Here is a 107,979-nt window from a genome sequence, read left to right as displayed (position 1 = left end):
AGTTTCCCTTTCCTCTCTCTTGAATTGTCCCCCTCCCTCAACCCTTATGCTATCTTTCCCTTTGTTCACCATAGGTTCTCTCTCCTTAATGGAAAACATTTGAAGCAAATTTAACAAAGGAGAAGGATGACTATAGATAAATCATTTTGTGACATAGTGACCTTTTTTTAACCTATAGTTACTCTCTTTTAAAATCTCTTTCTTTTCTAGTATAATGATCTTTATTTTCATATAATGACTTTTTTCAACATATAGTTACCATTTTTCCTCAACCTTGCCAAACGAAATGCAATACAATTTTTTGTTTCCTCAACTTTAGAGAGAAGAAACAAAATTCTAACTGCAAACGCGCAATTTTCTTGACTCTTCACGGCCTTCATGTTCAAAGACGAGGTTGTCTTGAGTTACCTCTTAAAAGTAGTCGATTACAGTTTGGATTACTATTCGATTTGGCAACAATTAAGTGCTAAGTCTTTGGATTTGTTGGTGATAATGGATAGTCGTTGTTTTCCAACCTATAGTTATTCTTTTTATATCTATTTTTCTTTTAATATAGTGACCTTGTTTTATCATATAGTCACCATTTTCAACCTATTGACTCCTCAATTATATCTATAATTTTCTAACATAGTGTAGACACTAAAAATTTATTAGTGTTTTACATGAAAATAAATATGATTAGCCCAATTTAATTAATTTAGCCCACTCAAATTACATATTCAAATTAAATTAAACAAATATAATTTGGGTTATAAAGTATTGGGCTAGCCCATATTACTAGTCCGAATAAGATGGTCAAGTGGCAAAGGTAAAAAGACTTCCAAGTCATAAACGGGCTCAAATCCATAAACTACCAAGTCCATGAAAGGATCTCCATTCCCTATAAATAGACCTCACATCTCTTAGTTGAGGGGACGGAAAAATCATTATTCTCAAGAGCTCATCAAATTCTCTTAGAATTCTCTCTGCAATTAGTCAACAAGCACATCAAACCTGTGCCAACTGTTCAGATACACACTCAAACATATTCGACTGAGATTCAAGCTTTGTCAGCCCTCATTCGAATATACCCAAACAAAACTCAAACTCAGGTTTATGTCGACAAAACGTCATCCCACACTCAAATTCAAGTTGACGTTGACAACAAGTCAGTCTACATTCAACTCCACGTCGACATCAACACGTGTCACTCTCAAGCTACGAAACAGAATCAGAGGACTTAGTTTATTTTTCGTTATAAACTGGTTACAGAGATTGTACTCAATACATTTATTGAAATATAATTCCTTTGTTACTTTGTTTCTCGTCTTATTTATTTTGACTCGAAATTTTGTGTATACACATAGTGACCATCTTTTTTATATAGTCATCCTTTTAAAACAAATAGAGCAAAGCTCACTATGTTAACTTAGACAGTAAGAAAAAGAGAGAAAGAGGGGCAGTAAAGGGAGGCAAACCTTACATGTGCCAGCTATTGGTCTACACTAATATCAGTGTGGACCAAGTATATTTAAGAATTTTGCTATAAAGTAGGGTGAAGAACATTCACTGATTTGAAATTATTAGATGCTACTTAAGAGGGTGTTTGGTATAGAGTAATTTGACGTAGGAAACGGATTCAAATAAGCGTTTTCATTTCTAATTGTTTGGTATGAGTGTTAAGTAACAAATACCGTTTCTGGAGGGAAACTCAATCCCCCCATTTGCTACCCTTATCAAACTAGTGGAAACAAATCACGTTTCCTTCCTCAATCATAATAAACCTCTCAATTGTTTCCATTCCACTAGGATACCAAACAAGTATTAAAGGTAACAATTATTATTTCTGTTTCCCTTCCTTATCCAAACCCTTTCCATTTCATTTCCATTAATCTTACCAAACACCCCCTAAGTATATTATTTGTATCCTTATATCTTATCCATATTTAGTTCTCAAGCATGTATGTTAAAAGAAAAAACAAACATATACATTACGGTCCCGTTTAATTTAACTTATTTTGACTTATTTAAAATTATTTTATCTTATCTTATGACTTATATGAACTTATTATATTTTATCTTATCTAAATTTATATTCTAGTTTATTGTGCTGCCTAGCATAATTAGTCCGTTTATTCAACTTATTTTATTTTATCTTATTTTGTCTTATCTTATCTGAACTTATCTTATTTTATCTAAATTTATTTTTCAAAATAAGTTGAACATATATAGCCTACATGTGTCGCTTTGATTTTTATACTTATATAGGTTTGGTACATAATTGAAGGAGGCAGTAGAGTGCAATGGTAATTGGCTAATTTAAGCATGCATAATTTTTGAGTAAAAGTTGTAAAACTATATATTGAATGACCCTCATATTTTACATATCATTGAGTTAAAACACAACGAAATGAATCTAAAGGAATTAACAGAGCTAAATCTAATCATCATTTTGAATTTAATAACCATCTCTATAAATTGACCGGACTAATCGTTTTCTTTTTACAATTACAAAGCAAAAACATTATTTGATCTTCTAACATGATAAGGTAGTTTTTATCATAAAAACTACCATTAATAAACACAAAAAAATGTAACATATGTGACAAAGTTTTTCAAAAATTTATCTCACGTCTTTCAGCAAAAAATTTCCCACTAGCTGGTTGTCCAGGTAGTAGTGCAAGCCACACACCAGTATCAGCTGCATCTTCCACAGAAATATTTCCATTCCAACCTGTCATTGCTGTTTTAACCCATCCTGGGCAAAAACAATTCATACATATTTTTTCACCCTCGGGTCTATCTGATAACTTTCTTGCCAAATATCTCGTGTAACAATTTATAGCAAGTTTTGACACTGAGTAGTCAGTGAATGTTTGAGGCCATCCACCAGATGTCCAACTACCATCTTTAGTTTGTTCTACGAAGGTTTTTAAAGTATCGTCAATTAGTTCCTCTGACAACAATTCTTCATTAGATAGTTGTTCCCTCAATGTATCATCCACAATCCTCTGAAAAAATTGTGAAAATTTTGTAAGTAATATGACACAACCATGATTGGGAAGTGTTGAAAATAAAATGGTATCGAAAAAATATGAACAATGAAATAAACAATGAATAAATTAAAATTTTCGTCTTGATATTTGGTTAGCAAAAAATGAACGAGAACTAGAATTATTAACTTACATTTTTTTTGCCATTTAATCTGCCTAGCCTTGAGCTAATATTAACAATACGAGCACCTGATGCCGAAGGCCTCATCAAAGGGATCATAGCTTCGATTACATTTTTGGTGCCATAATAATTTGTTCTAATAACTTGCTCTGCATGCTCAACAGAATTCTCTGATCCAACATTGAAGTTAACACCTGCATTGTTTACCTGGTTTTTTTTAAAACAATTTAGAGCACATGGTTATCAATAGTTTATATGCATTAATGTAACATATTTTTAGGTGTTTCCATGTACAAGTACTGGAGTAGAGCTAAATATATCAGAGACTATTATAATCAGATTTCCTCAACCTTTTTGGAATTTCACAGCACATAATGCACCATAGCTCAACCTTTAGAATTTCACAACACATAATTATGCACAATACCCCAACCTTTTTAAAGTTTCATGGAGTACCCTTAAACTTACCGTAAGTCCGTAATGCACGTATAATGCCCTCTATTTTGACTATGCATAATAAATAATTTCATTTACTTTTGTATTTAGTGGAGTTAATTTAATTTATAAATATACCCCATAAGAGTTAAATTATCTATAAGCTAAAATTATATTTACTAGATTACAAAAAGTAAATGAAATTAACGACGTCTAAATAACAGTGAGAATATCACGCATTATAATTTACTTCTGTATATTTAAGGACAATGTGTGGAACTTTAAAAAGGTTAATATATAACGTATAAAGAAACATATGGGTATAACATAGAATAATAAAAAATTATTAGTCTTACCAAAATATCTAGGCCACCATGAGTCTCTTGAATCCATTCGGTGAAATTCTCAATAGATTGAGGGTCGACAATATCTAATTGATGAAACTCCACTAACAATCCAACTTCTTGTAAGACCTTCACGGCCTCAATACCTACCTCGGTATCTCTTGAGGTAAGTACAACTGTCATCCCATGATTAGCAAGTTGTTTGGTGATCTCAAACCCAATTCCTCTATTACCACCTGTTACTACTGCAATCGTTTCAGCGGTCCACCACCTAATATATCGATAAACAAAACATTAAATCCCCAAAAAATATAAGGAGTCTCGTAAAATATTTTAGACATTTGATTAAAAAATTATCCAAATCTACCTATATCATTTTGATTAGAGTCTCTAAGAGTACTATATTTTGATAAGACTGCATAATAACACAAGTTTTGTGGTCATGAAGTGAAGATTTAGACATGCATGATTCATCACAACTAGAGATGGCAATAGACAATGCTCGGATCATTTTATTCACTAATGTGTGAGATTATATCTTATACCATTATAAATGACCTTGAAAAATCACTTTTTATGATAGTTGTAGTAGTATGTGAAATATTAACTTGAACCAATTAGCCATCTTCCATTACTAATAAAGATAAAATCTTAATTTTATGGGACAATCACCAAACTGAAATCTTCAACAACAAAGAAACAACGATAAATCAATTTGATACACATTTGTAGAATTGTAATTAAAAAGTATATGTAGCTTAGATTGTATCTATTTTTTTGTTACTCATCTAACAAATACAATCAAAATTTTAATTAAACATTATGGTGAAAGCTAAACATACGATTGATAGTTATTTGAAAAGAACAATACTCTCATATAAGAGATTAAAGGATCGGAGACATCATACATCCAAAAAAAATTCATATAATAATTCAAATTTGCTCAAATTATTTGGTTTTATGTTTTAAGATATGAAATTATCATTTTAGGATAATGGGATGTAACCGTGAGTTTTTTTTATTTGTTTACCAGTTTCTCAATCTAATAATTATGGGGTGCATGTTATCTTGTCTTTAAATACCTTTTCTTTTTTCTCGCAAACATCAACATGACATTGTAGATTAGTTGGTTAGTGACTTTGTACATCAAATGCTCCTCATTTTCAAATATTTTCTAACCGTCACAATTTAAATATTTAAGGTCAATCGATATATCGAATAACACTATGAAATTATCGCAAAAAATTGATTCTAGAAAAAACATAGTAATCTTTCATACCTAAAAAGTTAATATTACATAAAATTTTGATGAGTTATGACAACTATATATCTTTCATACATAAATTTTGGATAATGTACAAAACAAAGAATCACAACGGACTCCATCCAAAATGCAGCCTTGAGTTGCAAAATACATGTTACCTTTATCCACAAGAACCATTATATAATTATATTGTTATATCTATTCTAATATATACACAAGAAAAACAAGAACATAAACATCTATATATTTTATAACAATCATGTTCATTTCGTAAACAATAATTAAATCTAAAACAATAGATTAATACATAAAAATATTTAGGAGCATAGATATACCGTCGATGGTCTGAATAAGGAATGGTGCGAAGCAGAGAAATCTCTTGAAGTCTCTTTTCACGACGCTCTTTTGAGCGATCTTTTCCTCCCACCATTATTCTTATTATTCTTTCCAATGCAACAACCAGAGATAATTATGTTTATTAGAAACAAAGGAAACTAAGAGAGAGGGAGAAGGAAAGAAAGAAGAGAGAGAAATTGGTAAGGAAAATGGAGAAGAGTGTCAAAGCGAGTTTGTAGGATCTTATATTTCTCTTTAAAGTTATAGCAAAAATAATCCTTTATTTATGGTTGCTTTTCCTTTTCCTCTATATGTAACACATGTTATCAAACATACCTTGACCAAAACATTTTTTTAAATAAGGAGATCAATATTTTTAATCTTTAGTTATATCGTATTCATTTCTTTCACTATTCACATATTTTATTTTGACTATTTTGTAAGAAATGAAAATATAATCATGTCACGTGATCTTGTTAGTTTGTCCTTGTAAATTTTTTCAAATTATCATACTTTTATAATTTTATGTACTTATGTAGCTAAAGATATATTGATACTCAGAATTGTCCGTTAATAAACATATAAAGTAAAATCATTAGACCCCTAAAAAAAAAGTAAAATCATTAGAACTAAAAAATGGAGGCAGCATCAAAGGTGTTAAATAATGCCCAAATGAATCATTTACATATATGAATCCTAGGAATTATGTTAGCAAATACAATTTGTTAGGTTCTTCCACGCGACTTTTTTTTTTTTTTTTGCTCTTCTAAAATCAAGATTCAAAAATACAAAATTCTCTCTATTCTCTCTTTTATATAATGAAAATTAGTATTGTATGTTTTGAGAAAGATCATGTTTGTCATAATGAAATGGTTCAATATCTTTGGTTCAACTTCAATCTTATTTGATAACAATATGGATGTTAAAATATAAGGAAAACATTATGCAAAAGATTGAAACAATTGTCAAAAAAAATAATTTGATAAACGACTATTTCACCAAATACCTTTGACAAAAAAATTTATTCACCAAATACCCCCACTTTTTTCAAAATTCACCAGATACCCCCGATCTTTAAAAAAATTACTCAAAATACCCTTTTGACTAACGAATGTTAGTGCTCCATTAACTAATTAACCCTAAAAAACCCTAAATAAACCTAACTAAACCTAACTAAATCCTAAACTCTCCTTAACCCAACCCTACCCCCAAACCCTAGACCCACCAGCCCACCACCCAACCCCTGCCCCAGCAGCTCCAACCCCTCCCTGGCAACCCCCAGGCAGACCCTCTTTCCCGGCAGCCCCCTTCCCCTCGCCTCCCTCGCGCCTCCCCTTCCACGTCCCTCGCGCCTCCCTCACGCAGCCCCACCTCCCCCTCCCTCACTCTCGCCGGTGCACTTGTCCCCCTCCCCCTCTCTCACTCTCGCCGGTGCACTTGTCCCCCTCTCCCTTCCACATTCCCTTCCAATCGAAGATCCACCAATGGTAGATAATTTGCCATTGTTGAAAATTGTTACTGAGTTCGAAGGGATAGGGCGGCTCGGGATTCGCGATATTCCGGCAAGGGAGGGGGAGCGATGAGTTCGAAGGGGTAGGGGGATTCGAGCTGTGGGTGGTAGGGAGGTGCGGGCTGGGGTGTTGGGGGGTGCAGGCTGAGGGTGGTTAGGTATGGTGGGGGATTTGCGTGGGTATAGGGAGGGGTTACATGGGGCGGCGACGGGAGTGGGGGAGGGTCTACGTGGTTGTTGCGGGGGAGGGAGGCTGGTCGGGGGGGGGGGGGTGGTGGAGTTGGGGTTGGGTGGGGGCCTGGTGGGGTGGTGGTGGGGGAAGCTGGGGCTGCGTTAGGGTTTTTAGGGTTAGTTAGGATTTTTAGAGTTATTAGGGGTAAGTTAAGGTCTTCTAGAGTTAATTAAGGTTTTTTAGGGTTAATTAACGTTAATGACTAACGGAGTTAACCGCCGTTAGTCATTAAAGGCATCTGGTGAAGGTTTTTTTAAAGTTAGGGGTATCTGGTGAATTTTGAAAAAAGTGGGGGTATTTGGTGAATAAATTTTTTTGTCAGGGGTATTTGGTGAAATAACCGTTTATTATATCATAATCATGCGAAAAAGAAAATAGAATGTAAGATATCTAAGGCCTTGTTTGGTTGAGCTTTTTTGGAGTTTGGAAACAGATTCGATAATTTGAATCCATTACTCCTTGTTTGGTTTGGATAGTGGGTTAACCATTACCCTTACTTGAGGGTAACCCAAACGCCTAAAATGTTACCCTCCAAATTAGAGGAGTAACAAGATCCTTTCTACTCCCTTACAAATGATTCCTTTCTATTGTTGAACCAAACACCCAATAAAAGAAACAATTATTGTTACCATTTCTCCCCCATACTTGATTTAATTCTCTTTCCATTCTTCTATTTAAACCAAACATCCCCTATATATGTTTCCTTTAAAATTCCTAACCCCGTTTTATAAAAAAGAAATCCCAAAACGCCAATAAGTAACATCGGTGACAAAAAGGGTTCAAAATCCTCTATTGATTCTTTGAAGTCATATTTCAGTATACACTACAAAACTAAATGGATCAATTTCATCTTGAAGAATGAAGAGAGGGGGAGGGGGAATTATAAATCTCTTATCTATTAGTTGTAAAGAGTTGGTCTTATAAAGATCACCTACTTTTAATTTAAAATTAGGTTCGATTTAATTTATTTTGTGACTAGTTTATTCTATTCAGTAATGTTATTCTTTAATCTGACTAGTTTAATCCGTTCCGTAAGACTACCGAGTTATTATTTGAAATTGTCTATTGCAGTTCGAGAATCAAGAAAACAAAGAAAAAAGAAGAGAAGGGATGACTAGAATAGTGTTGGGTTAAAGTGGAATGAAAGGGGATTGTTTATTGAGTTTGTTTAATTTTACCGCCGAATAATTTGTGTAACATCAAAGTTTAGGTAAAACTTGAAATTAGTCATTGGAATTTCTGAAAATCACAATAAGGAAGCATTGAGTTCTGGTAATTAATTCAACAATTTCTTGTTTCACAGTCTGTAGTCTAAACCGGCTCCGTATTTCCAAGCATCGAGATATCGCTTCCATTGAAACTTCATCTTCGGAGGGAATGTATTTATTGAAGGCCTAACACAAATGATCAACATGATACAATTAAAATAACAAATTTAAGTATTTCCTTCGTTTTTTTTTTTACTTACAACACTTTTTTTTTTTCTATCAACTCCAAAGCAAAATTTAGGTAAGATAGCGGTAGAGAGAAAAAAAAAAAAAGTCTCATGTGATTGGAGAGAGATAGAGAGAAAGAAAAAACTAAAGTAGAAAGTGTTGCAAGTAATTAATTATTTCCCATTTAGTAAAGTGTTGCAAGTTTTTTTTTAAAAAAACGCAGGAAGTAGATGAAATATGATTAATAATGGCCACCATTGGCCTATACTTTGTATGATATAATGAAATAGTATGTAACAACTGATAGAATGAGTACTAGGTAAAGAATTATAACTACCTGATTAAAGGATCTACAAAAGTTGAGAGGAATGTATAATAACCGAGCATGACGAAATGGCCTGACCAATCAATTAGCACCGGAACTCCGACCTGAAAGCAGCAAGTAATCCAAATCTTTTGGAATATGAAACTGGCAAATGATAACAACATTTATGCTATAAATGTGATCATGATTCATATGCAAAGTATGTATTACACTAGAAATTTTGATAGAGGGTTCACAAAGCAAAGTAAGGAGCTTTAAGGCAAAAACAGCAATGCATGAGCTTCGAATAACTGGGCAGATCTGATCACATGCCTACAAGAATTATATCAGGTCCTCCAGCTTTTTATTCGACTTTTCAATGTTTCTAACATCATACATCTTCCACTTCATAATACTCGCTACACTTTCAAGTTTCACATTACTTGCTACACTTCCTTTTTGGGCAATAAACTCTCCCTATCTCTCTCCTCCCACATGGGTCCCTTTTCTTTTTACTCTCTACCTCTCTCTTCTCCGAAAATTGCATAGGAGTCTGTGAATATGAAACGGAGGGAGTATAATTTTTTCGCTAATGGTAGATCGACAAGCAACCTTTAATTTTCCACCAAGATAACTCCTTACATACAGACAATGGGATGTTCTATCTAAATCTGTTGTCAAGTTTGATAGCTCAAGGAATAGGGATATTACTCATAGTTTACCTGCTTGAATATGGAAGGAATGATGCCAGGTTTAGTAAGCATGACCAACCCCAATGTTTTGACTAGAGGTCCAAATTGAATTACATCCTGCTCAATAAGAACATGAACATCATAAAAAATGACTAATAAGTTATATGCAGCTAAGGAAATTAGAACACATGCAGACTGCAGAGGGATATTGAAAAAACAAGAAAGGCAGTAACCTGAAGAAACGGTCTTAAAACAGGATCACCCAGCTTCTGTAGAATTTGTCCAATGTCAAGATAGCAGAAAATAAATCTTATTTGATGTAGTATGTAGAAGGAAAAAGAAAAGGAAAAAACTGATATGATATGATCCAAACTTTCACACATCTTCTCAATATAATCCCGCCTTTTGAGTATTTAGAACTAGACCAAGTTTTTTCTTGGTGGACCATCTTAAAACAATTGTGGTAATTTTTTTTTTTTTTGAGGGGAAAAACAATTGTGGTAATAGTTAGTCTTTGTCTAGCCTCTTTGGGTCTGTTATATATGCAAAGATAACAATTCGGAATATTATGAGAAGGTCCCCTAAAATCTTGCGAATATTTTTTGAGAAGACAAGTGCATGTTGGGATTATTCCTATAAATTTTTCCAAAAAAAAAGGAAGAAGAAAATGGCTGGATCATTCCCAAGAAACCTGCAAGCTTTACCTCCATACTTTGGAAATTGGCATGGAGTAGCTCATTAATAAAAGAAGGTGATACATCAGGCTGTTGCTTTGCTGACATCGCTCTTTGAAACAGCCAAGAAGCACTAAGATTGGGCTGAAAATAAATATTTGACTTAGATTATGCTAAGAAAAACAAATTTAAGTCAAAATCTATCATAGTGTAGATTACCACCAACCAGATATGGATTCAGCAAAGACAGGCTGTTCGAGTCCAGAAATTTGCCATCAATTGCTTCATAAATTCCTAGTGAAGTTTAAATAAGTCAAGTATCACACTTATTAAGAAAAGCTGCCAGGATTTTCATGCTTCAATGATCAAACAGTAGTTTCCAGTGGAGATATACCAGAAGATAATCTCTCAAGATGCCTGGTCAAGCTTCCGAAACCGCCAAAGGAAACTGGCGATTGAATACCACTAGCATCACCAAACTGCAGAATATAATTTAGCAACGTTGGCCACCATATAATCTATGGAAGGGTTTTGAGTTACAAATGTGAAACACCTGTAGAATACGGTTATACGCAGCTGGTAGTGGACTGCCATATTGCAAAACCAGAGGAGGGAAAAAGAGAAAAAGAGGAGTGTAAGACTAGCAATATAATCATTTATAACAGGTGTGCAAGAATTTTCAGTTAATTATCCATGTTGAATGATCTGATTCTGTCTGAAACTAGACTGAGTTCCAGACTATAATTATACTCATGAAGATAGATTACAGCAAGTGAAATGTGTACTTGCAAAAAATTTACTGAAATGAAACAGCTTACTAGCATCTTTAAGTTACCTGTCACGATAAGTAGGGAAAATGCCATATACAACTCTCATAATCTTGAGATCATCCAAGGTAACTCCCTATTTGACAAGAAACAGACCATCATTCATTACAATCATGCACGTGTGCAACTAAGAAAAGTCGGAAACTTCTCAATATTGGCGTATTAGAATGCATTCAGGTAGTTAGGGAAGAAGCATGACCTCAAAAATAACACAGGCAGATGAATTATAAATTTGCAGACAGAGAAAACAAATCTAGGATGAGAATGGTTCAGAGAAGAGAAAGAAAAGCAGAAAAAAAAAACAAGTCATTATAAATCAGAAAATCTGTCAACAGCTGAAACACTCTAACACTAACTGCCATGTGACAGGCATGGCATGTTCCAAATCAGTCATAATAATGACTTGCTTCATCTCGAAATACATGTCACTGTTTCCATTTTTGGTCTTCGCAATATTTACGCTTTGCCTAAAACTGTATTTGATTAGGGGGAAAACATCTCCAGGAAAATGATCCATGTATTGATCAGTGATAGTGATAGAGTATAGATATATTCCAGGGGCCTCAACCAGAAGCTTAAGCTGATGGCATGTCAAGGGACCAGCTCAACCAAAAGCTTAAGCTGATGGTTGAGGCCCCTGGAATATATCTATATCAGATAGACTAAAAACAGCCTATAGGTCAATTTGGGGTTAGATAGAACATATATTTTCATCTATTACTGCAGAAGCAGTGGAAAGACAGCTCATTGGCCATGTACTGGTTGCCAGGAAGGGTGTTGCTGTGTTGATCAGGTATTAGGAAAAAGAAAGGTATAGTTTCAAAGTTTGCTGATAAAAGCAAAGAATTGGAAGGGAAGATGAGAACTGCATTAAAAAAGGGAGTGGCACCAACCATAGATTCAAATTTATAAAGTCCAGTGAGGAGAAAAAAAAGCATATACTAGGTCAACATTACTATAATTTAGAAGACCAAGTGAAGTAGGATTTTTAATCCTTCAACAAGGATACAAAATCATACAGACTAATTGACCAAGAATATCATCAAGACGGAAAACTACGAGGCAAAATCAACATCCAGAAAGGAACAGCGAGTTAAAATAGCAAAGTGGAAAGTTGAAAGAGATATCATAAAAAATGTCAATGACGAGAGGATATCTTCAGTTAACCTGGTAGTTTGGCATCAATTCCCAGTAACTTTCTAACAAGTCTTCCAGGGTAGGACATCCTGGCTGAGGTTCCATATAGGTAAACATGTAAGTTGTCCGATCCATGGGACCAGAACCAGCTGGAAATGCCTGCATAATTCGAAGAAAGTTTGACCGAGTTTGCAGGAAAAATATTATTAGCTGACAAAATGTTAATATCTTTACTATCATTTTCAAGGGATTGTACCTCCCAAAATAGTTGGACATCTGACTGACCAACTTTTTGTACTGCTGAACTGCTGTAAATAACATCACTTGTAGTGTTATTCTTAAAGCCGTGTGCGCAAGAACCAACAACAAGACAAACACCATCCGGCTTCCTTCCCTGCCTTATCTGTAAAACAAAATGTAAGCCACTCTATCAATTAGAAAGGCCCTTGAAGAATTTTTCTTCTGAAAAAATGAGCTTCTGATCTTTCTTGTTTTGGTCCTACTTCTAGCTTCAAAATAGGATGGTTTATGTAAGATATCCACCAAGCTTCTCATGCACAAGACACGATAATAAACGCTTTGCCCATTTGGGAAATTAAGACACAAAGGATATTAACGCTGCATAAAGCAGTCGTGTCCTAGAATCGTGAAATATAAGGGACGCAAAAGACTGACCTGTCTTGTGATAGGAGAAAAATTTCCCATAGCATCAATAATCAGGCGTGAGGATAAAATCTTCTCTTCAGATACCTGCAAAACCTACATTGCCAGGAACCCCGACAGTGAATGACTAATAGCTGCGTAGAGCATGAATATGAGACTATGAGAGTGTCCTCTTTGCTTGCTCAGTAGTGAAGGTGACAGAACAAAGGTCAGATTATGCTGAGATCTATTGAGCTTACCACTGAATCATCATACACACATATGTTAGAAACATTATAACCCTCCAAGATTATGCCACCAAGGGACCTGAAGCGTTCCTTCATTATCTCGATCAACTTAGCTGGCCTGCATTTTGTTGGGGTTGGGGAACAAGAGTGGTCATATGAGATGTACGAAGTAAAGAACATTCTCTTCTAATACCAGATCCATATTCTTTTTTATTGGGACAATAACATGTAAAATTTTCAAGCTAACACAAACTGTCTGCAGATGCAACACCTTAGAAATAGGAAATAGTGATCAGAAAAATCATAAGAAGAAAAAGAGAACTATTATAGTCCACTGCTATTATCACGATATGTTTTTGGATGGCGTGTTATTTTGTATTCACTGTAACAGAATTAGCTGTTAGTCCTGTTACTGAATAATCTAAAACCCAAGCCTTGATTCAATTATTCAATCTATAATGCTTTAGTCTGTAACTTTATACATCCTCCGGTTTTTTTTATCACTGAATTGACAATTTCGCTATATATGTGGCACCCTTGGCCGATAATATAGACTAATATATAAGAAGAAAATTTGGCATGTAAGATGATGTGGATTCATCTAAATGTATATTTTCATAATATCGATTTTTGAAGTATTTACTAATAAAAATTTAGAGATACTAATGGTAAAAGCTATGTGTTGGTAAGCATGAAAGTCAAATTGTAGCGATTTAAAACACAAAGTATTACATAGCACTTAGGTAAGGACAGATTCTTGATTCCCTTCTTGAACTGTTGTTTGATTATTATACATTCATGCAACAAAGGCAGGGGACTATTTGGATAGTGTGTTACTGAAAGCCTGAAACTGTGGTTATTTTTACAATAACTATTTTTAGTGGATCAATGTTTCTGCTATAGTATTGACTAGTCACCACTCATCAATAAGGTAGGTGTTAATTTGCTCATGGATGTTAGTGTTCTTTATTATTGATATGGTTTATGGCATAACCGCATTGCATGATCCTCAGATCCTGGGTGGGAATACGAGTTCTCTAACAATATTACATGTTTACAGTTATATTCTACAGATGATTTTGTACAGCATCCTTTTGCAAATCATGGATGAGATGAAGAGGTATATGCAATGTACTTCTATGTAATGAGCATTCTAGAATGGGGACGAGCACAGAAGCATAGCACACTCATAAATCAACATACTAAATTGGCTAGATAGTTCGTGATACAATAAGACTCGTTACATACTCTGTAACTTATTATGTTTGAGATAATTAGACACTCATGATTAGTTTCCCAATTCTCACGTATTCACAAAGAGTTTTTTTTCCCTATTATGGCAAGCATCACATATTCTAACACAATAAGTAGGTCTAACTTACGAAATCCCAATGTTAAGAATGTCCTCTACCCAAATTTCACCCTTCTCTTCGAATCCACATCTGTTCTGCAGAATCGATCAAGCCAATGGGAAGAAAACATAAGAGCAATGTCAAGATAATGGTATAACAAGTTCACAGCTAGCCAATTATGAGCCATTTGACAGGGAACTGCTAAATGCATACTTCGTTGCTAACAGTATCATTCAGAAAAGAATTGATGCAGCTTTGGACTATATATCCTACAACTAGATCCACCCCCTAGAAATTCCCTTTAAGACATGAAAATCAAAATATCTAAAGCTTTAAGTCCATATAATTATAAGAAATGGTTTCCATGGAATACAATGTTTTACTATAAAAATTAGATTGCAAAAATAGAACTCACAGGATTAAATTCTGCAGCTATAAATTGTTCAAAAGTATCTTCATCGAAAATGCCAACTTTTACAAGTTCCACCAGCTCTTTCCTTGAAATGTTCCATTCTTGTTCCCTCTGATCACAAAATTAAAATGTAAATGTAGTCTTGAAGGGAAAACAAAAATGCTCGTTTCTTAGCACTAGCTCAGTCAAAATTATGTACTATACCCCTTTCAGTAGATTTCTTTCCACGATCCCGACCTTCAGGCCTTTGGCACACAATGCAGTGGCAATGAAAATTCCCAAAGTACCTCCACACACCACTACATCAAAATCTTCCACTGTCATTCCAGAAGATTCGCTACGCTTAAAAGCACCACGAGCACTCGTAACTACCTGTGGTGGTATAGTTACTGCAATAATATCAAACTTGACACGCTTATTAATCCTCTTCAATGATATGACATTATGTAAATCTTAATGTAGAACATAAACTGTAAGTACAAAACTATCACCTGTTTCAGCAGAGCAAATGTTAGTCCATAATTGGTCCAGCCTCTTTAAAGCATTATATGAATTTGCCCCTCCAGCACCACCAACTTCTGTTCCAACTGATATGCTTTCCATTATCCTCTGAAAAAACCCATAAACCTTTTTACTTTGTAGCTTACCACAAGATATATCTAAAAAGCTTCATTTCTTCATATTCCCTCACTCCGGAATTAGTTGTCACGTTGTCCCAACCCGTCAGAATTGAGGATATAACATGATCTTACAAAAAGCCACTTTATTATATTGTTGGTTCATTTTGTATTATTATAACCTAATGTGGCATATTCTGTTTATATTTTATCAGAGTTTATGCAGGCTCCTAAAGTTGTTCATTGGGAGGCTGCTCTGCGAGTCGTGAGATATTTGAAGAAAAAAAATCCAAAACATGGAGTATGATTTCGTTCTGATAGTAATCTCCGCCTTGAAGGGTGGTGTGATTCTGATTGGTCTAGTTGTCCTATTACTTGGAGATCCTGAGTGGGTGGTTTGCATTGTTGAGATATTATCTTGGAAGACTAAAAAGCACGCCTTGAAGGGTGTTGTGATTGTGATTGGGCTGTTTTTCCTATTACTCGATATCCGTGAGTGGGTGGTTTGTATTGTTAGGATATTCTCTAGGAAGACTAAAAAACAACCTACAATGTCTCGATCGTTTGCAGAGGCAGTATTGTTCGTTCTATGGCTGCTATAATTTGTGAATTAAAGTGGTTAAAGCAGCTACCATGTGATCTTGGAGTTCAGCATCTACAGGAATGTGATTATATTGTGATAGTCAATCTGCATTATATATTGCCAAGAATCAGGTATGTCATGAACGTATTAAATATATTGAGGTTGACTGTCATTTTGCTCGTGATGCTATGACTGAAGATTAGTGAGTCCGTCATATGTTCCTACTAAGTTTTAGTTGGCAGATATTTTTACTAAAGCATCACTTGGTAGGACTCAATTTGAATTAAGTTGGGTGTTCGCAATTTGCACGCTCCGACATGAGGGTGGTAAGACTATATATAACATATATTAGGATTAGATCAATATGATTGTTATTCATAATCTGTGATAAAGTAGAACTCTCGACTCAGATTATAGAAATATATTATGATGAATAAGAAAAGTGACAGAAATTGAACATAACTTAACATTAGCCTTAACCTATGTTACTTCAACACCTTCATCTACCTCAAGAATCACGTGTCATGGCGTATCCTATTCGACATGATACTTTACTTGGATATTCATTTCAAACTAAAAATTTGACTTTTTTTACAAAATAGCCGTGTCGGACACATGAAAACTCGTATCCGAGTAGACACCTAATGTGTGTCGAGTAACAAGTTTACAAGGGCCTTACAACTGCATATATCAAAATCCGAGATAATAATAATAATAAAACAACATAAACATAACGAAGAAACATTGAGAATTGTTGGATTACTTGAGTCCGAGTAGGAGATGATTGGGAGCACATAATGGTAGACGGACGAGTAATTCCTCCTCCTCCTCCATTGGGTTTTCTGAGTAAAGAGGAGTGAGAAAGAGAAACGCCATTGATGGGGTGCTGCCATTGCAAATGCTGAAATTTGAGCATCGTTATTCGTTACATCCACACAGATTTTGTTGCTGTAATGTAGTCCCTACTACTACTAGAAGCTGTTTTTATGTGTCAAATCTTTATTTAGCAGCTCTACTAGAATAAGCTGATACTTCATCCTACTGGATTTTCAAATTAGTATAACAGAAACTTAAGTGTTTCATATATTGACACGTCATTGGTTCTTTAGCGGTTGAGAATTGGGTATAGTTAATTATAAAGAATTACATATTGGAGATTCGGGTTTTATATTACTTCCTCCGTTTCGTTTTAAATATAATAAAGAAATATTTTGTATCTCATAAAAAATACTCTTTTGTTGCATTTAACTTACTTATTTATACTTAACTTATTTTTAATTAACTTGCTTTTGCTGAACTTACTTAACTGAATAAATTTTTGCTGAACAGCCTGAACTTATTTAATTGAAATTTTATTGAAAACTTATTTTGATGAATTTAACTTATTTTTATAAACTCATTTTTACTGAGCATATTTTTGTTGAATGTTAACTTATTTTTGCTTAACTTAACTTACTTTTATTGAAATTTATTTTAATAAGCGGAGTAGAACAAAATCTCAATCATCTTAGAGAATTGAGAATCAAATTTTCTAGATACCGTGGGGCGTTTGATGTAAGGGATAGAAGGGGATGGATGAGGATGAGGGGAAGAAGGTAAGTGAAATTAGGGGTGTAAATAAGACGAGACAACTTGCGAGTTACTTGTGAAACAAAGGTGTGTCTCTCTTGTTTTATTCCTATCCTTTCATCCTTTATAATCCTCACCCTTAAACAAATAAATCATTTCTCTTAGGGGTGTAAATGATGCAAGTCGAGGTCGAGTTTGGATAATCTCGACTCCAACTCTGAAACTCGAAGTCAAGCTTGACTCTACTTGAAAACTCGCGAGCTTGAAAAAATCAAACTCGACTATAACTCGATAGAGCTGATCATTTTAGCCCGGCCCGCAGGATCAGCCCGAACCATTTTTGGGCCGGGTTTTGGGCAGAATTTTTGGCCCGCGGTCGGGCCCGACCCGATTTTTTTTTGCTTTGGGTAAGTCAAAAATGGCTTTTTAGTTTAGTTTTTGGCCCGACTTGATTTTGGCCCAAAAAGCCCACTCATTTTGGCTTGAAATAGCGAGCTTTAGGTACAAATTCGGCCCGACCCGACCAATGGGTAAATTTTTTTAGGTACGACCCGACCCGACCCATGATCACCTCTAGAACTCGAATCAAACTTGAACATGAAGCTCAAGCTCAAACTTGAATTAGGGCTCAACATAAACTTGAGTCAATCCATGTACCTTTAGTTAGGTACTTGGAGTAGCGTTCTATAGAGAGAAAAAAGTTAGTGTTACATTGTCTAGCTAAAGTGAGACTTTATGAACCATAAGATTGTTATTTTCTGAAAAACTTGAACTTATACGGTGGTTAAAGTTAAAAAGTCATTGACAAATACAAGAAATAATACTTCTGTTTTTTTAGATACTATATTTAACCCATTAAAATAGCAAATATCGCATCTAAAAAAATAGAGAAAGTGCCTAAAAAGAATAGAAGATACGATAAAGACCAAGTTTGTTATAAAAACATATGATATCTTCAAATAATGCAGGAGTATATAAGAGTATTAACAATCACCTACCATCTATGAATTTTCCATATAGCTGAATTGCTGAAATGCAATATGTTATTTCAATCATTTAAGCTCCGTACTTTGCTGACTGCGTCTAGTTGAAATTATTAATTTTCGGTTCCTAGATAATATTGTTAAAGATAAAGTCAAAGGCATTGAATACACGAAGGCTTTATTCCTAAAATGTGTGATAATTGACTATAAAATTTGGACAGCAAAATGTCTAATATTTCCCTTTGGTTGACGAAGGAATGAAGGATGAGTACTCTCTCTATATATATAGGGTGCCAATCTTGGCTACCATATCTTATCTCATATGCAAGAAAAACACGAAGAAAGTAATAAATCTCCCCTTAGCAAATCTACCTCTTAGGCTCTTATATTTCTAGCATAATTGATTACAAAATGAATAACCTTATAGTTTTCTTCACTTTTTCTCTCTTGGTGTCTCTCTCTCATGCAATAGAAGTTGATTTTTGTGTAGCAGATCGTAGTCTCCCAAGAGGACCAGAAGGGTATGCTTGTAGAGACCCTGCTACTCTAACTACAGATGATTTTGTTTATACTGGTTTCCGTGGTGGTAGAACGATCACAAATGTACCCGGAAACAACGTAACTCTAGCATTTGTTGATCAATTCCCAGCTTTGAATGGTCTAGGTATTTCCATGGCAAGGTTAGACTTTGGTGTCGGTGGAGTAATACCTGTACACTCACACCGAACATCAGAAGTTCTAATTGTATCAAGGGGATCAATAATTGCGGGATTTATTGACACAAACAACACTGCATACTACAGAAGACTTGAGGTTGGAGATGTTATGATTTTCCCACAGGCCATGCTTCATTTCCAGGTTAATGTTGGTACCACCCAAGCTACCGCATTTGTTAGTTTGAATGGTGCAAACCCAGCTATTCAATTCACAATGAACTCCTTATTTGGCGGTAACTTACCTGCTGAGATAGCTCAACAGATCACTCTTCTAAGTAATGCAGAGGTGATGAGGATGAAGAGGGCATTTGGCACTGCTTAAAATTCTATTCAAGTTATTCTTTATTGGTTACCAAATCAACCACTTAATCGTTGACATATGTTTCTTGTTTCAATTCTTTCATAGTTATCACTTTGAATGTATAAAGTTTACTTTATAGTATGTTCATTCACCAATAAATAAATTCATTCATTCTAAAGCAATGTATACCGCATAAAAGACACATTTGTTGTACCACATAATTATCCAATTTTTGGGTGAGTGAAAGTGAGGTACCGACAAGCACCAACCAGATTGCGAGAATGAGTCAGATCAGCCACTAAAGGACCTGAATCTGCACTAAGTTTAGAGTTATTAGTGTCAACAAGAGTCATTGCAGGCTGACAAGTCCCTATGCCTACACGCTCCATTATTTCCTGAGCATACTTCCTCTAAGAAAGATCAGAAGCATATAGAAAGAAGTACGAGTTACTGAAATACCCAAGAAAATAACATAGAGGCCCCAATCAGTCATATGAAATTCAATTTTCATAGTACTAATTAATAGCGCAGTCCTCAAAGAATCAGAAGTTGTGCACAAAATGATAAAATACCCTCTTATCCCACGATATCTATACCTATGAGTGTTTAGTTAGCAATAGACCTGGTTACTGGACAGGGTAGCCCAATGGATATAGGGTTAGAGTCAAATTTGTAAGACTTTTATTGAACAGAGCTTTATTGGATAGGATCATTATTGGACAGGGTCATTATTGGATAGGATCATTATAGGGCCAATAAAGAAACCCAATAATTTTGAAAAATAAAATAGGTTTTGTAAAAACAATTACATATTCGAATTTTTTCCTTGAATAATGCTAAAAAGGGGATTAATTCCCAAAATGTGCTAGAAAATTTTTTATTTCCCTGCGTACCGTCCACGTAGGACGGCACGCGAAAAAAATTTTTTTTTTTGTTTTAACGGAGGTAAACCGCTACTCGGAGTAGCGGTTTACTTCAAACAAAACCGCTACTCCGAGTAGCGGTTCATTCACCTAAACCGCTACTCAGAGTAGCGGTTTTAATGAGTGAACCGCTACTCGAGTAGCGGTTTCCTCCTCGGGTAAACCGCTACTCCAGGTAGCGGTTCATTCATTAAAACCGCTACTCTGAGTAGCGGTTTTGTACCCACTACAAACTCATCATTGTTTCCACATAACTGGCCAACTGCCAGAACGCCAAAAAAATTCCACAATCCCAAACAACAACATCCAACCTAGCAATTCCAAACAATTATCCAACCTCCAATTTCAACATTATCCAACCTGCAATTCCAGCAATTCCAAACAATTATCCAACCTCCAATTTCAACATTATCCAACCTGCAATTCCAGCACCAAATTCCATTCAACAACACCAAATATAAGCCACACATTGATCACTCATCACCAATCATACACATTCAAATGTATGTAAAAAAATTTAGTTACAAGTTAGAGTGAGAAAATAATGTTAACTAACTACATAAACAATAAATGAAACTTCTAAAACCCTCTCTTCTTCTTTTGTGAAGGTGTAGATGAGCTAGGTGTGGTTTCATGAGTCTCTGCAATGGCATCAAGAGAAGGGGGAGTAGTGTCAGAACGTCGTCGATAGGCCCTCTGAGTGACTGGAGGTGAAAGCAAAGCTGATGTGGTAGATATATGGGCAGCAGACGTAGAAGATGTAGAAGTCGATGTATATCCAGCAGAAGTAGGCACGCCCTGTACGATGTGGCCATGTCCAGCTCGGCCAACAGCATCAACACACAGTCCCCTCATAGTCTGCAATGTCTGCGCATACAAGTCACGCACCATATCTGGAGGCAATGACTCAGAAGCCTCTAGCACAGTACCGCACCTATGAGCAATATCAGATAAAGTATGTGCCTGAATAGAAAGAAAAAAATACATATTATATAGTTGTATAAATAAATAAAAGTGCAACTAAAAATCAGTTAACTTACCAGTACTATATCTGCAGACGCAGGCTGATAATGTGTAGAAGGTGGTCGCCTCGATGGATTCGTCAGGCGTAACCTCGTGATGCGACGAAACCATATCATATACTCGTCAAAGGCAGAGTACGACCACTAAAAGGAGTGCCCTGAACTATGTGTCCCTCGCGCTCATCCCAATGTGCAATGTAAGGTCGATGTCTGAGCGGATAGTTCTTGTTCTTCGACCTCCGATCTATGGCATGAAGGGTTGTGCTCGTATCAGAAGGTGCGGGAATCGTCTGCTCGAATCCAAACTGGCGCATAACTCGACCAGGGAAATGGAACTCTACAATGTCGAAACAGATAAGTGGGGCCATGTGCGCCATACATGTCGATCAGCTCGACATATAGCAGGTAACAACGCCAGTCTCGCATCAGTATATGGCTGCCAAGTCATCTACAAAAAATAGAATCTTACAAATATTAGGCAAAAGAAGAGTCTACCAATGTATATAAGTTAGGCAAGTACGAGCCTATGTACCTGCTCGTCCGTCTGATGGTCAAGTGCATCCCTGTAGTAAGGAAGCCCACCTGCTGTGTGGGACCTAGTGATGTGTACTCGAAGCCAACTGAAAAGAAATATACGTTATTATCCATGAGAAAAATGAATCTAAAAAATGTCAACAAATGTGAGACATTGAATATTACCTGACAGCTAAGGGGTCAATCCCCGGAACATGCTGGGAGCCTAAAATAGGAAGCCTCGTCAAACTGTGGAGGTGGGTCCCGCACCCTCGAAATCCGAGGTCTGCCAATGTGTATGTGCTCCCATGCCCAAATCTGTAACAACAACACAGGGCCACCTAACTCCCTCGCACCCCTATGTGATGCCCGACATAGCTGCCGATACAGGTATGCAAGGGTCGCACTACCCCAACTATATGTCCCTGCTACGTCGAGATCAGCTAAAAGCGGGAGATAAAGAACCTGGACTGCATCTCCACTCTTGTCGGCAAAAAGAATGGACCCATCAATGCAAGAATGTAAGCCCGGGCAAATCGCTGGACAGTCACCTCATCAGCATCATTCGGCAACAAGAAAAAATGTTGCCGAAGCCATGTCAATCTCAAAGACGAACCCTGGAGAACTTTGGGCTCGTTCTCCGGTGTGTTGGGCCAAATCCCTAACAACTCGAAAACTAATGCAGCCCAGTTACCCTCGCCTCGACCAATAACAGGTGCCCCGTGACTCTAAGTCCAAGGATAACAGCGACATCCTCCAAAGTAATCGTCGCCTCCCCAACAGTCAAATGAAATGTATGGGTCTCCTGCCTCCATCGCTCCACTAATGCCGTCAGAAGTGGTCTATCAATCTCCAAACCTCCCCCTACCAAACGATGTATGCCGAGAAAACCAGCCCGCTCGACATACCGAAGAACCCTATCGTGAATCTCCCAGTCAAGATAGAGACTGTGATGATGCAACCGACACTAGTACCGTGTCCGCTACTCCCCTCCAGACATCCTCACTCCGATGCTGGTCCTGGAGGGTGAGAACGCTGCGATCAGTGGGGCCGGGAAAGATGGACTGCGCCATCAGACCTAATAAGAAAAAAAAAATATACCGGTTAGTAACAAAATGAGGACTATTGAAATAATATAAATTTTTGAAATTTAACAAAATATGAAAACATTTACCCAGATGTTCCTTCACCGTTCTTATTAGGACATCTTTGCTTATTGTGTCCTGAAACCTTACAAATGCTACATCTATATTTGCCAGACCTATCAGCTGCATCCATTTCATTTTGTATTCGAGTGGACCGTGGACGTCCAGCTCCACGTTTTAGCCTCTCATCAGCTATAATTCTCGGACCATCATATGGAGAACAATTATGCATATCAGGCACAGGCTTGAAAAAGGACATATAAGTAGATCGATACGAGCTAGTCAGAAATGAAGCGTCCACAAAACCACTATATGACAAGCTCCGGTGACGACATCCGCAAGGACATGAGAACACGGCAACTTATATATTATGACTTTCTCACATGTACATGTCTTCTGCATTAAGTTAACCGTGTGTTTCTTTCCACCTTTCCCGCAATACGGTCTCCACGACCAGTAGTGACCTCAAATAGCCCTCGCTCATAATCAAACACAATCACCTCATGAGCACCTGCCTTCTCCATGTTCTTTTCAATGATGTTAGTCGCCTTCGGGCTATAATCATGGCCTTCCTCAAGTCTTTTTCTACCTAATTCTCTCCTTGTAGCAAAATAAGAATTGACACGATAAAATGTCATTCTTACCAAAGCAGTGATCGGTAGACATCTTGCTCCTTTTAGGACACCATTAAACACTTCAGACATGTTGGTGGTTTGCACACCATATCTACACCCACCATCATGATGTAGAGACCATAGATGAAGGGGAATGTCCAACAGATATCTAGCTGCCTCGACATTAATGGAGCCAATTCGATCCATATAGTACAAAAACTTCCTTTTCTGCCTAGCATATGCAGCTTTTCCGAATAGGTTCTTGATGGCAGCATTCTTATACTTCGAATTCAAGTTCGAAGCAAGATGACGCACACAAAAGCGGTGATGTGCATATGGTTCCTCCCAACCACTACCAGGCTCATTCATAGCTGCAAGGATACCCCTATGACGATCAGAGATGACACACAGATCCTTTCTATCTGTGACGGAACGTCTAATGCAAGCTAAAAACCAAGACCAGTCCTCCGTGCTTTCTTCCTCCACAACAGCAAAGGCAAGTGGGAATAGCTGGAAATTAGCATCTGTTCCCATAGCAATCAATAATTTGCCTTTGTATTTCCCGTACAAGTGAGTACCATCTATAGTGATAAGAGGCCGACAATGACGGAATCCGGAAATGGAGGGTTTAAAGGCCCAGAAGACCCTCCTAAAGATGTGCGTAGTAGGATCTTGTGTTGGGATCGTACTCCAGTAAACGACAGTGCCTCGATTGGACTCTTTCAAGGCTTGCAAGTACCTCGGTAACTCTTGATACGACTTCTCCCAATCACCAAAAATATTGCTGATTGCCTTTTGTTTTGCTAACCAAGCTCTCTTATATGTTATTGAAAATTGATATTGGTTCTTCACAAAAGTAAGGATGGACTGAACTTTGAATGAAGGATCAGTCCTAATGAAATCCTCGATAAGATCAGCAACGAAATCTGATGAAATGAGAGGATGGTCTCCACATGTTATGTCTCCTAAACAATTGCTTGCATGTGGACCAACATATCGTACAATTTTGAATGAGAACGACTTAGTCATGATTGCACGCAACCTCCATGGACAGTGACACACTTCCTTTCTAGCACATTCAATGACATACTTTGTGGGCTCTGACTCTAACACCCGAAACATCTGGTTTCTAGAGATCGACCATGCTTTCACAAAATTCTTTAATTGCTGCAATGAGGCGAACTCTTGTCCTATCTCAAATTCAGAAGCCACAGTTAATGAACCAGTGACATTCCAAGTCATCCATGAATCTATTAACCTTTGATCAACTTCGTCAACTCTAAGCCAATCTTGTGAAGGAACACCAGCCTTTATTGCCTTGTCAGCTAATTCTCTTGCATCATCATCCTCATCCCTATCAGAATCCACATGCTCCTCCTCGTTTCCCAAAAAATCAACATCATTTTGATGTAGAGTGTCAAGATGGAATGTGGATGGTATGTGGGGAGACGAAGCAGGAGAAATAAACTCATTCATGTGCTGATTTACATAATGTGGGTCTGACAACATGCTAGTAAATGATTCAAATTGCATATTAGGAGCTGATGTCGGTACCTCCATGCTATCCCTAAAGTCCATTGAAGGTACATAACCCACATTACTTTGCACATTTATCTCTTTGGGAACTTGTTCAATGTACACCTCCATTGCCATGGCTGACGTTTGTGTCACTGAAAGCCACATAGCACTCAGTGACTCGTCATCCTCTAGTGCAATTGGCACATATTTTCCCGGCATCGGATATCTCATAAACAATTTCAGTTCCACATACATACGATCACATCCAACAACGTCATATACCCTATTCAGAATCTCTTGAAACATCATACCGGAATTGATGAACAAAAACTTTTTCCTTCCACCTCTATATACAATATCAACATCATTTTGAGATAATTCACCATTCCAATAAAGGTATAGAGGATATTTAGGTTGTTCCATATTCTACATACAAAAAACATAATGTTTAATTAAGTTATTCTTATTCTACATATTCAAACAATATAACACTATTTTTCACCTATACTAGTAGTATTTACAACATAAACACAACAATTCATGCAAAATCAACCATCACAAAATGCTCAAATTCATTTTTAACCAACCAACAACTAAATTATACTAATCAAACAACTAAACAATATGCTAATAACCTTCGAATTATACTAATCACCTTCCAATTATACTAACCTTCCAATTGATACAAAATAAACCATCACAATATCCTAAATTTTTAATCATCAACAACTAAATTATACTAATCAAACTAAACAATTTCCATCTAACAAATATGGCATGCTACACAAATTAAATTAAAAAAAACAAAAAAAAAAACACAAATACTCACAAAGATCGCTGTGGTCGGAAGAGAGAGGGAGAAGTGACGGATTGTGAGGTGCCGCTGTCGTCGGAAGAGAGAGAGCAAGAAGTGACGGACTCCGGTCGCCGGCGATGATGATCTAATGCAGCGTCGTCGGAAGAGAGAGAGAGGGAGAAGTGATTGTGAGAGAAAAAAAATTTCGAGCACCTGTAGATTGGGAAATTGGGGGATTTAGGTCTGAATTGGGGATTTTTATAAACCGCTACTCGGAGTAGCGGTTTTCTTTAATGAACCGCTACTCCGAGTAGCGGTTTACAACGGGTCCAAAAATCTTGTAAACCGCTACTCAGAGTAGCGGTTCATTAAATAAAACCGCTACTCAGAGTAGCGGTTGATTTTAAATATAACCGCTACTCTGAGTAGCGGTTTTAATGCATTAACCGCTACTCTGAGTAGCGGTTTTATTGCAGTTTTAAAAAAAAAAAATTTTTTCGCGTGCCGTCCTACGTGGACGGTACGCAGGGAAATAAAATTTTTTCTCACACATTTTGGGAATTAATCCCCTTTTTGGCATTATTCAAGGAAAAAATTCTTACATATTCGGATTCACATTCATTTAAACTTACTTTTGGCTCTCTTTGTTCCTTGTTTTTCTTGCTTAGCTTGTTTCTCGACCCGCACATTATCGAGCCGCTATCGACCCACTATCGATTTGGCCCGACCCTCTACCGACCCTTTATGAGGTGACCCTCTTATGACACGACTCGCTTCTGAACAACATTGACCCTAACCCGTCCAATAATCAAAGTCTAGTAAGCAAGGGATTGAAAGAGTTATTTCAACCCAAAGAATCTAATTTTAAAAGAGCTTGTGAGAGAAGGTTTTTAATAAATGAGAAAGAATTGGGCATGTTGATGAAATGAAATGCAACTTATGCTAAGTTTGATAAGGTAGCAACTATTTAACTTAAGCATCATCTTCCTCATCCCTTTTTGTTGTTCTCTCTTCTAAAGTTTGGCATAGCCGTTTGGGTCATCTTGGAGATCAAGTTCTTAGTTTTCTTAGAAGTCATAATTTAATTCAATGTAATAATAATACACCTCTCTCTTTTTGTCATGGGTGTCAATTATGCAAACATTATAGTCTCCCTTTTTCCATTTCAGTGACTAAGACTTATGCTCCTTTTAATATTATTCATACCGATTTATATACTTATCCTCTTACTAGTCCTGCAGGTTATTGCTATTACTTACTTTTTCTTGATGATTATTATCACTATTTATGGGTGTTTCCTCTTAAAAATAAATCGGATGTCTTTTCCACCTTTGTGCGTTTTCATGCTTATGTTAAGACTCAATTTGGCATCTCTATTAAGTCTTTGCAATGTGATAATGGCCATGAATATGACAATGCTCCTTTTACTCTATTTTCTCTCACCCATGGCATGATTTGGTGACATTCGTGTCACAATACGTCTCCTCAAAATGGCAAAGCTGAACGTATGATTAGGAGTATTAATGATATTTATTGTTCTCTATTATTTCATGCGTCTCTTCCTCCTATTTTTTGGGTTTAATCTCTCAATATGGCTATTTATTTATTAAATATTCGCCTTACTCGTCTTCTTGGTAACCTCGTCCCGTGCACATTCTCTTTAACAAGGCTCCTTCTTACGATCATATTCGTACTTTTGGATGTCTTTGTTATCTTAATCTTTCCTCCACTTCTCCACACAAAATGAGTGCCCGTTCAATTACGTGCATTTTTCTTGGTTAACCCTCGTCTCATCGAGGTTATAGGTGTCTTGATATTACCACCAACAAAAGCATTATTTCACGTCATGTTATTTTTGATGAGTTTTCCTTTCCTAACTCCTTAAATTGCATTCCCTAAAATTCTGATTATGTTTTCCTCTTAGCTGATTTTAGAGCCCAATCCAACTCCTCCATTAATCCCGGTCTCCCCTAATCCCCTGTCCTAATCTTCAGCTCATGCTTCCAGTCTTGTTTCTCATTGTCCTCCTATTGGGCCACGAGCCCAGCAGCATTCCACCCCCTCTTCTCTTTTTCCGGACGTGCAAGGTGGGGATAATGGGCCACTAAATTCGCGTGGGCCTCCTGACTCAGTAGCGGGTTTCTAGTTGGACCTTCCCTTGTCTCCGTCTCCTTCTTTTCTAGGCATGCGTGCTCATGGCCTTTCCCATTCTCATGATTCGTCTATTTTCCAACCCTCCCATCCAGGTCATTCCATGAAAAATCGATCCCGATCCAGTATTTCTAAACCAAATTTGAAATATGCTAGCCTTGCTCTTATCACTTCTTCTCCTTCTTCCATCTCTCCTCTTCCCCGATCCCATTTACAAGCTCTTGCTGATCTTAACTGGTCTAACGCCATGTGTGATGAATATGCCCTGATTGACTCTCATACTTGAATTTAGTTCCTCATCCTTCAGATGCCAATGTTGTTCGTTGCTTATGGGTTTTCACTCACAAGGAGAAATCTGATGGTGTTTTTGAACGGTATAAGGCTGGTTGGTGGCTAATGGTAAAAGTCAAGTGGTGGGAGTTGATTGTGGTGACACTTTTAGTCCGATCGTTCGACCCACTATAATCCGTACTGCGTTGAGTTTGGCGATCTCTCGGTAGTGGTCAATTCATCAGTTGGATGTCAAGAATGATTTTCTTCATGGTGATATTCATGAGACTGTTACATACATAAGCCTCCTGGGTTTGTTCATCCTGTTAAGCCTAAGCATGCATCTCTTCTTCGAAAGTCTCTTTATAGTTTGAAATAAGCCCCCCATGCTTAGTATTAGCGGTTTGCGACTTATATTCTATGTTTGGGCTTTGAAAATAGCAAATGTGATACTTCGTTGTTTATTTTGAAATGAGGCTTAGATAACACTTATCTTCTCCTCTATGTGGATGGCAGCATCCTTACTTGTTTGATAAGCGCATATGTTTCTATATTTTTGTCCCCTAAAATTAGTCTTATGGTTGTCTTCTATGTGTTATTTTATAATATTTATTGACTTTTATTAATAAGTGACGTATTTATGTCCATATTATATTTTATTGAATAATTAGCTTAAATAGTGTGTTATTTTATTATAGGTATTTTACAAGTTCAATTTGCTAAAGGAAGACAACAAGACTAAAAGAAAGAAGAGAAGAAAAGAAAAGAAGAAAAAAAAAATATAATAAAAGTGAGCCCAAGCTCACGTGAGGTTGGAAGTAAAACAAATAAGACAAAGAGATTTGTAAACTTCTTCACATCTGTATACTCAGAATCCAAAAGAAATAAGAAGTTGTTTCTATTTTCCTACTTCCTCGCAAGAAATAGCAAGAGGAGATATGATTTTATCTCCTCAAATTTTCAAGATATGCTTGTTTATCAGATTTTCAGTTACGAAAATCTATCTTTTTTTATTCTATCTTCTACACAACTCGATATAAATTCACCAGTCTCGGAGATGAAAAAGACGCACACATACAAGAGAGTTCGTGAGAGTGAAGAACATAATCGGGTTCGTCCAAGATCGACAAGTTGATAGAAATTGAAGAATTATTGCGTTCGGAGGCGAATTGAGGGTAGCGGCTACATCAATTCGGGTCTACAGTCATGAGTTTTCTCTCTCTTCTATTTTCAATTAGTTGTTCTTGTGATTGAACTGGATTTTATCTGAATTTATTCATATTTTCAGTTTCTTATATTTCTATTATTTGAGTCTAATTGGTTAACGCTGAGTTGATTGATTTTAATTATTTAATTTCGTATTTATACAATTCATACTATTGTTGGTTGGTTATGAAATTTGATATCTTTACTTGTAATTGGACGCAATTAGTTGTTTAGATACTCAAATTGTGCTATATGACTATTAGGCGCTGCGTTTAATAGTTGGATAGGGAGGACGACTTGAGATTAATAAGAGTGAGCGCCTCATCTTAATATTCTTAAGTGTATGAATTGTGCTAATAAAACAAGTTTATTAGGGTTGGATTTGTCTTAGCAAGATTCTAGATTTTTAGTGAGTAAGACAAGAATTGATCGCGGCGATAATTCACCAATCTAAATGCTAAATTAACTATTAAAGTGGTCTCATTCATAAAGGTTAAGAAGCTAAATTATGACTAAACATTCTATGATCGAATCGGGAATTAATAGAGTTTGTGTGTCGTCACTTGTAATTATTAGTTTAGTAATAGTTTTAATTTTACTTCGTCTAAGTATTTGGTTACAACCGAAACCCCCCTAATCGTATATATGTGAATAGTGTAAATAGTGTAAATTCGTATATAATATATGTTTTTGTCACTTAGTTGAATATTTGAGTTTAGGAATTATAATAATCTTCTCGTGGGATCGATCCTTTCTTACCTTTGTACTAGTTATAAACATTTTTTAAGGTTAAAGTTAGGTATTATAAATTATTAATTTGTGTACGGCAAACGACTCGTATCAAATTTTGGCGCCGTTGCCGGGGAGATTATTTTTTTAGTTCCTAACATGTTAAAGTTTAACTTGGTGTTATTTGCATTTTTTTTGTGTATAGTTGATTTCATATTATTTATGTTTTCTTAGAATTATGCATGCACTGTTACAACTTCACATTTAGACGTATATAAGGACAAGTTGCTATTATCTTTTGGGTCCTTGCAAACTAAAGTGCTTATCTTAACATAATCCCATTATATATTATGAAGAGTAATATATTTCTCTCATAGGTAGTGTTTAGTTCTAGTGTTTTAGTACTTATTAAATATGTGTTCTTAGTTGTACTATATATATATATTTTTTTCGTTTCATTTCTTTCCACAAGTAAAGTTTACATCATATAGTATAATGTTTACTGTACATCACTAATCACAACAGCAACAACTTTCAGGAGTTAAGAAAATGTTTTTGTATTTGTATACCTCATAATAAACACGCCTATAACTTATATGCAATGTATGGAAGAAAACAAATTGTGTGTGTTCAATTATATACATCCAGAAGGATTTTACTTTGATGTTGTTAAAGCAACGAAAATATACCTCTTGTCCTGTCTTGGTCTTCATAATACAATGAATCTATGATACAGTATAATCTTGATTGAAAGCCTTGTCCGTCAGACCATCTCTTTATTCTCTAACTCCCAAATGATGAGACACAAATTCTTCTAATAAATTTCCCTACACAATCAACTGTGCAGAAGGTGCTTGCTCTCTCTGGTTATGCAGTTTCAAGCAAATGCATGAGAGCACATAAGAAATTCCTAATGAAATTATATCTGAGATATGCAACTTCTGTAATTTCTGTGCAGATAACTTCCCGAAATCTCAAACCCCTATCGTTGTAACGACTATCCGAAACATGAGAGCTTTTGAATATGGTATTAAAGCATAACAATTGTAGTTAGAATTCTTCAATGCTTATCATCCTACAGGTTAGACGTGTTATTGCAATAGTAGTCTATGTGCTAACTTATAATATGACTATGTTCACCAAAAGCTGATAGACAATAATTTATCGCTCGCCTATATCAGTACAGTTGTTAATGTTATTGAGTTTTGCTGCTGTCCTGGTTGCACGTTCAGAGGGATACATGCTTTTAACTTTTATACCTTCACTTAGTAATAATCTGATTAGTTAGATCTTACCTGTGAGTTTAAATGTTCTTTATTTGTGTTTATACTTAATATATTTAGAGATAGGCTTTTCAATGTGTTAGATGGGTTATAATAAGTTTGTTGCTTGTTTCTTGGCCAATTTTTCGCAAGCTATGCTCTTATTTGCACTAAGTCTAATAATTGATAGTTGACATAAGTATATAGCATGTTGTCAGCAGAATTTTTGCATGAGGTGTGCTTGTGTCATTTCTAGAACATCTACAACAGTGGGTTAATATTGGTTAGCCTTAAATTTTGCTTTATCTTTCTAGCCACTATATATCTCTGATTCTCATTTGGGTTTGTTAATATAATACCTCCAGGTTTACTGCTAGCATAATTTATATCTGAACAAGTTGAGTTGGCATTTTGTCTTGTGGGTTTTATTTCACTTATATTTTCATCTTTAATGACAATTATAGAGGGTGTTGTTAGACTGTGCTCATTTTCTCCTTTCTTTTTGGGAAATAAGTAAAGAATTATGTGTGTATCCTTGTAATGTTTTGTTAAGTTTACATATATCTTCACTCATGTAGCAACAAGGGTAATGCATAGTAGCATTAACGAACTTAACAGTCACTATTCAATGGTTCATTGTCTACTATATATAGATCATGCTTGCTGATACAGTTGGATGAATATAACCATCTTGGATATGAGTGTTATAGACTGACAAGTTTTATTGTATGACTGCTGAGTGAAACATAGATGTTATTGGTTCAGTTACATATAACATATTAAGTTGATAATATTTTGCTAATCTATGACAGTAAAAAAAGAGCCTAGTAAAGAAAAATTTGGACAACCAAAGAGTCGCTACCAGATAACTTCTGCTAGTCCTAAAACCTGTAGTCTGTAGATGCTTACTTTCTACATAAAGTAAGGTCACTCAGTGGGAAAATAGTTTGTAAGTAAAAGTGAAACATAGGATTAAAAACAAAAAAGTCACAGCAACTAAGCAACTCCAATATGACCCAGCCCATTATATTTGGCTTGCTATGTTATATTCATGTCTTAACGATAACTTGATTCTTCACACACCATTTTCTCTAGATCATAATGAACACAACCAGTACTTGTGTCACTATTAGTTCCCTAGAAGTTGATATAAGAAATATGCGTGATAACAAAAATAGTCATGGTTCATACTACTAATTCGAATAATGATATGCAGACCATATGATAAATATATATTACTTCCTTAGTGTTCTGCACTCATGATTCATTTTTAAGTGTGGGGGGAAGACATCCATTTCTGCTTATATGGTTTTAGCTATGATTTGTTTCTCTGGATATTCAATGGTCATACCTAAATTATAGAATTTCATGAACTTCACTCTTAAACTTTCTCTTTTCTATTTTCAGGTGCATGAGTTTGGATACGCAACCAAACTTAAGCGTATAAACCTGTTTATTGAAACTCTAAACGAAGCTAGCCCAGAGAAATTACTTTACATCTTTCAAGACAGACCACGTGAAGACTCAGAGATGGGTGATGAAAGAACCTTGAAGGAATTAGGAGCTCCTAAGCTAAATGATGAACCTCTCTGCATTGTTTTTCCAACCTTGGAAAGACCTTTGAAGCTGAACTCAGGTTTTCTTAATCTCCTTCCCAAATTTTATGGGAACGCAGGTGAGGATCCTCATAGACATTTAAAAGAATTTATAGTTGTTTGTTCAACCATGAAACCTGAAGGAATTGAACAAAATCAAGTAAGATTGCATGCTTTCCCATTTTCCCTACATGATTTAGCTAAAGATTGGTTGTATACTATGTCTTCTGGTTCCATTACGACTTGGGACGCCTTACAAAAAGCTTTTCTGGAAAAATTCTTTCCCGCAAGTCGTATTGGATCCATAAGAAAGGAAATATGTGGAATCAGACAACATAATTCAGAAACACTTTATGAATATTGGGAACGTTTTAAAAAATTATGTGCTTCCTGTCCACAACATCAAATAACTGATCAACTGTTAATTCAATATTTTTATGAAGGATTGTTGCCTAACGATAGGGGTATGATTGATGCTGCTAGTGGTGGCGCATTAGTAGACAAGACACCAACTCAGGCTAGGAATTTAATTGCTAACATGGCCCAAAACACTCAACAACATAGCACTAGAAATGATGTTAAAAGGGTAAATGAAATTGACTTAAGTGGTGTTAAATCTCAATTGCAAGAAAATGCTCAACAAATTGCTACTTTGACCACTTTAGTGTCTAAAATTGTTGTTGGAAATGAGTCTAAAGCTAGAGTATGTGGTATATGTTCTGAGTTTTCTCATGCAACTGACGCTTGTCCTACTTTAAAAACTGAAGATGTTAATGCATTAGGAGGCTTTTCCAATCAAAGAAAATATGATCCTTACTCACAGACGTATAATGAAGGTTGGAAAGATCACCCAAATCTTAGGTATGGAACTAGACCACAGTTTTCACAAACTAATCAACCTAGACAATTTGGTGTACAAAACCCTCCACCCCAATCTTCTGGCCCATCATTAGAAGATTTAGTGAAGCAATTAACTACTCAAATAGGTCAAGTTCACAACCATGGAGTCGAGTATCAAAAGAAAACTGATAATCACCTTCACCACATAGATACTCAAATAGGACAAATTTGTACTTCACTAAGTAACCTAGAAACTCAATTTTCAGGTAAACTACCATCTCAGCCGCTACCTAACCCAAAAGAAAATGCCAAAGCCGTGACCCTTAGGAGTGGGAAAGAGTTGAGTGAACCTAAGGCAAAGAGTCGCGAGATTGAAAGAGAGATAGAGGTTAAACCTGACGATGAACTTAATATAGGGGGAAATGGAGAGATTGAGAGTATGAAAGACAATGAAGGAAAGGGTAAGCTTAATTCAGAAATTGATGTTTCTCGTTTTAAAGATGTGCCCCTTTCCTTCCAGATTTGCTAAAGCTAAGAAAGCTACTCTTGACAATGAAATTCTTGAGACTTTTAGAAAAGTTGAAGTCAATATTCCTTTACTTGATGCTATTAAACAGGTTCCCCGTTATGCAAAGTTTCTTAAGGAACTTTGTACTAACAAAAGACAATTTCATCCTTCTGAAAAGGTAAGTATGGGAGAGAATATTTCAGCTGTAATTCAAAAGAAGCTTCCCCCAAAATGTAAAGATCCTGGCATGTTTTCTATTCCTTGCAAAATTGGTAATTCTAAATTTGAAAGATGCATGCTAGATTTAGGAGCTTCGATTAATGTGATGCCCAAATCTGTCTATGATACTTTAAATGTGGGATATTTGTCTAAAACTGATGTGGTTATTCAGTTAGCTGATAGGTCAAATGCATTTCCCATTGGAGTGTTAGAAGATGTACTGGTTCAAGTAAATGAATTAGTTTTTCCGGCTGATTTTTATGTTCTTGATATGGGTGATAGAACCGATAATGTTCCTTTATTGTTGGGAAGACCTTTCTTGAAAACTTCTAAGACTAAAATTGATGTTCATCAGGGTAATTTGACAATGGAATTTGATGGTGAAATAATTAAGTTCAATATATTCGATGCTATGAGATACCCAAATGATGTCAATAATGTTAGTTCTATTGATTCCTTTGATGCTTTTGATTGGATGGCTCAAGAAATTTTTGATCTGTGGTGTGAAAAATTGTTTGAGACTGATAATTTTACTGATAGCAAGGACACTGAAATGCCTGTTTCTTTAGTAGATATGTCTGAGGTAGCAAGTCTTGATTCGCAAAATGATAAAAAAGATAATTTTGATCTTTCTATGCCAGTGTCTACACCTAAACTAATCCCTTCTATTGTTCAAGCACCTCAATTAGAATTGAAACCACTACCCTCGCATCTAAAATATGTTTATTTAGGTGAAAATGAAACTCTACCTGTGATTATCTCCAATGCTCTAAATCAATTTCAAGAAGATAAATTGGTAAATGTGCTAAAAGACCACAAGGAGGCTATAGGATGGACCTTAGCTGACATAAAAGGAATTAGTCCCACCTTATGCATGCATAGAATTTTTCTTGAAAAAGATGCTAAACCCACTAGAGAAACTCAACGTAGGTTAAACCCCTCCATGATGGAGGTAGTTAAAAAGGAAATCCTTAAGTGGTTAGATGCCGACGTGATTTATCCTATTTCTGATTCTCAGTGGGTGAGTCCTGTTCATGTGGTCCCTAAAAAGAGTGGAATAACTGTTGTTGAAAATACTAAAGGAGAGCTTGTTCCAACTAGAGTGTCAAATGGATGGAGGGTCTGCATTGACTATAGGAAGCTTAATCAAGCTACTAGAAAAGATCATTTCCCTTTGCCCTTTATTGATCAAATGTTAGAAAAACTTGCTGGTCAGTCATTCTTCTGCTTTCTTGATGGTTATTCTGGTTATACTCAAGTACCCATCGCTCTGGAAGATCACGATAAAACCACATTTACCTGCCCTTTTGGTACATTTGCATTCAGGAGAATGCCTTTCGGACTATGCAATGCCCCTGGAACTTTTCAGCGTTGTATGATGAGTATTTTCTCTGATTTGATTGAACAAGATATGGAAGTGTTTATGGACGATTTTACTGTTTTTGGTGATTCCTTTGATAGATGCCTCCAGGGTTTAGCTCGTGTTTTGCAAAGATGTGTTGAAACTCACCTTGTATTGAATTTTGAAAAATGTCATTTTATGGTAGAACAAGGTGTAGTACTTGGGCATATTGTAAGTGCTAAAGGTTTAGAAGTTGATAAAGCTAAAATAGATGTTATTAGTTCCTTGCCATATCCTACATGTGTTCGTGAAGTTAGATCATTTTTAGGGCATGCTGGCTTCTATAGACGCTTTATTAAGAATTTTTCAAAAATTGCATCTCCCTTGTGTGTTTTGCTTGCTAAAGATGCCACTTTTGATTTTAACAAGGAATGTAAAAAGGCTTTTGATGAGTTAAAAGAAAGATTAACTAGTGCACCCGTGCTTCGACCACCTGATTGGACCTTACCCTTTGAAATCATGTGTGACGCTAGTGATAAGACTATCGGTGCCGTTTTAGGTCAAAAGAAAGATAAAGAATCCTATGTGATCCATTATGCTTCTAAATCACTTGATTCTGCTCAATGCAACTATACTGTAACTGAAAAAGAGATGTATGCTGTGATTTTTGCTTTAGAGAAGTTTAGACCTTATTTACTAGGCACACATGTTATTGTGTATTCTGACCATTCTGCTCTAAAATATCTCTTGAAAAAGAAAGAATCCAAACCTCGCTTACTTAGGTGGATGCTTTTGTTACAAGAATTTGACTTAGAAATTAGAGATAAGAAGGGTGTTGAAAATCTAGTTGCTGACCACCTTAGTAGAATTGTTCCTAGAGATGATTGGCCTTTAATGACTGAATTCTTTCCTGATGAACAACTTCTTTCAATGTATCATGTTGAAACTCCTTGGTATGCTGATATGGTTAACTATTTGGTCACTAGCACATTTCCCCCGACTCTATCTAGAGCTCAAAAAGAAAAGATTAAATCTGAGTCAAAGTATTACTTTTGGGATGACCCTTATTTGTGGAAATCATGCTCTGACCAAGTAATTAGGAGATGTGTAGACCAATCTGAATATGCTTCGATTCTTACATTCTGTCATAGTCTTGAAAGTGGAGGACATTTTGGTCCTCAAAGGACTGCTCATAAGGTTCTGGAATGTGGTTTATATTGGCCTACACTTTATAAAGATGCTTATGTGTTCTGTAAGTCTTGTGAACGTTGCCAAAAGACTGGAAATGTATCTAAAAGGAACGAAATGCCCCAACATGGAATCATAGTATGTGAAATCTTTGATGTGTGGGGAATTGATTTTATGGGTCCCTTCCCCTCATCTTTTGGTAATCTTTATATTATTCTTGCTGTCGATTACGTTTCTAAATGGGTGGAAGCTCAAGCTACTATAACTGATGATGCAAGACAGTTGTTAAGTTTGTTAAGAGTCACATATTTAACAGATTTGGTATGCCAAAGGCCATAATTAGTGATAGGGGTACCCATTTTTGTAACAAAACATTTGGGACTCTCCTTGAAAGATATCATGTGACACATAGAGTAGCAACAGCCTATCATCCTCAGACGAACGGACAAGCTGAAGTGTCCAATAGGGAAATCAAATCAATTCTAGAAAAGATGGTAAACCCTAACAGGAAGGACTGGAGCCTTAGATTAGATGACGCATTGTGGGCATATAGGACAGCTTATAAGACACCTCTAAGAATGTCCCCTTACAGACTTGTTTACGGAAAAGGATGCCATCTACCTGTCGAAATCGAGCATAAGTCTTACTGGGCTGTAAGCAATGTAATATGGACTACGAACAAGCTGGACAGAGGAGGAAACTTAGTTTGCAAGAACTAGAAGAACTTAGATTAGCAGCTTACGAAAACACTCAGATTTACAAAGATAAGACTAAAGCCTTTCATGACAAGCGGATTATTCAAACTGATTTCTCAGTGGGAAAGAAAGTCCTTTTATATAATGCTCGCTTAAAGTTGTTCCCTGGTAAGCTTAGGTCCAGATGGTTAGGTCCTTTTGTTATTACTGATATTTTTCCTCATGGTGCAGTGGAGATTAAAAGCTTGGAATCTGGAAAAGTGTTTAAAGTAAATGGCCACAGATTAAAACCATTTTATGAGTTTGAGCATGCAGGTTTAATTGAAGAGATCGAGCTTCATCGAGAATGATGCTTGCATAACGTCGAGCCAACGACATAAACTAAGGGCGCTACTTGGGAGGCAACCCAATCCTGCTACTATCACTTCCTCTTGTTATTTCATTTTATTTTCTTACTGTTCTCTCAGTTTTACACTCATCATTCATGCTTTTATGTTTATCATAGCTAGGAAATTTAGTCATATTCTAACTTGTTTTTGCTCCTTGTCCACCAGCACCATGCCACCTTCACATCTCATGAGTGATACTCTAGAAGTGGTGAAGCACTCAGAGGTTCCAAACTAGATTTCTATTAGGAAGGCAGCACATTACAGCAACATATATGAACAAGGCAACCCGTTATGATCTCCATTATTATTTCTCTTTGTGAAGAAAGATACACATAACCAGCTAAGTTCTCTCATTCTTTAATTCAATTCTTTTTCATTGAGGACAATGCACATTCTAAGTGTGGGGGGAGATAAATGGTGACAAATTTCACTTTGGAGCTGGACATGTGGTAAATTGGCAAAATCATAGGTTGGATTGTGGCTGTGCTGGCATTATATGATGTATAATTTTATAGGCTAAATACAGGTTCTGGTATCCATGACTTTAAATTGAAAAATAAATTGGGATATGTCCTGTTTTAGGGGAGGTGCTGCCAAATTTTCTGTAGAACTTTTATTTTATTAAGTACTATATTGAAAAAAAAAGAAGAAATTGTGCTTTTGCTTGCATTAGTTATAGAACTTTAGTTGCATTTAATTTAGGATTAGGATTTCCACCTCTTAACTTCCTAAGGAATGGCGATTAGTAAGTTGATAAGAAACTCTAATCTAACTTGTTTTTGAAATAAAATAATTTTTTTTGAAATAAAAGATTTTGGGAATGTTATATAATTGGAAACGGATAATCAATCTTGAGAGATTTATAATACAATTGAAAAAAAAATTATCTTGCTTCTCTTAAATAAGCTGGCTAGATAAATAGACCAAACCTTGTGAGCTTCTGAGCCTATTAGACTGACACATCTGCATCAGTCTCATTATTTTCTTTCTTGTGTGATAGTTCCTCAATGAAGTGTGGCTCTTGAACTTGACTTGGTATTCTTTGAGACTTTTGTGACAAATGCTATGAAGAAATGATTTAGGCGTTCTTTTCATTTTTTTTAGCCTCAGAGATTTTATTTCATATAATATTTCCTTTGTTTAGCCCTTCTGAGCCTTAAAATCCCGTTTTTATTTGCTAACCATACATTACAAACTTGCGGCCTCCTACAGATTATACCCATGCTTGGCTAAGGGGAGTTATTATATATTGAGTTTGTATTGTAAGATTGGGATATATTGTTGAAAAAAAAAAGAGAAAACAAGGGTTATGAAAACATTATTATTATTGAAAAATATCAAAGAAAATAATGTTTGAAAGTCATAGAACGATGAAAATGCTATGAAATATCCATATAAGTATTATAATGGCATTACATGTGAAGGATATGGTGAATAATATGAAAAAGAAAAAAAAGTGGAGTTTGTTGTGAGTGGAACATCATAAGTCATGTATTTTTGCTCCCTTTAGCTCGGCTTATAATTAACTCCACATTCCTAAATATTATTCCTACCCTTTAGCCCTGGCCACGTTACAACCTTATGAAAGACCTTTTTGATCTTTATGCATTATGTCACTTCAAAGTGGAGAATTGAGACGATAGTCAAGTTTAAAGAAATATACTTCATTTTGAGTCGACTCGGTTATAGAATTGAGTGAATATTATTTAACCCCAGACACATGAGAGTTGAGTGTTTTATTTATTCCTGTGAGGGTCTATTTATTGAACTTGATACGCATACATTTGTGGATTCATGCTGGAAATTTTTGAGTTGCAAAAGATAACAATTAGTTCATGAAGTATTATGAGATTTGATAGTTCGATTGTTTAAACACAAGAGTATGACATCTCCATTAACATTTTCTCAACGTTTTTCTGACTAACTTTAAAATGTTTTAGTTTCTTGTAGTGTGCTTATCTAATTTCGTTATTTCCGACAAAGAAAATTGAGGTGGTATATTAGGTCTTGCATTTAGTTTCTGTCATTAGAATATCCATGTTTGCTAGTTGGTTTGGGAAACTATGTTAATAAGGCTTTGTGGGTATGCCATCTGAAAATCCTCACGAGACCTTACTCGTCCACTAGGGTAGCCTAGGGGTTTAAAGGGCTTGTTGCACATGCTAAGTGCAATCGTGATTCCTACGACAGTGAGTTAGGTTTATTGCTTTCCTAGTATAGTTTTACTTTTATTTTAGTAGTATTTTGATCGAGGGCGATCAAAAGCTAAGTATGGGGGAATTTGATAAGCGCATATATTTCTATATTTTTGTCCCCTAAAATTAGTCTTATGGTTGTCTTCTATGTGTTATTTTATAATATTTATTGACTTTTATTAATAAGTGACGTATTTATGTCCATATTATATTTTATTGAATAATTAGCTTAAATAGTGTGTTATTTTATTATAGGTATTTTACAAGTTCAATTTGCTAAAGGAAGACAACAAGACTAAAGAAAGAAGAGAAGAAAAGAAAAGAGAAAAAAATATATAATAAAGTGAGCCCAAGCTCACGTGAGGTTGGAAGTAAAACAAATAGACAAAGAGATTTGTAAACTTCTTCACTCTGTATACTCAGAATCCAAAAGAAACAAGAAGTTGTTTCTATTTTCCTACTTCCTCGCAAGAAATAGCAAGAGGAGATATGATTTTATCTCCTCAAATTTTCAAGATATGCTTGTTTATCAGATTTTCAGTTACGAAAATCTATCTTTTTTTATTCTATCTTCTACACAACTCGATATAAATTCACCAGTTCTCGGAGATGAAAAACACGCACACATACAAGAGAGTTCGTGAGAGTGAAGAACATAATCGGGTTCGTCCAAGATCGACAAGTTGATAGGAATTGAAGAATTATTGCGTTCGGAGGCGAATTGAGGGTAGCGGCTACATCAATTCGGGTCTACAGTCATGAGTTTTCTCTCTTCTATTTTCAATTAGTTGTTCTTGTGATTGAACTGGATTTTATCTGAATTTATTCATATTTTCAGTTTCTTATATTTCTATTATTTGAGTCTAATTGGTTAACGCTGAGTTGATTGATTTAATTATTTAATTTAGTATTTATACAATTCATACTATTGTTGGTTGGTTATGAAATTTGATATCTTTACTTGTAATTGGACGCAATTAGTTGTTTAGATACTCAAATTGTGCTATATGACTATTAGGCGCTGCGTTTAATAGTTGGATAGGGAGGACGACTTGAGATTAATAAGAGTGAGCGGCTCATCTTAATATTCTTAAGTGTATGAATTGTGCTAATAAAACAAGTTTATTAGGGTTGGATTTGTCTTAGCAAGATTCTAGATTTTTAGTGAGTAAGACAAGAATTGATCGCGGCGATAATTCACCAATCTAAATGCTAAATTAACTATTAAAGTGGTCTCATTCATAAAGGTTAAGAAGCTAAATTATGACTAAACATTCTATGATCGAATCGGGAATTAATAGAGTTTGTGTGTCGTCACTTGTAATTATTAGTTTGTAATAGTTTTAATTTTACTTCGTCTAAGTATTTGGTTACAACCGAAACCCCCCTAATCGTATATATGTGAATAGTGTAAATGTGTAAATTCGTATATAATATAGTTTTTGTCACTTAGTTGAATATTTGAGTTTAGGAATTATAATAATCTTCTCGTGGGATCGATCCTTTCTTACCTTTGTACTAGTTATAAACATTTTTTAAGGTTAAAGTTAGGTATTATAAATTATTAATTTGTGTACGGTAAACGACTCGTATCATTGTTCATCTGATGATATCCGAACTTGTATCATTGATCTTCTTAGTTATGAGTTCGCCATGAAGGATCTTGGTCCTTTGTTTTATTTCCTTGGTATTTTTGTTTCTCGTACTAAGGATAGCATGTTTTTGTGCCAGCGCAAATATGTCACGGAGATTCTTCCTCGTGCTGTTATGACTACTTGTAAGTCCACTGCTACTCCTGTTGATACTAATTCTAAGGTGAGTGTGACTAGTGGTAGCATTGTGATGATCCTACTCTTTGTCGTCAGCTTACGCGTGCTCTTCATTATCTTACTTTCACTCGCCCGAATATTTTCTATGCGGTTTAGCAGGTTTGTTTATTTATGCATGCTCCCCCTGAGCCTCACTTTCATTCCCTTGAGCATATTCTTCGATATCTTAAGGGCACTCTTGACTATGGTATGCACCTCTCCTCGACTCCTGCTACGGGTCTTGTTTCTTTTACTGATGTTGGTTGGGGTGGATGCCCTGATACACGCCACTCTGCTTTAGGTTACTGTGTGTTTCTTGGTGATAATATTATTTCATGGTCTTCAAAACGGCAGTCTACTCTCTCTCGCTCCACTGCCGAGGTTGAGTATCGTGGCGTGGCTAATGTTGTTGTTGATGAGACGGCTTCGATCCGTAATCTTTTACTTGAACTTGAATAATGTCCTTTGAAACGGGTTACAACGGTCTATTATGATAATATTGGTGCCGTTTAGATGTCTTATAACCTTGTGCAACATTAGTGTACTAAGCATGTGGAGAAGGACATACATTTTGTATGTGAGAAGGTTATTTTTGGTCATATTCGTGTTCTTCATGTGCCCTCCTCCTCTCATTTCGCCGATACTTACACCAAGGGTCTTCCTCAACCCTTGCTTATGGACTTTCGTTCTAGTTTGCGCATCCGTCCTCCTCCCGCTCTAATTGTGGGGGTGTATTAGTGTAAATCTATGTAATATATTTAATATCCTTCTTCGAAGTTATGTATTTATGTTAACATTTTAATTATGGTAAGTAGGTTTAATGTACTCTTAGTATATAATGCTAATATGAAAGCTAAAGCTAGGGAGTATTCTCTTAAGTCTTACATGGTATCAGAGGCAGGCCCACGGTTGGGACCGTTAATTACTCTGGCCGATAGAAAAAAGACCTCACATGTGAGGGGGAGTGTTGCAGCTATGATGCATGACTCACAACACATGTGAGTATCCCACATTGATAAAAGAAGAGAGATGGGTCCACTTCATATTGCAAAGGGGCTACTCCCCTTATTGTTATATGGTTTTAAGGTGGAACCTCCTTCTTCTTGTTAAGTGTACTCTCTCCTTATGATGGGTGCGGCCCAGACCCATATTTAACAATTTCAACCAAAACTCTATGATTTTGAAAGAGCTGGTTGGTAGATATATTATTTAGTCAGTGAATTAATTGGGCATTTTGAAATGAAATGAAATGCATACTATGCTAAGTTCAATAAGATATCAGCTATATATCAGACACTCTTATACAAATAACTAATACGATAAGCTAGTTAAACAAACTAATTAATACAATGAGCTAATATTTATGAACAATGTGCAAATTGTCAAATAGAATGGGATGATGTCTCGAGTCTTAGCTTGTTGTACACTTTTTATTAAAGCTAAGATGAAGTCCCTTGCAAGGAGGGGGAAATTTGGGGATTCCTCCTTACAAGGGGTGAGACTCGATCACAAGATTTATGTGATCGAAAGTGATGCCAACACCACTAGGCTATCACCTGCTGCTCGCGTGTTGTAAACTTGGAGTTATATAATTTGTTTGGTATAACTGCTTCACTTTGTTTTTTTAAAAAATAAATACTTCTATTAACATAGCTCTTGGACATGTTTGGCAAAACTAGCAGTTAGCGGTTCTAGTAGATGTAGCTAATGGGGGTAATTGCTAGCTGTCTACTAGTAGCTGTTAGCGATCAACGATTAAATTAGTTGTTTAATTAGAAGTGTTTGCCAAAAGTAGCGGTTGAAATTGTAAAAGACAATAAATGATATTTATTCTAATATGAAATGAACTACAACAATTTCATATGTTCGTTCAATAGTTGAATTCAAAATTTATTTTGTCAAAGAAATTACATAAAAAGGAGTATACGACTTTTTGGCTGCTCAAAGAAATGTATAAATCTAAGAAAATATTCAACCATCGAAAAATTAATATTACCAAATTTACTAAAATACTTGTAAAACATCTTATCTTTAAAATAAATATTTAAATTACATCTCCACTATTGTAAATAACCATTGAATTGCCATAAAATAAAACAATTAATAAACAATAAAAGGAAAAAGAAACAAAAAAACATTGGTTAAGAAGTCTACCTTATGCTATTATATCGTGTTTATTTGCTAGACCGCTATCTCTAAATCTCAAACGTTACTTGTAACATTCCATAATCGCTACTCATAATCTACTCCAACAGTTACCCTCTACTACAATCGCTACCTTACCAAACACTCATAATTTTCTTAAGTAGCGTTTTAATCTTGTCGACCGCTAACCGCTATCTCAAACGCTAGTGCCAAACAATTGTCGAGTCCTAATCTTAAACAAAACTATATTTAATATAATTCTAAAGTAGTGGCACATGTGTAACAGTGTAAGGACCACCCACTAATGAATCTATCATCATCCATGTTTTATGTTGACGTTGAATTATAATATTCAACTCATCTCTTGAATGAACAATTAAGAAAATTACCATGTAATGATGTAATTGTTGATACTATAATTTGTGAGATTTATCATACAGTTGATAAATATTAAATACATTGAAGATGATAGTTGTTTTTAATGAATATGGTCAAGACCAAGTCCGTGAATAAGAACATAGATAGTAAATACAATCACCTACGGACCTACGAGGCAGCGGGCTACCATATAGCTGAAATGGAATAGAGTACGTTATTTCAATTAAATAAGCTCTGTACTTTGTAGACCGCGTCTGATTGAAATTCTTAATCTTCGGTTTCTGGATAGTGGATACTATTGTTGAAGAAGACATTGAATACACTAAGTCCCTAAAGTCAGGAAAAAAAAAATACACAAAGCCTTTTTTCCAAAAATCCTGAATTGTATGAATTGTGATAATTGACTTATAATATTCCCCTTTGGTTGGCGAAGGATGAGTACTCTATATATATAGGGTGCCAATCATACCATATCTCATATCCAAGAAAAACACGAAGCAAGTAACAAAACTCCCCTTAACAAATCTACTCTTAGGCTCTTATATTTCTAGCATAATTGATTGCAAAATGAATAACCTTGTAGTTTTCTTGACTTTTTCTCTCTTAGTATCTCTCTCTCACGCAATAGAAGTTGATTTCTGTGTAGCAGATCGTAATCTCCCAAGGGGACCAGAAGGGTATGCTTGTAGAGATCCCGCTACTCTTACGACAGATGATTTTGTTTACACTGGTTTCCGTGGTGGCAGAACGATCACAAATGTACCCGGAAACAACGTAACTCTAGCATTTGTTGATCAATTCCCAGCTTTGAATGGTCTGGGTATTTCTATGGCAAGGTTAGACTTTGGTGTAGGTGGAGTTATACCTGTACACTCACACCGAACATCAGAAGTTCTAATCGTATCAAGGGGGTCAATAATTGCGGGATTTATTGATACAAACAACACAGCATACTACAGAAGACTTGAGGTTGGAGATGTTATGATTTTCCCACAAGCCATGCTTCATTTCCAAGTTAATGTTGGCACCACCCCAGCTACGGCATTTGTTAGTTTGAATGGTGCGAACCCAGCAATTCAATTCACTATGAACTCCTTGTTCGGCGGTAACTTACCTGCTGACATAGCTCAACAAATCACTCTTCTAAGTAATGCGGAGGTAATGAGGATGAAGAGGGCATTTGGCACTGCTTAAAATTTTATTTAAGTTATTCTTTATTGATTACCAAATCAATCAATCTATTCGTTTGCTCAATAAATATATGATGACAACATGTGTTTCTTGTTTCAATTCTTTCAAATTTATCGCTTTGAGTGTATAAAGTTTACTTTGTAGTATGTTCATTCACCAATAAATAAATTCATTTGTTCTAAAGCAATGTATATTATATAGTCTTTCTATCACCTTCGACGTTAAAATCTCTATCATTTCACATTAAACACAAGGTGGTTCGCGACGGTTTACATGTCTTGGACAGGAAAATAAAATAAAATAATAGGTAATTCCTCCGTTTTTTTATAGATGCTACATTTCCCTTAAATGGAAATGTCATAATAGATGCTACATACTATAAATGGATTCCTTTTCACCATAAAAATCTTAAAATACTATTAAAAAGTTGGTGGTCCCCACCTTCTCTTTTAAAATATCGAAGTGTATATATAGAAATGTCCCTAACCTATTACTAGAAATGTCATAATTACCAATTTACCATCAAATTAAAGTTCTTACTCCAACAAATTCCAACATTGAATAGTATATATAGACACGAATTTTAATTTGTAGGGCAAACTTAAACCTAAGGCATGAGCTAGCACTCCTGTCTTCTTATACATAAAAACAAGTTGCCGACCAAGGGTGAGCCGTGAGACAAATAGTTTGATGTCTAAACTAATGAAATGTTATAGGAATTAATAACGAGGATTGTTAAACATCGCCCATAAAATACTTAAAATCGTCCAAAATATATTTTTATAGCCCAATTTACCCTTTTTTCTTTTCTACACTACCCACCACCCCCACCCCCACCACCACCAGCCTTCTGCCATTTCACCTTCTCTTTTCCCTATCACGCCACCACCACCTACCTTCCCACTACCACCGTCGACCGGCGAAATTTTTTTAAACTGTAGAAAGTCCCATAATTTCAATGGAGGTGAGGGTGGTGGAGTGAGGTGCGTGGGCGGTGGTGGAAGGCAGGAGGTGAGGGAGATGGTGGTGGTGGCGGCAGCCAGGCAGGAAGGAGGTGAGGTGGATGGTGTTGATTTAAGAAAAAAAAAAGAAGGTTATAAATGTAATTTCATTGTTTTTTTGGGCGATTTTAAGTAATTGTTGGGTGATGTATAGAAGTTCAGATTAATAACATGGGGCGTCAAAAAGTGGAATAATTATGAAAAATTATGAACATAATGTCCACTACACGACTCGGGCTGTATAGAAAATAACAAGTGTAATAGGCTTTCCGTAACAAAACTCATTTGCTAAATGCATGCCGCCCTAGAATTTCTTACTAACGCCCTGTATAAATATATATACATGTATTTATACTTTAGCACTCACTATCCCACTCTCTTTCACCCTCCCTCACTCTCTTCACTCTCCATCACTCTCTCACTACATCTCTTTCATTAACAAGGATCTCCCATCAAGAACTCCGGCAATTTTTCCGGCGACAATAACTCCGACAACTTTTCCGGCCACATTATTACATTATTAATATTAATGAAATTTTATAATTCTTGTAATACACAAAATCGGACTATATTAACTTTTTTTTAAAAAAGTGCCTAGGCACCTAAATTAGGTGCCTGAACCTCTGGTTGGGCGCCTAGGTACAAGCGCCTAAATAAGGTGCATGTACCTGTGGTTGGGCACCTAATTTAGGCGTTTGACCACAGGTTCGGGCACCTAATTTAGGCGCCTGTACCTGTGGTTAGGCGCCTAATTAATTTAGGTGCTTGACCACAGGTTCAGACACCTAATCTAGGCGCATGTACCTGTGGTTGGGCGCCTAATTTAGGCACCACAGGTTCGGGCACCTAATTTAGGTGTCTGGGCACTTTTTTTTTAAGTCAATATAGTCCAATTTTGTGTATTAAAAGAATTATAAAATTTCATTAATATTAATAATGCAATAATGTGGCCGAAAAAGTTGCCGGAGTTATTGTTGCAGGAGTTATTGTCGTCGAAAAGTTGCCGGAAAAATTGTCGGAGTTCTTGATGGGAAAGTTAGCCAGAATAATTGTCGGAGTTATTATGGATGAAAGCGATGTAGGGAGGGAAATACAACCCATGTATACAAATACAAAAATACAGGGCGTTAACTGGAAATTCTAGGGCAGCATTTAGCAAAACCCTAATAAAATAGGCGAGCCCCATCAAAAGGCAAAACAAATCACCTAATGGAAACAAACGACATTAGTTATCTTGAGCTATGAAAATATAACAAAAAGAAATATATGGGGGGCATCACTCACGATCAAGAGCTAGTTGCTAATCATGCAAGTTTTGAGTTGATAAGCGTGTCGTGCACCTAACAAAAATAAATAACCTAACTAAAGCTCCTAACTATGTAGTAAGGTAAGTCAGATTCGATCCCACAGAGAGAAAGTTGTTTTATTAGTCCTTATGTAATGGTAAGACTAAAGGAGTTTAATATGATGATGGTCAAATAAACTATACTAATCAATATATAAATAAAAGACTCCACAGTTAATTATCTCCACTAGCATGAACTAATACAAAATAATTCCTACCCTAAACTAATCAATTAAATGCTCACAAGGAAAAGTACACTCTATAAAATATATACCATAAAACTCTCTCGAGTATCTATGGCTTTCTAATATGCACTCAAGCCTACTCCCGTGGAATCATGCAACTTAAAGACATTAAACGTGACACTCTAACTTCCTAACAATCCATTCTACCTACTCCGTGGAGAATTTCATGTCCTTAATTGAAATACTCAAAGCCGTCAAAATCCAACTCCCGTTATGATCAAGACAGTGGAATTAAAACAATACTAGTTATCTCTAATAATCTAGTATTGGAATATGCACAATCAATTAAGCAAGAATAATTAACAATTAATATGAGAATTTAAAGAAAGAATAATGAATTAAATCATACTAGGGTTTAACTTTAACCATAGATAAAAGAAACTACTCAATTATAATTGAAATAAATAATAAACAAATTAGAGAACAATAATTGAAATTCGTAATAATAAACAAAGGAAAAGAAAGAAAAAATAAATACTTGAATTGATGGAAAAAAGGTAGAGTCTTGGAGATTAATGAAGATCTACAAGTTACTCTCTCTAATTTCGTTCTCTATAGAAACCTTAAAGAATGTGTACAATAGACTATCTCCCCTCATTGAACAAATAAAAGAGTATTTATAACTTCCTAAAATAATAAAACGGACTTCGCAAAACGCGTCATGGAGCAGATCAATACGGATGTGTCGATAATGACATAGACGTGTTGACCTGTAATTATAAAATGTAATATACGAAAATAAGCGATTGCCTTGAAGAAATCAGACTGACACGGCCGTGTCAAAAGTGACACGGCAGTGTTGCCCTATAATTGTCAATTTCCCCAACTCAAATTCGAACAACAATAACTTTTGATACGGAGCTCCGTTTGGCACATGTAATATATCGTTGGAAAGCTCTTCACGTGTAATTTCTAACCCAATTAGAATCACCTAATTATCTTTTTAAGTTAAAAGTTATGGGAGAAATGGTGCAGAGGTGTCATATTTCGCACAAGTACACAAAGTCCTTTGTATCTTCTTCAATTCCAATCCGGTTTGGGCACATTATATGTCCTTTTGAAGGTCAAACAAGTGCCTTAATGATCATGTGCTTAAAAAGGAGTCTAAATTACCTAAGATTACATAAAAGGACCAAACAACCCGTGAAAGCATTGTAGCTTATAAAAAGGGACCTAAATCTCTATTATATAAGGGAAGGGGGGAGCTATGGTGTCCCCCAATAAATTTACTTAATTACCCCTTAGTACATCAACTACTATACCAAAAAAAAGATGAAAGAAAATCAAACTCAAATATAGCATAAAAAATTAACAAAGAAAATTATATCAATCAAATATTTGATCAATTAATACACAATCAAGTAGTAAATCAAAAAGGAAAATACAATCAATTAACATAGTGAAACGATTTAATTAAAACAAAATACATTGTTGATAAAAATATAAGAAATCCTTAGTAAATCTGCGTAACATTCTTTTATCGCTCATCAGTTTTAATTTTAAAACTCTTAAAGAAAGTATAAATAAAATAAATATTAAAAGACGGGTTTGGTTAAGTGATATAACTTAATCAACAAAATTAGCTAGCCCAAAAAACATATATAATGTTCAAATTTTACCTTTGTTTATGCCCCAAAAAGTTATAAATTATGTTCTAAAAAAGTGAGGCACGCATCGCGTGCATAAATTACTAGTTTGCATAAATGCAATATAAATGCTCTAATGCTACATGAAAATGCACCCCAATATGCAACTAACTGATGTTAGAATATGTACTTATCATGAGCCATATCATACAATTGATAAATAAATTGATGACGATAATTAATAAATATGGTAAAGTCTACATTAATAAAAACATGGAGATTATAATTATTGTACAATTGATAAATACAAGGAAAAATTGACAATAGGCGTATGAACATTGTGTGATAATTTTAAAAGGTCTGAACTATTGATTAAATTGTGTAAGCCCCCTACTTTAGGAGCTCTTAACTTTTAGCGAGACTCAATGACTTGAAATTGATGATTTTATTTTCAATCTAGCTTCCTACTTCTCTCCCCCAATTAAATCTTCTCGTGGGACCCGCATTTTACAATTTATGACCTATTAAGCAAGTTTCAAGTCACTGCTGCCCGTTAAAAGTTAATATCGCCTAAAGTATGGACCTACATAGGTTAATTAATAGTTCAGACGTTTTACAAATTATCACCCAAAATTCAGATCCTTATTGTCAATTTTTCCTAAATATAATTAATAAATGAATTATTAGACATTAAGCACTTATAAAGTAGTCTTTTTCTAAATATGCACCTTATAAACAATTATTTTTATAACAAAACCACATCATATGAATCTTTTTTCTTTCGACTATTAACGGATTCCGTGCGAAGAAAATGGAATATTTTGTCTACATTGACGATATATTCCACTAAATTGGTCAAGTGGTGACAATAAAAAAAAAAACCATATGAGATAGTTATTTAATAAAAAATTTATGACGCAGTCGGAAAATATGGAGAATAGCAAGCGCTAATCTCGATCAAGAACAAACAGATTTACAAGCGATAAATCTGTAAAAACTTCGGAAACCACCAGAAAAGAGTAGGAACTCTGTGATATTATTAAAAGTCAAAAACTATCTCCAAACAATGACCTAATAATGTTTAAATACTTAACACAAAACCCTAATACGAAAATAAGGAAATAATAAAATCCGGAAATAATTAAAATACTGATTTCGGGCATTAAACGAACTCGGATGGCTTAAAAATGCCCGTTCCGCTTCCGAAAAGGTATCACAATAAGCAATCAGACTCCGTCGGCCCGATTAGTAGAAATCATTTCAGGCTCTTTTGTTGAACTTCATTATCGAACTTATCCGCTAACCTTCCTACGTCAATTTATAAGGCGATTATGTAAGAAAAGTCAGATTTATAAAGTAGTTAAAGTAAAAAAATTCCTTAATAAGTACAAGAAATAAGAAGATATGGGAAAGACCAAGTCCGTTGATAAACACTAAGAAATGTGCTATTTTCAATTAAGGTTGCTTTTCGATTCAAAAAATAAAATAAAATAAAGAACATGTGCTGTTCCAAACCATCCAGGAGTATTGTTAATAATCACATACCATCTATAAAATGCAATATGTTATTTCAATTAATTAAGCTCGGTATTTTGGAGAACACTATTGTTAAACAGTTGAAGACAAAATTAAAGCCACTTGAATACCCGAATCAAGATGGCTTTTTTCTAAAATCTTGAAGAGTTGTGGATAATTGACTTATAGCTTGAGCAACTAATTTGGACAGGAATATGTCAGATATTCCCCTTTGGTTGACGAAGGATGAGTACTCTATATATATAGGGTGCCAATCTTGGCTACCATATCTCATATCCAACAAAAACACGAAGCAAGTAACAAAACTTCCCTTACCAAATCTACTTCTTGCCTCTTGGGAACTTATAATAATTCCAGCAAAATTTATTGCAAAATGAATAACCTTATAGTTTTCTTCACTTTTTCTCTCTTGGTTTGTCTCTCTCGTGCAATAGAAGTTGATTTTTGTGTAGCAGATCGTAGTCTCCCAAGGGGACCAGAAGGGTATGCTTGTAGAGACCCTGCTACTCTAACTACAGATGATTTTGTTTACACTGGTTTTCGTGGTGGTAGAACGATCACAAATGTACCCGGCAACAACGTAACTCTAGCATTTGTTGATCAATTTCCAGCTTTGAATGGTTTAGGTATATCTATGGCAAGGTTAGACTTTGGTGTAGGTGGAGTTATACCTGTACACTCACACCGAACATCAGAAGTTATAATTGTATCAAGGGGGTCGATAATTGCGGGATTTATTGACACAAACAACACTGCATACTACAGAAGACTTGAGGTTGGAGATGTTATGATTTTCCCACAAGCCATGCTTCATTTCCAGGTTAATGTTGGTACAACCCCAGCTACCGCATTTGTTAGTCTTAATGGTGCAAACCCAGCAATTCAATTCACTATGAACTCATTATTTGGTGGTAACTTACCTGCTGACATAGCTCAGCAAATCACTCTTCTGAGTAATACCGAGGTGATGAGGATGAAGAGAGCATTCGGCACTGCTTAAAATTTTATTTAAGTTATTCTTTATTGATTACCAAATCAACCAATCTATTCGTTTGCTCAACAAATGTATGATGACAACATGTGTTTCTTGTTTCTGTTCTTTCATATTTATCGTTTTGAGTGTATAAAGTTTACTGTATTATGTTCATTCACCAATAAATAAATTCCTTCATTCTAAAGCAATGTATATTGCATAAAAGACACTTGTTGTACCACATAATTAACCAATATTTGGGCGAGCGAAAGGAAGGTATGACAAGCACCAACCAGATTGTGGTAATGAGTCGATCAGCCACTAAAGAACCCGAATATGCACTAAGTTTAGAGTTCGTGTCAACAGGAGTCACTGGAGGCTTACAAGTCTCCAGGAATACACGCTCCAATATTTCATGGACATACTTTGTCTAAGAAAGAAGCATATAGAAAGAAATACGAGTGTCTGAAGTACCCAAGAAAATAACATATATAGAGGCCCAAGTCATTCATAGGAAATTCAGTTTCCATACTTCTAATCATACAGTCCCTCAAAGAATTAGAAGTTGTGCACAAAGTTATATCATTAATTATAAACATCATTCTGATGGGGATGAGAAAATAATAATTTTTCACGATTTGATGGATTTTTTTTCTTTTTTCATTTAATCCAATCAAAGATATTTATGCTCTCTTCTGTTAACTTATTTTAACTTATTTCAGAAAAAAAAAAAGATAAGATATGATAAAATAAGATGTTAGACAACACAGTAAATTATCTTATAAGATAAGATAAGATAAAATATGATAAGATAAGATAAGATAAGATAAGATAATTTAAGATAAGATCAAATAAGATAAGATAAGATAAGATAAAATAAGTTGAATTAAACGAAACCTTAATATGTAAAAAAATATATTATACTACACATGAAAAAAATTATTATACCAGAACTTGTGCATTGCACATAATAATTAATATATTATATACTTCCTCAATCATCCGTTTCGAAATAAGTGAAACACTTTTCTCAAAAAACTCTCAAATAAAGGAGAGAACTGTTTCACTCATTTCAAAGTGGAGGAAGTATATTATTTGAGCAGGTAAGGTGAATGACAAATTGCACATGACATTATCTGAGCAGAATGTTAAATATTATCAACAATTGTATTTTTGGCTTTAAAAAATTTTCTTTGATCCCAATTTAATTTAATATGTATTTGCGGGTTTTGATTTATTTTATAGATGTCGTATGATTTCAATCAATTAATTTTTATTTTAAAAAAATAAAAAATTATAGAGTGTTTAGATAAGCTGTAAAGATATATAATAATTAATATTAAGTTTTCCAATAAATATAAAAATAATAAGTAAAACACAAAATATAAGATAATGTTAGTTGTATATTACATGAGATTTATTATTAGCTAATCCAATTCATCACCATTACTACCATGATTTTTGATAAGCTTAAAGAATTTCGTTGGCTAATACATACGATATCAATAGCAAGAGCTACAAAAATTTGTTGACCAATAAAATACTATATAAGGGTGTTAAATGCACCCAAATGAAAATTAAAAAATCACAAATACTACATGACTTTGTTGACCAATTAAAAACAAGAGTCTGTATATTATAACAAGATAACAAGTAACGCTTGGTCAAGTGGTAAATATTTGACATAATGATTTTAACATCATTGGATTGAATCTTATTATAGGCTCTTTAGGAGTGAGGTTTCCTTTACCATTTCCCATCCATCCCAATGAGTTTGACCTGCAAATAGTTAAACCTGACCGAGATGTCAATTCAATATGCCTCTTCATCTTACCTACCCAAAAGGAAAAGTACAAGAAAATATACTACGTAATTATATATATATATATATATATATATATATATATATATATATATATATATATATATATATATATATTATATATATATATATATATATCAAGGATAACAAGTAGTACTTGATCTAGTGGTTTGGTTTGTATATCACAATCTTAAGGTTGAGGGATATATCAAACCATGCTAGAGGCACTTTGGTGGTGGGAATTTTCCCTTACCATCCTCGTACTCCCAATAAGCCTTGCCTACAAACGCGGGTCGAATTGACTTGAGCGAGGTTAATTCCTATCCAATTATCTCTATTCTATATGTCAAGACTCAAGAGGGGTAAGACACCAAAAAATAAAGAAAAAAAGGAGTAACTACCTACTTTAATTAAAAAAATTGAAAAAGTAAAAATAAAAAAGGAACTACCTAATAATTTTAAAAAATTAAAAAGATAAAAAAGACACTATAAAATGAAAACAGTCAACAATTCAAAAATCTCTAATTTATTAGATATAAATAGCAATTAATTTAATTTTCTACATACCCTAAAACAATTAATTTTTGTACGTGTTTTCGCACGCATCGCGTGCATATAAAACTAGTCAACATAATGCCCTTATGCCCACCTGCTGCTCACGTGTTGTACACTTAGAGTTATATAATTTGTTTGGTATAACTCCTTCACTTTTTTATTTTAAATACAAATAGTTCTTTTTTTTAGGGGAAAAATACAAATACTTCTAGTTACAGAGCTCTTGTCAAGCCCTAATCTTAAACACAACTATATTAATATAATTCAAAAGTAGTGGCACATGTGTCAAGGACCACCCACCACTAATGATTAATGAATCTATCGTCATCCATGGTTAATGTTGGCGTTGAATTATAATACTTCATCCGTTTCATTTTACTCGCTATACTTCTTAATTTACGGATTCCTAAGCAATTTTTGGAGAAGGGAGGTAGAGAGTAAAAAGAAAAGGGACCCATATGGGAAGAGAGAGATAGAGAGAGTTTATCGCCAAAAAAGAAGTGTAGCAAATAATGTGAAACTTCCCATAATGAAAAGTATAGCGAGTATTTTGAAACGGAGGAAATATTCAACACTCTTGAATTAACAATTAAGAAAATTATCATACAATTGTTGAGAATATAATTTGTGAGAGTTATCATACAATTGATAAATACATTGGAGAAGATAGTTGTTTTTAATGAATATGGTAAAGACCAAGTCCGTGAATGAAATGCAATGCGTTATTTCAATTAAATAAGCTCCGTATTTTGTAGACCGCGTCTAATTGAAATTCTTAATCTTCGGTTCCTGGATAGTGGATACATTATACATACTATTGTTGAAGACAAAATTGAAGACATTGAATAAATCCCTGATGTCAGGAAAAAAGAAATACATAAAGCCTTTTTTCAAAAATCCTGAACTGTGTGAATTGTGATAATTGACTTCTAGTTTGAGCAACTAATTTGGACAGCTCAATGTCAAATATTCCCCTTTGGTTGACGAAGGATGAGTACTCTACTCTATATATATAGGGTGCCAATCTTGGCTACCATATCTCATATCCAACAAAAACACGAAGCAAGTAACAAAACTCCCCTTAGCAAATCTACCTCTTAGGCTCTTATAATTCTAGCACAATAAATTGCAAAATGAATAGCCTTACAGTTTTCTTCACTTTTTCCCTCTTGGTTTGTCTCTCTCGTGCAATAGAAGTTGATTTTTGTGTAGCAGATCGTAGTCTCCCAAGGGGACCAGAAGGATATGCTTGTAGAGATCCTGCTACTCTTACGACAGATGATTTTGTTTTCACTGGTTTCCGTGGCGGCAGAACGATCACAAATGTACCCGGAAACAACGTAACTCTAGCATTTGTTGATCAATTCCCAGCATTGAATGGTCTAGGTATTTCTATGGCAAGGTTAGACTTTGGAGTCGGTGGAGTTATACCTGTACACTCACACCGAACATCTGAAGTTCTAATCGTATCAAGGGGGTCAATAATTGCGGGATTTATTGACACAAACAACACTGCATACTACAGAAGACTTGAGGTTGGAGATGTTATGATTTTCCCACAAGCCATGCTTCATTTCCAAGTTAATGTTGGACCACCCCAGCTACCGCATTTGTTAGTTTGAATGGTGCAAACCCAGCAATTCAATTCACTATGAACTCCTTGTTCGGCGGTAACTTACCTGCTGACATAGCTCAACAAATCACTCTTCTAAGTAATGCGGAGGTAATGAGGATGAAGAGGGCATTTGGCACTGCTTAAAATTTTATTTAAGTTATTCTTTATTGATTACCAAATCAATCAATCTATTCGTTTGCTCAATAAATATATGATGACAACGTGTGTTTCTTGTTTCAATTCTTTCATATTTATCGCTTTGAGTGTATAAAGTTTACTTTGTAGTATGTTCATTCACCAAGAAATAAATTCATTTGTTCTATAGCAATGTATATTATATAGTCTTTCTATCACCTTCGAGGTTAAAATCTCTATCATTTCACATTTAACACAAGGTGGTTCGCGACGGTTTATATGTCTTGGACATGAAAAAAATAAAATAATAGGTATGTTATTAGGGCAATAATATTTATCGAATAATTAGAAAATTATCCATAATCGTACGTAGGAAGAGTAGTTATTCCTCCATTGGATTTTCTAAGTAAAGAGGAGAGGAGTGAGAAAGACAAAGTCATTGCATAAGTAAAGTTGCTGCATGCCATTGCAAATGCAGAATTTGCAAAAATTGAAGTTGTTTTCTAGTTTTATTTTTATTTAGAAACTCTACTACAAGCTCACATACTAACTTTATTAGTATAATAGAAACTTTTGTACTTCAAATATACAAGGGTTTGTTTTAAGAGATAGAAGGGGAACTGATGGGGAAGATAAGGACAAGCTCTTTTGAAATCTATAACTAGGAGCGTTTCGTTAGCAAATCGTCCATTCAGTACTAGTGGTTGTTTCAGCCCAAAAAATCTGATTTCAAAAGATCAGCTTGTGAGAGAAGTATTTAATGAGAACGAATTGGGCATGTTGATTAAATGAAATGCAACTTATGCTATGTTTGATAAGGTATCTAACTATTTATCGTACACTCTTATAAAAAGTAACACTTATCAGCAGTTTGCTAACTGTCAAATAGACTGCGATGATGCCTCGGGTAGCATGTCATGTAGTTGGAGTTTTATAATTTTGTTTGATGGTGATTTTTGTTTTTGAAAAAATTTATTCTAGTTACATAGATCTTGTTTTGTGTCCTTAATATTAAATAAGACTAGATTATTATAATTCTAAAGTAGTGGAGCATCTGTCAAGAACACTTCAATATTAAATCTATCGTCATCCATGTAATACGTCCAAAATTTTGTGTAAGAGATATTGAACCCTAACCTATTACTAGAATTGTCATAATTACCATCAAATTAAAGTTCTTACTCCAACAAATTCCAACATTGAATAGTATATATAGACACGAATTTTGTAGGGCAAACTTAAACCTAAGGCATGAGGTAGCACTCCTGTCTTCTTATACATAAAAACAAGTTGCCGACCAAGGGTGAGCCGTGAGACAAATAATTTGATGTCTTAACTAATGAAATGTTATAGGAATTAATAACATGGGGCATCAAAAAGTGGAATAATTATGAAAAATTATGAACATAATGGCCCTACACGACTCGGGCTGTATAGAAAATAACAAGTGCAATAGGCTTTCCGTAACAATACTCATTTGCTAAATGCCACCCTAGAATTTCTTACTAACGCCCTGTATAAATACATATACATGTATTTATACTTTAGCACTCACTATCCCACTCTCTTTCACCCTCCCTCACTCTCTTCACTCTCCATCACTCTCTCACTACATCTCTTTCATTAACAAGGATCTCCCATCAAGAACTCCGACAATTTTTCCGGCGACAATAACTCCGACAACTTTTCCGACCACATTATTGCATTATTAATATTAATGAAATTTTATAATTCTTTTAATACACAAAATTGGACTATATTGACTTTAAAAAAAAAGTGCCCAGGCACCCAAATTAGGTGCCTGAAGCTGTGGTTGGGCGCCTAGGTACAAGCGTCTAAATAAGGTGCATGTACCTGTGGTTGGGCGCCTAATTTAGGCGTCTTACCACAGGTTTGGGCACCTAATTTAGGCGCATGTACCTGTGGTTGGGCGCCTGATTTATTTAGGCGCCTGACCACAGGTTCAGGCACCTAATCTAGGCGCATACATGCACCTGTGGTTGGGCGCCTAATTAATTTAGGCGCCTAACCACAGGTTCATGCACCTAATCTAGGCGCATGTACCTGTGGTTGGGCGCCTAATTTAGGCACCACAGGTTCGGGCACCTAATTTAGGTGTTTGGGCACTTTTTTTTTAAAGTCAATATAGTCCAATTTTGTGTATTAAAAGAATTATAAAATTTCATTAATATTAATAATGCAATAATGTGGCCTAAAAAGTTGCCGGAGTTATTGTTGCAGGAGTTATTGTCGTCGAAAAGTTGCCGGAAAAATAGTCGGAGTTCTTGAAGGGAAAGTTAGCCGGAATAATTGTCGGAGTTATTGTGGATGAAAGAGATGTAGGGAGGAAAATACAACCCATGAATACAAATACAAAAATACAGGGAGTTAACTGAAAATTCTAAGGCATCATTTAGCAAGACCCGAATAAAATAGGCAAGCCCCAATAAAAGGCAAAACAAATCACCTAATGGAAACAAACGATATTAGTTATCTTGAGCTATTAGAATATAACAAAAAGAAATATATGGGGGGATCACTCAGGATCAAGAGCTAATTGCTAATTATGCAAGTTTTGAGTTGATAAGAGTGTCGTGCACCTAATAAAAATAAATAACCTAACTAAAGCTCCTAACTATGTAGTAAAGTAAGTTAGAGTCGATCCCACAAAGACAAAGTTGTTCTATTAGTCCTTATGTAATGGTAAGACTAAAGGAGTTTAATATGATGATGGTCAAATAAACTATACTAATCAATATATAAATAAAAGACTCCATAGTTAATTATCTCCACTAGCATGAACTAATACAAAATAACTCCTACCCTAAACTAATCAATTAAATGCTTACAAGGGAAAGTACACTCTATAAAATACATACCATAAAACTCTCTCGAGTATCTATGGCTTTCTAATATGCACTCAAGCCTACTCCCGTGGAATCATGCAAATTAAAGACATTAAACGTGACACTCGGACTTCCTAACAATCCATTCTACCTACTCCGTGGAGAATTTCATGTCCTTAATTGAAATACTCAAAGCCGTCAAATCCAACTCCCGTTATGATCAAGACAGTGGAATTAGAAAAATACTAGTTATCTCTAATCTAGTATTGGAATATGCACAATCAATTAAGCAAGAATAATTAACAATTAATATGAGAATTTAAAGAAATAATAATGAATTAAATCATACTAGGATTTAACTTAACCATAGATAAAAGAAACTACTCAATTATAATTGAAATAAATAATAAACAATTTAGAGAACAATAATTGAAATTCATAATAATAAACAAAGGAAAAGAAGAAAAAAATAAATACTTGAATTGATGGAAAAAAGGTAGAGTCTTGAAGATTAATGAAGATCTACAAGTTACTCTCTCTAACTTTGTTCTCTATAGAAACCTTAAAAAATGTGTACAATAGACTATCTCCCCTCATTGAACAAATTAAAGAGTATTTATAACTTCCTAAAATAATAAAACCGACTTCGCAAAACGCGTCATGGGGCAGACCAATACGGACGTGTCAATAATGACACAGACGTGTTGACCTGTAACTATAAAATGTAATATACGAAAATAAGCGATTGCCTTGAAGAAATCAGACTGACACGGCCGTGTCAATTTTGACACGGCAGTGTTGCCCTATAATTGTCAATTTCCCCAACTCAAATTCGAACAACAACAACTTTTGATACGGAGCTCCGTTTGGCACATGTAATATATCGTTGGAAAGCTCTTTACGTTTAATTTCCAACCCAATTAGAATAACCTAATTATCGTTTTTAAGTCAAAAGTTATGGGAGAAATGGTGCAGAGGTGTCTTATTTCGCACAAGTACACAAAGTCCTTTGTATCTTCTTCAATTCCAATCCGGTTTGGGCACATTATATGTCCTTTTGAAGGTCAAACAAGTGCCTTAATGATCATGTGCTTAAAAAGGAGACTACATTACCTGAGATTACATCAAAGGACCAAACAACCCGTGAAAGCACTGTAGCTTACAAAAATGGACCTAAATATGCATAAATGCAATATAAATGCTCTAATGCTACATGAAAATGCACCCCAATATGCAACTAAATGATGTTAGAATATGTACTTATCATGAGCCATATCATACAATTGATAAATAAATTGATGACGATAATTAATAAATATGGTAAAGTCTACGTTAATAAAAACATGGAGACTATAATTATCGTAGAATTGATAAATACAAGGAAAAATTGACAATAGGCGTATGAACATTGTGTGATAATTTTAAAAGGTCTGAACTATTGATTAAATTGTGTAAGCCCCCTACTTTAGGAGCTCTTGACTTTTAGCGAGACTCAATGACTTGAAATTGACGATTTTATTTTAAATCTAGCTTCCTACTTCTCTCCCGCAATAAAATCTTCTCGTGGGACCCACATTTTACAATTTATGACCTATTAAGCAAGTTTCAAGTCACTGCTGCCCGTTAAAAGTTAATATCGCCTAAAGTATGGACCTACATAGGTTAATCAATAGTTCAGACGTTTTACAAATTATCACCCAAAGTTCAGACCCTTATTGTCAATTTTTCCTAAATACAATTGATAAATGAATTATTAGACATTAAGCACTTATAAAGTAGTCTTTTTCTAAATATGCACCTTATAAACAATTATTTTATAAGAAAACCACATCATATGAATCTTTTTTCTTTCGACTATTAACGGATTCCGTGAGAAGAAAATGGAATATTTTGTCTACATTGACGAAATATTCCACTAAATTGGTCAAGTGGTGACAATATAGAAAAAAACCATATGAGATGGTTATTTAATAAAAAATTTATGATGCAGTCGGAAAATATGGAGAATAGAAAGCGCTAATCTCAATCAAGAACAAACAGATTTACAAGCGATAAATCTGTAAAAACTTCGGAATCCACAAGAAAAGAGTAGGAACTCTGTGATATTATTAAAAGTCAAAAACTGCCTCCAAACAATGACCTAATAATGTTTAAATACTTAACACAAAACACTAATACGAAAATAAGAAAATAATAAAATCCGGAAATAATTGAAATGCTGATTTCGGGCCTTAAACGAACTCGTACGGCTTAAAAAGCCTATAGGTCACAGCATAGCAGTGAGTTTGACTCGTTGGCCCGTTCCGCTTCCGAAAAGGTATCACAATAAGCAATCGGACTCCGTCGGCCCAATTAGTAGAAAATATATCAGGCTCTTTTGTCAAACTTCATTATCGAACTTATACGCTAACCTTCCTACGTCAATTTATAAGGTGATTATGTAAGAAAAGTCAGATTTATAAAGTAGTTAAAGTAAAAAAAAAACTCCTTAATAAGTACAAGAAATATCAAGATATGGGAAAGACCAAGTCCGTTGATAAACACTAAGAAATGTGCTATTTTCAATGAAGGTTGCTTTTCGATTCAAAAAATAAAATAAAATAAAGAACATGTGCTGTTCCAAACCATCCAGGAGTATTGTTAATAATCACCCACCATCTATGAAATGCAATATGTTATTTCAATTAATTAAGCTCGGTATTTTGGAGAACACTATTGTTAAACAGTTGAAGACAAAATTAAAGCCACTTGAATACACGACGGCTTTTTTCTAAAATCTTGAAGGGTTGTGGATAATTGACTTCTAGCTTGAGCAACTAATTTGGACAGGAAAATGTCAAATATTCCCATTTGGTTGACGAAGGATGAGTACTCTATATATATATATAGGGTGCCAATCTTAGCTTACCATATCTCATATCCAAGAAAAACACAAAGCAAGTAACAAAACTCCCCTTAATCTACCTCTTAGGCTCTTATATATAATTCTAGCATTATTGATTGCAAAATGAATAACCTTGTAGTTTTCTTCACTTTTTCTGTCTTGATGTGTCTCTCTCATGCAATAGAAGTTGATTTTTGTGTAGCAGATCGTAGTCTCCCAAGGGGACCACAAGGGTATGCTTGTAGAGACCCTGCTACTCTAACTACAGATGATTTTGTTTACACTGGTTTCCGTGGTGGTAGAACCATCACAAATGTACCCGGCAACAACGTAACTCTAGCATTTGTTGATCAATTTCCAGCTTTGAATGGTTTAGGTATTTCTATGGCGAGGTTAGACTTTGGTGTAGGTGGAGTTATACCTGTACACTCACACCGAACATCAGAGGTTATAATTGTATCAAGGGGGTCGATAATTGCGGGATTTATTGACACAAACAACACTGCATACTACAGAAGACTTGAGGTTGGAGATGTTATGATTTTCCCACAAGCCATGCTTCATTTCCAGGTTAATGTTGGTACAACTCCAGCTACCGCATTTGTTAGTCTTAATGGTGCAAACCCAGCAATTCAATTCACTATGAACTCATTATTTGGTGGTAACTTACCTGCTGACATAGCTCAACAAATCACTCTTCTGAGTAATACCGAGGTGATGAGGATGAAGAGAGCATTCGGCACTGCTTAAAATTCTATTTAAGTTATTCTTTATTGATTACCAAATCAATCAATCTATTCGTTTGCTCAACAAATGTATGATGACAACATGTGTTTCTTGTTTCTGTTCTTTCATATTTATCGTTTTGAGTGTATAAAGTTTACTTTGTAGTATGTTCATTCACTAATAAATAAATTCCTTCATTCTAAAGCAATGTATATTGCATAAAAGACACTTGTTGTACCACATAATTAACCAATATTTGGGCGAGCGAAAGGAAGGTACGACAAGCACCAACCAGATTGTGGTAGGTTAATTTGTTTATGCTAAAAGAGTATATCCTCTCAATTTCTTCTTGAAAACTGGCTAAAAGAGTAATCTATACACGAGAACAGCACAATTTTGATTTTTATCCAAAATTATACAACTTTACAACGGACGAAATAAAAAATGAAAAAAATCAGGGAAACAAACAAATAAAACAAACGAAACCCTAATTAAAAATACAAAACCCTAAATAACAAAAACGAAAGCAATCAAAAGTTAAACTCTAAAATTACAAACAAAAATAAGAAAATGGAACGAAAACAAAAATTAAAAAAAATAAAAATAAACCCAACCCTAGATCCGGTTTATTCTTTTGCAGGCTTTGCCGGTTTTCACCTTTGCAAATCAGGCAGGTCTGGACACACTCGAAAACGACCTTGGTTGCCCCATTTCGCTGGAGAAAATCTTAGATGACCATGGACGAAAAACTCTCTACTCAGAATTCCCCCAGATTCTTCAACAGGTCTCGATAAATCGGTTTACCAACCTTTGAAAAATAACCAATTCAACTCAGAAATATATGTTTGCATGGTGATGCTGATGCTATCATACAATTGTGCAGGGTTTTGCTTGCCTTCAAGAGAAGAGGGAGGGTGAGAGAGAAGAGAGAGAAGAGGGAGGGTGAGAGAGAAGAGGGAGGGTGAGAGAGAAGCGTGAGAGAGAGAGGCGTGAGAGAGAGAGGAGATAGTTCATTTAAATTGTGAGGCGCTTAATTCTTTTTTAAAAAAAAAGCCCGTAAAAGGGGTGCGCTTGTTTAAAAAGCGCAGCCCTTCAATAACAGTTGGGCCGCGCTTGCTTAAAAAGCGCATCCCTTCTATAACAGTAGGGCTGCGCTTTTTAAACAAGCGCAACCCTTCACAAAACAGGACTGGGCTTTTCTATTAAAACGCAGCCCTACTTTAAAGAAGGGTTGTGTTTTATTTAAAAGCCCAATCCTACAATATACAAGGGCTGCATAATGAAGAAAGCGCAGCCCTTCCAGCGAAGCCCTTCCTTTTTTTTTTTCCCTAGTGTCTCTAGGAATACACTCTCCAATATTTCATGGACATACTTTGTCTAAGAAAGAAGCATATAGAAAGAAATACGAGTGTCTGAAGTACCCAAGAAAATAACACATAGAGGCCCAAATCATTCATAGGAAATTCAGTTTCCATACTTCTAATCATGCAGTCCCTCAAAGAATTAGAAGTTGTGCGCAAAGTTATATGATTAATTATATACATGATTAAGATGGGGATGAGAAAACAATAATTTTTCACGATTTGATGGATTTTTTTTCTTTTTTCATTTAATCCAATCAAAGATATTTTTGCTCTTTTCTGTTTAACTTATTTAACTTATTTCAGAAAAAAAAAAGATAAGATAAGATATGATAAAATAAGATGTTAGACAACACAGGAAACTATCTTATAAGATAAAATATGATAAAATAAGATAAGATAAGATAAGATAAGATAAGATAAGATAAGATAAGATAAGATCAAATAAGATAAGATAAGATAAAATAAGTTGAATTAGACGAAACCTTATTATGTAAAAAATATATTATACTACACATGAAAAAAAATTATTATACTAGAACTTGTGCATTGCACATAATAGTTAATATATACTTCCTTAATCATCCGTTTCGAAATAAGTGAAACACTTTTCTCAAAAAACTCTCAAATAAAGGAGAGAAGTGTTTCACTCATTTCAAAGTGGAGGAAGTATATTATTTGAGCAGGTAAGGTGAATGACAAATTGCACATGACATTATCTGAGCAGAATGTTAAATATTATCAACAATTGTATTTTTGGCTTTAAAAAATTTTGTTTGATCCCAATTTAAATTAATATGTATTTGTGGGTTTTGATTTATTTTATAGATGTCGTATGATTTCAATCAATTAATTTTTATTTTAAAAAAATCAAAAATTATAGAGTGTTTAGATAAGCTGTAAAGATATATAATAATTAATATTAAGTTTTCCAATTAATATAAAAATAATAAGTAAAACACAAAATATAAGATACTGTTAGTTGTATATCACATGAGATTTATTATTAGCTAATCCAATTCATCACCATTACTACCATGATTTTCGTTAGCTTTAATGAGATATTGCATGAATCGGAAAAAGATGGTGGTGCTGTTAGAAGGGAGAGTCAGATGAATACTTTCAGGGAGGCGGTGGAGCTATGTGATATTCAAGACTTGGGCTTTCGAGGGAGCCGTTTTACTTGGAGACGGGGGAATGACTCCAATAGCATGATTCGGGAGAGATTAGATAGATTTATGGCGAGTGATGATTGGTGCGATTTGTTCCCGCATAGCTGGGTGCGGAATTTTCCAATTTATAAGTCTGATCATGCGCCAATCCTTCTATGTTCTGATTCATTTCGTCATAGGCGTGGAGGGAAGAAAGTGGTTCATTTTGAGTCTTTATGGCTCTCGAATGCAGAGTGCGGGGAGGTAGTTAAGAAGGCGTGGGAGGGGAATGGTGCCGCAAATGTTGTGGACAGGGTGGAAGGATGCTCGACGGCTCTCCGGGGGTGGGCTGCTGCCACTTTTGGCGATTTTAAAAAGAAAATAAAATTGAAGGAAGAAGAATTGCAGCTGTGGCAGAGTAAACCACCGGATGGGAATGTGTTGGATAGATGCCGAGAAATCGTTTCAGAACTTGATGAGATGCATCGATTACAGGAGTCGTACTGGCATGCCAGAGCCAGAGTGAATGAGTTGAGTGACGGGGATAAAAACACGGCTTACTTTCATCACAAAGCTAGCCAACGAAAACGTCGCAATTCAATATTGAAGCTTCAAGATGAAAATGGCGAGTGGAAGCAAAAAGAAGAGGAAATTGGGGAGATCATTTCTGGTTATTTTTCGAACATTTTCTCCTCCTCAGCGCCTTCTGACATGGAGGCCGCTATAGCTGGGTTGGCGACAAAAGTGTCGGATGCTACAAATAACGTGTTGACAGCGACGCCTACGGCAGATGAGATTAGAGGGGCTCTTTTTCAGATGCACCCAAACAAAGCTCCCGGGATTGATGGTATGCATGCTCTGTTTTATCAGCGTTTTTGGCATATTGTTGGTAGTGATATTGTGAATTTTATTGTTAATTGGTGGAATGGAGTTGCGGATATAGGGCCTCTTAACAAAACTTGTATTGTTTTAATTCCCAAGTGCCAGCATCCTCAACAGATGGGAGATTTTCGGCCTATTAGTTTGTGTACGGTGATTTGTAAGATCATTTCTAAAATGATGGCTAATAGGCTTAAACTCTTTTTACCTGATCTTATTTCTGTGCATCAAAGTGCTTTTGTTCCTGGAAGGCTGATAACGGATAATGCTATGGTTGCGTTTGAAATTTTTCACTCCATGAAAAGAAAAGGTGAAGGCAAAACTGGGTCGATGGCGTTTAAATTGGATATGAGTAAGGCCTACGATAGAGTGGAGTGGATTTTTCTGGAGAAGGTGATGCTGAAGTTTGGTTTTTGTTCAGGGTGGGTGAATCGTGTTATGGATTGTCTTTCAAGTGTATCGTACTCTTTCAAGTTGAATGGAAAAATAGAAGGGAATATTATGCAGAGAGGGGACTTCGGCAGGGAGATCCGTTGTCCCCGTACTTGTTTCTCTTGTGTGCTGAGGCTTTTTCGAGCCTACTGACTCTAGCGTCGCATGATGGTCGGATTCATGGTGCCCGGGTTAGTCGTTCTGCTCCTCGTGTATCACATTTATTTTTTGCGGATGACAGTATTTTGTTTACTAGGGCGACACTTCAGGAATGCTCTGTGGTGGCTGATATTCTCAGTACGTATGAAAGAGCATCTGGTCAGAAAATAAATTTTAATAAATCTGAGGTGTCTTTTAGTAAGGATGTGGGCGATAACAGGAGAGAGGAGATAAGATCTTTATTTGGGGTTCGCGAGGTGGAAAAGCATGAAAAATATTTGGGGCTCCCGACAGTAATAGGAAGATCAAAAAAGATGGTGTTTGCGGTGCTGAAGGAGAGAGTGTGGAAAAAATTGCAGGGGTGGAAAGAGAAGTTGTTGTCACGTGCTGGAAAAGAGGTGTTATTGAAAGCTGTCATTCAGTCTATTCCTACTTACATGATGAGTTTGTTTGCTATTCCAGTTGGTATCCTTGATGACATTAATTCCATGTGTGCCAGATTTTGGTGGGGTGCTAGGGGTGCTGAGAGAAAGATGCATTGGTTGAGTTGGGAGAAATTGTGTTTGCCAAAATCATATGGTGGTTTGGGTTTTCGAGATCTTAAAGTTTTCAACCAAGCTCTTCTCGCCAAACAGGGGTGGAGATTATTGTGTGATACTAGCTCTTTAGTGCACGATGTGATGAGTTCGAGGTATTATAAGAATGGCACCTTTTTGCAAGCTTTAAGAGGTTATGATCCAAGCTTTGTGTGGCGTAGCATCTGGGGGGCGAAGGCTTTGTTATTGGAGGGACTGAAATGGAGAGTGGGGGATGGGCAGGACATTCGGGTTTGGGATGATTCTTGGCTCCCGGGGGAGTCCTCCAGTTTGGTTCCTACGCCTAATTTAGAGAGTTCAGCGGATCTCCGGGTGTCGGACCTTATTAGTGAGGATGGTTGCTGGGACATTGAAGCACTTTCCGCTTATCTCATGGAGGAAGATGTTGTCCGTGTGTTAGACATCCCGCTTAGCGAGAGGCAGCCTAAGGATGTATTATTTTGGTGGCCGGCGTCTAATGGTATATACTCTACAAAATCTGGTTACTGGTTGGGAAGGCTAGGCCATTTGCGTGGATGGGCGGAGCGGTTTGGAGGTGATAATAGTGAGGTCTGGCAAGCGGTTTGGAATGTTGGTGGTCCCCCTAAGTTAAGCCACTTTATATGGAGAGCTTGCACAGGATCATTGGCTACGAGAGGTAGATTATACGACCGCCATATTTTGGATAATGGATGTTGTACTCATTGTGAGGGTGGAAATGAGTCTATAGTTCACGCTATTTTTCACTGCTCTTTAGTTGCACCTATATGGGAAGGCTCCCCCTTTTTTAATTATCTCAATGATGCACCTGTGACTTCTTTTATGGCGTTATTTGTCTGGATGAAATCTAAACTGGATAAGCAAGATTTTCTTTCTTTGATGGCTCTTGCGTGGGCAGCGTGGTCCTACCACAATTCGGTGACTCATGGTGAGCCATGGCCGAACAAGGAGGTGGGTGTGGCGGGCTTTTTGAAGCTGGTGCAGGATTACAAGGGGTATGCGGCTGCTGTCATGGGTCGCCCTCCCCTCTCGAGTGGTTTCCCTTGTCGCTCGAGCTGGAGCCCTCCTAGAGATGGGTGTGTTAGGATAAACACTGATGCTGCGGTGTTTGGTGATAATGGAGTGGGATTAGGTGTGGTGTTAAGGGATGAGGCTGGGAAGCTCGTGTTGGTTGCTGTCCAACGTGTTAGAGCTCGCTGGAACTCGGCTATGGCCGAGGCTGCTGCTGCCCGCTTCGGTCTTCAAGTTGCGCTTCGACATGGTTTCTCTCAAGTGGAATTGGAAACAGATGCTCTCACTCTTTCGAAGGCCGTTTTCTTAAACAAAGTGGGGCGTTCTCCTTTGGATCTTCTTGTTGAAGATATTTGTGTTATGAGCAGTAGTTTTTCTATTTTTAATGTCTTTCATGTTAAGCGTGTTGGGAATACGGTAGCACACTTTGTAGCTAGAATTCCTCCGGATACGGGGGTTGAACAAATTTTTGTTGATGATTTTCCGCAAGGTGTCTTAGCCTTGGCGGACCTTGATGGTGCTTAATAATATTGTGGCCGTTTCCCCTCAAAAAAAAGCTACAAAAATTTGTTGACCAATAAAATACTATAAGGGTGTTAAATGCACCCAAATGAAAATTAAAAAATCACAAATACTACATGACTTTGTTGACCAATCAAAAACAAGAGTCTGTATATAATAACAAGATAACAAGGCTTGGTCATCAAGTGGTAAAGATTTGACATAATGATTTTAACATCATTGGATTGAATCCTACTATAGGCTCTTTAGGAGTGAGGTTTCCCTTGCCATTCCCCATCCATCCCAATGAGTTTGACCTGCAAATCTGACTAGGTAAACCTAACCGAGATGTCAATTCAATATGCCTCTTCATCTTACCTACCCAAAAAAAGAAATATATATTATATCAAGAGGAAAAGTACAAGAAAATATACTACGTAATTATATATATATATATATATATATATATATATATATATATATCAAGGATAACAAGTAGTACTTGATCTAGTGGTTTGGTTTGTATCTCACAATCTTAAGGTTGAGGGATCAGACCGTGCTAGAGGCACTTTGGTGGTGGGGATTTTCCCTTACCATCCTCGTACTCCCAATGAGCCTTGCCTACAAATGCGGGTCGAATTGACCTAAGCGAGGTTAATTCCTATCCAATTATCTCTATTCTATATGTCAAGACTCAAGTGGAGTAAGACACCAAAAAAAAAAGAAAAAAAGGAGTAACTACCTACTTTAATTAAAAAAATAGAAAAAGGAAAAATAAAAAAGGAACTACCTAATAATTTGAAAAAATTAAAAAGATAAAAAAGACACTATAAAATGAAAACAGTCAACGATTCAAAAATCTATAATTTATTAAATATAAATAGCAATTAATTTAATTTTCTACATACCCTAAAAAAATTAATTTTTGTACGTGTTTCCGCACGCATCGCGTGCATATAAAACTAGTCAACATAATGCCCACCTGCTGCTCGCGTGTTGTACACTTGGAGTTATATAATTTGTTTGGTATAACTCCTTCACTTTTTTATTTTAAATTCTTTTTTTACGGGAAAAATACAAATACTTCTAGTTACAGAGCTCTTGTCAAGCCCTAATCTTAAACACAACTATCTATATATATATTTAAAGTAGAATCCTTGAGGCCACGAGTCGTTCAGTTAGGGATTTCAATCCTACGTGGCATGACGTGGCATGCTCCTTTGATCAGTATTTTTTTGAAGCTCAATTAGAGTGTCCACGTGTCACACGAATCAAAGAGTGTGAAATTCCCATAATCACGCATATCCCTTCCTTTAATCACGCATATAATTGATTACGTAATCTATATAATTGACGTCAATTACGGATTTTAATTGATACGTAATCTATATAATTAAGGAAACAGTTATGTCAATCATGTAATCTATGTAATTGATACACTTAAATTGCCTAATCACGCATATAATTTTGGCATCATTATCATCAAATCTTTATATACATAATCAATACTAAATCATTGCCAAATTAGATTAATTTGATTGATACGAAAAAAGTCACTTATGGAAAGAATTTTAAAATCTCAATCAACCTTTATTTTTGGATTTTTAATTGTCAATCAACCTTATTTGGGATTTTAATAAAAATTATGTTATGTACAAAATTACAAGTATAAATAGACATGATATCATAGCTTACCACTACTCACTGCATAACCTTAAAATTACATTCAACCTGATATACCTCACCACATGGAATATGACTATGTAGCATTTTTATTTATAACACAATACACTCTAAATCCACCGGTGATCGCCTTACCTTTGCCTTCTCTTCCACCTTCCTGTGGTGCTTTCGATGAACAGCGGTAGAGCAGAAGAGCAGAAGGACAAACGGCACAAGCATAAATCCATGACAACGCACCAAATTGTAGTAAAAGATTATTGTAGTTGTAGTGATTTCCTCTCATACTCTAGACTGTACCATGTTAGTTACAGAAAAGAGTATTAGACTGGCCCTTATCAACATTAGGTGGCTGTAGTACATTGCCTCTATTTGCGGAGGATATTAAAAGTTGGAAGAAAAGTATTGCAAGTGTTAGTGAATGAGTTATTGAGTCTTGTCAGTCACAAGTTTGTACAAACTTCTCGTATAAATGTTATACTAATATGTAGCTCGCTTTGGACGAATAACTGAAACATCTTCCATATACAGAAAAAACTTATGATATCAAGAATAACAATATACATATATATAATGTCGAAGGAGGATTGGACCCAATTTTGGGTTTCTTAATCAAATAATCTAAACAAAAAGAAAAAGGAAAACTTAGTTACAAATTGAGAGAGATGGAAAAGGTTGGATTGGTTTCATAGCATTTTCTGTAACATGAAAATTACTAAATTAGGAATAACTTTCATTAGTACCACCAAGTGATGTGTGTACGATTCAGAATGATAGTGAATGAAGAACCGCAAATGCTAGAAGCTGCATTGTAATGGACATTCACTAGACTTGTCACCAAAATTACAAACTTACTACTATTCCATTGATCAGTCACCTTATGCTATACCTGCAGTTTGTAAGATCTTGCGAAGATATGTTGCACTTTCTAGATGGTTTCCAATGTGCCAATTCATTAGAACTGCAGAGAATTGATGTTGTCTTCATTGATGTTGGAGTAGATGCATTCTTGTGATGTTCTCTTCTCTATTAGCTTTTTCTGTTGTGGCATTGAGCGTCAAAATTTCCGAATCCTTGAAGTCTGCTGGTTTGGCTTTATTTATTATGACTAATTTATACCTGGCTGAGAAAGGTTTCACACAGAATAAGGAGGTGAAATTGCTCACTGCCTCTAAACTCTGTGGTTGGTGCAACTTCCAGAACTCTTTTTTGGTGAAGTGAAGTTGCCATACTAGAATTTTCACCCAAGTTTTAATGGCCAGAGAACGCAACAAAATTGGAATCGTGTCAAATGCATGCTTTCCTCAAAAAAGTAGTGAGGTTTGATGTGATAGTTAAACCAATACATGACCAAAAATCTTCCCAGCAGAACAAATATATTTCAGGAAAGATAAAATATTACTGGAAGCAATTAAATTTAGTAGGCTAGGCTAAGTAATAAAAACTAATAACTAATAAAGCATATGATTAGGTCTGAGGATGCGATCAAGTCTGAGGATGATGGTGAATAAGAACTTTTTATTCAACAGTATTGATGCTAAGTTATGTGTGGACTAGATAATAAACAGTTTGTTAACAAGAGAGAGGAATCGGAGTGGTTCCCTGCAACAAAAGTGGTTATGAAAAATTAATCAATATTTATGCTAATTTTCAATCAACTATAATTTTAGGTGATTTATGACTTTAATTAGGCAATTAGTATCCTCAAAATTTTATGAATTTAAATCACTACTAAATCATTGCCAGTTTTTATTTAATTGATTGATATTACAATCGTAGTTTAGGGGTAAGGGATCCAAAATGTCAATCAAGTCAATCATATATATTTTTGGAATTAGTAAAAAAAAAATCAATTAAATATACAATATTACAAGTATAAATATAGACCATGTCATAGTTCACCATTACTCCAAAACGTGCCCTACTCCAAAATCATGCATTGAGTTATACGTATGCTTTGGATATTATAGAGTAGGGAGATCTTCTTTTCTTCAATATCATATGTATACAAAAGCCCATATTTTTAATTGGAGCACCAACTACACCACAATACCATAGTAGATTAGTAGTAACGCAAACAAAGCAGCAACAACGTAAGAGGCTAAAGAAAGAGTTACGACTTAAGTTGATGATTCGAAGCTCATACGTACAAGTTGTTGTGCTAATCATGTTTTTTATGGTTTCTAAAGATTACATATATGGAACGTTTTTTCCATGGGTGATGATGTACAAGTCATATTGGTGATCGATCTATTAATAAGTGATAATATATAAACATTTCATATATATTGGTGATGATGTACAAAAAAATCAGCTTATTTATTATGCTAATTTAACAATTGATACTAAAGTAAATTTAAATATGCATATCCAATCTAATTGATGATAATTAGGATCATATACTAAAGGTATATCAAGTAATTCATATTCTTGCTTTCTAATACCGAAGACAATTAACATGCACAATAAATTCTTAAAATTGTAGCACCTACTAAAGATAATAGGATGATATGATTATATGTTAAGTAGGTGCCACAATTTTATGAATTTCTAATGTGTTAAATATAATAGGATGATATGATTATATGATATATTCTAATTTGATTATTTGACACATATAACTGAAAATGAAGATATATGTATTTATTAGAATGAGAAAGTCTACGTGACATTAAATTTAATAGTTGTAAGAAGTTGGTTCAGGTAGAATGATCGATCTTTCGTTCCCACAATAAAAGTGTAAACAATATTTACGAAAAAAAAGAGAAGTCTAGGGATTACTATAGAACACATAGAGTATTATAATCAATTTACTTTAATTTTAAAGTGAAACATACAAGACTACAAATCAATTATATAACAAAAAAGTGGTAGCGCATAAAGAAAAGAATAAACCTTAATGCTTTAAGAATGTATATGGTCATATTTAGTGTTATTTTATTAAATTTTTGAGTGACAATTTTTTATGAAAAGTGACATGGTTGAACATTAACATATAGTTTAAAATATCGATGTATGTGAAATAAGAAACATATTTGAAAGTATCCGACTAATAGAAGTGATGAAAAATAAAAAATAAAAAATAAGAATTGAAATCTATAACATCATAACATAATAAATATAAAATGAAAAATCACATAATGCATGATGAGTAAAAAGATGGTGAAAATTCAAAAGTTGCTTTAAGTAGAAAGTTCATTCCTACCGTAAAAATGTAGATGGTATATATTATGAGACAAAAGAAAATGAAAAGTACTAAAATCACTCTAGAGAAAAGTGAGTACTATTAAAAATTAGTTTACATTAATTTTCAATATAACAATGCTACAAGACTATAAATTAAAACAAGTATATATAATGAGACTTTTATCACATGTTATTAAAGAATCTTATTTATGTGCAATGAAAATATTTATAGTACACATGGGTGTACCATGCTCATGGTACACCCAAGACTATTTTCTCCAAATGAGCAAAATGAGCGAATGAACAAATGAGAAAAATGAACAAATGAGCAACTGAGCAAACATTTCTACTCATTTAAGAAAATGAGCAAACACTTTTATTACAAAATGAGCAAAATGAGCAAATGAGTAAATGAGCAAAATGCCCATAAGAACAAATTTGGTGTCAAATGAGCACCTGAAATTCTAACTTATTACAAAAATACCCTTGGGGTGTACCATGCTCATGGTACACCCGGGTGTACCATGAGTGAACTCTATGTGCAATCACTCCCTTATTTGTAGTTACTGCCAAAATTTTTTATATAGATAACGTCTGCCAAAATAGCCAACGATACAGAACATCGGTGGTGCAAGACAATAAGAGAGAATTGAATGCACAAGCTGAAATCATAATATAATTTTTGTAAGAGATGACTTTTAGGTTGTTAGGTATAATTAATAATCAAGTTTTTAAATTTGATATTTTTGCATGTTTTTTCCAGATATCTCTGATTTCTTTACGAGTATTTGCGTTTACTCATATTGTAACAATTATTAAATAACGATCGTTTTTAAATTTGGGTTAAGCGTAATGTGAGTCAACTCTATCGCAAGTAAATCTATTGAATTCTTTTCTATTGATTTGGGACAAAAATAGATGCAAGTAAATGTTATATATATACAAGATATAATCCAGTTAAGCAAAAGGTATATAACTAGATGAGAATCTTGACAAGAAAATTACATAGTGGTATTTCAAGTTCAACAAGTACATGCCAATCATAAAATTTTGACGAAGTTTCTTATTAATCTTAATGTAAGATCTATAGCTTTGTTTTGTTAACTTATTTATCTTATATAGTTGTTGTTATATCGTTTCAATCATATATATTAAGGATAAACATATTAGTGTGTATAGTGTAATTGCTTGCCATGATGTAGAAGGGAGAGTCAAATTCTAATAGGAAGTGACAATAAACGCGATTTTTTTGGTGTGATTTTTAGTAGAATAATTTAAATTGTGATATAAATAATATCTACAACTTTATAGAATATAACACCAACTACAAAAAGACACTAGATGTAATTAAGTATACAGTAAAATACTATAAATACTCAAGCATATCGGAATATTAAAGTTTTGTGTGCAACCTACACTGGAGTATAGCAATATGTTCAAAATGAATATATTTTTTCAACAAAGTAATAACAAACTTTAAAAATAATTTTGGTTCAAATACTACTCCCTTTATTTTCTTTTGTCGTTCCTATTTTGTAATCGAAAAAGCCAATATAACTTTAAAAATGGGAAAGATTTCATTGTTTTAAATAAAATAAAATGAACTAAAATAAAGAATATAAGCCTTTGAGTTAATCTGATAGGTAACCAATAACACAAAAGTTTGAGAGGTAAAAGATTAAGTATTTATCATTAGTGTGAACAAATTTGTTGGAGTTTAAAATCAATGGAGATTTAAGTCATAAAATTACACTATGTATGCAAAGATTTAGAATAGGAATAACATATTGAAAGTTCCCGATAGGGAATGCATAATCAACAAAATCATATGGAGAGAGTATTATACTTATTATTTGAAATAAGTCATAAGTCAAAATAGTGTAACACATTTAGTGGCGGATCCAGAATTTTGCAGCTGGCCTGGTGAGTCACCACCGTCCACAACAAAATGTCACTCAATAATCAATGCATGAATTCAAAACTTCATAAAAAGTTTCACTCTGGAAGTAATACTCCAATCCATTTTTTCGATATTTAAACCATATTCATAAAAAATGTGTTTTCATTTAAAATCACCACTTTCTATTAGTAAGTTATGATAGTTATGGTAATCATAATTCTTTATGTTATTCGTTATAATTCTTTAAAGAAAAACCATAATTTTGTTTGAGTAAAATTAATGACTTTAAAATAACATGGATTATACAAATAATGACATCAACGTAATGTATTTATCTCATGCCGTTTGAGGTTTTTTTTATTGCACGGGCTATCTCATCCCGCGCATTTTTATTAAACGTAAATTATATTATTTAATTTTCTACAAAAACAAATCATATTTTCTACCAATGGGTAGCGTATTTCTTCTACTAAATTTCGTTACTTGTGGTACATGGATAATCGAACATTCATCTTCGAGGTCATAGTCATGTTCAAGCTAAGGGGCTCCAAATAAAAGGAGACTACACTACTAAAATGAGAATAAAAAAAAGATGGAAAAACAACCAATCAGGCGGTGGCAAGGACACGGGGTGGCTCAAGGAGCTAGCAACAAGAAAATCAATCACGTTACTTTTTTAGTTGGGGAAAGGGAAATGATCCTATATCAACTATATATAGTAGAAAATATATATATATATATTTGGTATTTCCTAGAGAATCATTAAAGGGGGCCTGAGTATGTCAAGGAAAGGGGAGTAATATGGTATTTATACCCCGTATGACACTCATTCTGTCAAATGGAACAATTTTCCTTGAATTGTGTTTTGCAATGATTATAAATAAAAGTCAAAGATATCCCTATCACATATGGGTTTGTATCTCCCAAGTTCAGTTTTCAGCCATATCCAATTTTATGTGGTCATTTATAAAGTCACGGGTAGAAAGTGTATAATAATACTGATTTGTGAGAAAGAACATGATATGTCTAATATTACAGCTAATGACATATATAAATAAGTCTTCTACAACCTAAGAGTGTCATGTATTTGCAAAACAACTTCATAATTAACATAAAGGAGCATTTTTTGTCTTTCTGTGTAAAGTGCATCATTGATTCTTTGTTTTTGGTTAAATATGTATAGGATTATTCTGTATTTCAATACATAAAGTTTATTAATTTAATATAGTATAGAGGTTAAACTCATTTGAGTTTCAAGTAGTACATAAGCGTATATTGAATCGAGTGGACGTAGAGAATCTTTTATATGCTTTTATCATAGTTGGTATATAAATATGCTTATTAAACAAAAAAATTCCCGTGCATTTTTTGCACGGGTCTAAAAACTAGTATTAATATAATTCAAAAGTAGTGGCACATGTGTCAAGGACCACCCACCACTAATGATTAATGAATCTATCGTCATCCATGGTTAATGTTGGCGTTGAATTATAATACTTCCTCCGTTTCATTTTACTCGCTATACTTCTTAATTCACAGATTCTTAGGCAATTTTTGGAGAAGGGAGGTAGAGAGTAAAAAGAAAAGGGACCCATATGGGAGGAGAGAGATAGAGAGAGTTTATCGCCAAAAAAATATGTAGCAAGTAATGTGAAACATTCCATAATGAAAAGTATAGCGAGTATTTTGAAACGGAGGAAATATTGAACACTCTTGAATTAACAATTAAGAAAATTATCATACAATTGTTGAGAATATTATATTGTGAGAGTTATCATACAATTGATAAATACATTGGAGAAGATAGTTGTTTTTAATGAATATGGTAAAGACCAAGTCCGTGAATGAAATGCAATGCGTTATTTCAATTAAATAAGCTCCGTACTTTGTAGACCGCGTCTAATTGAAATTCTTAATCTTCGGTTCCTGGATAGTGGATACATACTATTGTTGAAGACAAAATTGAAGACATTGAATAAATCCCTGATGTCAGGAAAAAAGAAATACATAAAGCCTTTTTTCAAAAATCCTGAATTGTGTGAATTGTGATAATTGACTTCTAGTTTGAGCAACTAATTTGGACAGCTCAATGTCAAATATTCCCCTTTGGTTGACGAAGGATGAGTACTCTACTCTATATATAGGGTGCCAATCTTGGCTACCATATCTCATATCCAACAAAACACGAAGCAAGTAACAAAACTCCCCTTAGCAAATCTACCTCTTAGGCTCTTATAATTCTAGCACAATAAATTGCAAAATGAATAGCCTTACAGTTTTCTTCACTTTTTCCCTCTTGGTTTGTCTCTCTCGTGCAATAGAAGTTGATTTTTGTGTAGCAGATCGTAGTCTCCCAAGGGGACCAGAAGGATATGCTTGTAGAGATCCTGCTACTCTTACGACAGATGATTTTGTTTTCACTGGTTTCCGTGGCGGCAGAACGATCACAAATGTACCCGGAAACAACGTAACTCTAGCATTTGTTGATCAATTCCCAGCATTGAATGGTCTAGGTATTTCTATGGCAAGGTTAGACTTTGGAGTCGGTGGAGTTATACCTGTACACTCACACCGAACATCTGAAGTTCTAATCGTATCAAGGGGGTCAATAATTGCGGGATTTATTGACACAAACAACATTGCATACTACAGAAGACTTGAGGTTGGAGATGTTATGATTTTCCCACAAGCCATGCTTCATTTCCAAGTTAATGTTGGTACCACCCCAGCTACCGCATTTGTTAGTTTGAATGGTGCAAACCCAGCAATTCAATTCACTATGAACTCCTTATTTGGTGGTAACTTACCTGCTGACATAGCTCAACAAATCACTCTTTTAAGTAATGCGGAGGTAATGAGGATGAAGAGGGCATTTGGCACTGCTTAAAATTCTATTCAAGTTATTCATTATTGGTTACCAAATCAATCACTTAATTTTTTGCTCAATAAATATATGATGACAACATTTGTTTCTTGTTTCACTTCTTTCATATTTATCGCTTTGAGTGTATAAAGTTTACTGTGTAGACTGTTGTATGTACATTCAACAATAAATAAATTCATTCAATTCGTTCTAAAGCAATGTATATCATATGGTCTTTCTATCACCTTCGAGGTTAAATTCTCTATCATCTCACATTAAACACATACAAGGTGGTTCGCGACGGGTTATATGTCTTGGACAGGAAAAAAATAATAGGTCTGTTATTACGGCAATAATATTTATCGAATGATTAGAAAATTATCCATGATCGTACGTAGGAGGAGTTATTCCTCCATTGGGTTTTCTAAGTAAAGAGGAGAGGAGTGAGAAAGACAAAGTCATTGCATAAGTAAAGGTGCTGCATGACATTGCAAATGCAGAAAATCGGAGCAGGAAAATTCGTTACTATTGCCCCAACTACAAGCTCATATTACTAGCTTTATTAGTATAATAGAAACTTTAGTACTTCATATATATGTATATGTTTATGAAAGAAAAAAAAAGACCAGGTTTTATTTGGTAAATAGAGGTTTGTTTTAAGAGATAGAAGGGGAACTGGGGAAGATAAGGACAAGCTCTTTTGAAATATATACCTATGAGTGTTTAGTGAGCAGGGGATTGAAAGAGTTGTTTCAACCCAAAAAAAAATCTGATTTCAACAGAGCTTGTGAGAGAAGGTATTTAATGAGAACAAATTGGGCATGTTGATTAAATGAAATGCAACTTATGCTATGTTTGTTAAGGTATCTAACTATATATTGTACACTCTTGTACAAAGTAACACTCATCAGCAATTTGCTAATTGTCAAATAGACTGCAATGATGCCTTGAGTAGCATGTCGTGTAGTTGGAGTTTTATAATTTTCTTTGTTTAGTGTTTTTTTTCTTGAAATTTTTTTATTTCTAGTTACATAGATCTTGTCGAATCCTTAATTTTGAATAATACTAAATTATTATAATTCTAAAGTAGTGGAACATCTGTCAAGGCCACCTCGATATTGAATCTATCGTCATCCATTTAATATGTCCAAAATTTTGTGTAAGAGATATTGAACCCAAACCTATTACTAGAAATGTCATGATTACCATCAAATTAAAGCCTTTACTTGCAACAAATTCCAACATTAAATACTCCCTCCGTCCCATAATATAGTGCCTATTTCATTTTTGGTGGTCAAACTTTAAAATCTTTGACCGAATATTCTCATTTGTATATATAAAAAAACATATTCATGTAGGATCTTGTTAGATTCGTCTCAATGTGTAGTTTCATAATATCAACTTTTTATATTTTTTATTAATAAGGAATTGAAGATATTAAAGGTCAAAGTTACGTTTTGGAGACCGTGAAAAAAGAAACAAGCACTATATTATGGGACGGAGGGAGTAGTATATAGACGAATTTTGAAGGGCAAAATTAAACCTAATGCATGAGCTAGCAGTCTAGCACTCCCTAAACATAAAAACAAGTTGCCGACCAAGGGTGAGACAATTAGTTTGATGTCTTAACTAATGAAATATTATAGGAATTAATAACATGGAGCATCAAGAAGTGGAATAATTATGACAAATTATCAACATAATGCCCACTACACGACTCGCACTGTATAGAAAATAACAAGTGCAATAGGCTTTCCGTAACAAAATAGGCGATCCCCAACAAAAGGCAAAACAAATCACCTAATGAAAACAAACGACATTAGTTATCTTGAGATATTAAAATATAACAAAAAGAATTATATGGGGGCATCACTCGTGCTCAAAAGCTAGTTGCTAATCATGCAAGTTCTGAGCCATATCATACAATTGATAAATAAATTGATGACGATAGTTAATAAAATGATAAAGTCTACGTTATTAAAAACATGGAGACTATAATTATCATACAATTGATGAATACAAGGAAAAATTTACAATAGGCGTATGAACATTGTGTGATAATTTTTAAAAGGTGAGAACTATTGATTAACTTGTGTGCGTTTTCTATAAATTAGGAGTTCTTAACTTTTAGCAAGATTCGGTGACTTGAAATTGACGATTTTATTTTAAATCTCACCGACTGCCTACTTTTCTCCCTCCAATTAACTCTTCTCGTGGGACACACATTTTACAAGCTATGATCTATTAAGCAAATTTCAAGTCACTGATGCCCATTAAAAGTTAATACCACCTAATGTATGGACCTACATATATAGGTTAATCAATAGTTCAACCTTTTAGAAATTATCACCCAAAGTTCAAGCCCCTATTGTCAATTTTTCCTAAATACAACTGAATGAATTATTAGACATTAAGCACCTTATAAAGTAGACTTTTTTTAAATAAGCACCTTATAAACAATTTTTTTATAACAAAATCACATCATATGAATTTTTTTCTTTCGACTATTAACAGATTCTGTGAGAAAAAAATGGAATATTTTGTCTACATTGACGATATAATATTCCACTAAATTGGTCAAGTGGTGACAATCTAAAAAAACCTTATATATCTATACAAATATATTAAAAGGCGTGTGTGACAATGTATACACGCTACGTGGTACCTCTGTTACTCCACTAGAATTGACCAACGTATACATAAGTCATGTCAATTAACAAAAGTAAAATAAGCTTGCAACAAAACTTGAACTCATGGCCTCTTGCTATTATATATGACACAATTACCATCTCAATCAACTTTTAATCATGTTTTAAATGTGCACATTACTATATTTATACCTTTTTAATGTTGAGTTTTCCTTAATATATTTTAATCGGAATAAAAAAATGCATATCAAGTTCGGAAAACTAGTAAATATATTAAAAAACGTGCATAAACAAGAAACTGTACCACTTGGCGCTCTCCCTAAGGAATTTTAGTTTATGTAATCGATGTACAATAAAAAAATTTAGCAATTGCTTCGTATAGGGTTTAATCTCGAAACCTCAAGTACATATACTTAAGTCTTAACCACTAGACTAAGTTGTATTTAGTGCTATTATCATAAAGTATTTATATTAATAAATGAATTTTTTCTTACTCGGGACATAGTCCGGACATAATAACTAATCTATACTAATATATTAAAACGCGTGCGTAAACGAGGAACGGTGCCACGTGGCGCTCTCCCTAGGGAGTTTTAGTTCATGTAATCCATGTACAATAAAAAAAATTAGAAATTGCATAGTACATGTTTTGATCCGATGACCTCATGGTTCATGTACTAAAGTTTTAATCACTAGACCAAGTTGTATTTAATGTTATCATATCAAAGTACAATATAAATAAATGGAAATTTTTCTTACTTGGGGCATAGCCCGGACCTAATAACTAGTTATCTGAGAAAAGTCGGATCTATGAAGTAGTTAAAGCAAAAAAAATCCTTAATAAGTACAAGTAATAATATAAGGAGATATGGGAAAGACCAAGTCCGTTGATATTTTCAATGAAGGTTGCTTTTCGATTCAAAAAATAAGATAAAATAAAGAACATGTGCTGTTCCAAACCATGCAGGAGTACGTATTGTTAATAAATCACCCACCATCTATGAACTTTCCATATAGCTGAAATGCATTATGTTATTTCAATTAATTAAGCTCGGTATTTTCCAGAACGCTATTTTTAAACAGTTGAAGACAAAATTAAAGCCACTTCAACACACGGCGGCTTTATTCTAAAATCTTTAAGGGTTGTGGATAATTGACTTCTAGCTTGAGCAACTAATTTGGACAGGAAAATGTCTAATATTCTATTATTCTCCTTTGGTTGACGAAAGATGAATACTCTATATATATGGTGCCAATCTTGGCTACCATATCTCGTATCCAGGAACAACACAAAGCAAGTAACAAAACAACCCTTAATCTTTATCTACCTCTTACGCTCTTATACATAACTCTAGCGTTATTGATTGCAAAATGAATAACCTTGTAGTTTTCTTCTCTTTTTCTGTCTTGGTGTGTCTCTCTCATGCAATAGAAGTTGACTTTTGTGTAGCAGATCGTAGTCTCCCAAGGGGTCCAGAAGGATATGCTTGTAGAGACCCTGCTACTCTAACTACAGATGATTTTGTTTACACCGGCTTCCGTGGTGGTAGAACGATCACAAATGTACCCGGAAACAATGTAACTCTAGCATTTGTTGATCAATTCCCAGCATTGAATGGTCTAGGTATTTCTATGGCAAGGTTAGACTTTGGACTTGGTGGAGTTATACCTGTACACTCACACCGAACATCAGAAGTTCTAATCGTATCAAGGGGGTCAATAATTGCGGGATTTATTGACACAAATAACACTGCATACTACAGAAGACTTGAGGTTGGAGATGTTATGATTTTCCCACAAGCCATGCTTCATTTCCAAGTTAATGTTGGTACCACCCCAGCTACCGCATTTGTTAGTTTGAATGGTGCAAACCCAGCAATTCAATTTACTATGAACTCCTTATTTGGCGGTAACTTACCTGCTGACATAGCTCAACAGATTACTCTTCTAAGTAATGCGGAAGTAATGAGGATGAAGAGGGCATTTGGCACTGCTTAAAATTCTATATAAGTTTTTCTTTATTGATTACCAAATCAATCAATTTATTCGTTTGCTCAACAAGTGTATGATGACAACATGTGTTTCTTTTTTCTGTTCTTTCATATTTATCGTTTTGAGTGTATAAAGTTTACTTTATAGTATGTTCATTCACCAATAAATATATTCCTTCGTTCTAAAGCAATGTATATTGCATAAAAAGCCACTTGTTGTACCACAATTAACCAATATTTGGGCAAGTGAAAGTAAGGTACGACAAGCACCAACCAAATTGCTGTAATGTGTCGGATTAGTCACTAAAGGACCCGAATATGCATTAAGTTTAGAGTGAATGTCAACAGGAGTCATTGCAGGCTTACAAGTCTCTATGCCTACACGCTCCAATATTTCATGGACATACTTCCTCTAAGAAAGAAGTATATAGAAAGAAATACGAGTATCTGAAGTACCCAAGAAAATAACATAGAGGCCCCAAATCTTTAGTAGGAAATTAAGTTTTCATACTTCTAATCATGCAATCCCTCAAAGAATTAGAAGTTGTGCACAAAGTGATATCATTATAAACATGAGTCAGATGGGGGTGGAAAATAATAATTTTTCACGATTGGATGGATTTTTTTTATTTTTTTTTCATTTAATCCAATTAAAGATATTTAGGCTCTATTCAGTTCAATTTATTTCAGAAAAAATAATATAAGATAAGATAAGATAAAATAAAATAAGATGTTAGACAATAGTCTCGTCTTATCTTTTTCATCTAATGAATACCATCTTTAATTTAATTACTTCCCACTTTACTTAATTCTTCTCGCTTTAATTTTCTAATCTTCTACTTTAATTTATTTGAAATTTGTTATGGTTTATTGAAAAGACTCCAGCACTAGGTAAAGTTGTTTATTAGGCTTTAATCCCTTGACTTTTTGCATAAGAGTGCAATTGTTCTACGACCAAATCATATCTTTTTTATTTGTAAACCACATCTCTTTCGAAAACTATAGTCATGGACTCATGGCGTATCATCTCTTTAGAAAAACTTCGGACATATTAAAGAAAATTTATTTAGGAAATGTATTTCTCCTAAATGGAATTGAGCTTAGGGATTTAAATTGTGTTCCTGAGTTTAAACAAAACTTGTTATCAGTTCACAAGTTGAATGCATAATAATTTTTTTGTAATGTTTTACAAAAACTATTATCTTATGCAGGATTGCACAACACAAAGAATTAAAGGAGCTAGTAGGCCATTGTGGTCTCTACAACCTTTACGATCAACCCTTCATCAACCAAGTGATAAGCTAAAGTCGTATCACCTAATAAAAAATAACCTAAGGTCCACTAACTAGTAGTCAGGGAAGTCGGGATCGAATCCACAAGGAGAAGTTATATTATTGTATCTGAACTCTAATATTATACTAACAAAATCAGATGAATAGAGTTGTGTTACTAAACTAAGCAAATAGCAGAACTGAATATGAAGGTGTAAATATATTAATATAGCACTAGAATCATGGATCACTATGCATACAATTCAGGAAATTAGGTATAAATAATAACCACCTAGTAAGTCAACTGTCTAGGGCACATGTAATTTCTATCGAACATTACCTCCATCAAAGATCACCCAGCCGCTCGCACATAGTCAAGGGTCACTTTGCCTAATAATTGAAAGCCTATACGGTATCTCTCCTCTCGAAGTAGATTCAGTATTGCAACAATAGAAATACAAATCAGGCCTAACTTATCATTCTAGCATGAAGAATCAATCAAAGAAAACAGTTGAAATACAAGATAATCAAACTAATTTATCAATCCCTCATTGCATACATAGATCTCCACAATTATAGATATAGAACTACTCACTCATAATCATGAAAACAATAACAAAAGTCATATAAAAACTCATACTTTGAAACATGGCAAATAACTAAGAAAATAATCTAATTAACAATGGAAGAAATAACAAAGATATAATGAAGAAAGATTACCGAATTATATTGAACTATGAATAAGCAAAAGGTTTGATCTTGAATTGAAATCATAAATCACTAAAATTAAAGTATTTGAAATCCTCTCTAGAGAAAACTAATAATAAAAAACCAAGATGATTCTAATAATTCCCATTTTTCTATTTATACAAGCCCTAAAACAATAGCCAAAAGTCTCGAAAAACGGGCTCGTATTCATTAGAAAAACGCGTGTCGTCAGTCGCCCGATCGGGCCATAAATGCCCGATGGAATCGGACTCCAAAGCAGAGGAAAAGGCCAAATCCACAGGCGCCCGATGAGATCGGGCTGACCCGCCCGATGACATCGGGCGGCCTGTTAACATAGTAGTTATGCAGCAGCTGGCAGGGGCACCCGACGTCGGGCCAAGTCGCCCGATCGGGCGAGACACCGAATCACGACTGGGCGTTCAACGCCTGATCGGGCCCGCAGCAGAATCCTAAAGTTTGTTTCTTCGCCCGATCGGGCTGGGCCGCCCGATCCTGTCGGGCCGGTCAGCTTAGGCTCGTTCCTTGTTCTTCCTTTGCTCAAAGTCCCGGAAAACATCCTTGGGATCTTGAAACTCAGCGTCCAACATCTCTTAATCCAATGTGCAATCATATAAATAGGTAATAGCTCCCCAAAACCTACAATCCAATACAAAACAGCAAACCACAACTAGATGGAGAGAGTTAGCACCAAATGGCTCCTAAGAGCACCATAACCATAACTTTTAGCTTATAAATAGGGGAGAAAAACTCTATATAAAATCATAACATCATCAAGAAACAAGAAAGCCTACCTTCTCAAACACAACACAAGAAAACAAACTACAAATACATCCTACTCGACCTAAAGCAAATACTAGTCATGTTTTGAATCAAATGTTGTTGCTGATAACAACTGTAATGATGTATATGACTTTGATATCAGTGACTTAAATTATGGAAATTTATGCAATGAAGTATTTTCTATGAATGCAAAAGTTTTAGATTATTCTCTTTGGCATAGGTTAGGACATACATCCATAGAGAAAATGAAACACATACCTAGTATAAAAGGATGTGTAAAAGATACTGACAAAGAAATAAGCCTTTCTTGTCTCATGGCCAAGCTCACAAAAACACCTTTTCCATTAAGTACCACCATTGTGGCGGGAACATTTGATTTAATTTACATAGATATATGAAGTCCATAAAAAGTCCTATGTCAAGGAAAATATAGTTTTTTCCTTATAATAGTAGATGATCTCACTAAGGCTACATGGGTGTACCTATTGAAATATAAATCTAACTCATTTATGACACTCAAAAAATTTTGTGCTTATGCTCAAACTCAGTTTGACAGAAAAGTAAGAGTAGTAAGATTAAATAATGCCTTGTAATTCAAGGATCAAGAGTGCATTATTTTGTTTACTAAAAATAGAATAGTTCATCAAACCAATTGTGTGCATAGACCACAACAAAATGGTGTGGTAGAAAGAAAATATAGGCACCTACTTGAGATAAGTAAGGCTCTGAGGTTTGGGGCTGATCTTCCTTTGTCTTACTGGGGATTGTGTTATGACTGTAGCCTATATCATCAATAGGCTCCCTTCTAGTGTTGTTAAACACAAAACACCTTATGAGCTGATGTTTGCTAAACAACCTAATTATACTCACATGAAGGCCTTTGGTTGTTTGGCTATGGCCTATAATACAAATAGACACATGTACAAGGACGAGTTTACCACTAAAGTTGTTCTTCGTATTTTCTTGGATATCCTACAACCCAAAACGTTACAAACTTAAGAACATGTTGACCAAACAACAGGTTGTTTCTAGAGATGTGAAGTTTTATGAGCATGTATTCCCTATGCAATCGAATCAATCCATTTCCTTCATGAATCTTCTCCCCCTTTGATCTATCTCACCTTAAACACACCAGTGAACCTCAAAATGAACCTAACTTCCTTCCTGATGATGAACCTTCTATTCATGATACTCCTCAAACTGATCCTACTTCACCTTCTTCACAACCTATTCTCATAATATCTAGTAGAACAACTCACCCTCCTACATGGCTAAATGATTTTGTTACTACCTCTCAAAATAATATGATCATGCTGGAATTGCCACTTCAGTTGTTAACACCAGTGTTAATGTTCATTTTACTAATATGGTTGCTCATATTATAGTAAAGTGAGGATCCAAGATCTTATTATGAAGCTTCAACTCAACCTGGTTTGGTAGCAGCTATGAACAAGGAGCTGCAGGCTCTTCAAGACAAATGACACATAGGACATTACTTCTCTACCCCCTAGAAGAAAAGCTATAGGGTGCAGATGGGTATATAAACTGAATACAAAGCTGATGGGAATGTAGAAAGAAAGAAAGCAAGATTAGTCATTCAAGGATGTAATCAAACGAAAGGCATTAAATATACGCAGACCTATACTCCAATAGCAAAAATGAGTACCATCATGACCCTACTAATAGTTGTTGCTATCAATCATTAGCATATATACATGCCAAATGGATGTCCGCTCGCGCACTACTTTGTCGAAGGCGACGAGAGAAAAGGCAGAGAAGTTAGAGAACAACGAGGGAGAGGAAGGGAGAGGAGAGATATGGAAGCCTTAGCCAAGGCTTATGTGAAAAATGTCATTCGATTGCATGGAGTACCCACGAGTATAGTATCAGATAGAGATTCGCGATTCCTTTCGAATTTCTGGAAAAAGGTCCAGGAAGCATTTGGTAGTGAGCTATTGATGATTACAGCCTTTCACCCAGCTACAGACGGTCAAACTGAAATGCATTTTTGCATGGTGGTTTAAAGGAAGACATATATATATGCACATTCCTCAAGGATATAATCATCCTAGTACTACAGACTCGTCAAGCCACAGGGAGTGTAAACCTACTTTGGTATGCAAATTGAAGAAAGCATTGTATGGACTTAAACAAGGACCTAGACAATGGTTTGCAAAATTATCTAGTACGCTGATCTCTTTTGGTTATACTCAATCTTATACATATCATTCTTTCTTTATTGAGGAGACAGATACCACATTCACCAGCAATTCTTATCTATGTGGATGATTTAATCATCATAGGAAACAACAACAAGCAAATAGAAAGAGTTAAAGGTCTACTCAGTTCTCAATTTCACATGAAAGACTTGGGAGACCTTAACTATTTTCTAGGCATGGAGTTCTCTAGAACATCTCAAGACATCTTTATTTCTCGAAGAACGTACGCACTTGAATTGTTAAAGGAGTATGGAGTAGACAAGTACAAATCTTTAAAACATCCCCTAGACACACATACATGAAACTAGAACCTGATTAAAGGCACACCCCTCTCAAATCTTGAACGCTACAGAAGATTGGTTGGTCAACTAATCTACTTGACATTGTCTCGACCCGATATTAAGTCTTTAGTTTAACTTCTGAGTCATTTCATGCAACAACCAACATCAACTCATATGCAAACTGCAAGAAGAGTACTTAGGTACATTAAATAGGCACCGCCTGAACAAGGGATTCTTTTAGCAAGCAAAAGCTCAGCTAAACTCACTGCATATTGTGACTCAGATTGGGCATCATGTCCCTTTTCTAGAAGATCTACCACTTGTTATCTTATTCTTCTAGGATCTTCTCCTATTTCCAGGAAAAGTAAGAAGCAAAGTGTTGTAGCTATGGTTTTAACATAAGCTGAGTATAGGGACATGGCCCTCACTACTTGTACAATTACTTGGCTAATGAGTCTTCTAAAGGACCTTAGTTTAAAGAAACTATCTATTGCTGCTCTCAAATGTGATAATCTAGATGTCCTCTCTATAGATGCAAATCTTGTTTATCATGAGAGAACTAAACATATAGAAGTGGGCTGCCATTTTATAAGAGAGAAGGTCAAGCAAGGTACTATTTAGACATCTTATGTGCCATCCGAATTACAAATAGCACTGATGTACTCACCAAGGCTCTTCCTGTCCGTCTATACAATAGAGTCTTAGGCAAGATGGGAGTGCTTATACCTTGCCACTCTCATCTTGAGAGGGTGTAAAAGGAAGTAGAAATATGTAATATGTAATGAACATGTATAATTGTATAACTTTTTTTTAAGGTGAATATAAGTGTATAACTATATCTCTATAGATAATGCATAAGGATTAAATATTTCAATTATTACATTGATAGTTGTTTCTTTTGTTTTTATAGATATGAAAGTTAACTTCATGCAAAAGAAAATTGGCAGATACATTAGAATTTTTATTTTAATTTCCATGACTTTCTGGCCCTCGTTAATTATATTGGAATAACAAATACATAGAGGGTATTTAAGGAAATTTAAATGGATATCAAAATTCTCAAGAGTTTTCATATATTTCCAAATGCTACACTTGGATCATCTATGAACATTAATTTTATTTTCCATTAAGCAAAAACAATAATGCGCCCTGATCATACCATTTTTTTCATGGTTAAGGATCTTCTTAGCATACAAGATGTTTTTGAATTGTTTTCGATGTATATTTTAAAATATTAATTTTTTTATGAAATTTTAGTAATGAATAATATAATAGTCAAAGTTAGCCATTGTCAATTACATAAGGAGAAATGGAGCATTTATATAAAAAGGAAGGGAGTCGCAAGTTGGGGAGATAATAAAATTTTTCAACAATGAATTTTTATTATTTTTCATTTAATCGACAAAGATATTTAAAATGTAAAAAACAATATACGACATGAAATTATTACTAAACCACAACTTGTGTATTGCAGGAGATTCAAAATATATTATTTAAGTAGTTAAGGTAAATGACAAGCTGCACTTACATGACATACTTACCAGAGTGTTTAGATTAGGGCTGTTCACAAAAACCGAAATCAAAATACCATACCAAAAAAAAATTTAAACCGGTCAAAATGGGCGGTTACCGAACCGAAAAATTTGGGATCAAACGGTTCAGTTACCGAACCGGTAAAAATTACGGTTACACGGTATAGTTACAATTCTGATTTTTTTATAAATGGGTTAACCAAAAAATCGAATAAATTTATTTTATATAATTATTATATTATTTTTTATAATAATTTTATTGATTAATTATTATTTTTTATTAAATGCAATAATTTAGTAAGTATAGTACTGTAGAGTCTGTAGACTCATTTATGTGAGAAAACATAAGTCAGTAAGTAAGCCCAAAACCAAAAGTCTAAAATATGAGAAAGCCCAAAAATCCAAGGTAGAGTAATTGACTATCATCACTTCGTTAGTCATCAGATTCAGCTCTGACTCTCTATACCCTAACTTTCCTCTTCGAGTTTCCCTAAGAAAAGATGAAGCAGAACTAGTGTTTCCATTTTCGACTCTCATCACTTCACTACTCTCACTCTCTCTCTCTCTATCTCTCTCTCTCGTGGTCTTCGACTTCGAGTCTCCTATCTTCGAGCAACATCACTTCGATTCTCCCGGACATCTTCGACTTCGAGCAACAGCACTTCGAGTCTCTTGGCCATCTTCGACATCGAGCAGCAGCGACACTTCGAGTCTCCCTTATTGAGCAACAACCTTGAAGTAGGAATTTGATATTATTTGTTTGCAAAATCTGAATACTATCAGTTTTGGTCGACTGTGTAAGTTTGTGCATTTGATGTATTTCGAAGATGACTGTAAGGATGAACTACTCTCTGCCATAGTTTAGAGATGATTGTGAACTACTACTCTCATTGTGAACTACTCATTGTGAACTACCAACTTGTAATAGTTTAGATTTTTGTGCTTGTTTTTTCTTAGAACTTTGAGATATGTATTCATTGTATTGTATGGTGTGGAATGTTTTTAGAGATGATTGTCTTTTATAGAGAATCTTGGTATTAATGGTATATTATTTATGTTGAGACAAATTTTAAATCTAATACTTCACTCCATTTTCTAATTATAGTATATAAAATTAGTAAAATGAGTTGATAAAACCTGAGTAATGGTTAATGGTTAACCGGAAAATCGTATTGAAAAACCAGTTAACCGTTTATGCAGTTATCGATAGGGGGTGTTCATAGCTGGTTAACCGTCCCGAAATAACATTTCTGTTCGGTAACCGAAGATTTCGGTTCGCTCTTTTTGTGAACCGTAATGGTAGCTGTTTAAACCGGTTACCGCCTAAGCGGTTAACCGGTTTTCCGATACGGTCTTTCAGTTAACCATTAAGCGTTATTTAAGTTATACTATTATGTTTTACTTTAACATATATATTTTCAAATTTTTTTGTGCATATATTTTAATATTATATATACTCTAGTATAAAATTTATTATAAAGTGGATAATAAATCCATTGAAAAACATATCTAACATTAAGAATTCACTCCATTACCTAATTAGAGTGTTTATATTAGTACTAGAGTTTCCAAATATCTACATACTTCCTCTAATTGTTGTAACTTAGCAACAAATATTAGAATTAATGTAATTGTTTGAAAAAGTTTCACAACAATTAAATAAAGAAAAAAAATATTTCAGTATTTTGGTTAACCGTTCACTCAAAAATCATACTGTAACCATACCGTTTAACCGTTAATTTTATCGGTTCGGTAACCGTACCATAAAAACTTTTTTTGTCATTACAATAACCACCCATTTAGGCCGATTTTTTGGTATTTCGGTACGTTTTTTCGGTTTCGGTATTTTATGAACACCTCTATTAACTGGTTTGAACGGTTACAATTCGCAAATATGGCTAATCGATACTTCCAGTTACCGTCCCGAAAAATTATTTCGGTGCAGTTAACCACCCATGAACGCCCCTAGGACTTTAGATAGTTTTAAATATACTATTAATAGTTTCTTTTTAGATTAACATAAAAAAAACACCCAAAAATAAGATGTTAGTTATGTATCATACACATAACTTTATCAATCGTTAAACTCAATTCATCACCATTAGTACCATGAATTATTTGAGAAGTACAAGAAACTAATTACGTAATAATAGCAGTAATAAACTATAGATAAATACAAGAAATACATAAGTCATAAGAAGATATGGTAAGACCAAGTCCATTGATAAAAACACTATGCAGATCATGTGCTATATTCGAACCATGCAGGAGTAGAATTAATAATCATCCACCATCTATGAATTTTCCATATAGCTGAAATGCAATATGTTCTTTTCAATTATAATTAAGCTCGGTCTTTTGCACAACGCGTCTAATTGAATTTTTTTATTTTGGGTTACTGAATACTATTGTTGAACAGTTGAAGACAAAAATAAAGGCTTTTTTCTAAAATCTTGAAGAGTTGTGTGATAATTGACTTCTAGCTACTTGAGCAACTAACTTGCACCGGAAAATAAAAAATATCTAGTAGTCGCCTTTGGTTGACAAAGGATGAGTATCTCTATATATAGGGTCCCCAATCTTGGCTACCATATCTCATGTTAAACCCTAGTTTTGATGATGACAAAGAAGCAAAGATGCAAACTAAGTAGTGAACTGATGAGTTATTTAAGTGTATGATGTTTAAGGTATCAATGAAGGAACTGGGAGAATAGAAGTCAAGGAAGAAGTCAAGAGAGGATTTCAAAGGCTAAGTAAAAGAAGTTTCTATAGTTGATACTGGAGCAAGCATTGGATCAAGAAGAATAGAAGCTAGGCGTTTTATTTTCTAGTTCCAATGTAAAGGAACAAAGAAAGAATGGTAAGGAACATGGCAGTTATTTGAGAATGAGAGTTTGTTCCTTTGTAAGGAACAAACTAAGTGGCACTAACGAATATGTTAAAGGAACTTAGTTAATAAAGGAACTAGACTTAGGCGTGTAAGTATATAACGGTTAAAAGATTGAGTAAGTCATGCCTAAATTATAGGAAATTATTTTTATCTAATTTCAAATGATAAAATCAGTTTTAAAAAGAAAATCTGTTTGAGAAAAAGATTTTATTTTTCGGAAAAAAAGAAAATAAATATCCGGTTTTAGAAAGATTTTTTAAAAGATATTATTTTCTTAAAGATTAAAAATTCAGTTTTAAAGATAAAAATGTTTTATAAAACTGATTTTCGGATAAACTCAAGGAACTCCTATTACTTAGGAGTAATGGCTAAAATATATCCACGTTCATTTAGTTCATGGGATCATGGGACATGATGTGAAAACGTGTTCCTTAGGGGAAGGAACATCATGGGTTAATGGACTTAACACGTAATCATTTAATCCCACGTTCTTCATGATTACTATAAATTAGAAGTCTAGATAAGTTCCAAATGTGTCTGACTAAGTAATTAAGTGAGTTTAACTAATTAAGTGTCAGTGCCTTCATTCTCTCATAATAGCCATTTGTTCTTTGCCTTCTTACTCTAATTCCACTAAGCTTATTTCGATCAATTGTATTTTGGTTTTTGGGGTAAGGGAACTTTGAGTGAAGTTCTGTAAGAGAAAGGCTTTGAGTGAAGCTTGTATGTGTGAGAAAACTTCGAGTGAAGTTGAGAGGAACTGCTGTTAAGGGAACAGTGGCTCAGGAACTTGAGTTTAGGAACTCAAGGTGTGGCTCGAGTTAGAATTAGGTTGTAACAAGTTGTTTGGCCTAATTAGTGAAAGAGTTGAGTTTAAAATCCCTAGTGGTCGAGGTTGTTTCTTCTTGTTGGGCCCAAGAAGTTTTTCCTCGTAAAAATCCCTTGTGTTCCTTTAGCTTGTTTATTCGTTTAAGTTTTAATTTCCGCAAAAAGTTACGTTTATTTCTACACCTACAATTCACCCCCCCTCTTGTAGTGTTCCTAGGGAAATAACAATTGGTATCAGAGCTAGAACTCACGTAAGATAGGAAACCCTATTGAGAAAAAGATCCAAGGAACAATGAATACCACCGAGAAACTTGAAGAAGGTTATTCCACTCAAAGGCCTCCTATGTTCAATGGGAAGTACTACAACTATTGGAAGAACCGCATGGAGATATTCATCAAGCTGAAAACTATCAGGTATGGAGAGTCATTGAAGTTGGTGATTTCGAAGTCACAACTACAAATGACAAAAATGAGGTAACTCTCTAAAACCCCTCTCTGATTATGACAAATCTGATTTTGAAAAAATGGAAGTAAATGCCATGGCTATTAAACTTTGCATTGTGGACTTGGACCCCATGAACATAATAGGATCATGGGATGCAAATCCGCAAAGCAAATATGGGATTTACTAGAAGTAACCCAGAAGGAACTAATGAAGTTAAAAGATCGAAAATTGATTTACTTATGAATCAATATGAACTGTTCTGCATGAAATCAAAGAAAGCATCCGAGACATGTTTACTCGTTTTACTAACATTATAATGAGTTGGCTTCTCTTGGAAAGTTTATTTCATCTGAGGAACAGGTTCGAAAGGTTCTTAGGAGTCTTCCTAAGGACAGATGGATGGCTAAAGTCACTGCTCTTCAAGAAACAAAAGACTTCACTAAGTTCAACTTAGAACAGCTGGCAGGGTCACTTATGACTCATGAGCTTCACCTTGATACTGAATATGGTGAAAGCTCCAAATCAAAATCAATTGCTCTCAAAGCAGATGATGAAGATGATTCGGACTCTAGAAGAAGAAGAAGCAGCCCTCATGGTTCGAAAATTTCGAAAGATGTACAGGAACATGAAGAATGGAAACTTCAAAGGTAAAACTAAGAAATTTTCTAACAAAGCTGCTTGTCATAAATGTGGTAGTACAGATCACTTCATCAAGGAATGTCCTCTTTGGGAAAAGACAAAACCAAAGAAAGGAACAAGGAACGCTTTGCTGAAAGGAACAAAGAATCAAAAGCACCTTTCTCTAAGGCAAATGTGCGCAAAGCTATGATAGCTGCTTGGGGAGATTCAGAGACGGAAGAAGAAGAGGAACAACCAACTGAAGAAACAGCAAACCTTTGCCTCATGGCAAACACTGACGAAAAAGAAGATGAAGAAAAAGTTGAGGTAAGTCAACATGGCTTGAGTCAGACTAGATTGTAAAACTAGGCCTGAAATATATGATCTTCTTTATGATGCAATTCTTGAATGTAGAGATGAACGTGAAAAACGTAAACAAACGGAACAAGCCTTAAAAGTTTGCAAGGAACACATAGAATGGCTTAAGAAAATGAGAACAGATGTTGAAACAAGATTCTTTGATTTATTTGATAAAAACTTAAAAATCAAAGAATGTTATGAAAGTTTGAAAAATGAAAATTATCTAATTAATTTAGAGATTTCACACTTGAAGGAATTTGTCCCTGTTCTGAGTTCCTTTGATATAAGATCAACCCCTTTGAAAGGATACAGATCTGAGATTGAAAATGAAATAAAGAGAAAAATTTTTAAAGGAACAGATCTGTAGTCTTAAAAAGGAACTGGTTGTCGCAAGGAACAGAGGCAAAATCATGAAAGTTCCTAAGTGGATTGAGAAACGCAGAGGAAGGAAGGTCTTGGTTTTGAAAACTACAAGAAAAGGAACAAGACAAAGAAATATGTTGATCTACCTAGTGATAAGTTTTGTATGTATTGTGGCAAGGTAGGTCATTACATAAATCAATGTCAACTAAAATCTGAAGATGATTGGGAAAAATGTGACAATAAGTAAGAAAAAATGGGTTGTCAAAACAAATCCTAGTCAAGAACAGGAACCCACGAAAGATGGGGTTCCTTCAACTAACAACTAGTTGATTTTTGCAGGTTGGAGTGAGGGGGAACAACACATGGTATCTCGATAGTGGTTGTTCCAAGCACATGACAGGAGACAAAACGAAGTTTCTCTCACTCACAACCTATGAAGGTGGAAGTGTAACATTTGGTGATAATAAGAAAGGTAACATAGTTGCTATGGGTAAGGTGGTAAGTCACCACTATACATCCATTGAAAATGTATTTTTAGTTGAAGGTCTAAAACATAATCTATTAAGCATTTCTCAATTCTGTGACAAAGGAAATACTGTAAAATTTGATAAAGAAAAATGCTTGATCATCAACATTAAAACTAAGAAGGTTATCTTGGAAGGAACAAGGAAAGGGAACACATACATTGTGGATCTAGACCTTGTTCCTCAAATCAATTTAACTTGTCTTAGTGTTATTGAAGATGATTCACTTCTTGGCACAAGCGTCTAGGACATGCTAGCTTTTCATTACTTGAGAAACTTAGATCAAAAGATTTGTTTTAGGATTACCATCCATAAAATTTCATATTGATCAAGTTTGTGATGCATGTGCACGAGGTAACAAGTAAGATCCTCTTTCAAATCTAAAACGATTGTAAGTACCACTAAACCATTAGAGTTAATTCATATGGACTTATGTGGACCCATGAGAATTCAAAGCAGAAGTGGAAAGAGGTATGTACTTGTGATTGTAGATGACTACTCTAGGTACACTTGGGTTATTTTTCTCACTAGTAAAGATGAAACTTATGATGAGTTCCTTGTCTTTGCTAAAAGAGTTCAAAACTTAAGTGGCATAAAATAATGCACATTAGATCAGATCATGGCAAGGAATTCGAAAATTATAAATTTGATGACTTAAGCAGAGATAATGGCCTAGATCATAATTTTTCTGCCCCTAGAACACCACAACAAAATGGTGTTGTAGAAAGGAAAAATAGAACTTTGGAGGAAATGTCTAGAACCATGTTAATTGCTAGTGAACTTCCAAGGAACTTTTGGGCTGAAGCTGTTAATACTGCTTGTCACATAATTAATCGTGCCATGATGAGACCTATCATTAATAAAACTCCTTATGAACTTTATTTGGAAAGAAACCAAAATATCACTATTTTAGAACATTTGGTGCAAATGTTATGTGCATAATAATGGAAAAGATAATCTTGGAAAATTTGATGCAAGGAGTGATGAAGCAACATTTTTAGGATACTCCTCACATAGTAAAGCTTATAGAGTATATAACAAGAGAACTATGTGTGTTGAAGAAAGCATTCAGTAATCTTTGATGAATCTGACAAACATAATCCAAGCATACAGGTTGATGACTATGAGATAGGGTTAGACAACCAAGTACAAGGAACTCAGATTCACAAGAAAAAGTGAAAGAGGAAAGGAACGAGGAATTTTAAAATAATGACATCAATGATGTTCCTGTCCTCAAGGAGGAGAAGATGTTCCTGTTCCTCAAATGAAGGAACTGAGTCCACGAGGCTAACAGAGGAACAACTGAGCAGAGTTCCTCATCTACTCGAGGAACTCATGAGGAACAACATGTTCCTATAAGAGAGTTTCAACCAAAACCTTGGAGATTACAAAAATCACATCCATGGAACTCATAATCAGCGACATATCCAAAGGTACGCAAACTAGATCTCAGTTAAGGAACTTTTGTGCATTTCATGCGTTCCTATCAATGATGGAACCAAGAAATCATGAAGAAGCCTTAACTGACTCTGATTGGATTACTGCAATGCAAGCTGAATTAAATGAGTTTGAAAGAAACAAGGTATGGCATCTAGTTCCTCATCTAAACAACAAAAAGTAATTGGCTTAAAATGGGTGTTTAGAAACAAACTAGATGAATATGGAACCATTGTAAGAAACAAAGCTAGACTTGTAGTAAAAGGTTATAATCAACAAGAAGGAATAGATTATGAAGAAACCTTTGCTCCTGTAGCTAGATTAGAAGCCATTAGAATTTTAATTGCATTTGCTGCTTACATGGGATTTAAATATATCAAATGGATGTTAAGTGTGCATTTTTAAATGGCTATCTAAACGAAGATGTATATGTTGAACAACCCCCTGGTTTGAAAATAATAATCTCCCAAATCATGTCTACAAGCTTGATAAAGCTCTTTATGGGTTAAAACAAGCACCTAGATCATGGTATGAGAGATTATCAAAGTTCCTTTTAGAAACAATTTTAAAAGAGGAAAGGTTGATAAAACCTTGTTCCTAAAATCTAAAGGAACTGATATTTTGCTTGTTCAAATATATGTTGATGACATCATATTCGGAGCTACTAATGAAACATTGTGCAAAGAATTCTCAAGTCTCATGAGCAATGAATTTGAAATGAGTATGATGGGTGAGTTAAATTTCTTTCTTGGACTACAAATCAAACAAACTGAAAAGGAATAATTGTTCACCAACAAAAATACATAAAGGAACTATTAAAGAAATATGGCCTCGAAAATTCAAAGATAAATCACACTCCTATGGGAACTTCAACTAGATTAGATGAAGACTCCATAGGAACAAGTGTTGATCAAACAAAATATAGAGGAATGATTGGTTCACTTTTGTATCTAACTGCTAGTCGTCCAGACATAGCTTTCAGTGTTGGTTTGTGTGCTAGATTTCAAGCAAATCCAAAGGAGTCTCACCTCACTGCTGTGAAGAGAATTCTTAGATATCTTAAAGGAACATGTGATCTTGGACTCTACTATCCAAGAAGTGATACATTTGAGCTTAAAGGATATGCAGATGCAGATTATGCTGGAGATCTTGTAAATAGGAAAAGCACCTCAGGTATGGCACAATTCCTTGGTCATAGTTTAGTTTCTTGGAGTACCAAGAAACAAAACACAGTTGCTTTATCCACTGCTGAAGCAGAATGTGTAGCAGCTGCTGCATGTTGCTCTCAAATGCTTTGGATAAAACAACAACTTAGTGACTATGGAATAAACTTTGAATGTGTTCCTATTTATTGTGACAATACAAGTGCTATAAGTATATCTAAAGATCCAGTGCATCATTCTAGAGTAAAGCATATACATATCAGACATCACTTTTTAAGAGAAAATTTGAAAAAGGTTTGATTAAACTTGAGTTTTGTCAAACTGATTATCAGATTGCTGATATTCTAACTAAGCCTTTGCAAAGGGATAGATATGAAAAATTAAGGCTTGAGTTAGGGTTAATAAAAATTAAGTGATTGTTCCTATGTCAATTCCCCCATGTTTGAATCAATTTGAGTGACTTTGTGTGCTAAAAATAATTGTGTTTAATTGCCTAAGACCATTGCAAATTGGAATGTTGCAAAACATAAACATGAATTCAAAGAAATTAAACAACTCATAAATGTCACATAATACTTCCCTTACTGTTCCTAAGGTTAAGAAACATGCATGATATGAAGGACATTGATATGTAGCATTAGTTGTTCCTATAGCACAAGTTCCTTAGCATTTATTTTCCTTCAAAATTAAAACTCATAAAAATTCGAAAAATCCGAAAAATCCCAAAATAAAAGGAATCAGATTTATTTAAATCTTGATTCTTATTTATCATCTTTTCGTTTTCTTTTTCTTTTATTTTTATTTGCTTTATTTTTTCCCGCGTGTCATAATTACTATTACATGAAAAACTCCCCCTCCTTTAATTCATCATAAGAAAATTAGGTTTAATCAAGCCACGTTGGGCAAAGTTTGGGAAGTTCCTTGCCAAGGAACTGATTTGTACTTTAAACGGAAAGGAACTGTTTCTTTTCCGAATTTTCCTCAAGACAAAATTTTAGAATACTTTGGAGGAACAGCTGGTCAAAACAAACTAAACCATAACCTACTCTCTCCCCTTCACAAAGTACTATTTAATTTGGTATGGAGAGCACTCATTCCTCGAACTGAAAAGAGTTTTGATGATGACAAAGAAGCAAAGATGCAAACTAATTAGTGAACTAATGAGTTATTTAAGTGTATGATGTTTAAGGTATCAATGAAAGGAACTGGGAGAATACGAAGTCAAGGAAGAAGTCAAGAGAGGATTTCAAAGGCTAAGTAAAGAAGTTTCTATAAGTTGATACTGGAGCAAGCATTGGATCAAGAAGAATAGAAGCTAGGCTTTTTATTTCTAGTTCCAATGTAAAGGAACAAAGTAAGAATGGTAAGGAACAGTGGCAGCTTTATTTGAGAATGAGTTTGTTCCTTTGTAAGGAACAAACTAAGTGGCACTAAACGAATATGTTAAAGGAACTTAGTTAATAAAAAGAACTAGACTTAGGCGTGTGAAAGTATAACGGTTAAATGAGCATTTGAGTAAGTCATGCCTAAATTATAGGAAATTAGTTTTATCTAATTTCAAATGATAAAATCAGTTTTAAAAAGAAAATCTGTTTGAGAAAAAGACTTTATTTTTCGGAAAAATCAAGAAAATAAATATCCGTTTTTAGAAAGAATTTGTTTAAAAGATATTATTTTCTTAAAGATTAAAAATTCAGTTTTAAAGATAAAAACTGTTTTTATAAAACTGATTTTCGGATAAAGCTCAAGGAACTCCTATTACTTAGGAGAGTGGCTAAAATATATCCACGTTCATTTGAAGATCATGGGATCATGGGACATGATGTGAAACGTGTTCCTTAGGGGAAGGAACATCATGGGTTAATGGACTTAACATGTAATCAAGTTTTAATCCCACGTTCTTCATGAGTATTACTTAAATATTGAAGTCTAGATAAGTTCCAAAGTGGTCTGACTATAAGTAATTAAGTGAGTTTAACTAATTAAGTGTCAGTGCCTTCATTCTCTCATAATAGCCATTTGTTCTTTGCTTTCTTACTCTAATTCCACTAAGCTTATTTCGATCAAATTGTATTTTGGTTTTTGGGGTAAGGGAACTTTGAGTGAAGTTCTGTAAGAGAAAGGCTTTGAGTGAAGCTTGTATGAGTGAGAAAACTTCGAGTGAAGTTGAGAGGAACTGCTGTTAAGGGAACAGTGGCTCAGGAACTTGAGTTTAGGAACTCAAGGTGTGGCTCGAGTTAGAATTAGGTTGTAACAAAGTTGTTTGGCCTAATTAGTGAAAGAGTTGAGTTTAAAATCCCTAGTGGTCGAGGTTGTTTCTTCTTATTGGGCCTACGAAGTTTTTCCTCGTAAAAATCCCTTGTGTTCCTCTAGCTTGTTTATTCATTTAAGTTTTAATTTACGCAAAAAGTTACGTTTATTTCTACACCTACAATTCACCCCCCCCTCTTGTAGTGTTCTTAGGGAAATAACATCTCATATCCAAGAAAAATACGAAGCAAGTAACAAAACCCCCCCTTAGCAAATCTACCTCTTGCCTCTTGGGCAGAGGCGGATCCAGGATTTCGAATTTGGTGGGGCACCAAATTACAAAAGAAAAATTATAATATCATATTTTAAAACAATATAACACTTTAATTTTCACAACCTTAATAAATAATATTAAGTATTCAATACTATCTCCATTTTTAGTATATCTTACATATTGACTTTCACATTAATCAACAGATGCAACTTTTATTTCAATTTGTTACAAAAGTTTATAAGAAGATGATATAAATTCATTTAATGTAATAGAAACCAAAACAAAATGAAGAAAAAAAAATGCTAAAATAAAGAAGAGAAAGAGTAAGAAGTAAAAAAGAAAAAGAAAAAACAAAACAAAACAAAAGGTATTAAGCAAATAAGAAAAATAAGAAAGCAAAAATTGCGTGTAAGGGAGTCGAACCCGCTACCGTGGCAACAGCTAGCCACTACAAGTTACTAGGAGAACCACTGGACCAAGTTGCATTATATGCAATTATTGCACGCGTTTTTATTTTAACCTGTTGTAAAAATCTGTTTGACATTATAAGTAAAAAAAATCCGATTTTTTTTTTGGTGGGGCACGTGCCACCCAGGACCCTTAATAGGTCCGCCCCTGCTTGGGCACTTATAATTCTAGCACAATTAATTGCAAAATGAATAACCTTTTAGTTTTCTTCACTTTTTCTCTCTTGGTGTGTCTCTCTCATGCAATAGAAGTTGATTTTTGTGTGGCAGATCGTAGTCTTCCAAGGGGATCACAAGGATATGCTTGTAGAGATCCTGCTACTCTAACAACAGATGACTTTGTTTACACGGGCTTCCGTGGTGGCAGAACGATCACAAATGTACCTGGAAACAACGTAACTCTAGCATTTGTTGATCAATTCCCGGCTTTGAATGGTCTAGGTATTTCTATGGCAAGGTTAGACTTTGGTGTCGGTGGAGTTATACCTGTACACTCACACCGAAGATCAGAAGTTATAATCGTGTCAAGAGGGTCAATAATTGCGGGATTCATTGACACAAACAACACTGCATACTACAGAAGACTTGAGGTTGAAGATGTTATGATTTTCCCACAAGCCATCCTTCATTTCCAAGTTAATGTTGGTACAACCCCAGCTACCGCATTTGTTAGTTTGAATGGCGCAAACCCATCAATTCAATTCACTATGAACTCCTTGTTTGGCGGTAACTTACCTGCTGACATAACTCAACAAATCACTCTTCTAAGTAATGCGGAGGTAATGAGGATGAAGCGGGCATTTGGCACTGCTTAAAATTTTATTTAAGCTATCCTTGATTGATTACCAAATCAATCAATTTATTCATTTACTCAATAAATACATGATGACACATGTGTTTCTCATTTCAGTTATTTCATATTTATCGCTTTGAGTGTATAAAGTATGTCTTGTAGTACAAACACCAATAAATAAAATCATTCGCTCTAAAAAAATCTAAACTTCTATTATATAGTCATTCTATCACCATCGAGGATTATATTTTTGTCATCCCATCGCACATTAAACACAACAAGGGTGACAGAATATTTGTAGTTTGTTCAAATACAAACTTGTTTCTTGTTAGTCGTAGGGATATAAGCGGATTGAAAAAAGTTCAGAATTTAGTCCAATTCAATCAAAACCTTTTGGACTACAGTGTACTAAAAAGTTTGAACTAGATTTGCACTTAGATTATTGAGTGTAAAGAATGTCAGACGGGATTTCGATTCATCCATTTTGAGTACAAAGTCCAAACTTAAGTTCAAACTTTTTGAGCACTACATCTGTATTGAAATACATGAATGCTGAAAAATTTGCATTATTCAAGAAATACAACTGCATTTCAAAGCTTATATATATATATGTATATATATATGTATATATGTATATATATATGTATATATGTATATATATATGTATATATCACTAGTGGAAAAATGAAGAAGGGCTGCGCTAAAAAAGGCATGTAGGGCTGCGCTTTTTGACAGCAGCCCTTTCAGTAGCAGCCCTTCACTTTTTAAGTAGGGCTGCGCTAGAAAAGCGCAGCCCTTAAGCTAGAAGGGCTGCGCTTTTTCCTAACTAGCGCAGCCCTTCCTACCAAAAAAAAAATTAAAAAAAAAAAATTTTTTTGTCATTTTTTTACTCATAATCTCACATTTTCTGAAATTAAACAGAAGAGAAGAGAAACGAAACGAAAATACTAAACCCAAAACAATAAAAAGAATGAAACGAAAATGAAAAAAAGGAACAAAAACTAATATACAAAGGGAAGTATACAATAAGTATACAAGAAGTATACAAGAACATTAAATCAAAATAAACAAAGAGAAGTATACAAGAATAACATTAATCAAAATAAACAAAGAGAAGTATACAAGAATAACATTAATCAAAATAAACAAAGAGAAGTATACAAGAATAACATTCAAAACAAAAGAGAAGTATACAAGAACATTAATCAAAACAAAGAGAAGTATACAAGCAAGAACATTAATCAAAACAAAGAGAAGTATACAAGCAAGAACATTAATCAAAACAAAGAGAAGTATACAAGAACATTAATCAAAATATATAAACAAAGAGAAGTATACAATAGGCAATCGGACTCCGTCGCCATGTTTAGTGCAAATCGGAAAAACTTAAAATGGGTTTTTGAGACAAATGTTTATGGGAGTTTTTGAGAGAGAAGAGAGGATGAGAGAGAAGAGAGGGTGAGAGATAAGGAGGAAAGGAATAATGAGGGACGTGAGAGAGGAGAGAGAATGAGGGATAATATATTTGACGAATCCCGCTCAATATTTCAAAGCGCGCGATTCCGAAATTTCAAATTTTTCAGGAAGGGCGGCGCTTTTTTAAAAAAGCGCAGCCCTACTAAGCAGAAGGGCTGCGCTTTTTAAAAAAGCGCAGCCCTTCACTTAGTAGGGCTGCGCTTTTCAAAAAGGCGCAGCCCTTCTTACCTACAGAAGGGCTGCGCTTTTTTGAAAAAGCGCAGCCCTACTAGTGAAGGGCTGCGCCTTTTTTAAAAAGCGCAACCCTTCTTCTTAGTAGGGCTGCGCTTTTTTAAAAAAGCGCAGCCCTTCACTAGTAGGGTTGCGCTTTTACGAAAAGCGCAGCCCTTCCTGCGCAGCCCTTTATGTTTTTTCCCCTAGTGTATGTATATATATATGTATATATGTATATATATATGTATATATGTATATATATATGTATATATGTATATATGTATATATGTATATATATATGTATATATATATGTATATGTATATATATATGTATGTATATATGTATATATGTATGTATATATATATATGTATATATGTATGTATATATGTATATATATATGTATATATATATGTATATATATATGTATATACATATGTATATATATATGTATATATATATGTATATACATATATATGTATATATGTATATACATATATATGTATATATGTATATATATATGTATATACATATATATGTATATATATATGTATATACATATATATGTATATATATATATATATATATATATGTATATGTATATATATATATATATATGTATATATATATATATATGTATATATGTATATATATATATACATATATATGTATATATATACATATGTATATACATATATATGTATATATATATATATATATATATATATATATATATATATATATATATGATATGTATATATATATATGTATATGTATATATATATATATGTATATGTATATATATATATGTATATGTATATATATATATATATATATATATATATATATATATATATATATATATATATATTGTATATGTACATATATATATATATGTACATATATATGTATATGTACATATATATGTATATGTACATATATATGTATATGTACATATATATGTATATGTACATATATATGTATATGTACATATATATGTATATGTACATATATATGGATATGTACATATATATGTATATGTACATATATATGTATATGTACATATATATGTATATGTATATATATGTATATGTATATATATATATATATATATAAAAGCTTTTGGAGCACTACATCTGTATTGAAATACATGAATGCTGAAAAATTTGCATTATTCAAGAAATACAACTGCATTTCAAAGCTTATATATATATATATATATATATATATATATATATATATATATATTGAAGTAATCTAAAATATCAATTTTTAATGACTTCTATTAATTGATTATTAGTTATATTGCTCTGTTGCACGAATAGGGTCTAATCTATTCAACTTTTTTTTTTCTGAATTTATCTTTTTATTTCTAGAATGTATATGTAGAAAAGAATACGTGTATTAATTAACATGTAATATTGTAATTAAGAAGAGATATTAAGGATAATGACAACAATGACCAAACTCTTATAAGCACCAGCTAGAACCTATCTCCAACATCCTAGAATGCGGCCACTGCCGCAAGTTCCAGCTCCAAATTGGTAGCAATGCGCTAATTTGTAATGCACAACGCACTATGTGTGCACATTTTCACTACAAACTTAAGTGTAGAGGGGAATGATAGGCGAGATTAGGTGTGGCAATGATGCGAGTCAAGTTCGAGTTTGAGCTAGCTTGACTTGGCCTGTTAGCATTTCGAGTCGATTTTGAGTTGAGTCAAGTCGAGTTTTGACCGAACTTTGATGGAGTCGAGCATTGACCAAGTCGAGCTTTAACCTAGTAGATTTCGAGTAGCATGCAATTGTCTCATATTACAAGCAACAATAAGGTAGACAAATGTTGAATTTAGGTATTTTCCTATTGATAATTGGGTATTCGAGCTTCTCACGAGTTATCAAGGTGAGTATCGAGTTGCTCAACTTGACTCAACGATATATTGAGTCGAGCTCGAGTCCGATTCGAGCTCACTCGAGTCGAGTTTTGACCGAGTCGATCTCGAGTAACTCGCGAGTTGTCTCATATCATTGTCACCCCTATGGCCAGATGGGTTTGATCTGGTCAGGAGCAGTAAGAACACTACAACACTATGCAGCAAGTTTTAGAAGTTAGTGCAAATAAGCATAAACCAAGTTCGCGGCAAGAACACTCGACATGTAATACCCCGTAAATTTATGAATTTTAAAAATATATTTTAATGTATAGTTATTTATATTTGTAACAACCCTGAATTTCCAATACTTCTAAAAACAACTTAATATAAATAAACTCCGGAATCCAAAGGTGCTACGCCGCGATAACTAGTAATAATAACCGCAAGGCTAATGGTTCTAATTGAAATAATAAACAATAAGTATTAAATAATTATTATAGACCAACTAAATAGAATGTAAATTAACTATTACAGACCAGAATATAAATCTTATAGTCAAATAAATAACAGCGGAAGTCTTTTTAAAGTCTTATTAAATTGAAAGTGATCAACCGCATTCTTTAACCCTAATTATTTTAATGATTTAAAGAAGTTAAAATATTTTTTTTAGGCATGCTTTGAAAAATATTTAAAAAGCTTAAAATACTTTTTGAATATGGAAAATGATTTCTAAGTGGGTATAAGGAACCAAACACTAGTTGGATTAGAAAAGGAACTCTTAATAGGGTATGGGGTGCCCAAACACTAATCTCATTAATCTTTAAACTCTATTTGAGCCCAACCACCTTTTCCTATACCCGCAAGGGGAAACCTATATAAATCCTCATAAACCCTAAATTTTCCCCACACAACTTTATTTTCTTTCTCCTTCTCCCAAAGAACTCGACACTCTCTCCTCTCTCTTTCTTTTTCTTTTGCTCTCGGTTTCCTTCCTCCCCACGACGGACGCCGCTGACTGCCAGCGCCAACTGAGGTTGTCGTCCCTTGCTTCGGCGTTCTCCCTCATTCTCTTTCCTTTGCTTTGGTTTGATTACTTTTCTTCCTCTTCTCAAGTTTTATTCAAAGTTTACGTTCTCCCTCAAGTTTTAGCTCAACCCCCCCCCCCCCCGCGTTGCATGGT

The 107,979-nt window shown here is 34.6% G+C and overlaps 11 protein-coding genes, 1 long non-coding RNA gene and 2 pseudogenes across 15 annotated transcripts; 9 read left to right on the top strand and 5 right to left on the bottom strand.

Annotated features, from left to right (window-relative positions):
- Window positions 1-2,363: 2,363 nt before the first annotated feature.
- On the bottom strand, window positions 2,364-5,959 carry LOC104898560 (uncharacterized). The gene is made up of 4 exons (XM_010685654.4): window positions 5,532-5,959; window positions 3,945-4,203; window positions 3,166-3,360; window positions 2,364-2,990 (listed from the first exon to the last, which is right to left on the bottom strand). The coding sequence occupies exons 1-4, from the start codon at window positions 5,624-5,626 to the stop codon at window positions 2,595-2,597; spliced, it is 945 nt and encodes a 314-aa protein (XP_010683956.1). The 5' UTR covers window positions 5,627-5,959; the 3' UTR covers window positions 2,364-2,594.
- Window positions 5,960-8,479: 2,520 nt separating this feature from the next.
- On the bottom strand, window positions 8,480-17,240 carry LOC104898558 (hypothetical protein). Of its 4 annotated transcripts, XM_010685652.4 has the most exons (18): window positions 16,962-17,235; window positions 15,490-15,607; window positions 15,203-15,387; window positions 15,002-15,109; window positions 14,617-14,681; window positions 13,247-13,352; window positions 13,020-13,103; window positions 12,601-12,747; window positions 12,375-12,503; window positions 11,216-11,283; window positions 10,934-10,967; window positions 10,775-10,859; window positions 10,607-10,674; window positions 10,411-10,524; window positions 9,940-9,975; window positions 9,737-9,823; window positions 9,048-9,139; window positions 8,480-8,668 (listed from the first exon to the last, which is right to left on the bottom strand). In XM_010685652.4, exons 1-18 carry the CDS (start codon window positions 17,112-17,114, stop codon window positions 8,572-8,574), a joined length of 1,776 nt encoding a protein of 591 aa, XP_010683954.2. In that variant the 5' UTR covers window positions 17,115-17,235; the 3' UTR covers window positions 8,480-8,571. The 4 variants fall into 4 exon arrangements, 1 of the variants encoding a protein (XP_010683954.2); XR_007276425.2 differs by lacking the exon at window positions 8,480-8,668 and having other exon boundaries at window positions 9,113-9,139; window positions 10,419-10,524; window positions 16,962-17,239; XR_007276427.2 differs by lacking the exons at window positions 8,480-8,668; window positions 9,048-9,139; window positions 9,737-9,823; window positions 9,940-9,975; window positions 10,934-10,967 and having other exon boundaries at window positions 10,453-10,524; window positions 16,962-17,239.
- Window positions 17,241-19,061: 1,821 nt separating this feature from the next.
- LOC104898557 (auxin-binding protein ABP19a) lies at window positions 19,062-19,988 on the top strand. The gene has a single exon (XM_010685651.4). It carries the CDS (start codon window positions 19,162-19,164, stop codon window positions 19,786-19,788), a length of 627 nt encoding a protein of 208 aa, XP_010683953.2. The 5' UTR covers window positions 19,062-19,161; the 3' UTR covers window positions 19,789-19,988.
- A 1,242-nt stretch (window positions 19,989-21,230) lies between these two features.
- LOC130592231 (uncharacterized) lies at window positions 21,231-21,840 on the bottom strand. Its single transcript, XM_057396442.1, has 2 exons — window positions 21,731-21,840; window positions 21,231-21,653 (listed from the first exon to the last, which is right to left on the bottom strand). Exons 1-2 carry the CDS (start codon window positions 21,827-21,829, stop codon window positions 21,270-21,272), a joined length of 483 nt encoding a protein of 160 aa, XP_057252425.1. The 5' UTR covers window positions 21,830-21,840; the 3' UTR covers window positions 21,231-21,269.
- A 240-nt stretch (window positions 21,841-22,080) lies between these two features.
- LOC130592232 (uncharacterized) lies at window positions 22,081-22,463 on the bottom strand. Its single transcript, XR_008970494.1, has 3 exons — window positions 22,412-22,463; window positions 22,245-22,332; window positions 22,081-22,160 (listed from the first exon to the last, which is right to left on the bottom strand). It is a non-coding gene; the product is annotated as an uncharacterized LOC130592232 (long non-coding RNA).
- Window positions 22,464-23,771: 1,308 nt separating this feature from the next.
- Window positions 23,772-25,808, bottom strand: LOC130589445 (uncharacterized). Its single transcript, XM_057390708.1, has one exon. It carries the CDS (start codon window positions 25,806-25,808, stop codon window positions 23,772-23,774), a length of 2,037 nt encoding a protein of 678 aa, XP_057246691.1.
- Window positions 25,809-33,128: 7,320 nt separating this feature from the next.
- LOC104887336 (uncharacterized) lies at window positions 33,129-39,344 on the top strand (annotated as a pseudogene).
- A 6,334-nt stretch (window positions 39,345-45,678) lies between these two features.
- On the top strand, window positions 45,679-46,508 carry LOC104898556 (auxin-binding protein ABP19a). The gene has a single exon (XM_010685650.4). The coding sequence runs from the start codon at window positions 45,786-45,788 to the stop codon at window positions 46,410-46,412; it is 627 nt and encodes a 208-aa protein (XP_010683952.2). The 5' UTR covers window positions 45,679-45,785; the 3' UTR covers window positions 46,413-46,508.
- Window positions 46,509-52,408: 5,900 nt separating this feature from the next.
- Window positions 52,409-53,298, top strand: LOC104898555 (auxin-binding protein ABP19a). Its single transcript, XM_010685649.4, has one exon. It carries the CDS (start codon window positions 52,496-52,498, stop codon window positions 53,120-53,122), a length of 627 nt encoding a protein of 208 aa, XP_010683951.2. The 5' UTR covers window positions 52,409-52,495; the 3' UTR covers window positions 53,123-53,298.
- Window positions 53,299-56,500: 3,202 nt separating this feature from the next.
- Window positions 56,501-57,415, top strand: LOC125499398 (auxin-binding protein ABP19a-like; annotated as a pseudogene).
- Window positions 57,416-62,988: 5,573 nt separating this feature from the next.
- On the top strand, window positions 62,989-63,886 carry LOC125499421 (auxin-binding protein ABP19a-like). The gene has a single exon (XM_048648198.2). It carries the CDS (start codon window positions 63,076-63,078, stop codon window positions 63,700-63,702), a length of 627 nt encoding a protein of 208 aa, XP_048504155.1. The 5' UTR covers window positions 62,989-63,075; the 3' UTR covers window positions 63,703-63,886.
- A 14,812-nt stretch (window positions 63,887-78,698) lies between these two features.
- On the top strand, window positions 78,699-79,599 carry LOC104898554 (auxin-binding protein ABP19a). The gene has a single exon (XM_010685648.4). The coding sequence runs from the start codon at window positions 78,774-78,776 to the stop codon at window positions 79,398-79,400; it is 627 nt and encodes a 208-aa protein (XP_010683950.2). The 5' UTR covers window positions 78,699-78,773; the 3' UTR covers window positions 79,401-79,599.
- Window positions 79,600-83,304: 3,705 nt separating this feature from the next.
- Window positions 83,305-84,206, top strand: LOC104898553 (auxin-binding protein ABP19a-like). The gene has a single exon (XM_010685647.4). It carries the CDS (start codon window positions 83,396-83,398, stop codon window positions 84,020-84,022), a length of 627 nt encoding a protein of 208 aa, XP_010683949.2. The 5' UTR covers window positions 83,305-83,395; the 3' UTR covers window positions 84,023-84,206.
- An 18,114-nt stretch (window positions 84,207-102,320) lies between these two features.
- On the top strand, window positions 102,321-103,666 carry LOC104898552 (auxin-binding protein ABP19a-like). Its single transcript, XM_010685644.4, has one exon. It carries the CDS (start codon window positions 102,635-102,637, stop codon window positions 103,259-103,261), a length of 627 nt encoding a protein of 208 aa, XP_010683946.2. The 5' UTR covers window positions 102,321-102,634; the 3' UTR covers window positions 103,262-103,666.
- Window positions 103,667-107,979: the final 4,313 nt, after the last annotated feature.

This window comes from Beta vulgaris, chromosome 7 (genome assembly GCF_026745355.1).
Source record: "Beta vulgaris subsp. vulgaris cultivar EL10 chromosome 7, EL10.2, whole genome shotgun sequence".
Lineage (NCBI taxonomy): Eukaryota > Viridiplantae > Streptophyta > Magnoliopsida > Caryophyllales > Amaranthaceae > Beta > Beta vulgaris.
This window is presented reverse-complemented; position numbering and strand designations above follow the sequence as displayed.

Excerpts from the sequence above, each read along its gene's own strand:
- LOC104898560 (XM_010685654.4), bottom strand. The coding sequence starts at position 5,626 with ATGGTGGGAGGAAAAGATCGCTCAAAAGAGCGTCGTGAAAAGAGACTT. Across the intron at positions 3,361-3,944 it reads ATGGTGGCCTAGATATTTTG|GTAAACAATGCAGGTGTTAA; the intron begins GTAAGACTAATA and ends AAAAAAAACCAG. Across the intron at positions 2,991-3,165 it reads GATTAAATGGCAAAAAAAAT|AGGATTGTGGATGATACATT; the intron begins GTAAGTTAATAA and ends CAATTTTTTCAG.
- LOC104898558 (XM_010685652.4), bottom strand. The coding sequence starts at position 17,114 with ATGCTCAAATTTCAGCATTTGCAATGGCAGCACCCCATCAATGGCGTT. Across the intron at positions 10,968-11,215 it reads TTCCCTACTTATCGTGACAG|TCCACTACCAGCTGCGTATA; the intron begins GTAACTTAAAGA and ends GCAATATGGCAG. Across the intron at positions 10,675-10,774 it reads TCTTGAGAGATTATCTTCTG|GAATTTATGAAGCAATTGAT; the intron begins GTATATCTCCAC and ends AAACTTCACTAG.
- LOC104898557 (XM_010685651.4), top strand. The coding sequence starts at position 19,162 with ATGAATAACCTTATAGTTTTCTTCACTTTTTCTCTCTTGGTGTCTCTC.
- LOC130592231 (XM_057396442.1), bottom strand. The coding sequence starts at position 21,829 with ATGATATGGTTTCGTCGCATCACGAGGTTACGCCTGACGAATCCATCG. Across the intron at positions 21,654-21,730 it reads CGTCTGCAGATATAGTACTG|GCACATACTTTATCTGATAT; the intron begins GTAAGTTAACTG and ends CTTTCTATTCAG.
- LOC130589445 (XM_057390708.1), bottom strand. The coding sequence starts at position 25,808 with ATGTTTCAAGAGATTCTGAATAGGGTATATGACGTTGTTGGATGTGAT.
- LOC104898556 (XM_010685650.4), top strand. The coding sequence starts at position 45,786 with ATGAATAACCTTGTAGTTTTCTTGACTTTTTCTCTCTTAGTATCTCTC.
- LOC104898555 (XM_010685649.4), top strand. The coding sequence starts at position 52,496 with ATGAATAACCTTATAGTTTTCTTCACTTTTTCTCTCTTGGTTTGTCTC.
- LOC125499421 (XM_048648198.2), top strand. The coding sequence starts at position 63,076 with ATGAATAACCTTGTAGTTTTCTTCACTTTTTCTGTCTTGATGTGTCTC.
- LOC104898554 (XM_010685648.4), top strand. The coding sequence starts at position 78,774 with ATGAATAGCCTTACAGTTTTCTTCACTTTTTCCCTCTTGGTTTGTCTC.
- LOC104898553 (XM_010685647.4), top strand. The coding sequence starts at position 83,396 with ATGAATAACCTTGTAGTTTTCTTCTCTTTTTCTGTCTTGGTGTGTCTC.
- LOC104898552 (XM_010685644.4), top strand. The coding sequence starts at position 102,635 with ATGAATAACCTTTTAGTTTTCTTCACTTTTTCTCTCTTGGTGTGTCTC.